Source organism: Sardina pilchardus, chromosome 7 (genome assembly GCF_963854185.1).
Source record: "Sardina pilchardus chromosome 7, fSarPil1.1, whole genome shotgun sequence".
Classification (NCBI taxonomy): Eukaryota; Metazoa; Chordata; class Actinopteri; order Clupeiformes; family Clupeidae; genus Sardina; species Sardina pilchardus.
In genome coordinates this window covers 5,445,084-5,585,980 of record NC_085000.1, presented here as the reverse complement: position 1 = coordinate 5,585,980, position 140,897 = coordinate 5,445,084, and the positions used below count along the sequence as shown (strand labels likewise).

Here is a 140,897-nt window from a genome sequence, read left to right as displayed (position 1 = left end):
CTGGCCTTTAGATAAAAATCTGCCTGCCTCTATGGGAATTTAACATAGGGGTATGTATACTTATGACCCCTGTATTTTAAGAAAGAACATTTATTTATTTACAATGCATTATTCCTTCACAAAGAAAATTGGTGTCCCGTTTTTTTTTAACTAAGGCATTTAAAAATATTTTTATTATACCTCTTTTTAGTTAACTTTAGCATGTGTATGTAAATTAATGGCCACAACTGTAGAGTGTGTCTATGTGGTTTGCTTGCATAATACACGAATGCAGTTTCTCAAAACAGCATAAAAATGATGACACTTCGATTAGCTCAGGCTTCTTTGGACTGCCTTTACACTTTAAACAAACAGCAATTCCAACACCAAGGTCCCAATAGAAGCGAGCGATAATGGTCCCAAACATGATTACAATAAACATGTTAGTGTGCCATCAAAAGTGTTGGATTGGCGGGCCTTTACAGGAGAAACAACAAGTTTGAAAAGCATGTCTTAATGAGTGGCCCTATAAAACCCTATTCTCTTTAAAATGGCCTGTACCTGGTGTTTCATATGTGCGCTCTTCCATTGGAAAAGGTGCCATTAGAGTGCCCTCTTTACTGCCCCTACATGCCAGTGTTCCAAATTATGTTCTAGTACAGAATGCAGTGGAATGCAGTCCTGTATATTGTACTACACAGGTGCAGCTCATTGACAGGTCCAGAGCGGTAGATAAAACACTCCCATAAAAGACTGTGGAAAAAAATAGCAGCGCTTTCCTATGCCAGTTTCCGGGTTATGGGAGTTCTGGAACCATTAACAGCCAATCTTTTGGTCAGTGGTCTATGAGTTAATCAATTACACTCTCCAGCATCCAGAAATACATCCCACCCTCCTGCGATTCAGCCATTCCAGAGCAGATGGTGATTGAAGATGAGATGATGCTTTCAATGACGGCTTTGTAGAAAAGCACTAAAAGGTTTTTTTTGTTGACCTGGAACTTTTTCAGTTGTCTTAGGAAATAAAGTCTCTGATTTGCCTTTTTGATAAGGTGGGTGGTGTTAATGTCCCATTTCAAATTATGGCTGATATGTGAGCCAAGAAATGTAAAGGATTCAGTCAAGGTTATAGGCTGTTCACATATAATAGATGGGGCTTTGGTGTTAGGCCACCTTCCCATGTCCACAATAATTTCTTTGTTTTTTGAGGCGTTAAGATGGAGCTTGTTTGCAGCACACCATAGAGTTGTTATGGTCACGTGGTTCATGTAAACTTGTACAATTTTCCTGGAAATGATTGACAATTGATTGGAATGCACTGAATACTGTTCAATATTGAGAGACAGCCATGACCAGCTTCACGACTGTACAAACTTGGCTGTAATATGCTTCACCATATAACGAACCAGCTGGCTTTGTGATCACTAAATCGTATCTTTTATTTGTTTAGTCCGTTGAAAGTTATCCACATATCAAACGATTAAATCCACAGTTATGGAAGAGTTGTTTTGCTGAAGCAGTCTCACTATAATATCCCACTTTTGCTGCCCTTTTTAAAGCGAAACAACACTTATAGCCTAGTACTAGATGAGCATTGTGCATACAACGCTTTGTTGTCATTTGATAGCAAAGCTAAATGCCCAAGAAACGTCAGATCATAAAAGTTGGACAAATGCAAAAACTTAATGACCACTTGTTCGTGGTCTAGCCTAGTGCTGCCTAATTGAATGGGGATAGCGCAAGGTTTATCTTATAATAGGCTATTGTAGTATTATTTATTATTTATAATCAGGCTATTAGTACTATTACTTTACTACTATTACTGTTATTATTATTATTATTATTATTATTGTTGTTATTATTTGCGTGAGCCAATAATACAAATCTGAGTCTGAAATGTTAGCTACAAACTTCTGGGAACTATTTGAGGATTCCATGAGCCGCCATTATTGAAAAATAAAGGAACGTTAGCGTCAATAAAGTTGTCGCAACTCTCTATCTATAAGGCTCTGGTCATTCCTGTTGACAGATCAGTTTCCCATTTGAGGAAAAGCATCTGTTTGCTCTTGAATATCTGAAACCCATATTTAGCTGCAAAAAAGGACATTGACAACATACAGTAGCAAATGTTGAAAGTGACACATTTCACTATTCCGTGGAAAATATAAGCTTATTTTGAATCTGATGGCAGCAAAACATTTCAGAAAAGTTTTGACAGGGGCAACAAAAGGCTGGAAGTGTAATGATAAAGACGAATGAAAAGTAGGAGCATTTTACAGTTAAATAGTTAAACTGGCACCATGATTGAAAAAGCATTTCAGAGAGGTAGAGTCTCGGAAGTGAAGATTTGGAGTTATTTATAACTCTGTGCAAACCTGTGTAGGAAAATAATGAAATAACATAAGAATAGTGCTCCTTCATGAGAAATTGTGAAGCATTTGGGAATTTCGTAATTTCCTGTTCTGTACATCATTTTGGATTTCAGCATTTCACGTTCCTGTAGTTACACCAATCAAAATGTGTAATTCTTTTTTAAAGAAAATAGAATGCCGCATGCACCCTACTGTCAAACACAAACCTGTCAAATACTTTGAAAGGCGACGCAGGAGTTGAGGACTTCACAAATGTGCTTAAATTAGCACGTGGCAAACAAGTAGGCTACAGGCACTTTTCACGTCTCGCCACCTAGGATACCTCACTTTATCAGTTGGCTTGAACACTTGAATATGGGTTGTGACTTATTAACCATGGGAAACTGAGGTTCCCATGGCCAGACCAGTTAAGAAACACTGGCTGAATGCCTGCACGAGTGTCCAATTTTTCGGATGAAATATTCACAGGCTATTAAACACATGTATTGTAATAATTAGTCTGAACACACAGAGGACGAGGTTTGTTGTGTGATGATTTTATTTTTCGGAACAGTCTTGTGTGATGTGACATTTCACGGGCAAAATCTCGGACTCCGTATACGGGCCTTTAGTAGCTCTACAAATACACTTAGGTGCTGTACCTGAAACTTTATAATGTAGAGGAAACCCTGCAATACCATACTTATCTTTAGAATCCCTCTTGTGGGTGACTAAGCTTTCATATCTGTTCATTCCAGACCTTTGGCTTTCTTAACCTCATCCTATGGGCTGGAAACTGCTGGTTCATCTTCAAAGAAACACCCTTCCACAAGCCAACTGCAGCGCCCCCTGCTGCTGACCCAGAGGCAGGAGAGCAACCTTTCCCTGGACGGTAGAAATATTTATTATGTCAGGTGAAATAAAATGGCTTATATTGGCAATACCTATCAATTTTATGTCAGATGTGAGAACGTTCTGTCGAAGGACTTGTTGTTAGATTGGTTTCCTGAACGTACTTAAAGTTAAAATGTCAGATTCAAGCAAAAATGTTTTTGCTTTAAAGTGATTTTTTTTAAAAACAAGTCACTCCGATATACACCTCGTTTTTTTGTTCTTCACATGCTATTTTGTGTGTCACTTTGGTGAATTGGCATATTAAAAAGCTGAACTGTATTGTATGCAAAATGTCCGTTATTGTCATCTCACATCTGTCATCTGTAAAAAAAAATGGGTTTTATTTTCGATAGAAACTCTGTTACGATCTCAGATTGTCATCACACTACATTATACAGTATATTGTGTTTGTAGACTAGTAATACATTTGGATTGTGCTGAAGTAAAGTTATGTTATTCTAAAACGTAGACAGTGATTGCCTTATTTTTTTTACTGTTTATGCTCTCGGCACTTATTCGTGAAGACGGGCAGAGGGGTGTTTAATTAGGTTTTTTTTTTTTATCTGTTTTGGTTATGTGTTATTAACATTTTGCTGAAAATTAACATGGATTTCTAATAAAAGCGTTAAAATGAAAGCACTGCTTTTTTGCTTGTGAAGACTTTGCAGAACTGCAATATTACGTTGTCTTGTAACATTGTTATCAAGTTGCATTGTATATTGTGCATTGTTGACATTGCTATTATGTAATAATAAATAATGTTAACATTGATTGTGTGCAGATATGACAGTTCAATACTCATTTGCTTTTTGTTGAAGGTCGTTAGTTGTCTCACCAGAGGGCGAGATAATAACATCTATTGAAGTCCTAAATATACACCAGATATAATGTACATTTATAAATATAAATGTACATGACAGAACAGACAGGCCTACAGGATGCAGGCTGGAGCACCAACAACAAATATCCTACATGATGCATTGAAGAGTTGTTGCAAGGGTTTTCTTCCAAAGACAAGATTCAGATTGGACATACAGTACATGACTGTATAAGAAATCTACAATAACGTGAAATTATGAACTAAGCTCTGTTACTGGTATCAGAAATGCACCTGCAGATCTTTAGGAAGTAGAAACAAAATGTGCACGTTCACGCATTGCGAAGGCGTGCTATGACGTCTTGAGTGAGAGCGCGCTGTGATGATGGCGGTACGTGCACGCGCAGCAGCAGTAATGGCTGCTTCAGATCGGCGGAGTTCTATCCCAGTTGAGTTCGTAGGACAAAGTTGGAGCTCCTGGATAGATAAGACCAACGTTTCCGCATCGGAGGGTGAGTAATGCGATTGTCCTCCAAACTGAAATACCTGTGATCGTGCTGACAGTCTGGACAGACTTATATTCTTAAAAAATGCACGGTACCCACTCACCGTAACCCAAACAAAAGACCCACTGGGTCCTAGCGCGGCATAGATTTGTAGTCAACTTTAGCTAACAATTGTTAACGATACTTTGAGAAATCTCACAGGTCTCATTGTTCAGTCAGCATATATCCGATGTATATTATGATATATATGAGTAATCCATTATCATTGTGTATTTGAATCACATCGATATGTTTGTGTCCATCACAGATGGTCATGCTTAGGGTTTTCCTGCTTCTCAGCCATTAAGTTGGCTCGCTAACTGCTAGCGCTTGTTAGCTAGCTTGTGTCAGTCTCGATAGGTTCGCCAGCCTATAGGATAATAAAGTCAAGTTAATCGGTGATATTTGTATATGTAGCATGTTTATGGTATATCTAGCCACACAAACGTAGTGTCTTAGTAGGGAACCGCATAAAGGAGTGGATGGGGCTGATAGCTAGCAAGCTAACGTTAGGAGAAATGGATTGCAGACAACGGGAAGTGAAGGTGGAGCTCTTTCTTCTAGCAAAGTTGACTTGGCGAATAAGAGAACGCGATAAATACCTCTTCCTAAGTTTGGGTGTTAATCAGCTTGTCTGTAGAGATCTGTTAGTATTGAGCTGTCTCGTAAGCCCTCGTAGAATAAATCATTCAAATTAACGTTGCTTAGCTTTAGCTACCGTTTCCCACCTAGCTAGCTCGCTAGCTAGATGGGCAACCAGTTAGCTAAGATTCTGTATACGCCCTCATGTACTTTCTCACTAGCAAGCATTCTTCAAAGATACCATCCCATGTATGTGCGCTGAGATTGGCCATTTTTACTTGTGTAGCTAAACCAGGCAATCAGCATATTCTAAGTGCGTGTATGTCCCCCACAAAACTTCATTGAAGAGTGCCATGTACATCACTGTGTGTGTGTATCTGATCCTAAATCCATTGAACCGTCAACACACTTGTGATCTGTTTTTTTGACAGCCTTGTTAGTTTACATTATTGATGTCGTGACCCTTTCTTTACAGCGTCTAATACAGAAGAATGCAGCAAAAATGTGAAGAAAAGGATGGAAACTATGACACTCAGGAAAGAAGGTTAGTAGCATTTGTAATTCTGGCCCTTACGAAGTTATAACGGATGCCAAGTGTCTGTAGCACACCTGTTTAAGTAGGCTACTAGTTAGCTATGTGGAGAATTGAACTAAGAAACTGGTGTGTACAGGTTCATTCCATTGTGTACAAGCACCTCTTCTTGGCATGAGAAATGTAAAAACTATTAAGACATGATGCCATTGCTGCTTTTACAGAGAACATTCTTCTTCTCACTTTTATCCCTTCTTCCATGCAGACATGTCAATTTATGGCCACTGCCCAGCGCACGACGACTTTTTCCTAGTGGTGTGCAGTCATTGTGGACAGGTGGTGAAGCCCCAGGCATTTGAGAAACACTGCGAGAGGCGACATGGGCCACTCGGCAAGCTCTACGGCGACCACTCCCTGTCGAGCCCGCTGAAGCGACCTCGGCCTGGGCGTCCTCCCGGCCCGCACAGTGCCTCGCGGGAAGCACGGGATGGCAGGTGGCAGGAGCCAGGCTCACCCAGGGCTCCACCACCGCCTGCCACACACAGGCCCACCAAAGCCCAGAAAGAGGGTGCCAGGTAAGGCATTGTGTCTTCGTACAGTGTGTGCTCTCTCTCTCTCTCTCTCGCTCGCTCTCCCTCTCTTTTTTTTCTCTACCATAGCATGGAGAATTGCCCATGTGTATCATGGAAACATGATCAGTGAACCACTTACACACGTAGATAGATAGATAGATAGATAGATAGATACTTAATTGATCCCCAAGGGGAAATTCAAATTCACGTTCATGTACGCATTTGATTTTCCTTACAATGTTTGTCTTCTACCCTTCAGTGCATTGCCAGGCGATAAGCTGTCCCAGGGAACCCCGCCATCACCACCCCACTCTTCTGCCCCTAGTCCTCGAGACCCTCCATGGCGGCACGGGGCAGTGCAACCCAGCGCGCCCTCTCCTGGAGAGAAGCCCCTGCAGAAGGGCATGCAAGGACCACCTGTGGATGTTCTCAGCCCTTTACGTGGTCCTAGAACCTACAGTAGAACCTACAAGAAAGTGCACAGTAAGGGTACATCAACTTTTTTAAATTGGCTATCAGAATCCCTAAACTATGGTATACTGTATGCCGTTTGGCTTCACACTTAAGACTTTTTGCATTTTGTTGCTTGTTATGGACACTTGTGCATGTTCTTGTACCTGCAGGAGGAAAGGAATTAGACCTGGACAAGCACTGTGGAGTACTTGATCCAGAGAGGAAGAAAGTTTGCACCAGGCTCCTGACATGTAATGTAAGAATCTATTTCCACTGTCCGTGTATGCATCCCAAACTATGTGTTCATATATGCTGCCTGCGCATCCATTTTTACCTTTCTTTATCTTAATGTGAAGCGTCATCATTTCCATCATCCTAATTCAGCATCATATTTATTCAGAGAACCAAATAATTATTAAACAAAATGATTGTGCCATTTCAGTCATAATATTCTTATTGATTTATTTTTCTGTCGTTGCACATTTTTCTTGCAGATTCACTCCATTCACCAGCGAAGGCAGGTTGTTGGAAGGAGCAAGAATTTTGACCAGCTGGTCACAGAGTTGAAAATGGGTTCGAAGGCTCGGGAGCGGGCCCCTGTGCTCAGAGAAACGCTGGAAACGGAGCCCCCCTGTTCTGAGACCCCCGTGAGCCAAACCGGGCCTCCTCACTGCAAACGTCAGCCAAACCATGTAAATCTCAGGTATGGGAAATGAGTAAATTAAGTTGTTCCAGTCATTATCGAACAGCTATGAATGAATGCCTGTAGTGGCAGAGATTGACAGTCACTTCAGCCTTGAGCTGTCTCTCTTAACTTTCTCACGTACCGTTGACTCCGTCTCTATCCTTGTAAAGGGCAAATGATGACTAAGTAGTTTAAGTGTCACTTTCCACACGAGAGAGGGCAGCATTTACATTTCAATTTCTGTGATGGTACATCTTAACACTGACAGCAGTGATCTTATGAACACATAAAAGGCTTATCAGGTGACACAGTGAGGTTGATGTGGAAGGTGACCGAGTGCTGTGTGTTGATTGGCAGGCCCAGGACTCCCTCGGAGAGTGCCGTGGAAGAGGAGATGGAGGTTCCAGCAGAAGAAGAGGAGCCCACGCCGCAGCCCAACAATCACAGTCGCCTTTCCAGCGACGAGAGCGAAGGAGAGGGCCAGGAGGAGACCCTGGACCTCCCGTTCAGTCCGTGGCATCCCAAACCTCTTGGGGTACGACACTAGAGAGAAAATTTAACACACACACATTTTTAGCAAATCACTCCACGAAGAAAACTTGTTTTAGGGATATTTAATTGCCTATATTGAGTGAACTGATGTGTATTGATATTAATTTTATTTTTAGTAGCATTATATGATAGTCCTGTCAGTACACAGATTTCTATGTGATTCATGGTGGAATCCTCACCATGAGCTTGTTAGCTGCTTGCAAGTTTGTTGACGATGATGTTTAGCTCTCCTAACGCAAGCTTTCATATTTCCTTCACAGTTGTGCACGTTTGGCAGTCGGGCACTGAGCTGCAGTGTCTTCACCTTCGACCGGCGGCTGCATCATCTGCGGTCAGCCGTGAGTGCCATGGTCGAGCAGCACATTAGCGCGCATCTCTGGAAGTGAGTGACCTGAACAACCTGTACTGCACTAACAGATGCCCATTAAGGAATTCCTATTCCTTGACATTTCAAGGCTTAGAAAGGCTGATGAGCAATGTTTAATAATTAGTTTTGAAATTAATACAGTATCCTGGCCCTCAGTCATGCCTTTGAGGTTGGGAACATGGATTACTTACAGTAATACTCGTAATACTCATGTGGACCATTTGGTATCTTTGAATACATGTAAAGACAACAGTACACAATTGTCCATTTAAAAGGTTATGTGATATATTTTGTGCAGTATAGTTCGGGTGGTAGTGTTGTGATTTTGAAGCCGGTATATTTTTTCAGCCTGTCATGTACGTTCTGTGATTTGCCGCTTTTTTAATAGCTGTTACAATTCAGAGGCAGTTCAAGCTTCTGTGTCTGAATGTCTTTGCCTGTATTGGTTTTGATGAAGACTGTAGCAGACAGTCTCTCTAGACAACTGTTGTAGACGAATACAAATTAGAGCAGAGAGTCTATATGCCGTTTAGAACAGCAGGAAGAAGCATCCATCGTCATGTGTAAACCATCCCATAATGTTTTGGGCTCTGTGCTGCAGGAAAATCCCCCAGGTGGCAGACACGCGGCCCAGCAGAACTCCAGCAGCGGTGGCATCTGTCCCCAGCTCTCAGGACCCCTCAGGCATCACGTCGACCCGTGCGGCTGCCTCCTCCTCGTCCTCGTCCTCGTCCTCTTCGTCTCCCGCCCTCTCCTCCCTCAGGACTAGCAGCTCCTCGCTCCCTCCGCGCGCGGGCAGGGAGAACACCTCAGGACAATCAGAGACTAAAAGCATCAGGCCGGCCGCCGCCGCCGCCTCGGGGCCCGGCCGGCCCAAGAACCCCGTGGGCCGGCCCAGCAAACAGCAGCTGCGCCAGCGCGAGCTGGAGCTGGAGCGGAGCCGGCGAGCGGAGGCGGGGGCCTCGCCGGGCACGGGGGCGAGGGAGGAGCCGTCGCCATCGTCCGCCCGCGGAGGCGGCGGTGGCACGGCCAGGGGCTACGAGCGGCCGGAGGAACGCGTCTTCGTGGCCTCCCCGGACAAGTCCACCAGCCCCGCGTCTTCTCGGAGGCCCGTCAACGGGGCCCTGTCGCTTTTGGGCAAGCCACGGCCGACGGCGCACGCAGCCCAGGCGCGCTCACCCTCGCTGGCCAAGCGGCCCACGGGGCCTCCCTCCGGCCACGCACCCTCCACCCCACCGGAGCACTCCAGCAGAGGAGGAGGAGGCGGCGCAGGAACGGGAGCGGGCAGCGGCGCAGGACCACACCGGCGGCCCGACGGATACGACCACAAGGGCTTGGGCAAGAAACGCAAGGCCAGTGGCGTCTCACCTCCCGTGACCCCCTCGCAACCCTCCAAATCTCTGGGCCTGTCATCCCCCTCACATTCCAGCTTCTTCTCTTGGAAAAAGGACAGCAAAGGAGCGGCAGCCTCCCTTGGGCTGGAGAAGAAACTTGACACACAGAAGGTGAGGGCTCCGAGATGCAGCCTATCCAGAGCAGGGTTATATAGCTGTGTCAAAAATAAACGATAAACTGTGAGGTCGATATTCGAGACTGAGCATACCAACTTTAAATGTTTTTTTTGTTTGTTTTTTTTTCATCAAATATAATGGCTCAGTATTAAGTCCATACAGTTTACAAATGAACTGTTGAAATATCTCTTAAGTTACTTTTTTTTGTTAGGTTCTTTTGTTTCATGAACAAATATGGTGGTTTGTTTTGAAGCTAAACTAATGGCACTTCTTCTTTTCTCCACAGCCAAAGCTTCATCACTGAGGCAGTCTGCCTTAAAACCACTAGGAGAAGAAGCCTACTGCCATCTATTGCCACAGAATTTATGCACAGGACATGATGGGCTGTACGCAACACAGCTGGGTCGAGTGTTTTGTATGTGCGAGTGAGAGTGTGAGTGTTTGTAAATGTGAGTGTTTATGAAATGTGAATATGAATGAGAGCTGATTCCCCGTGTATGAGTACAGATATACCTCAAGACCTTCCTAAGATGCTGCTAAATAGAAAATGTCAATTAATGGAAAATGAATTAAATATCCCTAACACTTGAATGACATGAGTTGGCTTGTTCTTCTTCGATTGTGTTCCTGCACTCGACAGGAGAGGTGCTCAAAACCCACATGTTAACAAGTTGACCCATTTTTTTGCATGTTCTAGTGAAGAGCAGTGGGACGTAATGTCTCATTCACATCTACGGTTCATTTAAAGCAACACTAAAGCTCTTTTCCTCTGATGCACGCACGCTATTTGTTTATCCACCAAATAACGATGTCCACAGCCAAGGTAGAGCATGTTGCATGATTTTATGACAGTATGATGTATTGCGACATTGAAGCAATTCAAATGTGTGGTTTCCTAGGTCTCATTTCAACGAACCACAGGTACGCTACCCGATCTGGTAAAGTTACATAGTGCGGTTATAGCTGATAGAGGGCCGCGAAGTCAATGCAGAAGTGCCGTTCACCCTGTTACGAGTTGATGAACCGCTGAAATGATTTTGTAAACATTATGTTAAGGTATGAAAAACTCTTTAGTGTTGCTTTAAATTGTTAACTTGGACATACAGGTCATGTATCAGACGTAACATGAGATGATTGCGTCTGGAGAGGAAACTGTTGATGGCTTCTTGGTCATAATTGTTTTTTTCACTAATTCACTGATGATTCCTTACCATACAGCTGTAGAATATATTTCATGTTGTGTTATTGGCCATTTTGTTAATTGCCCATTTTTATTTATAAAATTAGTTAGTTAACTCATGGTATCTGCTAAGGTTTTAGAAATATATATATTTAAAGGTAATAAACAATTAAGCTAAACTTAAGGCCCTTAAAAGCTGTAAAAGGTTTTAATCACCATTTTACAAAGTATTAAATTTGATTTATTTAAGTTTAAGCTTTGTCCAAAGACTTTGTCTGCTAAAAGGATTCATTAATTGATTTATTTGTATTGCATAGTTGCACAGGGATTCTTTCAGGGTTCTAAATTTATAATCTTGCTGAATTTGACCATTTTCATATTGCCTGCTCACAAAGCCACCGGCGGCCTTTTGTTGGCTAGTTTGATAATGCAACACAAAGCTCCCTTCATCTTTGCCGGCCTATAAACTAACAAGCATAATTTGTTGAGTTTTGTTCCCTCCTGAATTCTTTTGCACTGATGCAGTGTTCTCTAGACATTATTGCTAACTAAGATGTAGGTTAGAGGTGTCACTAATGTACCTGGTTACCAGTGAAAGTGGTGTTGAGGTATGAAAACATACTCTAAAAGTCTTTAAAAGGATTTTAAACAGTATTTGATTTCCAATTTCCTGCATATACCCTGTAAAGATTGACATAGACCAATAACAACACAGGCAATGATAAGAGTTGTTATAGTTATTAGCTTATTGTAGCCTCGTAGGTAATTTTGTTTTTATAGCGCATTTTCAAAAAACAGGTTGAGCCAAAGTGCTTTATTACGATTAAACATGATTCACAACTGAAAATATGAGGTTACAAGGAGGGGGAGGCAGGGTAGCAGATGAAATCAGTAAAAAATGAGAATGGACAAATGAAGGCAGGATTTAATATTATATAGGATGGATGATTATTCCAGAGTGGGGAGGCAGCAACAGAAAAGGCCCCTTGGTTTTGAGGCAGTTTTGAGGGTAGCTTTGTGAGGATGATTTGAATGACCTGGGACCAGAATATGGACATTAACGAATTAACAAATCAATAATACATTGTGGAGCTAAACCATCAGGACTTTGAAAAGTCCAGTGTACATTTCACAGGTACAATACAATTTAGCCAGAACAGGAATGTTCCCTTTTACTCCCTTTTCTGTCTTTCAGTTAAAAGTCTGATGGCAGCATTCTGAACAAGTTGCAATCTGGGTGACATGTCAATATGGAGTTACAGTAAGTGTTTCCAGGTCCTTGTGAGGTAAAAATCACTTTGGTTTAGCTCTGACTGAGTGGGTGAAAGCAGTCTCTCATTGTACAAATGACACGCAGCATTTAATGTCATTTAGACTGTTAAAGAGGATGTGCAATCAAGTATTATCGGGTGTAACTGGAGGCTAGACCTGGATCATAATGTCATCTGCATAACAATAACATTGAATATTGAATTCCTCATAAATGGAGCCAAGGGGAACCATACACAGTGAAATAAAAAGAGGACCTAAAATGTAATTGTAGGCGAATAGTGCAGAGGATGAGCAGTTTCCTATTCAAACGGCAAAAGTTATTTTGCTTAGGAAGAAAACAGCCTTGTAGACAAACCTCACCCTCTAAACATTGCATGCCCGTACACCAGTGTCATAATAGCCATTTTAGTGTCATTTGGCAAATGTCAATGGAATCTGACCTCTCCTTTCCATCCTCTTTACTGAGCAAGGATGGCCATTCAGGTCGGCTGCTCTATGTTAAGAGACACCTATAGATTTCTAATGATATACTCTCTCCATTGAGGGATGTACGCTCTAAGGCTGTAATCTTCTCAGATGAGTAGTCACAGGCTGTCCCTTTAGCCGTATGTGGCATTCAGGAACATACAGATGGTAATAATGTTATTCTTTTGCCATCAGGTCAGGAAGCAATATATAATTTTAGCCTACATTTGGTCAACCGCAACTGTCTCTTCTTGTGATTTATAAGTGACTTCCTAAGAAAATTGGTAATCATTATGCGGATGATAGTGTATGGTGGTAGAACTTCCATCCCTGCACTACTTGTGTCAGAGGGAGTAGTTGTTTCTCATCACCACTAGATGTTAGTAGAGTACCAGGCTCCACTCTAAAGTAACAAGCCTGGAAAAATACAGTCAGCAGGATGATGTAATCCACCTTGAACCAGAGATTTCACGCTAGACTCCCAACATTATGAAATGACTAATTATAACTGGACAAATGAAGATAAAAAACAGTGCATGTTTGCAGCAGGGCTGTTTTGTGTTTCACCACTTGACCTGAGTAAGCGGTGAAATGTCCCTCACTCAGCTCAGGGCCTGAGCATGACCATGTGAAACATACTGTATCTACTGACCAGATTATTACCTCTATTATCCATTACTTGTATTTAAACACAAATTGAAAAGGTCACCCTCCCAAAATTAAATCACTTTTGCCTCACAGCAGGCCTTAGTGCAGTTATCCTTCCTTTCCACCTCTACCTAGCTGTTTTTAAAATAGACTCTGGTAGGTGGGCTGCTCTGTGAAACATCAAATTTAGTAGATGTACAACAACAAATATGAACTCTGGGTCTCTTGATACCTAATGTAGTTGTATTTGGCTGACATTTCACTGCCGTCAGTTGCCAATTGAAATGAAAACGGAATGGGAGAACAACAAAAACAAATCTGACCTCTCACATGGTTTCATTCTGTGATACAGTAATGCATGTGCAGGCAGCATACAGGCGGTGGGAAATGTGTGGGTGTTAACTGATGCCACTCATAATGAGATACACTCACTAAACAACAAGGGTTATTCAGGGGTCTGGTGTCAATGGTGTCTGCAGGTAAACTAAAAGCTTTGTTCCCTTAACCATATCCATCTGTTGATTTTTGAAGGGAATTTTTTTTTTTTTTGCTACATTCCACATATGGGTCTATATTCCTCAAACAATGATAAATTATTAGATACATGTATGTTCTTTTGGTCCAATCAAGAAACATTTAAAGAATTATGTTTGTACATTTCTTATACTGAACAGTGCGAAAGAACAAGTGCCAGACCAAAAGTGTTGTCATGGTTTTATTGTTTTATTGAGAGCATTTCTCATAATAGTCTACCTTGTCTACAGTTATAAACCCTAGAGGTCTGGGATTAGCATTACCATATACTTTTCCTGTGCAGTCCCTACCTTTGTATGCATTCCATAGCATGCAATTCTGCAAACCTACTGATGTGATCATTCGATATCTAAGATAGGACTAGATTTATACATGGTTTGTACCTACTGGGACTTACATGTCTAGCACCATACTGCTAGTTGCCTTTCAACACTTGATTATCGTTGGGAACCTCTTGCTGATTGCAAGGAGTGGATTTGCTCGTAGACAAGATCAAAATACTTCAACATCTCATTTTATTCAGAAGAACAGCAAGTACTCTTTCGTTCCCTTCTCAAAGAGCAAAAGATGACATTTTCAGATGTCTCCAGATTGAGATAGATTTACTCACGTTTATTTGAAATTCCATATATCATATAAATTAATATATCATATAATTAATATTTCTAATATAAATAGTCAAACTAGACTTCTCTGGATGAGAATTCACATGTACTAAAAATCCTTTGGCAGAAGAGAATATACAGAATGAAAATCAAATCCACTGCAATGAGACCTCATATTGAAATGCATGTCATTTACACCTCAGTTCTCAGTTTATTCCTGACTGTGTGGAGTGTGACATAATGCTTTGCATTATCTAACACCTGGTTAGTATTACTACACTTTTGAAATGGCTTAGTACATCCTCCAATACACGTATAACTGTATCACTCTCTTTCAGGCATTGGGTGTTATCTTAAATTATTGTAACTTAAATTGTTGTGTGAGAGCCAATAGTACATTCCCAGGTGGCCCTATCTGTAACAGGTCTTCACTACATTCATTTTGATGTGTTTCGTCAGCCTGCTTGTGGATCTATGGAGAAATGATGTATCCCTACACAAATCAGAGAAACAACAGCGACAAACTTGTGTTTCTTTTGATAAATGTTACACACAACCAGCAACAATGTTTCGAACATGAATACAATTACAATTATACAAAATAGACAAATACATCAACATGTTATTAAATCTCTAGCAGATGTTTATTTTTCTTCCTCTTGTGAATTCTAGAGAAATATGCATTAGGAATTAGGAGGCTAGGAGGCAGTAAATGGAGAGGTGCAGTTCCACTGTTTGGATGTGATGTCAAGACTGAGGGAGAGAAGGGTGGCCCATCATTTCAACAGCTGTGAAGGAAGGCTTGATCAAATCCAATGGCTTTCTGATTTGCCTCAGATTTTCAGATATTTGCTCATACACCTCCCTGAGATTAGATATAGCATTTCAGTCAAGATGATTCTGAATAACACACCAAGCAGATTTATCAGATCATGGCTAATTGAAATATTAAAAGTGTCAGGGAAATCTATGTGCATAAGAGAAAGATCGAAATGTCTGAGATTATAGTACATTTTCTGACATAACAAAGCCATAATGTAAAATCTGTTCATGACAGCTATCTCTACCTGGACAAGTGGCAGCATGTCAGACCATGCGTAGATATGAATGGTAAGGTAAATATTTGTGAATTTGAATTTCAGTACTTTACAGTGGTTTAAGTGCTTTTCTGAAAACAAAACGCCCCTCTGCCAAGAGTATTATTAATCATTGGAGATTATCAAGCACATTTAAAGGGCATTGCATGCTGTAGCTCACGTTCAGATTACTTCATCCCTCGCAGTGTAGCCTGGAGGTGGAAACGAATGGATGTGATGCCATGATCAAGAGCTTCTAGTTTAACCATGGCACCTATTATGATGGAGTTAGCCTGGTTTCTGCGGGAGATTTAGTTGCTTTAGTCCAGTGCAAATGGCATTAGCATTTGCTAGTTGACAGCTCTCCTGTTGTAATGACAGGCATGCTCATGCTATTGAAACTGTTCCTTTTTTGGGGGCTAAGTGTCACACATGTTTCCTGATTCCTGTCTGGATCATACAGTGTGTAATTGTGTTCGCCATGCAATAAATAACAATATACTATTTAATGCTGTAGAATCACCTCAACATCTAACAGAGATGTTGATGTAAATTCTGAATGATCCCTAAAGATCACAAAATTAATCTCTTTACAGTAAATTTCAATAAAATACTTCAGGAGGGACTTGCTGTACTCCAGCTTGTTGTGTGCAAATATTTATGAAACTATTTCTTATGACAAAACCTGAATTCAATATAGGGTGCTTATATTTTTTCTAGGCTTTATAAATGCCAGGGTGTTTATCATTTACAGCCAATGGCTAACAATAGAGAAACAATTGGTCAGAAAAATCAGTTTGTATGTAAATAACATCCTCCTTCAGAATCAAATAACTCGTGAAGGGCAATAAACGGGTCTGCACAGTTTAAATACAACACACAAGAAATACTGGGCACAAAAACACTGCCGGTGATTTTCTCCACAGCATATAATACTTCTCTCATTACATGGACTGCACTAAGAACTCTGATCCTAAGTCATCAGATTGGCATGACCCTCCTATTATGTCGATAGAAAAACACATTTGGAGCACTACTATGTGCTAATTATGTAACCACAAACACAAATGTTTCATAGACGTACGATGACACTGTGATCGACATTGTTGTTTCTTTCAGGTCGTACATGAACACTTAAAAGTAACTGTACAATTGCAGTTATCAGAAAAACTGAAATCCCTTCAGGTTGAGCACTTTGCTGTGCAAGAACACGCAGTTCCAACAGAATGTATAGGCTACCTAAAGAGCCATAATGCACTTTCTACAAGCACACAGTCTTCAAGACTTAACCATTTCTGGACAGCTCGCTTAATACGATACTATTAGGGCAGCTTCCTGTCCTCTGCTCCAAGACAGACACAAGACTTAATGAGATGTTTGTGTATGGCATGCCACTCCCCTAGAAATGACTCATTGACGAGGACTCTACAAACAATGTCAGGCTGGTTTGTTAGTAGTCGGGGGGAATACATATGTACTAACATCTACTGAGAACTCATTCTAGGCTATTCCTTTTCAATATACCACTCAGCAAGGCTAATGCTCGAGAAATAACTAGATGTCTGGCTTTTCCCAGTCAGCTAATCAATATCAGCCATTCCTTGTGACCAATGCTGTTCCAATAACACCTTTTTCTCACATAACCACATATTAATATATGCTGCCCAGCCTTATCACAGTATATACTTAAGTGCTACAGATTGCAATGCTGGAAAGGCTTTCTATATTGTCCTGTCAACAATGATACAAGATTAATGGTATGGTTACACAGCCCCTGTTAGCCAAAAGCTGAGCGGCTGCATGGATGTCAATTCCTCTTATTTTACAGGTCACAGTATGAGTTCGGCAAACACTGGGTGGACCCGTCCCAATAGCTATCTAATTGGGAAAGGCTAAGCCCAGTGGGGATTGTCCTTTCTCAGACCACAATAGGAGTGTCCGAGAAAACAGAGCTGATGGACTCTGCGACGGATTTCTTCCTGTGCGCTTTCCCTTGGAGGCCATCTTCCTCCACGTCCTCCTCGTCGTTGGGGTTGAGCTTGCCATTCTGCCCCTGGAGATCCTTGGGGTCTACGAAAGCAACAAGCCGGTTAAGATGGGCTTTGGTGGCCAAGTCCTCATGAGTAGGTGTGGCACTGAGCATGGAGGAGTGGATGCTATCCTCGTGGTGCATCTTACCTTTGTTGTGGTTGGGGCAGCAGAAGCAACGGCAGGGCGTGAGGTACAGGTAGATGAGCACCAGCACCACACTGGCCAGGCAGCCCACCAGGGTGGTGTAGGCCGTGTTGAGGGTCTCGCCGTTACCGCTGACGGTGAAGTTGTGCACCTTCACCACCACATACAGGGTCTCGTTGAGAGCCTCGCTCACGGCGAAGCAGGTGTACACTCCTGAGTCCTCGGCACGTGCCGGGCTGATCTGTAGCCGGCCATCGGGCAGGACCACGGCGGTCTGGTTGCTATTTGGCATCACCGGGACATTGTTGGGCAGCATCCAGGTCTTTGACATGTCTTGCCGTCGTGTGTCGCAGCTGAGGAAGAGCGTCTGCTCCAAATAGGTCTCGTGACCCTCCTCCTTAAATGTGCTGCAATTCAGGAGGGTGTTCAACTCAAAAGCGGCTACAGTTTTTTTCTTCTCCGAGCCTGGTAAGACACAAGTGTAGTCATCCCTAAAGTCGTAGGCTGAGCTAAACTTTCGAAGATACCAATGAGTCAGCAAACTGTAGAGGTCACAGTCGCATGGGAGTGGATTATTGTGGAAGTAAAGTCCATTCTTTATCCAGCCTGGGAGGTTCTGAAGCTCCTGGAGTTGCAGACTTTTGACCTTATTGGAAGACGCGTCCAGCAAGCTGAGCTTCTCGAGTCGCGTCTTGTCTTTGACCAGCTCCAGTGGGAATCGGGAGATTTGGTTTTGGCTCAGGTACAGTTTCTGTAGACTGTTGAGACCGCTGAAGGCAGTGCGGTCAATCTGTGAGATGTGGTTGTTGTACAGAAGCAGCACCTCCAGGTGGACCAGAGGCTCAAACATGAACTCATACAGCTGATCCAGGTGGTTAGAGGACAGGTCCAGATAGCGGAGCTGAGTGACGTATATGAACGCTTCAGATGAGACAAAGTGAAGCCCATTGTGACCTAGTAAAAGGTTGCGCAGTTTGGGCAGCTTGACTGGGGTCCACTCCGCACGCAACCTGGAGATATTATTGTAGCTCAGGTCCAATACTGCTGTGTACAGAGGCAGAGCTGTAGGGACCGTGGTCAAGCTCATCTTGGAGCAACTGACAACATTGCTGGCACATATGCAGGTCGTGTGGCAGTTCAAGGCAGAGCCCTCAGTCCCTAAGAACTGCAGCGGAAGCAGGGAGAAACAGAGAACCCAGCCAACCCAGGCACTCATTGAGAATGATATGCCTGTCACGCACTTGCCTAACGTGTGTGGAAAAGACATCATTAGTGCTCTGCTTTGCTCAGACTCTATTGCTTTCCAAACAAGGGCCATCAGTCGGAGGGGTCCATTGTCATAGTGTCCTACAAGAAGAATACAAAAGACCTTTAGTAACATATTAGAGTACGTTTACTGACATTTGTCAGTCCTAAATGCTGATATGCCGCGCGCTCACATGCACACGCATCCTCGAGAGGACACAAACATTTTGACTCAAGGATTGAATTGTAAACAAACACAGATCTTACAGGCAATCCTAAGCAGCCTACTCAACATGGAACGTTACAAAAGCAAGAAGATGCTCTAACGCCGCGGGTAGGCTATCAAAAGTTACAGCAGCTGGAATATTCTTGTCCGGCCTCGACAGATCTAAGATAAGTGTTGCATTGCACCATTTCGTTGAGTTGGCCGATGATGGTAGAAAAATCGAACCAAACGGACCACAATTTAAATATCATTACACACGCAGTGCATACATACCTCCAGGTTGCGCTGATACGGATCACGCCATTTCCTGACTAAAAACAAAAACGAGTCCTCTCAAAACATACGGCGCGAATCTATTTTGTCCACAACACATCACTGCCAGTCGTCCATCTAAAGCATGCACCTTCTCATGCAGGAGCGAAGGAGGGGCACACGAGAGACGATCCAATTATCCCGAGATCCAGATGTTATGAACGTGACTGATGTAGTCATACGCGAATAAGATTACATTACATTACAAGTTTTAGTAGATACGTGCCACAATTTGAGACGTCGTAACATTCAATATAGTTTACATTTTTAAAAACAAAATTGCATTTCACAGCGAATAGGCGATTGTCCAAGGAATCGTCAGTCTTTCCGCAGCAAATCAGTGTAATTACGTGGGGTAAAAGACCGTCTCCTCCAAAGACACATCACCGAAGTCCAAACAGCATCCCCTCGCACTGAATCGCTTGGACGCATGAGCAGTAGTGCGGAGAGCAATCATCGATGGTCTCTGAGCAAAGATCCAGAACACTTGGCTGAGGTGAGCTTTCGGCAGCAAGGCTCGAACATTTCTGGAATAAACCGTGTCTCACCCTCTCAATAAATTAGCTTACATATTTTCCATTTCTATGATGAAAGTGTACCCTACACGTAGCCTCGCCAAATTTCTGCCACGGTGTCTGGGTGAATTCTTGAAGGAGGTAGCAAGTGGCTCAGAAATACAAAACCATGTTAATGTGAGTGGACACGCCTGACGCATTGCCCCCTGTTTGTGTTACAAGGGATAAGTAAGCTACAAACGATACGGATTTCAGGCATTATTATCAACATAAGTCTCAATTGGTTGGTGGGACAAATATAATTAGTGTTAAAATGGCTTAGGCATATAACATGCTAATTTGTTGTGATACAAATCAATAAATTGAAAAATATACAGCAATCCTGAATCACTGTTGAGGGTTTGCTCTTTTTACCCCCTCTGTGCAGGTAAATTGGTCGTAGGACAGTGTGCCATTAAACCTCCTTCAACGATGGAAATCCACTATAGGCCTACTCTTGGAAAATCCAGTCCTTGTACGACTTCCCCTGAAGAATGTAATTACAGACCTTCTGACAGCATTACTTCATGGTAGGCCTACTCCTCCGGGTCTGTGTCTGTGGACACTATCAGCTCACGACTGCCCAATGTGTGCCTTAGGGGTTATTTTAATTTGTTACGCAAGAAAAGAGGACCGATGTTGCTCTTTTATTTAACTGAGGATATAGAAATTCTTTCATTAAGCCAGAGCATTTTGTCATTTTCAGAGAATCTTTAAGGGAGCCATTACATTACACTGTCTTCTTGTACAGAGACTGACTGGATGTCAAGATAAAAGCATTAAAGTGGGGTCACCTTGGCTAACCAAACTGAAGAACAACCCATAACGATGATGATGTATTCTCTCTCTCTCACTCTCTCTCTCTCTCTCTCTCTCTCTCTCTCTCTCTCTTTCACAGTCTTAGAACCCTCTATACATTTCAGTGCCAGGGGACTTTGAGGTGAAAGGATATATCTCTCATCAGGCTCACACAACTGCGCTTAGAGGTTACTTAATGACCGTGTCTGTTTTCCTAGTCTCTATAGTACTGCATGTCCTGACCAAAAATGCATTTTGGGGCAAGTGGTGGAACACTCTAAGAAATCAATAGGACAGGACAGTTTACACTGAGTGAAAAGAAACTGATGTCAATTTCCTCTTATGTAGCCTATAGAGGGACAAAATATTTTAATTTCAAGCAAGGTAGATTCTCTATGGGGGTTGATGATTGCCCACACCAAGTACCAGGCAGGGCTGAAAAGTGAACTTTTGAAATGCAAGTGCACATAATTTCTCTCTGAATTAATTTTTAGAAGGATCTGAATTTTTACATAGGGGTTCAAATGACATGCTGTTCTCACATATTCTGGTTAGGGTAGTATACAAGCACTAATTTGGTGGCTCGCATGTTGTCCTTGACAGATTCTTAAATTTATTTTGACATAGCAGGCCTACTGAAGCCTATCATAAATTATTTGTCCATCTAGACAGAAGCCGTTTGCATTTGTGCTCAAAATGACTAATGTTCTATTTGACTCAGGTTCCTGCTGTGATAGGGACAGTGTTGCCTGGCAACTATTTGTAGCCTTGCATCTACTGTGGTGGTTCAGAAGCCCTAGTTCTACCTTGTGCCTTGCTCCAAGTCTGTGCATATTGCGTAGAATTTATTGGGCCACTCACAGACAAGCATCTCCCTTGGGCACAGATGATATAAGGCTACCCTGACCTTAAAAAGGATTTTCCTTTTTTCATTATGCATCAGCTGCAATTTGATATTTAGACAGTTGCAGGGTGCTTTTATTGTGTCACAGGGATCACATCCAAAACAAGCCAGTGCCAGAATTTGAACGAAACCATAACAATCCCCCACAATTATCTGCCCACTCAAACCAGTGTGACGCCTCCGTTGGTTCTGTGTTGCGGTAACGCTGGCATGCTTTTATCTCGAAGAAGGTTATGTGCTGGAAATGACCTCATACTGTGAGGGTCTCTTCATTCTTCCGATACCAACGATTCCTTAATAGCTCCTCCAGCTGCCATGAATAATAAGATGTTTGGTTAAAATGATGCTTAGTTAGCGTATGCACCACCTGGCCACTCTGCCTCTTGGGTAAATACATTCCCTGGAATTATACACAATCATAATTAACAAGAAATATAGCTCAACAGGATCTTACACAAGCGATCATATGGTTTACACTGGTCTAAGTCTCCAGGACTTTACTTGACCACATCTGCCCAACACAATTCACGTGCTCCTCTGTAACAAAATGTCTGAGCCGGTCATTTAGACTCCTCACTCTGTCTAACTTTGAGAATGTAATTAGATTTTGTTGGCCTAAATGCCCCTGTCAATCATATTCACCTGAGCTTGACAAATGAGTGGATCAGTGGATTCCCTGAACAGATGACAATGCAACCACAGTCAACGGCAACATAAATAATGAATGACCCTTAAATACATGAGACAAATGACAGTTATTTATAGTCTAATTGCGCTGAGGTAGGTAACAATAGCGGGGCAGGTGATTTATTCATGCAGGCTCTCCCTCAGTTGAGAGACTCACTTTGCAGGGTCTCTCTCAAATCTGGCAGATATAATGCATGAGAGAGCAATGAGGTCACACTGAAAAAAAAATGCTGAGTCATGGGTTTTGCTTTCTTGGAAGACATTATGTTTTTTTAATCCTCTCCCAGGCTGCTTATATTGCGTTGTCTCTTTAACTATTTTGCGTTTGTGTGTGTGTGCGTGCGTGCATGTGTGAGTGTCTGTGCATGTGTGAGAAGCGTGTGTGGGTTTACCAGTGGAGGCAGACAGGGATCCCCATTGGCTAATGATACTATACAAACACCAGCCGGCATTGTCTTTCTGTGTCCCTCACCTCTCATTGCTTAGCAACCAGCAGGACTTTTTTCCATGTCTGGCCTGACGTTAATACAATACTGAGGACTGACCCACACTGTGCTGTTGTGGTCATACGTTCATGTGAAGGTAGAGCACATTGGAAAGTTCCCTGGCTGTGAGACTGTCTCAGCAGCCCATTCTTACAATCAACGGTGCGGGCGGAAAATGATGAACCGTGAAATTGAAATACAGTTATAAATATATTCAGAGCCCAGAAGTTGGCTTTTGTTTTGTATCCAGTTACAATAGTTAATATTTAACAGAAAGCAGAGGCTAGCTCGTTGTGTTTATTTAGCTGCAATCTGAGAAGAGAACAGCTGCCTACATGGGCCTAATTTACATTGGGTATTAATCCAATGACAGTAACTGGAAAATATGCTGTTTCTTGGTAGATAATGCAAAGGGACGGTAGTCGAGCAACTATATATTTTTTTATGTGTAATAATGACACAGATACTATCTCATGTACACTTTAAATCTTACCATATTCTTGAAATAAATCAAAATCAGAATCAGCTTTATTGGCCAGGTTTGCATAAACAATGTAGCTATTTCCTAGTTTGAAGACAGTGTTTGGATACTTAGCTGTAATATTGAGAGGGATTTTCAAAGGAATATCTAGCACAATTGTTGAGATGGTAAAGTCTTTCATCTATTTGCTTTCCTCTGACAGGTTGTGGCACTTTTATCAATACTTTGATATCTATAACTGTAGCATCTCTCTGTATTGCTTTGATAATGAACCAAAAGTCAGGTGGATGAAATCAACAGAATTCACATTTCATGTTAAGGTACAGAGTTCCTTTTCAGATGTGGATATTTTTGCTGCCCTCTGCCAACTGTCTCTCTCTCTCTCTCCCCATTTGCCAGAGTAAACACATGGATGGTGACCGCCGGTACTGTGTTGAAGGCCCATTAGCAGACACCAGCTGGCAGCCAACAGCCAATGTTCCTGCCATCCCCCTGGCAGTGTAGTCCATCTCTGCCCGCTAATGACTGATATTTGTTCAGGTGATTGAAGTGAGCAGCACACCTGCTCTCGGTCGCCGCTTGTTATTGTTGGCAAGTGGGCATTCACGCAGGCGAGTGGGCAGACCCCGGAGGCAGTCCCAGGCTCCCAGGCAGTCGTTACTCTGCAGGGTCTGGACCTTTTTTTTTTCACATGACCCTGTAGCCCTGCCCCAGTGACGGCACTCTCAGCCATATTGGAAATAAATAGCCCCTTCACCTCCCCTCTTCAACTAGAATGGCACTGCTCTCTCTCTCTCCCTTTCTCTCCTTCTCTCTCTCTCTCTCTGTCAAGGGCTTATTTTTGTTGTGGAGTGTAGAGGACTATTTTAGTGTCTGCCTGGCAGTATACGAAACATAATGAGTGCAGTCACTCGGTGAAGTAGTAATACATTTTAGCCAATGGATTCTGCAAATATATATATACATAATATGTACTTCAGTATGTACTGTATGTGCCAAAGAACACAAAATTCCATATGGACCAGATAGGCTGGAGGCCTGAGTGCAGTCACCCGAAATAAAAGTCCACTGTCGTTTTGTGCGCAGAGGACATTTAAGGAGCCCATAACTCCAGCTTTATTACCTGCCCAGGGCCGCTGCGCCGCTAAGAGATCATATCAGTCATGCACAGATGGCCATCAGGCTGATGTAAGTGTCTGGACTGCGGCATTCCCCATTTCGTGGCAGCGCTCTGCGACAGCCAGGAGGGTGACCAGCCGCGTGAGTCAGCCAACACGCGCCCGCGTGGCACAGTGTCCCGTTGCACCACCGCGTCTCTTTTTAAGCTATTGTCTTCATTTATTTATCCCCACGCTGTGAATAATGAAGGACAGGTGAACAGGTGCCAAGACGAGGAGGCCTCGGGTAGGGAACACGAAGCACCGCGATGTCACTTGAGGCCAGATTTGTTTATGCCTGCGAATATGTGACCTGTCACAGCCGGTGGTCTGTTTGTGAGTGTGTGTGTGAGCGTGTGTGTGTGTGTGTGTGTGTGTGTGCGTGTGCATGTGCGTGTGTGCGTCTGCGTGTGTGTGTTCCTTTCAGATCGTTGCAAGCATCTCATTTGAGTATCCTACTAAACAGAAAGCAAATAATCAGCTTGAGTGCTGATAATATAATGAAAAGCCATTCTGTGAGACACAGGAAAGGAGTGAACCGCCCGCCCGGGACATGGCATCCTCCCATCGGCAGGGACGATCAGCCCCTGAGTCTGCCCACATCTGCCTGCGAAGAGGAAAGAGCGAGAGATAGAGAGAGAGGAAGAGAGAGGAGATGACAGATTGCATAAGTCACATACAGTGGGCATGAAAAAGGAAGAGGATGCGACATGAGGTTGCGTTTAAGGGGATTGGCGAGGAGGGAAGCACATTGCCTCCATCCTGTCTCACCCATCTCTGCCCCCACCCCCACCCCCATCTCCATTCTAATCTGTAGCCACTCCACCCTCCACATTGCCGCAGAGCATGGCAGATGGTGTTAAGCCAAGATGAATTCTGGTCAACAGTGAGAAAACTCATCTCCCGTTCATAAGGACAGCGCATAGTCTCCGAGTCCGACTCAGTCTACCCCCCGTCTCCAGCCCTGCGTTAACTAATGACTTGGCAGGACCTTGGCTGTTACGCAAGCGCTCCGGCTCTCCACGCACTCGGATGCTCATGGGAGGGAACAGGACATGTATTATTAAGGCTTAGCGTCACCCTCCGGGACTTCAAGGTGACAGCCTATCTGCATATTGTCTCTTCAGTGAAGACAAAAAAATATGTTGATTAATGAAGAGCTCTGTCAGCAAACTCAATGCCAACGCAGACAGAGAAGCAGTGCATTTATTTTCATGAAAACATGATGTTTTGTTGCAGTAGAATAGAAGTGTGGCTGGTTGCATGGTAAGGAGTATGAAAGAATCTGGAGGAGAGTGTGCAGCATATCACACAGAATCCATAAAAACTCAATAACGAATAATGTGGTGTTCTTGAATGAGAGGTTTGTAGAAAGGGCACCGAGAGAGATGGACACAAGCTAATACAAGGCTAGACAAGGGGGTTATGTAACCAAACTACAGATTGCGAAAGGACATTGACATTTTTTTGGAGAGTGCACCCTACAAAACTATTCCAGCCAGCAAGTTTCATAAAGGATTTACAGATTTGGGATAACGTCAGCATGAAGCATTCCCGCTTTGGAAACAAAAAGTCAGAGATTTAGATGTCAGACCAACTGCTTTTCTAAAGCACTGTCGGAATCCTGAATTCGTTTTTTATCTTGTGCAACATGAATGATTAAAAAAACGTAAAACACTTTTTATGCTTTACAAAGTTGAGACAAAGGAAGAATAATTTAAGTATATTTTAGTCCTTTGTTCGCCGATTTTACAATGTTGACAATGACAATGATTATCTGGAAAAAAAAAAAACCCAACAACAACAAAAAAAACACAAAGCTCATAGGGATGTTCACCTCTAAAAATCAGTGCAGGCTGTTTCAGAGACCGTGCTTTTATAAATTACACAGATTTGTTTCGGGGTGTTAGATAAAGCCTGTGTCAATGGCGGTAATCTTCCTTTCAGTGAGGAGCCTTGCGGTAAGATTTAAGGGATTTAAAGGCATCCTCTCCAATCTGAGCCACCAATGGTAATCCCTGCTCCATTACAAAACACAGGCATACAGTACATGGAAGAGCTTTGTCCCTCCCCAAAATACAACTATTCATTCATAAACAGACATCACATTGTGTTTCAATGTTAAAACAGCCATAATATATTAATGGATTTACGAACGCTTTAACAGAGGTCAGAACTGTAGAAAGAGAATGAAACAGAAGAAATCATTTTTTAAAAATGATATGCACTATACTTGTCTATCCAGGAAGATACAGTATCTTCATCACTGATTGGGCTAAAATGAGTAGGGGGACACACTGTGATGGCCTATGCAAAGTAAGACTGACAATGTACTGACATGTGATGTATTACTGTATAGCCATGTGAGGTGACTACTACCAGTAACAGTGGCTAACATATCTTCACAAACATTCACTATGCCATGGCCAAAATATCTGACGAAGAACAATGGAATCAGGCTTTGCAAACCCTCAGAATTCAACACCTCTCACCAGTAAATATCAGATTAATCAGTGTTCACGTGTTATGAATATATCTTGCTACACCTGCTGCTATGTTTTGCAGGGTGAATATTAAATACTGATGTAAATATGAGTGTTTTTCTGAACATTGGGGTGGCTCAGCAGTCTCTTGGCCAGTATTAGTATTCAGACGACAGCCGAGTGCTTGGGGATTCTGTAAATATTTTATACTGGATACGGTTGAAATGCATTACAAACCAGCTCTTTCCACTATTTCTCATCATGAAGTGAATGGATAACATGTGAAAACGAATGATACTGATGAGTTTACATCTAAGATATTTACATCTAAAACCCAACCAGCCATTCGCCTTTCCACCCCTGTTGTAAAAACTGGTACATTCACAGTTAGTCATTCCTGATTGAAACCTTGGTGTCATAGTCAACTCATCCCTTTCCTTTGATTCACATCACCAAAACACCTTCCTTCCACCTGAGATGCATAACTCCGTCCCTTTCTCACCTCATCTGCCACTGAGACTCACACATTTTATGTAAGTAAGCTACTGGACAACTTAATTTTCCCTCTGGATCAATAAAGAATCTATCTATCTATCTATCTATCTATCTATCTATCTATCTATATGTCTGTCTTTTTCATCATCTCCAGGTGAGATTATTTTACTGTACCCCCCTAGTCACTGATCTCGTCAAAAAGATTCATGATTGGCTTAGTCCTATTCTGGTTCCAAGCTTTTGAGAGGCAACATCTGTCTGTCTGCCCCCCAGTGGTGGCTGTGTTAGTTATTATATCTTCACAACATCTGTTCCACCCAACAGTTATTACATATTGTAGAAGCACACAGCCTATTTAGAACTGACTTCCTCGCCTCCCTGAGGTATAGTGTCTCTCCTCGGGTTGAGAGTCTGTGCTTGTGCATCCTGTCATGGGGCTGGCACTTCCTCCTATCGGGCTGAGCGAACTGTCCCACAGCCCTGAGGAAATGTCAGCCAGTGAACACTGAGAATAGCACATGCTGACCTTATGACCTTTTGGTCTCCTTCCATTTCACCCGCCCCTAGACTGTTGCCTCTACTCCCTCGACAGTGATTTCCTGGTCAATGGCCATGCGTCAGAAATGACTTACCATATCTCAAGACTCACACCGAAATGTCGGTTCAATTGTTGTCCTAGATTGTTCCATTGCTGTCATAGATAGTAAAGAAACATGACAGGAAAATATATAAAAAATATCTTGGAAAAGTCTTTGGAACTCTTTGGAAAAATTATTCCCTTTATATTTTTTACAGTCTATGTTGATATGTGTGGATGAATAGGGTGAGTCTGAGATCAAATATACCAAGAGGCTCTTTTAGACCTCCCACATTTCTCTCTTGTGTAATGTTCATCACCTCGTGAATTCAAACGGATGGGGTCACGATGGGGACCAGCAGAATGCTTATTTAACCAGTAATCCTCTTTCAGTCTGGAGTTGGAGATTACTCCACAACAAATGACTCTGAGGTTATCAAACCACTGTCAATCCATTCAAACATAGGGACAAAAACAAAGTACTTTAAGTGCAGTCAGTGTCTAAAATCTGAATGAAACATGAAACATTTCCCAATCACCACTTCATGCAAAGGCCCTCTGTGGTCATTCTTATGGCCACTGAGAATGAAGTCCCTATACTGAAAGTGAAATGCAATAACCAGTTTTAATTTGGGTTGCTGAGCTAGTAGACAGATAAAATAGCCTGGGTTTTCCCATACTGCCTTGCACGGTGATTTCAATCCCGCTGCTAAGCCAGTCTGGAAACTAACGCCCAAATGTTCGCCTGATGTTGGCGAACCAATCACAGAACATCCGAGAAGTTTCCGTTGCCTTCTTGCGTCTACATTCGACGCCAAAGGATTTACACTGATGTCAATGGCAGCCCTTAGCGTTGCATACGAACGAGTTGGGTGAGCTATGCGCATTTGATAGACATCCGTGGCGCCCAATGAACGGATCTGGGCATTTTTTCAAATACGAGAAAATGAACGTCTGGTTGCCAGACCACGTCTCATTTGAGAAGTGGTAGGCGTTAGCCAGGCTACAGATAAAAGGCATCGAACATGAAATACCTCTGTGATTCACTTCCCTCCAACATGCTCATTTATTTGGGTGATATTCTGAGGTAACCTCTCTCAGCATAATGGTGGATGAGGAGCCATATCAGTGACCCTGAGTCATTTTTTATGAGGCCTGAGGTGTCTGTCGGGAGCGAGGGCCTTCTCCACACCCTCGGCTGATTCATTGCTGGGTGTGGAGTGACTCAATACTGCAGCACCTCTCCATGTGAGTTATGCTCCCCGTGCTGACCCACGGAGATGGCCACCGATGCGGCCGCATATCCGTTCGCATTAACGACCCCGGCTGAGTGAGATGTGATTTCTGGAGAGCCGTTCCTGAGCATTACTTTTAGTTGGTGAGATAGCACAGAACCAATCAGTGAAATAAAGTATCATTGTCATTACACTGTCCAGGTCAGACACACTGTCAAACACACAATTTACCGTAGGGATTGTAATCACTATGTGTGAATACATACAGTATTCTGCCTCAGCTCATTTATTTTTTGTTGTTGTTGTTGATGATGTTGTGTGCTGTGCACCACAGCTGTGGCTCCCTCCATGCCTGGGCTGCATGTGCGGGCTGACGTCTGTGCCTAGCAGGTGATTTATCACAAAGGCCACTGAAGCAGAAGAGCCAGGTGTCCCACCGGCCCTCCTCTGAAGGTCGACCTGTGCCGCAGCGAGATGCTAAACCCAAGGGGGAGCCTTTTGCACATCAGCCAAGGACATCACAGGGATGAGTGACCGTGCAGCCATTTCACATGTGCTGAAATGCAAAGAGTGCTGTTGGCTTGGGTCTTTAATGACCATTAACCCTCTTGAACTCTGTTTTAAATATCTGTCAACTCCTTTTGGACCTTGAGGTTTTTTTAATGGATGCATCCTATTGGGTGTTCATTAGAGCTCCTGAGTATCATAAAAAGGTCATCCACCTCGGTGTTAGGTCAATGTGGTATGGAGACGACTGATGACTGCGACTGTCACTGAAAAATGACTGTGTCCGCATGAACCAATTAAGAGCCTTTGTAGATATTTACAGGCTGCACCAGAATGACCAGAGTTTAATTAATAAAACAGAACGCGGGCAGCACTCTGGCTCTCTGACATAATGGGCCTTTTTACAGTCCGGTCCGCTTTTGAAGAGGGAGGTCTATAGTTAGGTGCATTTCCTCTTTTAGTTCAGGTGGGATTGAATTGCAGCCAAATCTCTTGAATCACATGGCCTCTGAGTGCAATGATGACCCTTCACTTTCCCCTAGGCACTTCCTTGTGTTCTGAGACATAAACTCCTTTTATCTTATTTCTGGATGGCCAGGTGAGAGTGACTGATTTTACCCTCATTTCTTATCTCTTCAAACTTTTAGTTTCCACCCTATCAAGACGGTCTAAATATCGAAAGCCCTAATCTTAATCCCTCCTCTCTTGATGTCGTTCTTTCCTAAATTCTGTACTAAATATTATAAACACTTCTGTTCTAAATATTATATACACTGTTACTAACTGCAATTTCTGTTTCCAGTCAGCGGACAAGTTCAACAGAAAGCTCTAGAAGTGTAGATAAAAGCAGAATAATACAGTTTCCCAACTAGCTATGGTTACTGTACCTTTCACAACTGTCAGTAATGGCATTCAAGTATGATTGAATCATCAAAGCCCTGTGCATTTCCTGTGCATTAGCGCCTTAAGTGGCAACACTCTGTCTGTCTGTCTCAGCCAAACAGCTCCTCAGACTTTTTGTCTAAGTGCAATTTCCATCCTGGGGGAATTCATGAGCCTAGTTCCTCCCATTCTGGAGGAAGTCATCCTATTCATGCTCCTCCTGCCTTTGGGCAGACAGAGCGAGACCTCTGACAAGTTGATATCCGACTGTGCGACCTTTGCCAGGGGCCTTGGTCTGTTTTGCCATGTCATTGCACTGGCTCCCCTGTTTGATTCGCCTCAGTTCTCTCACAGGGTGCACAACACTGCCTCCCTCTGGCCACAGAGACTCCCTGACACGCAGCTCTAAACGCCGTAGAGGCCATCTAATGCATTCAGTCATGTCTGCTTCATAAAGACGTCTACATATGGCTCAGAGGACTCCGGGCTGAGCCGTCGGGCGTGGAACTGGTGCTATATTGAGCCCTTTTTGTCACAGATAAGTCTGGCGTGTCGCCGACCACTGCTTATAGGTGCTTTGATGTTCCCTGTGCAGTCATCCCTGAAAGGTTTTCCCCTTCACTGGCTGTTCATGCGCTTTCATCTCTCTAGAAACACCTCTGCTATATTCAGAAAAAGATGTGCTTTTTTTTCCACAATAGATCTTTGTACTCTGTGTCATGCAATGAAGTCTAACACATCGCTGCCCGCAATGGTGTCTTAATTCTTTTTTTTTTCTTCTCTTCTCAATGATGCCATTCCAATTCTCTCTGGGGGATTTCTGTCTTTAAACCAAGGGACAATAAACAAATGTCTCATGCTGCTCCAAATATAACGAACACCCACTCGCCTGCCATGCAGGCCCTGTATCTGATGATTTTGGCACTGGCTGCTCGCTCATTGATGCTTCCTGGCTGGATTGGCTCTTGATTGCTGTGTGCCTCTACTGGGGCTATAAGGAGGAGGGGGAATTAGTAATGCGTGAGAAGCTCACAACCCCCCACCCCAATAAATTGCCGTCTATTTTAAGCATCTGCTCTTTTCCAATTCCCTGAAGCTGAGCTTTTTTGAATAATGGAAAGAAAAACGACGACGGTTGATTTAGACAACAGCTAAAAAAAAAAAGACACAGAGAGAGAGAGAGCCATTCCCTGTGGCACTGAGTGCTGTCTGACAGGGTGAGGATCTGAACACAGGCCCCCCTTTTAACCCCCCTAGACTCATGCAAATTCACCCAGCAATGCACACCAGCATGAGCAATCAAACAGTCTCGCATCCCCAGGGCTTATCCAGTGGGTGGAGAACATCTAGCAATGCTTCGGTCCAGTGAGAGAGAAAAAAATCACTCCCATTAGGAATCGGTGGACATTTTGAACATTGCTGTACTTTTTTGGTATGTGCAACAAATAAGACATGGCATCTGCGTGCAAGATGTCAAAATGTGAAGACGTCAGAGGTATACCTGCAGTTAGAAAGGGAAAGGGGGACATACCGTACCATTTCTGTAAGGACGAATGAGTAGAATGTTGGAGACTGTAAAATGTGGAGCTTTCCTCCATGTGACTTCATCCCCTCTCTCTAGATACTGGCATGAATCATGGGGTGAGTCGAGGGAAGATGTGGTGCAGGGCGATGTGATTAGAAAACAAGGAATTATTCACCAACCAGCTCTGTGGTGGCCTGCGGGACTCCTGACACATTTTGGGCTTGCGTGTGTGTGTGTGTGTGTGTGTGTGTGTGTGTGTGTGTGTGTGTGTGTGTGTGTGTTTGTTCAGAGCTGGTGATGTTTTTTTGATAAAAATGTCCTGTGATTCAGATTTATCTACAGTATACCACACACTGAAACTAGGTTGGGTTTGAGGACCTCTGCTTCTCGGTGTCACCATGGAACATTATGACTGATCATATGACCAGCCAAGATCAAGATAATCATGTACAAACAATTGAAACATTTCCAACATGTATGCAAAAATGAGTTTACATCTCTAGAATTCATCATTTAGACAACGTTTTTTGGCCCCACTGTCTTTGGAATGTGACTCACCCTACTGATTCAAAGCTATATTTAGACGTAGCTAAAACAATCCATGGCATACCCATCCTAAGGCATGCCAGTGCACTGTGTCTCTCTTACAGCTTAAAACTCTGCGCTTTTTTGTGAAATGAAATGCTTCAAAAGCATACAATGCAGATACATTAGACAGCATTAGAACAACAGAATAAAACTATGGACAATCAAGTTTAAATTAGTCATTTATAGTAAAGAAAATCAGTGTTACCTAGTGAGACCCCTTTGAAGGTCTCTATTCTCATTAACCATAGCTTCAAGTTAGAGATGGGCCTAGCGAATTTTGGTCAAAAGTTGGACGGAGCAGGGGTGGAGGGAAGGAGGGATAGATCAGATGCTATGTGTTGTGTCTTTACACCTAGGGGTGTCTAGGGTTTATTTTGTGTTAACAGATGCTTTGTTTCAACAGAACAGAGCTTTCTTTCAATTAAATAGCACACAACACAAGTACACAACACAACACATGAGTAATAGCCATGCATTTGTTTAGATCATTTTGAAGTTAATGTCTCTGAAATGTGCATCCTTCCCCCGCACAGGGACTTTTGTCAGAACTAAACTGTTGGCCTTTTGCCCTGATAACTGCTGTTGAAACATGTGATATTTTCAATACCAAATTATAGCACAAACTCCTAGTGGTCTCAACGTTGACCCTGTTCTGTTTATCATCGAGATACCTACGAGAGACATGGCCTCTTTTCCTCTGATCCCAAAAACTGGAACTCTCATCTCACCCAACTTCCCAGCCCAGCACACACCCAATCCATGGCGATAATTGCCTTACCATGTCAATCGCTCAATCATCACTAATGCAGTATGGTCATTGTGCGTGGTTGCCTGACTGCGTGCAGAAATTGCTGGGCATGACAGACTAGACCTTTGAATAGAGGGACACATCCAGTCTGTCACCACACAAATGAAAACATAGCTGAACAGCAATTAGCAGCACAGCAATGACATTGTTATAACAATGTAATGGTCATTTTCGAGGTAAGGTTAATTGGGTGAAATGGCACTTGCTTGATGCTGTGAGCTACAGAGATCTTCACTTGTTTGATGAAACAAAGATGCGGTTAGATGATGAAAGACATTTTTAGGTAGACAGGATATAAGGTCTATTGGAGTAAGTCTGTGTTTTTGAAAACAATATTTATGAAATGTATATGAAAGCCTAGGAGACAGTGCATTTGAAGCTCCCTTATATGATTTAGCATTATTTCTATAGTGCAAACCATTAGTGTTATTAAACTGAATGATTTGAAATTAAACAAGGATTCAGGTGAATTACTCCCCTGACCTTTTTAGTTTATTTTGAGCAGCATCATGCATGAAATGGATCCTGATAGGATTTTCAGAGATCAAGGAGCTCCCCCTACTGCTTTGGTGGAGAATCACATCACAAAAGATCTAGATTTTCTTTTCATCTTTGCGGAACAAAGAGTCAGTCATAAGATGAAATAACCTAAATACACAATCTTATTTCAAAATGAGTCTTAGCCAAATAAATGGAAAATTAATCAGTAGGCTTACTCACATATATGCCTCAACATTTTAAGTAAATACCTAATAGATTTATCTGAACATAAGACAAATATTCACATTGCACGTCACCATTTTTATGGGGAATTTCAGCAACTGAGAGGGAATGCCTAAAGCTATCCCAATTTAGTGCCTTTGATGGTTTATAACTGAGTGGGTATGACTGTTTAGATCATTTGTTATGGTCTTAATAATAAAAACTAGACTCTGCGCATGTGTATATGTGATAGTCTCTGTCTTATAATTTCAGCTCAATACCCCTTCAACAACAGGCTGTTCTTGGCTTTTGGTAGTGGACATTGTTGCACTTTATTATTTCTGAGGAGAAAGCTAGGTCTAGGTTGTTGTAAGTGCTCTGGGTAGCCATGGAAACCATTGTATTGGCCTCTTCTGTGATTGGTGCAGCTTGAGTGAGCAAGTGTCGGCTATTTTTGTCATTATTCAACACGTCCAACACACAGCTCTCTCTCTCACACACAACTACACACATACACACACTCTCTCTCTCTCTCTCTCACACACACACACACTCACACACACACACACACACACACACACACACACACACACACACACACGCACACACATGCACCAAGGTGGCAGCAAGATAAAAATAATCCAAGAAATAGAAAACACATACCAGAATATGACTGTAATGCAAACACTGACAGGTATGAGGTATATTGTATGCTTCATAGACATTTCTTCAGCTGAATGCATATATATAATTTTTACCTCACTATATGTTGTAGACTACCAGATTCATTTTTTTTTCACACACCAACTTCATGTAAAGATCTTGATTGGTGATGTGAAAAAAGCCAAGTTCCTCCTCAAGTATCATCCAGTTAATACACCCCATCAGCACATGGAGGACAGAATCAATGAGGAAGGACCATTCAGACTCCTTTGCTTAGCCAGGGCTCCCATGTCTCCCTGGGCGTCACGTGGTAGTGTGGGACTGCTGCTGCTGCCGCCGCTGCCTCTGGACTAGCACCATCACTAATGAATAAATCCCCTGAAGAACAGAGCAATGATGGGGAAGAAAAGAGGGACGATGGGAGCCAGCTGATCCGCACACTTCTGCACATCCCTCGGGTGAGGCGGCAAGGCGGAGCAGCAGAGCCCAGCCTGGGCCCGTCCATCTGCACGGCGCCTGCCACATCCCGCGCGCCGCGCCACGCCACGCCACGCCACGGCCCACGCTGCAGTCAGCCAACAGCTGGACACGAGAGCCTTGCTCTTTTACAGATCGCTGAATGTATGTATAGCCCTCTGCACTATATGTTTGAGTATGGGTAGAAATAGCAGTGTGATTTCAACAGCTTACTAGTGTAACACTGGGACAGCACACTACTGCTTGTATTGATTTTACTTTTAAAGGGTCATTTAATTTAATTCATGGGGTCACCGCCATGTCAAGGAGGTGGGCTAGCCTATGTCTTAGAAATGTTCAGATCTGATTCCATTACCATGGTCTAGTTGGGCACAGAGCTCTGTTGATCATAATGAACCAAAGACTAGACTGCTTGCTTCATTTTTTTTTTGTCACACAATATAGAACTGATGTTAATGTTATATACAGTTATAGAGTAGAATATGGACCTTTTCCTCCCACACACACCTCTCTGTGTCTCTCACACAGCCTGTTGTAACCTAAAGGTAGACTGGGAAAATCGAATGCACACAGCTTATTCAAAGACTGACCACCCTTTCCCATTGTTTTAAGGTTCTTCAGTTATTCTATTCCATATTATAATTTCACCTGTTACCATTACTCTATGTTAACACCCTTATTATTCTATGTGAGTAAACATCACCATTACTCTACATGTAAGGACCCCTAGAACAATTTGCTCCCATTAAACAATGCATCACTGTTACCTGTTTTCACTATTTCAACCACAAATATCAAACAACAAAAAATAACAACCAAGCAGAGTAGACTATGCACCCATTTTCCCTAAGCCAGGAAAAAAGACGACTGTTCAGTGAAAATGTTTGCCAAAGGCATTAGTATGGTTGGCCATGCAAATGCACAGACTGTCAATGCTCATGACATGTAAATGTGAATGCAAATCAGGATCAGTTATGTCTACATTATCTGACCTACAGGTGAAGTTGCAGTTAGGTTAGTGTGGTTGATCCTGGCAAACAGGTATAAATAGTCCTTGTCCTGAAAGGCTCACTACTATAAATAGTGTCCCTTGGGACCCTTTAATGTCTCACATTAACATAACTGTTGCATTTTCTGTTTTCTCCTGTCGCTTCTGCTACTACAAATAAACAATCCGCCCTTGTGAAAGGGCTTTTGAATGGATCGGATCATGAGAGGTCTTTCCATGCCATGTTATCACAGAGACAGGGAGACGGCTAAAAGCAGTTGCGGAGAGCAGATTGGACATGCCTTTTTGTGTTCATTTTCACTCATCTCTGGGAGACCCAGTGTGACCTTGCCTGATGGCCATGTTTCTGAGTGAGGTGTGAGAGTTAAAGGGGGAGCTTGGGGAGGTGGGACACTAAGACCCAGCAGAGAGCAGCAGAGCTGCCTGCCTGCCTGTCTACTCCACTCCGCTCTGCAGTTGCCCTGTGCGTGTGTGAGCGTGAGCACACGTGCATGTGTGAATGTGTGTGTGTGCATGTATACGTGTGTTTGTGCGCGTTGATTTTGGGGAAACATGTGCACCGTGTGTGTGCATGAGTGTGTGCCTTGTGTCCGGGTGAGCATCGCTTTGCATCTGAAACGGGCGGCTGAGGGGAGTGCCTTTCTCTCGTTCTCTCTCGCAGGCTCTCCCTCTCCATCTCTCCCTCTCTTGCTCTTTTTTCTGTTTATCTGCCTGTCATCTCGGCTCCAGCACCAGCCTGGCCACCTGGACCGGGCGGCTGCCTGGAGCGCATCGCAAGGGGGGGGAGGGGTGTGTGTGTGATTGTGTGTGTATGTGAGGGGGCGTGTGTGTGTGTATGTGTGTGTGTGTGTGTGTGTGTATGTGGGTAGAGGGGGGAAGGGGTGAGGGGTGATTGGGCTGGCTGAGGGCGGGTGTCTGTGTGTTCGCGTACGTGTGTGTGTGTGTGTGTGTGTGCTTGTGTGTGTGTGTGTGTGTGTGTGCATGTGGGGGGGGAGGAAAGGGCCAGGTGAGGAGGAGACACTGACGCCCCTCTCCTCTCCCACTTCTATGCACCGCCAGAGGAGGAGAGGACCACGTTCCCAGGCGGAGTGTATGCACCGCAGAGAAAAAGCCTCGCTCCTTTACCTAAGGTATGTCATCTTCCACCAATCTGAGCTGTGTCACATGCAAGCGGCTGTTTGTTTGCTTAGAAAACAGATGCTCGGTCCAACACACATCACGGACGTGGCTTTTACCTCTGAATATCACCCCCCCTCCCTGTATAAACACTGTTGCCATATTGCTGTCTTGTTTTTGCCATGTGTGCCGCGCCGTGTGTCCATGTCGACAGGCAGTAGGAGCTGAGGTCACTCCGTTAAGGTGGTAGGATCTGAGTTAGAGTGAGGAGAGGCTGGGCAGGGACGGTGGAGACCGGCGAGGTTGGGTCAGGGGGGCACTTCGGTGTGGGCGACACAAAGCAGGGGGGAGGAGATCCAGCCAAGGGGGTTCCTTACGTTTTTATTGACATTTGATAATTACCTCCAACCATTGCACAGGAGCATCGACCACTTCCCAGGAGCAACCTCAGAGACCACTGTGCATTTTGTGGTAGGCAACAACGCACCAGATTATGATCAGTTTTCTGTGACATTACAAAGTTTGCCTGTGTGTCTTTTAGAGATTTTTTTTTTCTTAAAGGAGAGGAAGCCAAAGGAAGAAAGAAAGAAATCAGTTGTTGGGCAACAGTGCTTGTTTTCTATCACAGTAAATACTGAGTCATGTGCATATAATAGGGTCATATGTTTCGCAGTTGGCAGCAGCCAAGATTCTTTCTCCCTCTCAGTCTCTAGTCTCTTAGACTGAAGAGGGCCATGGCTCAAACGCGGTGATGAACCTCTTCTCTTTTGAACATTAGACTTTGACTTTACAACAGTGAACTTGGATGCCACTATAGACGAATGGTTTTCTTTATATATCCTTTATTTGCAAAGATGTTTGGGTGTGGACTGGAAGGTTGACAAACATGACCATATAGAGGGGTAAGATGCTTTTAGTTTGGGCACTTCTATCTCAGGATGACTTGCTCTTTGGGCAACTGCAAATGATGCATTTTTAAACATGGAAATTAACTGAAGCGATGTCTGGCTAAATTTGACTATGTTAGCAACTTAGCACTGAACTGCTTGTTATTCACTGAAATTATTCCCTTATTGAAAAATGCATTTAGCAATATTTAGACAATTTGTAGAAAACAATGATCTCACGAGTTACATTTTGCAGCTTTTAGTTTCTGTCAAACTCTGTCAGTGAAACATAGACAGAGCCAACCTGTGATACTCTTAGCCCTCTCTCTCACATGTGTTTTTATTATTATATAGCACTTGGGGAGATATTTTATTAACAATTTCTAAAATGTTTTACATTTGATCAGGTATTTGGTAAAATCCAAGGTAACATTTGGTCCATGCACATTCAAAATAAATATATAAGATAGGAGACATAATTTCATATATATCATCCACAAGTCAAACAAAAGCTAAAGATAGATACTGTTAAATTGAAACCATACTCCTTTCAACTTGTAGGTATTTAGCCTTGAATCTTACGTTCTGCACAGTACATGCTTTCAATATGTTGTAGAATATGTGACCTCTTCACTAAGGTAGTCCCTCCTGCTCTCTGCCAATTAATGCTGTTATTGTAGAGCTTCTCTCAGTTCCAGCGGCACCACAGTCCACGGGCCTGGAAATGGCCCCAGAGACATCAGTCTCACTGTATTTATTTATTGGTCCCCATGATTATTTCAAAATAGCTCTAAATCAGCCCTGTTATTACTGCCCACTGTGTATGGACTGAGATGGTGTCTGGAAAAAAACAAACTCACTGACGTGTTTTAGGCGTGCTGTATCACAAACATGCAGGTCAGTGTCAATGCGTAAATGTGTGTGTGTGTGTGTGTGTGTGTGTGTGTTTGTGTGTGTGTGTGTGTGTGTGTGTGTGTGTGTGCACATGTGTGTGTGTGTGTGTGTGTGCGCGCGCGCGTTCATATGGAAATCTACGAAAAGTCAGTCCACGTGATTCAGTTCTTTGATGGCGCGCAGGGTAGGGGACAGGTGAGGTTGGCACCATAAACAAGAGAACCAGTGCCTCCTGGTCGCCCCAGGCCATAGTGATGCCTCATGCATTTCTCCTCCTTTACAAACTTTCTCATCACCCATAAAAATCATCTGCCGCTGTTGCACACCATTTCCTGGTTAATCTTGTCATTTCGAATGTTGCCTTCTGAAACTGTTTTCCTGTCTCCCTCAGGACAAAGACGAGTGAGATTTGTCCTTGATCACCACTGAGAAAGTGTGTGAGTGTTCTTTGAGGTGCTACCTTGGGCTTGGACTACCAGAAGCACCGGAACCACTGTCCGCAGACCCCCCACCCCCCGCCCAGGCACAGGAGGATGGGTAATGGGCTTGAGTGTGACTCTGCCCACTTAGCTCGACCCATCCTCTCATGGAGCCTGCTGCCACCGCCAACATCCCGTGGAACGCCTCGAACGCCAGCCACTGGACGTCGCCATCGGCCCAGCGCAACGGTTCGGAAGTGAACGGTACCCTATCGCAGTCGCTCGCCCTGGGCGCCATGCTGCTGGTGGACCTGCTGGCGATCGTGGGCAACCTGGCCGTCATGACGGTGATCGCCTGCACGCCGCAGCTGCGCAAGTTCGTCTTTGTGTTCCACCTCTGCATGGTGGACCTGCTGGCCGCCCTGGTGCTGATGCCGCTGGGCATGCTCTCGTCCACGGACCAGGCCTTCTTCGGCGAGGCCCTGTGCCGCGGCTACCTCTGCCTGAGCGTGGGCCTGATCTGCGCCACCATCCTCACCATCTGCGCCATCAACGTGGAGCGCTACTACTACATCGTCTACCCCATGCGCTACGAGGTGAAGATGACCGTGGGCCTGGTGGTCACGGTCCTGGTGGCCATATGGGTCAAAGCCATCCTCATGTCGGCCTTCCCTCTGCTAGGCTGGGCGCTGCAGGGCGCAGGGGGGAGTGGACCCTCCCTGGCTCCGGGGCGGAGGCGCTGTTCCCTGCACTGGACAGGCAGCGGCGGCGGCGGCGGCGGCGGCGGTAGCGGGACATCCCGCCTGGTGTTCATGGTCCTTTTCACGCTCATGTATTTCCTCTGCCCGGTCCTCATCATTCTGGTGGTCTACTGCAACATGTTCAAGGTGGCCAGGGTGGCGGCCATGCAGCAGGGCCCCGTGCCCACGTGGATGGACACGCCACGCCAGCGCTCCGAGTCCCTCAGCAGCCACTCCAGCATGGTAGGCAGCCTGGCGGGCGCCCGTATCACCCCTCAGCGGACGTTCAGTGGGGGGAAGGCGGCCATGGTCCTGGTGGCGGTGGGTGGCCAGTTCCTGGGCTGCTGGCTGCCATATTTCGCCTTCCACCTCTACTCGGCGCTGGTGCCCACGTCCTCGGCCACCTTGGCCCATCTGGAAGATGTGGTCACCTGGATCGGCTACTTCTGCTTTGCCTCCAACCCCATCTTCTACGGCTGCCTCAACCGCCAAATCCGGGAGGAGCTCTCGAGGCAGCTCGCCTGCCTCTTCACGTGGGGCCGGCCACGCGAGGAGCAGCAGCTGCCCAGCCGCGAGGCTTCCATCGAGGAGAACTTTCTGCAGTTCCTCCAGGGCACCGGCTGCAATCTGGAGCCTCGTAACTCCCAGAGCATATCTGGGCCACAGAAGGGAGACGATGCTCTACCCCCTGAGCCCCTACAGACCTCTCCGTGCCTCCAGAGGCCCTCTGTTGACTTAAACATCCCTGGACAAATAGTGGAGGAGACATCTGAGTTCATGGAGCAACACCACCTGAACAATGATCTCAACTTTGCAGAGAACTGCCGCAGGACAATGCCTGACCTGTAGGATTGAAACGCACATTTGTTTCAATTTGTGTTTTGTTGCTATTGATGTCCCCCTCCATTTTTTTAAAATAGTTTTTTTCGTTCATTCAACTTCATGTGCTTTAAATTTCAGGGTTTAAAGTGGAACACTTTTTTAAATATGATACATCAGGTTAAGATCTGTACATGTTCCTGTCAGATAGTAAAATCCGGATAACATTATGAACCAAGATGTTCATGGAGCACAAAAAAAAATGATAATGCCGTTTGTCATCTTTTGTCTTGCCCTCTGTTTCACAATTCAATTCTCTCTGGATGAGAGAGGCTGACCTGTAACATGTCCTAAGAAAACTGTGCAACGAAACAAAATGTAAGCATGCATGCAAGTGCTGTTCTCCACCATTTCACGTTGGCAGTCGAACACGTTTTGAATTTGGTATAGGCAAATACCAAATATCACATTAGAACAGACTGCCACTTTAGACAGCCAATACATTTGATATATAATGCATCATGATAATTTTGTGGACATTGGCCATGTTATCTTGCACAATTTGAGTGCCTTTGAGGCCACTGCTCAGCGCATCTCTCCCCAAAGGACCTTCTGTTGTATTTTTGAAAACCTGGGGACAAAATCAAGTTTGGACAGACAAAGGGATAAAATAGTCAGGTCACTGGCAATCATGTGCCGTAACAGCAGAGCGTGGAGAGAGCTGTCACCGATTCAGAAGACTGTTTACTCAATCTCCACCCCCTCATGTTTCAAGACAGAAAATGAATGCAAATTCTGTCACGTTTTTTTCTCAGGAGTCCAAAACGATATTGCTGTGCCTTTTTGACTATATCCTAATTAAAATGTACATAGTGTTCACAGGTTTTATTGAATGGTTTCATAGCAGGGGTATTTATAGGACCAAGTTAGACAGAGATGATTATTTTTAACTTCCCACTGATTGTGCTGAAAATGTATTCAGTATAAAATTGCACAGAGAAACACATTGACTCAGTCTACCATGTTTTAGCACATGGTGTATCTGTCAACACTGGAAAAACAGCACTGCTGTGGAAACACTGCACTTAGACATCAACTTGCGAAATTCAAGAGGGTTTATCATCTTGTCGTATTAATTACAACACAAAATGTAAGCACAGCAAATTAGACATATTTTAAAGAAAATTACAGTCTTGCTGGTTCCTAGCCTGAACATCTAAATGCTAACTTCATAATACAGTGTTATGGCCTACATCACAGAGGACAAATTCTGATGATTAGGACCAACCCACTTTCAAATGGCTCATTGTTTACAGGTTAAACCAGAACAAACGTCTCTCCACAGTATACTTTAAGTACCACTGTGTTTTGCCATAAGCAGCCGGAGCTTGTTGTGACCACAGAATACAATGGAGGCAGTGCTTACATGTGTTCCTCCTGCTTTTGCCCTTTCTTTAGCTGCGGCCGGAGGACATCACCATCTTCTCACCTCAAGGAAATAAAACACAGAGATGCTTTGTAAAACTGCTACATAAACAAAGTCTCACATTTTCTGGTGTTTTATCTCTCTGCCTTTCTCTCTCTTTCCCTTTCTATTATTCAACCCAGGCGAACTAAATCACATGATGTCAAGCAAGGTATTTTGGGACATCTTAGGATTGGTGTTAAAAGTGTGGTACGGAACTGGGCAAAAAAGGGCTCACGACATAACGCTCCTAATTTTCTTGTTTAATGACTTCAGTACAGGCTGGTGTTTTCAGCTGGAATCTTGATTCAGGTGACAAAGGTTCTTTTGCGTCATAGAAAGGGTTGATGAAGCTACATGGAAATTTGTATAAATTGAATTACATATAAACAGAACCAACATAATTATCTCGTTCAAGTGCAACCCTCTGCACTGCTTAGGCAATGGAGTGCCAATCCACTATGGAGAAACCCCTTCATATTATGTGAATGCCCTGTTGTTTCTATGACAGATCACTTACTTTATTAAGACAACAGGGTGGTAAAAGATAGCCTACAATACATCATGAGAAAGCCAGAGTTGATCATTATCCAGAAACTCAAACATGATTTGTTTGGCCCATAAAATCCCTCATCTCATAAATCAGTCCAAACACCCTTCACTTTGTGCAGGTTGCTGTGGGATCAACTTCTAATCAATGTCACATCTCTGCACCCAATACGATCACTGCCATATGAAGCTCTACAGCCATTGCGTCTTGGTTGCTGAACATGTCAATCTAGATGAAGACAGTGGAGAAACAGATGACCATCAGGTTTACTAACCAGTATTTACGTCAGAGCGCCCATGTGGTCAAGCATGCACTTCTCTTTTGTGAGATACTGCATTCTTTGAGAATAGTTATCTTTGTGGGGATAGTGCCTGAAAGCCATGCATCCATCTGGTGTTCATGTATAATTATTTATTTTCTTTTTGTTTCGCTTTGGATATATTGTGTTTTGCAGGAAAAAGTCCTGGTTGGTATTGTTGCTCTCATTTGCCAAGTCTTTATTATTTTTGTTGATTCTAATTAAAATTCATCAAGAATTGCATGTGTGTCTGTCCGATGTTCATCTTGCACATCTTGATGCCATTCCATCCCATCACTGGCTAAACCAGTCTGGGTATATTTACAATAGGCTATTTCTTTTGGTTTCATTTCAAGTCCATTCAAGTCAACACAATACTACACTGATCCTAATGATCCTTGCTGCGTGTGCGTGTGAGCATGCGGGTGTGCGGGTGTGCGTGCGTGCGCGCGCGCACATGTGTGTACGGGCATGCGTATTTAGACATTTAGGTTTAGTATGAAGGTCTAAAAGGACACTAAAGTAAAATGCTGGGAGAGAAAGGAGATAAAAGGGATGTGACATTTAAGGGAGACAGCAGTGACAGTCTAATTATATGACAGAGTTAGAGATGTCTGCTTCCCTGCTTTTTGTCTGGGGGTCGGAGAATCATCAACCATATTGTCTCAAAATAATACCAACAACAAAATCAATAAGCACTTTGTTTTCAGTTCATCATGCGTTCAAAAAGGTCTATACAAACTTTATATATAATGAATTACTACTATTTTAAGACCAGCTAAATATTTTAGCCAATGACCTTTACAGCAGTCTCTTTGATGTCTATTTCTGTCAGCTTGACATTTTAAAATTTCTTTTTACATCAAAATGAAATATACAATATTCCCTCACTAAGGTAATCCACCAGGAACTAAGCCACAGACTTTTATGTGAAATGTTAAAATAACATTAAGATGTGAAATAACACTGACATTCTAAAAGACAAACAACACACAAAATAGTGCTGTTTTTTTTTCTCTTTTTAAATTTAAAATAGGACAGCCTTTATGAGGCACCTAGAGGACAAAAAGATGCATACCACCCCAACACACACACACACACACACACACACACACACACACACACACACACACACAAGCACACGCATACACACATAGCCTATATACCATTAGCTCACACAGTGACACACATATGCTTTGATGTCTTGGCCATGAGAGCATGGAAGAGAGAGGCCCCTGGTGGTGTGGTTCAAACAGCATGACCTTTCAGCTATGGGTTTTAAGGATGAAAGTCTTATAGGTATCTTTTTTTTGGGGAGGGGGGGCATTCATTCTACGGTCATGTCATGATATATCATATAACGATTTAAGAAATGCTAAATTATAACCCATAGGTTATGTGAGGGTTTATCTATTCCTGTCTTCCCTCACAGCGCCATGAGAATTTCCTTTATGGTACCTATATTATCTACACTGAGATTTTAACATATGTACCCTGAGTCTCTTTGCATTTCCTTTTTACGAGAACATCAGTGTATTGTGGCATACACAGGGTGAGCTTATTCCAAATTGCTCTGTTTCATTCAGAAGTATTGAAGGTGGTGTTTCCATGGCAACTTATCCTCACTGACATTCACAGGCGGAGGGAGAAGATAAGAGAAGCATGGACCGAACCCCTACAATGGCACTCCAACTTGCTCAGTATCTTATGATCATCTATTCATTTACTAAAATTGGTGGTAGGCCTATAGCTACTTCTTTTACTAATTTATTTTTCATTTAGCAAGTTCATTTTTAAAATAGATTTTGTTCACTAAAAAAAAAAAAATCGGTTTCCCAGCACAGCACATACTGCTCCCTATTTGCACTGTTAAGTATGTAACTATGTAACTGGTGCAGGATGATGGCTATGCAAGATGTAGCCTATACATAGGGAAGCATAGAGAACCTAATCTTAGGTATGTTATTTTTACTGGATTAATGCTATACCACACAATAATGTTAACATATTTGTACAAGATTAAATATTGTGTCCAAAATACCAGACAGTTCTTATGAAATGTGAGAGTAAGGCTTTGGGCATGGATTTAGAATGGTATACAGGATTACATTAGCATGTTATACGTTAAAACTAGCAAATGCAGCAAGAGGCCATTTGTTCACTGGAAAATTATTTTGGAATAAGCTGCTTGATAAGTAGGTTAGGCTTGGTCTAAAACCTCATGCAGATAATCAAAGTTATGTTTGCATTCATTTTTACATCATCATAAATTCAAATTACAGATGTCTTTTTATGGGTGCTCTGAACATGTCCATTATGCTCTTTGTCATAAAAGGGTCACGTATTGGATATTTTAAGTGTGTTGAAGCTAAGCTACATGTTTAACAACTGACTGAGGAGAACAACAATTGTCAGGAAAGTGGTTTACACTTGGCTGAGCTTGTTACAGGTAGGCCTGCTAGTCAGCTATGCAAGATGGTGGGAATGAAGAAGCCAATTCCAACCAATATATTGCTTCTGTTAAGGTTCAGGAAAGAATTTGTTTATGCATCCAGTTGGTTGGTTCAGTAAGGGAGATATACTGTAGGCCCACTATGATTAGCTGTTGAGCCTCAACATCAACAAGCTTTTGGCAGTGCTTTTAAGTGCAAGTGAAGTCCAATCTAGCCTATGTTTCGCCATCAACTTACCCATTTAATGTTCTGAAATTCTTCAATCTTAGTCTATGGCTTGCTCACATGGAGGAGTTTGCCATGTAGGGGGAATTCTTTTCTGAAACAATCATAATGTGGACCAGGTGCAGAGCCAAAAAAATCCCCACACAATTCACAAAACCACACCCCAAACTGCAAAATAGCTCAATCTACTCAGCAAAATGAAGCACTGCAAACAAAACAAACTTTCAAACTTTTGCAACACATGGCACACACTTCATTCATTCACCAGATTTTTGTCTAACCAACTACACACTGTTGGGCATAATGAAGAACACTCTTATCTTTATGTTTGTCATAATACTAAAATTGTTATTGAAGAAAGTTCTTTACTTTTACACATATTTGCAGATACAGATGCATGCTGTTGAAACTTTTTCACCAAACAAGTCAGTGCAACATATGCACAGCAAGCCAAGTATATTTACATTGGACTCTCCCTTCCCCTCTCATTCTCACCCTCACCTCTTCCTCTATCTGCAATGTCTTCCATTTCTGTAAAAAAGTGCTTGTTGTTCTATGGTTTTACTGTATTGTTTTTATCTTTGTGAAGCACATTGGGTTGCCCTGCTGGACAAAAATGTGCCTGTGGTCTTTTAGTGCTTACTTCCTGATTGAAGTGGTATAAATCAGTGGTTCTCAACCTTTTTTCCCCCGCGACCCAAATTTGAATACACCAACTCAGTCGCGACCCAATAGCAAAATTACGGCACTCATTCATGAAGCCAATAATTTGTAAACAGCTGAGGGTAGTTCAGTGCATATGAGTTTGATGAAGGCAACAATGAAATTACAGCTAGAATGTAATGTTAACACCAAATCACTCAAATGTAACTGTTCAAAGAAAACATGTTCACCACGAACGTTCACTGTTTGCCAAATTTGAATGCGCGTGAGAGTAGAGAAGCCAGCTTCACGTAAATAGGTGCCACTGAAAGGCAAATGCACTTTTATTGCATGGTGACCAAAGGCAGAATATTCGTGCACAACGCTGTGCCAGCACTGAGGGAGAGTCAATTCTGAAAACTAGGCTACTGCAGGCCGTGATTAGGTCCATCAATTGAGATTCCACTTCGGATGACATTGTCACAGTTTTCACATAGCTTATTTAGCGATAGGCTATTTTGTAGCGCACCGCCAAAGTAAGTGACGCTGGATAAGTTGATAGGCCTACATTTTAAACTAAATATCTGATAGCCAAAGCTTAGCATAAGATTGGTTGAATGTTCAAAACTGTAGGTCTAATCGTGCAGAAACAGGTTCAGATAGCATAATGTTAGAATGGGAGCTTCGAAGTTTATTATCCTTACAGAACATCCCAAAGGTTGAGAGACGCTGGAGTGTTTGGCTATATGGCACAGATATTAGTCAATTAGCTCAGGTGTGTCATTTTGGATGTCATTGTTTTGAAACTGCAAACATGTTACTTTGTCAGGTTTGTGTCTTATGCAGAGAACCGTGTTCAGTGCATTCAAAAAGTGTAATTTTTAATTGCAATTGTTGCGATTGCAATTGACATTAATGCGATTATTGCAATTGATTGTGTTCATTGAAAATTCATTGTTCTACTGGCTCCCCTGAAATAGCTTTGCCCCCCCCCCCCCCCCATGGCCCTCCCAAGTTAAAAAATCTAGCTCCGCCACTGATGTGGACACAACAGCTTAGTGTCGGTATGGTCTAACAATTCAAAAGTAAATTGACCATCAAAAAAGACTTAAACTAGGCCTATCTGTCAACATTTAGCAGATAATCCATGGCATGGCTTAATCCGTGTTGTAAAAACACATTGCAATCAACCCGAAGAACTTAAAATATTGCAAATATCGTCGCTCTTTTCAACATTGGGAATGACTAGCCTGGGTGTTCCCATCCTGCCTTGCGCAGTGATTTGATTCACGCTGCTAAGGCAGTCTGGAAACTACCACCCTAATTTTTGCCTGAGATGGGGGACCAATCACAGAACAGGGGGGGAAGCAAGACGATGATGAGCTATGCACAAACACATTTAGACATCATGGCACCCAATGAATGGATCTGGGCATTTATTTCAAATACGAGAAAATGAACGTCTGGTTGCGCAAGTGGTAGGCGCAAGCCAGGCTAGTAGGGAATGACATCATGCTTAAAGAATTGCAAGCCTGGCCCGTTGAGGTTATAGCTACTATGGTGATTATGTGATTATGTGATGGTACGGACACATTCGGCTAATATAAATTCATGCTATGAAAACAGTTGCCTATATGGGTTACGTCAAAGAAACAGTAATCTTTCCTTTTTATCCTCGATAAGGTGTTAGGATGGTGTGTAAATGCTAGCAATGGCAGGGTTGCCAACTACAGCAAAATGTTACCCTGACTCTGTCTTTAAAAATGTCTGTGAATATGACTTCTGGCTAGTTGTGTGGAAAGAAATGGACAGATTGAGATCAACAAATTTAACACATCTTGCTGTGTTCTATAACACATCAAACACAACAACAACAACAACAACAACAACAACGAAAACAACAAAAAAGCTGCCAATTGAAAAGCATGGTTATCGTTATCACTAGTGTGACCTGTGTGAATGAGAAGGGCCCCATTCAGATATCAGGAGTGAACAACATGGTGACTTCACATAAGGCTTGAGTTACAGGCAGCAAGCTAGGCGACCTGTTGGAGACCCTGGCCTAGACCTACCTGCTGTTGCTCAAAAGAGCATATTTATGCCTTAAACTATTCAATGCAGTGGTCTAGACATCAACTGATCGAAAAAAAAGAGAGAATGGATTTGGCGTGACATTTCTTGCCTGATGAGTGAGAATTGGCAACCCTGGCAATGGTCACTACTTGAAGATCATCCCACAGTTGAATCTTGAAAGATAACAATTTAATTTAGATTACGGATATGTCTTTCCAGATTCACGCCGATAAAATGCTATGGTATCTCAGAGGTAATAACTTGTTAAAACATTTGGCACACTTCATTTAAGACACGCGCGAGCGCCCTCTAGGGCCTAAATCTTTTGGGAAAACTGGAAGTGGGAGGCAAGGCTTATCATTCTTTGCCCCTGTTTTTATTACAGATATGTTTATTCCTATTATTACCAGAGTAACTGGTGTTGCACACATTGTCTTGACAAGAAAATCAGAAGTATGGAAGAAAGAAAAAACTTATTTTAAAACAGTAGGATATGTTGAACATGAATCCCATATTCCATTGAACTACATTTCCCAGTAACCACTCCGTTTTTTTCCTCTTTTTGCACTTCTGCATTTTTTCTTCTACACTAGCAGTAGTTGTCTGAAAGAGCGGGGGTAAACTGGGAGCTGTAGCCTGAGGATAACACAAAACTTTTTGAACTATTTGGAACAGATGTATATGAATTACGTATGGACGTTTGGGTTTTCTTGGGTTTTCTTTTACACTCTGGTGTACTGTTAATTACTTTGTCTTAACGTACTTCAAGTTTTAAAGATTACTAGCTAACAATGCTAATGAAACTCACGTAACTTAGCCAGCTAGGATAGCTAACGTTACTTTTTAGGTGAGCATTCATACAAGTCAAACTGCTAGCCAAGTGTTACATGTAGCTCGGAGGTTTGCGACCAAACTCATACAACTAACGTTAGTTTGAATGACAATAGCTCATTAACAGCCTGCGGTTAAATATTCTCTGTCGTTGCTTATTTTGTGGTTGCTCTAAGTGCGTTTGCGAATGGCTTATACATTGCCCATTCTCCCACGTTAGAGAATTGCGTTAGGTGCCAACGCCTTTTTTGTTAAGTCCTGGTTTTCTTTGTTGCGCTCTGTAAGTTGTTGAAGTTTGACGACAAACGCCAAAACTGTAGAAGCCTTTGTTTACCCGAAGTATTTACTCAATTGCCCGGTTCCAACAAATAGTTTTATAGACTGGTTTTGAAAATGGGTTGCACACTAAGCGCCGAAGATAAAGCGGCCGCGGACAGGAGTAGAATGATAGACCGCAATCTCCGGGAGGATGAGAAGAAAGCATCCAGAGAAGTCAAACTGCTTCTTCTCGGTGAGTATCGACACAGACTTGCCAAAAGTGAATGGATTAAGTGTTCCCAGCAAGAATAAATATCAACTGTCTGTAATGGCCATATTTGACGGGGACGACAGCTGACACCGCCGAGGACTGTCCATATCTTATGTAGTAGGCTACACTTAGGCTATCCTATCCACTTTAATGCTGTTCCATTTGGGCTTGTCCTTGTGGATGCGCATACTTTTAACTAGTAGGACACCAACCAATCGACTTACTAACACATATTTGCATCTTCCTTGTAACCAATAGACGTAGGCTGCTTCAGTACTCTAGTTGTAAGATTGTGTTTTCCTGGTTAGTTGCGCATTGCATGTAACCATTTGCAGTCTCCGTTGCACAATTCGGTCTGTTTCTGTGTGTAATGGCAAGTAAATTGTGGTTAAAAGGACTCATGACTTTCTTCACTTTGTTATTATAGCCAACAATTGTTTTGTTGGAATGTGGGCATACTGAGTCAAAACACTTGGGAGAATAGCCTACTTTCCAGGTAGTTAAAACCACTTCGAGGAAGAGGGCAATTCCTAAATTTCATGTTTTGTGTTTCTGCTTGTGCCTGATGTTCTTCCTGGTGAGTGCTGCCATCCTTATCTGTATATAATTCTTTCTCAGAGAGAAAGCTTTGTTTGCAGTGCCACTGAAAGGCATCCATTTCTGCCTTTGCTAATTTGTGGCACCTACAGTGAGTAAAATATTTCTGTGGCCGAGTTAAACAACCTCTGCATGACAGGGAAATGGAGAGAAGTGTACATACAAACTATTTTCCAGACTCTGCTCCCTCCTTTTGTTGGCATTGGAACAGAATTTGTTGGGCAAAGCCATGGAGTTTGGCTTTTGCTCTGGATGCATAAAACCACTGTGCTTTGGCGGCAGGAAATCTTTTCAACGGGCTTAATGAAACATGCCCTGCTTCACCATGAATGCGACTCCCAAATAACTGGCTCCTCAAACACTGGCCGAGCAGCTCGGGCGTTAGGCCACTGGCCAAAGGCCCCTCCTCATTGGAGGTCTGGCTCATCTTTGTCGGCTTGGACAGCATAGCCTCGTCTGTTTCAGGAAGAACATTTTACGAAAGTCGTGGTAAAGTATGTGAAGTTCAGTGAGTCACTTGAAGTCAGGAGCATAACCCAACACTGTTATGGTGTTGGCTGATGTATTCCCTCTCTCTTCAAGAAGTCTGTTGTTGCAGTAGCACATCTCGGGCTGGCTGGTGGTTCTCCAGCCTTTGTGCCTGCTAATCCACCACTGATAGCAGTGTGTCTACCCTTTTAGACAACTGCTTCCACCTCACTGGAATATTTGAATCAGCTGAACTCTCCCTGGTACAATGTTCATCCCACTCCCTTATTCAGCCCCTGGTAGCTTGGATTAAATTGACTGAATTGTGCAAACCTATTGCTTCATAATTTCCATAGCCCCCCCCCCCCCCCCACACACACACACACAGGAAATGTCACTGCTTCTACAGATAACCCAGTGTTTGGTTTTTATTTTTGTCTATTTCCCCCTTTCATAACACAGATTACATGATGCACACAACTTATTCTGAAACCAAGATGGTTGATTTGTCAAAACTTATCAAGAAAATTATTGATGCGTCTCTGGTGTATGCCTTTTACATTTTTTGAGGTCTTGACCAGATTGCAAACATGCTTGTGCGCCGCCACTTAACTGCAACGGGGACGCTGGGCTGAGGGCTATGTGAACTGTTCCTATGGTCAAATCAGCCACAGATGTTCATGGAAATGAGTATTTGTCAGCAGCATCGTCCTAAGTGTAGTCTTCGTGTAGAAACATGCAGCAGCCAACACTCTGAATTCCACATTTTTAGCCTGGCTTCTGTGTATTTCCTCATAGTCTGTCTCACATTTTATGGTAGAGACATTTCTATCTGGGAAATTTATACCCTGAATGTGTGACAATCTAGTGACCCAATTCAACAATCAGACTCAATCTAACCTTTTTTTTTAGCGCTTAAGGCTGTTTGCTCTCCGCAGTTTTAGCCTGTTTGTACACTGAGCATTTTCTGCACAGGTGTTGCTGACAGTGGTATGTTTTGCTATTTATAAAGAACCACTCACGCAGTGTCACACACTGGTCATTATCAAGAGTATAAAACCTCACTCTTTCAAACTGATGAAGAAAAATATGCAGCCTAATGAGATAAATGTGATTATATGGTTTGTAATTTTAAAGGTAAAATATAAAAGAACCCAGAGAGCAGGGATTAGGTGGGTTATTGAGTGAAATAGGTTATGCAATTATCTGCTTGATAGATTAAATTTAAGTGTGTACCATGTTGATCATGCCACTCCAGCGCATACCACTGTTGGGTATGGGTGAGAATCACAGGGTAGCTCACAAAGGGAAACGATACTTACACTATAACAATAATATTATGGTACTACAGCAATTTATGCAATACTTGACATTCTGCAAAAAGATTCATATATGATATATCAATGTAAATGAGAAGGAAGAAAAAGCTAGAGGGCTTGAATCATGTATTTTATTACTGCATTTTACAGCTGAGTTTCGATTAATATATAAAAATCAGACTACAGTTTGTAGAAGCTTACTATCCTAATAGTGCCACCAGGACTATTCTGGTTAGCCAAATCGACGGATGAGTCTGTGTTGTAGAGGTTCATATTTTAGGTAAAATATTGATCTTCAGCTCCTGCATATAGATAGTATTGCAACAAGAATTTATATGATGTGATGCTGTGTCAAAATTTTGTTCCACCCCTGCTATTGACCAATCCCATGCCACGCCCCCTTTCATTATGTCACAATGAGGATTTAGGAGGACCTTGGTAAATTTTCTAGTATCCACTCTGTATGCCAATAGGCCGGTTATGCGAATGCTATGCTTTTGTGAGTAGCTGAAGTAGCTAAATAACTAAAGAGCTGACCATTTGGGCAGAAGTTAGCGTGTTTTTTGTTTTGTTTTTTATTTTTTTCCATTTGTTTTTGCGATGCTGTTAATAGTCCTGGATTGTCCGCTTTCATCCTTTATATAGAATATTTTTGCATGACTTAAGTTGTTGGCCCATCGGCTTTAGACTTGAACTTCAACTAACCTATTGGTTTTAGCCTCATTGATATTTTGAATTAGCCTGGCTTCGCCTGTTGAGGCACTTCCGCTCAATTCTTTTCCCTACAGTACTCCGTCTGGAATACCTTCACCCTCCCTCGTTTACTTCGGTTTTGTGGAAGCCGACCAATCACCGAACAGAGTGCGTTTCTGAGAGCAATTACGTTTAAGTTGCAAGCCTATCATTATCGCTGTGTCCCCCGTGGTTAACATACAGTGCCCTCCATAAGTATTGGAACACATGCACCGTTGACTATAAAGACGAATATAAAATCGTCTTTTGGAAATTGATCTTAAAGCCTTAAAACAAAACAAAAAAGAGGAAATCTTTACGCATTGAGCGTAAAGCAACACTTCACCGTTTTCCCCTAATTAAGACGAGTTGATACATACCTCTCACGTTTTAATGCGTGCACTCACTGGCTCTGGCACACGGCGCAACTTTGATAGCACTTAGCTAGCCCGATGCATTCGTTAGGATCCAAACAGAGATGAAGTTAGAAGCGACCAAACACCTCCATGTTTTCCCTATTAAAATACAGTTACACGAGTAGTCACACGACCAAGTATGGTGAGACAAAATAAAATGTGGTGCATTTCTAAGCAAGTAAGAGTGATAAATATTGTGTGGCGCTGTAATATCCTCACTCGTGCACTTTCAGTTTCACTTTGGAGTGAGGATATTACTGCGCAGAGTCTAAGTGCTCCCAATATTATTCCGTCATACATTAGTTAGTTCCAAAGAAAATGCATGTCCATATTGCACAACACTGGCATCATCAGCGCAGTCATTGGTTATGTTGGATTGCACTGCTAGCCATACCAGAGAGGGTTAATGAAGGATCTTTGGCCACACTCCCCTGTCTGTCATCATATAAAGCCCGCCTCATGCCGGTTAAGCGGTTGTGATTGATTCTTAGGTGTTTGGTGACTCGGAGATCAACTTCGATAGACTTTCTGGAGAAACCTGCAGGGCACATTAAAGTTAGCTAACCGGTTCATCTGTGTTCACTCAAGTTAAGAGTACAGCGTATTGAGGAACATAACCATTTACTGGAAATGTTTCACCCCTTTGCATCTGTAGTCATGGCCAGTAGTGTAAAGAGGACCAGAGTTAATTTCACACTTGATCAGGAAGGTGGATAGGTTTAGCTGTATCAAAATGCCAGTTAAGCTGTTTTAAGGGAACTAGGCCGTCTGTGGTCTCAGCTCTGTGGTTTTGAGGTCTTCTTGTATGACTAGGGAAGAAGCTAGAGCTCTTCATGTTGCATTATGATCATGTATTAGGTGTTAGAGGGTTGTACTGTATGTACTGTAGGTATAGGCTAAAGCAGGATATTCCCTAAAAAACAGTACACCATCTGTTGGCACGCATGACCAGTATGGCTAATTATACATTAGACAGGTTGTACATACTATTGGATTGTCTGACTGAGTCATGGATGATCTTAACCTATGATGCTTACTTGTTTATAGATTGTACTGAGGTCTTCTGAGATTATCAGGTCTGTAAGCAATACTAGCCCTAACCTTTGTTAGGATTGTTCAAGTTTCACAATCAAGTCGAGTCGGGTGTGTGTGTGAAAGGTGCTTTGTTTAATATCCTTGATATTTTTTTCTTGAGTAGTTAAGTAATGCATTATTTATCATGTAATTGTCCATAAACTGGAAAGTTGCTATGCATTTTGCATGAAGTCTCACAGTGATTTTCTACTCATCTGCTCTCCTGTGGGACAATTGTTGGAAACCAAATTGACCTGAGTGCATGTTGAAGAAAAAAAAAAAATTCTAACCAAGGATGTATGAAAGACATAAAAAAGCAGATGTTGGCGGACTTGGCGCACAAAGTCATCAATTCAGCAATTCTCCCATCACCACAGTGAGGGACTCGCATGAAAATGCTGGCCTGGCTCTACTTTCAGTTATTTCAGCTGCCACAGTTAGCAGACAAGGTCCTTGGATGAAGACTTTACTGTTTTGCCATGGTCAAGTCATTGAAACAATTCTGTTCAGGTGGTTTGAAGACCATCAAGGAGATATCCATCTCTGTGGTTTCTTGTGCATGAGAGGTGCGAGCAGGGCTATTGGCTAGAATGTCTTTGTTCTAGAGCGGACTTTCAGGAGGGTACATGGTTGTCTTGAAACCTCAGAGAAAAAACACCAAGTCTGATGAATCATCTTAATGGAATAAATATTTTGATACTTTCACTTGATGAGATTTTGCATGGTCATTCATGATGAGATATTTTCATATTATAATATGATATTTTCATGATGAGACACCTTCACATTGCAGTGTGATGAGAAGATGTTTTCACATTGTAACTTAATTTTATTCTTATTATGGTTTTGATAAAACAAAATTGTAGCATTCCCCTTTTCATGTTATAGCGCTGCATGACACAATTTATTTTCCTGAGCTGGCAGCAAAATGTTCGGCTTCATTGATAACTTTGTAAGTGTGCTAGCGCAAGCATAACATAAACACAACCTCACCACCAAGTTGATAGAGGAAAAAAAGAAGTGGATGAGTGGTCATAATGAATTCAATTTGTCAACAAAGCTAAACATGGACTGTGCTTCAGCAGTATTGCTTGATCATCCGATTTTGTAATCTGGGTGTTGGCTGGAAACTATAACTACCGCAACACAGATCACCTTCCTGTTTTAGTCTATGACTTTTTGAGTAGCCTAAGCCTGTGTTCAGATACTGGCGAATGACCCTGTGTTAATCTACTGTTGCAAGTAAATGTCTTTATGGTTCATATGAAAATATGTCAGTTTGATGCTAGTGTAGCAGATTATATAAAGTCTAGGCTACCAACTCTGTGGTTTCATTAATGTTGAGTAAGAGGTGTCATTGCACTCAACCAAGATTGCTGCCCTTTTACTTTTCGTGAGGAAATGTATTTGTCTGTGCTGTGTTCTCGCAGTATGAAACACGGAACTAGCTTCAGAACTGACACAGACAAATAGCTGTTGTGTTGTACCCTAGTTGGTGAGGGAAGTTGGTGATGTAGACGGCGATAGGGTCTGTGGCTGTGCTGTGGTGGAATGGAAACCAGTCCACCGATCAGATGCTCTGTGGGCTCCTCTCTGCCTAGAGTCTTACCAGATTCCCACCTGACTCGAGGAGGGGTTTGACTGTGCTCCTTCGGGCTGTGTTTCTGTGTCTGTAAGTGTGAGAGTTTGTGTGTGTGTGTGTGTGTGAGTGAGAGGAATTTTCCGCATGATCGTCCCCATGTCTATCAGTAAAACCCACACATTGCTATAAATATAGGCCAGTCAGCCAGCAGGGCTTTAGAACTAAACTGTGAATTCTCTCAGTCTTCAAAATCTGAGCTGCTGCTGCTGACGACTCTAGATGGCAGGCCAGTGGAGTCTCTGCGTGGATGTCCCTGTCACTGAATAATGGAGCACACACAGCACTGCAGTGATGGGATGTGATGTGTGCCGTCTGGCCAAACTGCAATGTTTATGTCGGGAATTTTTAAATTTATTTATGTATTTGTTTTTAAAGATCGTTAGCTACATGCAATCTTATGTAGTAATGCTGTGTATAAATAAGCCTTGTCTGCCAGTCGGCTAGTGCTCTTTCGGCTCTTTGCAGGATAGAAGTAAGTCCCTTGGTGGTGACTTCAGGCCAACCTTTCATCTTCATGCCATTTAATCACCCATAATGAGAATCAGGACTTCACATAGAAAGACTCCTGTCTTTGTTCATGCCATGCTCATGATGGCTGAGGGAGGAATTGAACAATTCTATTCAGTATGCACAGTATGATCCCACTCTGAGCCCTGTGATTGGTCAGTTGAGCGATGCGACTTGATTTGGTTCTATTATTGGCCTCGGAGGTGACGGCAGTGCTCTTTTCTTTCCCTTTCTCAGGTGCTGGAGAGTCGGGGAAGAGCACAATAGTGAAACAGATGAAGTAAGTTATTTTGAGCAATGACCTAACCACAGCTTTCACAGCTGCATCAGCAGCTGCTTCACTTCAAAGACCTCTAGAGTTTCAATATGAGTGTTCCAAGACACAACCCAACCAGCCTCAGTCAATCTCTGAAATTTCGAATATTTTAACCAGAGATTATTTGAAAATGTACTCGGTGATAATAAATATCCAAAAGGAAACATTCTTAGCGTTAGTGTTAAGGCAGAAACAGTATTATCAAACTATGAGAGTTTTTAATCCTAATCCTGTTCGTTTTGTTTTCCAAGGATTATTCATGAAGACGGTTACTCAGAGGACGAGTGTAAGCAGTACAAGGTGGTTGTGTACAGCAATACCATCCAGTCCATCATCGCCATCATCAGGGCCATGGGACGGCTGAAGATTGACTTTGGAGATCCCGCTAGAGCGGTAGGTGTCTGAGGCAGAGATTGAACTTTGACCTTAGAGAGCATGTTCAGATATTCAGAAAAAGTGGAATCTGAAATCACCGCAGGCATAGTTATCCCATACTGAGTGTCACATAAAGTGTCCAAAGGCCTAACACGTTTACCCGATCACATATTTCTGTGTCTGTCACGGTCACACATTTCTCTGACTTTATCTCTGCACTTCTCCTGTCTTGCCAGGACGATGCCAGGCAGCTGTTTGTGTTAGCCGGCTCCGCCGAGGAGGGGGTGATGACTGCAGAGCTGGCCGGTGTCATCCGCAGGCTGTGGAAGGACGACGGCGTCCAGAACTGCTTCGGCCGTTCCAGAGAGTACCAGCTCAACGACTCTGCTTCCTAGTAAGACCCAAGGCAGGACGCCCCAATGTGGGTCGGCAGAGTCCCAGAGGCAGTCATCTGCTGGGGAACCAATGGAGGCTGGTCTGTGTAGTTTACTTGGTAGCTGACAGAGCTCCAGTACGGTTGATGGTTTTTGGGGTGGGGCTTTGGAGAAGAACAAGATTGATCTTGCATTCTTAGTTCATGCTTAAACTTGTCAAGAATGTTTTAACCCCACTTGGAGGAGTGTTACTGAAAAGGATATCTGTTTGTGTAGCTACATTCTTTAGTCCGATCGACTGTTCAGAGTGATGAAATACTAAACCCGTATACAGCTGTGTTACAGTCATGAGATTTAGACTGGTTGGTTTACATTTTGGGATTAGTCATTGAAAGTTGATGTTTGTACAATGCCTAATGGGAAAGTGAAGTTAATGGGCTTTTCCCAGACTTTCACATGTGACCACATGGCATTTAGACCAGATGGGGGGGGGGACTCTGATGTCACAAATGTGTGTGAGAGGGCAGGGTAAGGCAAGCGAGTGGAGATGGGAGGTGGGGGCTGTTATTTAGGAAACAGAGCAGGCGTGCTGGCCGGAGAGGAGCCTGCTGGGCTGCCACTCGGCCGGCCCAACGAGCTGCGGCTCTCCCCGCCATGTTTACACTCAAACTGGGAGATATAGAAAAATATCAACCCATATTTAGCATTCCAGCTGGCTGCTTCCATCACAGTCCCTGAGTCATTTTTCAGGCTTCATCATCATGGTTATTGAGTGTGGCATATTCAAATTCAGATAGATTTATTTGTCACATACATTTTACAGTTTACAACAGGTAACAGGTTAATAGTAAAGTGAGCTTTGTTATGTAATGATTTATGTTGGGGTAATTTGCTGTATTTTACAGTATACAATAATTGTGATGTAACCAACTCCACTGTACCATTCTTGTAAAACCTGTTTAGCTCATCAGTTACTTGCCTGCTGGTCAGGCCTGTGCCAGGCCAGTAGATTTTAGATAGCTTTGATGGCTCTGTGTTCTGAAGCACACTCTTTATCTCTTGTAGTTACCTGAATGACCTGGACAGGATATCTCAGCAGAATTACATTCCTACCCAGCAAGATGTGTTGAGGACTCGAGTGAAGACCACCGGCATCGTGGAGACGCACTTCACTTTCAAGGAGCTGTACTTCAAGTGAGCATCCTCTTCATACGGACCCTTATCTTGAGTCCTTCAAGGGTTTGGGCTGAACTGCAGTAGTAGGGCTACACTTCTCCTTCTCCTTTCTCACTCACAGCTGCACTCACAGCAAGCACCAGTCAAGCATATCAGCCATTCACAGAAATGCAGATTCTTTGCTCTGACTTCCAAAAATACTACAGTATCTAGAGGTATCATCTGCCATAGGATCACATGGGTGACTGTTCTTGACAGTTGGTGGTTCATGAAAGCTCAGAGATTGGGCTGATTCTCAGTCTACATACGTTATGCCAACGCAAACACATGGGGATAAGCAAGGAGGGTTTGTCAGGTTTAAACGCAAGTGCCATGTGATGTCTTTCCGATGAGGGCAAGTCATCCACGTAACTTGCATTGACTTCGAAAGAGCTCTTAATACAGTATGTGCATAAGTCTGGCACTGTGAACTACATCCACATAGCTTTACATAAACTATCGACCATTTCAGTCTGTTCCTAGAGAGTTTAATTCAAATGTTCCAAAGCAATGGAGATGCTTTCTACAAAATGTTGACTAAAACTTGTTTTTAAAATATTTGTTTCTTTGTCCCCAAGTTACCATTAGCTCAGTGTTGTTTTCTGTGCCAAATGCCTTCGGAACACACCTGTTTGCTTATGCAGTTGGGGTCCAATCGCACCAGGATCTAGTGAGGGTTTGTTGTGATTGTTGTGGGGAAAAAGTCACTGAAATGGTTGTGGTTCAAATTTTGGTGATTTGGGGTGTGTTACTGGAGAGATTTCTAAAAATGTCCATCCCGCTAGGACCATGTAAAGGTTTTGTTGCTGCCAAAAGTGACGGAATGTGCTGCTGGAATTCTAAAAAAAATGTGGCTAAATTGAAAGTTATTTGGATGATAGAGGAAATTCCCTGGCATTGATTTTATTATAATATTGTAGTAATAACAGAAAATTGCAACCGGTAATTGCACTTGCGGGAAGTCCTGAAGGGTCTGTTGATGGCCACCCAGCAGGGGATCATCACAGTGGTGTCCTGCATTTCCATACAGTGCCGATAAAAAGTTTTCACCCACTCTTGCATATTTCCCCTTGAACTGCTATATGGAATCTTGATCAATTTGATTTTGCATTTGTTTACCATTTACAAAACAAATGTTGCAATGCATATTTTTTAATTAATTCTGTTTATATTTTAGAAATGTGCTGTCACTATGAAGATACAATTACAACTACAAATTATTGTGTAATTGATCAAGATTACATTTAAGAAAGCAGTAAAGGGAAAATATTCAAGGGGTGTGGGGATAGCAACTTCTTAGCAACTTAATGCTTTAGATACATGACGTATTACAGTTGGCCACAAATTGCGCTCTCTTCCCCCCCTGCTATTTTGATAACATATTCAGTGTTTATTTTAGCACCAGGGGAGCCACATGGAGAATATTTAGTTTCTGACGAGTGCTGTGGGGAGGTACTCAGAAATGTACCTCAGATGGCACAGAAATGCATGTGTTATTACAGGGGCGGCTATGCTCTGGGGGAATAAGAGCATCCAGCTGGCCTGCTGGCCGGTGCCTGTGAGTGGTGTGGCACGTCACGTCAGCGGCCTGATAACTGGTTCTGGTGCTTCTGTTTGAACACAGGATGTTTGATGTGGGCGGCCAGCGCTCGGAGCGGAAGAAGTGGATCCACTGCTTCGAGGGCGTCACCGCTATCATCTTCTGTGTTGCACTCAGCGACTATGACCTAGTCCTGGCCGAGGATGAGGAGATGGTGAGCAGAAGTGTGTGTGTGTGTGTGTGTGTGTGTGTGTGTGTGTGTGTGTGCGAGCGTATGTGTGTGAGCGTATGTGTGTGTGCATGTACGCAACAGAGAGATATTTCACAATTCATGTGAAATCTGGACCTGCCCCTCAAATATTGCTGACATGATTGCATGACCCCCTGTTTTGTGTGTATATGAAATTCCACATTGAAAATGTGGCTTGTGATTTCATTTTTTATATAAGTCTGTCATGTACATGCTGCAGTATTGACATGACTTATCTCTACAGAATCGTATGCATGAAAGCATGAAGCTTTTTGACAGCATCTGCAACAACAAGTGGTTTACAGAGACCTCAATCATCCTCTTCCTCAACAAGAAGGACCTGTTTGAGGAGAAAATCGCGAAGAGTCCTCTAACCATCTGCTACCCTGAGTATTCTGGTGAGGGGAAATTGGCACAGTAGACCAACAGTGCCTTTAATAGATGATTTCCTGTAACCCGTGACTGAAGCAATTTATCACGGTCTCATGGTTTTATATAACTCGGTGATTGCCCCGCTGATAACTAGCATTGTTACACTTTCTTTCTGGGCCTTCGGAAAGAAGGGCCTCTCTGTGGTTCAGCTGGTGTGAACTGATGATGCTCTTCCTACTGCTCTAGTTTAGTTGGCCTGCTATCCATCATAACACAGTCCTCCCCTCTCAGACTGGAAGCCTGCCACCTATCTGTTTAAGTGTAGTTGTACACCTTTGTAAACTGTCATGATTTAAGTCCACACGTCTCACTGTCTGGAGAACCAGTTTTGAGACAAACCAGATAATTAAGGAAGCACATGCCATCACTTTGTACCAGATTTGATTACCATAGATAGAGTTCCCTAGATATGTTTGTGTTGCTTTAACGGCACATTCTTAAATTTGAATGCATTGCAGGAATGCCCTCATCATGCCTACATAAAATGTGAACATGAGAATACTGACCATAGAGAATCCAGTCTGGCTCTTAGAAAATAGGTCATCACTGAAGCGGCACACAAAAAAACAAAACAATTGGACATTGTTCAGAGTGCGAACTGTGTGAACACAGCTAAAGTTTCTTCCTTCCGCATTCAGGCTCCAACACATATGAGGAGGCTGCAGCATACATCCAGTGCCAGTTTGAGGACCTGAACCGGAGGAAAGACACTAAAGAAATCTACACGCATTTCACCTGTGCCACTGACACCAAGAACGTCCAGTTTGTGTTTGATGCGGTCACAGATGTCATTATTAAAAACAACCTGAAGGAATGTGGTCTTTACTAAACCAGTGACAACTCAGGTTCGGCACCTAGTATTGTCATTCTATACATAAAGACATTTCTGTTGAGCATATACTTAATTAATTAAGTGGTTCCTCTGAGTCATGGTTTCTATATTATGGTATTTGTTTATTTTCATTAGTCTATTGATCATTGGTATTGCATTTATATTATTATTTATTATTGTTATTTACTTTAATGTAGTCTTAACAACATTTTAAAACTGTTCACTGTTCATTGTCCATTTTCAAACAGTTGTACTGTTTTTAATTGTATTTGTTCGTTTTTGGACAGAAGTGTCTGCTAAATCATATTACCATAACCATAACAATACTTAGCTGGAGCGTACCCTCAGTGGTATCCTAATCTCTTCCCCTTCTCTCTTGCAGTGGTTGGCACGACTGCAGCATGGAGAATGAGATGGATTTCAGCAGAGCTCTCTTCAAAGGACAGCCAAGTCTTTGCGAAGTGGAGTTAGGTAGAGACAGTTATGAGACTGCACTCAGACACAGCTGTACAACTGATTTTCAAGTGTGAGACTGCCTTTTGTACTCTCCTTCCACCTGTAGCAATATAAGTGTTCTTTTTTTAAAAAAAGATTCCCTTTTTGTATTTATCGTGCCACCAAGCATTTCAGAAAACAAATATGGATGGAATTTTGGTACTTGTCATCATTAGTTAATTGTCACATAGTCCTATACTCTCTACAGAATCAGGCTATACTATGCACGGGATTGCTACAAAAGAAATGGTTTCATCTCAGTTTTCACATTTTTTAGTTGTTTTAATTATGTTTTAGTCAAGTTGTTGAGGAAATGCATAACCTTTTTGACATAAATACCATGCCTGTACAATGCAGTCAGTGTAACTGTTACTTTTCACAATGATTCACAATGTTCCACATTTGATAAATTATTAATGATTTTAAAAGTAATTTTATGGAAAATTCATCTGTCTCCTCCTGTGAGATTGTGGGTAGAATTGCTCTACCTTATGAAAGGATTATGAAATGTGATGCCTGTTTTGTGCTGTTTTACTTGCAAAGTAGATTTAATAGCTTTGATAATCTACAGGGATGATACAGGTTCTGGAATTTTCTTTATTTCACTAACCAAAAATGGACCATTTTATATTAGACGATATTTTTTTGATTGTGGGTAGCCACTACAGTTTCATTTGTATAGTGTGAATTATTACCAGTTCAAAGAGTCTTTGTGATGGCCCTGCCACACATGACTCCTCAGTTCTTACCACTCTTTGTAATAACTTTTTTTTTTTTTATGAAAGTAACCTTGACCTAGTCATGTGGAATTTCAATGCTTGATATTTGTTGACTTTTAAAAGAGGGCCTTTCTTTCGTAGATGTTCTTTCTTTAATCCTGTGGATTCAGTTGATACAAAAAAATATATCTGACCAAACAAGATGGAAGTTGCAATTAAACATTAGTCTACATGGGAAGAACTGTTACATTGTTGAATGCCCTTGAGCCCTCTAGCATGCTTTGTTTCTTTGTACAGATGTTCTGCCAGATACCTAATGACAGTTTGTGGGTGTGAGACTAGCCCGCTCCTCTAAAACAGCCTGAACATTCCAGAGGGGAGTTCCATGACCTGGCTGGTACTATTTAACATTGTCCAGATAAATCACTTTATCTTAACATTGTTATATAATGCCACTAAGAATTCAATTTTGTTTATTTTTTTAGCTTAAAAATATTAGATTGAAGAGTGCTTTTATTCCTTTTTGAGAATTGACCACTAATATCTATTAAAGCACTGCATCACAGTTTTGGCTCTGTCTGTTCTTCCCGATCAAATTTTCACACACGGTATGCCAGCCAATTGTGGTCATTCATCTGAAGCAGGAAACTGGTTGTGTGATGTGATGCCATAGATGTGATGCCATAGATGTGTGATCTAAGTGTGATTGATTTTCAACTGAATGTTCCAAGCCCGTCTTCTCGTTATCATCTTATCAAAGTTGGTGAGTATTTTTTGTAATAAATGCCATTTTTGTTTAGTCTTTGGATTATGCTTAGGCAGTATTCCACTGCAGGAACTCAGGCAGACTTTTAAAGGAGATCCGCACCTTTATCTATGTTCCGATAGCAGGATCTTTCCAGAGGTGCTCTCTCGGACTTGTTTTCGAGGTAGAATAAGGGCCTACTCTGAAATTGCTGGAGTTTACTTTTATTTATGGTTGATCCAACAGGAGTTGAAGACGACAAGCGACATTCCTGAAACCAGCAAGAATATAGAACAGAGTTTGGTCTATACAGCAAGATAAATGACAGCTTGCACAGTTATCTTGTTGACATGCGCTGCTAAACAGAAAGGCTGAAAAGGGCGATTAGGGGTCCATTCTGTAAACATTCACCACCTGGGAAGGTCCCAGAGTTACTGCAGTGGAGAACTGCCTATTATTAGACAATTCCATGTGCAGAATTGTGTGTTTTAATAATGAGACACGTGCAAACATTGGAGATTGGTCAAATCTTTATTTCTTTGTGTCTACGTTTACAAGCCAGGAAATTAAACCTCCCATTCAAAATCAAACAACAGGACTCTAGTATTTCCATTGTTTAAAGAGTTTGGTATGTATATATAGATACACATGTATATATATATACACACACAGATAAGAACAAAATTATTCATACCCCTGGCAAATATTGATTTAATATTGATTTTCTATTGACCAATATGTTTGTTCTGACAGAAAATCACATTGCCACATGCCAAAAGGTTGTAAGACAATGTGGTAGAGTGTCATTTTCAGCCAGAACAAACCTATTGGCCAAGAGAATATCAAAATTCAATTGTTTCCAGGGGCATGAATAATATTGTTCTTAACTGTATATATACATAAATATATATATATATATCCTTTATGACATAAATATTTTCCTACTCTTATTTACAAAATACATCCCCTACTTGGTTTGATTCTGAGAAAAGTCCTTTTCACATATTGAATTACATAACATATGTATCAAAAACATATGTTTCGGTCTGTAATCTGCGTTATGATACTGGTAAATTTCTGACAATTTTACAAGAAATTGCAAACTAGACACTGGATGGTACTGTACATAAAACAAGGTGGAAGAATCACTATAAAAATTGATTTCTTTTTTTCAGGCTTGATGAATTGCCATTACCATCAAAACCACTTCTCCATCATAAAGCCACCAAAAGTATACTATTACTTAAAGATGAGGGGAGCAACTACACCTGTGTCTACAAGCAGTCTTACTTTGAGGTACCCAACTATTTTTTATAAAATGTTTCTTTCAAAGTGCCATTCATCATCCCCCTGTAATGGTGTGTGTTGTTTCCGGGAGAGTTGGGTCTCGGGTCAAGTCTGTTTTGCACTATCCAGCATGAACGCGGACTGGTGTGGACGGAGGGGCGACGGAAACCTAGACCTTCTGGGTGAGCATCGGCCACGGCCAGTAGTGCAACCTGTGGGTCTTCTCAGAGCTGTGCTCGAGGCATAGTACCAGAAGCAAAATCCTAGATTAAAAAAAAAAAAAAAGCAAGAACTTAACAACTTAAATAATGCAACAACGTCATTGCAACAAATACAGATGTCAGTTCAAAGGTGATATCATGCACCTTTTAGTTTTACAGAAGAGAGCAAAAAATAATATCTGTACTAATGCTCTTGCTGTTGACCTGCTGTTATTGTTTTGTCAATACAATCAGGAGAGCAATGAACCATCATGCTTGCCCCAAAGGATGATCATGATGGCATGATGCGTTTGAGATATGATAACATTATTAAAGTGCCTTCTCCAGCGTCCTCTTGAATAGCATGGTGTTTAATGTAATCTGGTGCTTCTTAGCAATGGACTGTCATACATTACGATGCAACTGCTGGAGGTATACTAAGTCATCTATGGACATAAATTAATTTGATTTCCAGTGGTCTACTTTCCTTCGTCTGTCTAAAGCTGGGCCTCATTACTCCTGGTCAGGGGGGAGTTGAGGCATAGCTAGTTACCATGGAGTCAGTCCCTGTTACAGAATGCAGTTCAGCTTACCCTTTTTTAGTGATAACTGCCTAGAACAGACCGCAGTCCTTAAGATTTTCTTTGATGATAATGTCTGTCACGGCATTGAACACAATTTCCACGTTCTTTGTATCTGTGGCACAGGTCAAGTGAGCGTAGATTTCTTTCACTCCTTTCTTCATGTTTAGATCCTGGAACTGCTGCTTGATGTAGTTGCTGGCATCATCGAATGTGTTGGGGCCTGGTTTGGTAAAGAACATAAGAGCAAGGCTTTACCCCATGACATCATTCATCACCAGAGGTAGTGAGTCAAGACAATCACTTCAATAGGAGCAAACATGAAATATTTCAGTATATACATTATCATGTATGTGATTCAATGTTATCTGGAGATGATAATACATGCAACTTGGGCTTGGATCTGTAAACATAGGAAGAAGAGGAGATGCTCCTGACATACCATCATAATCGGGGAAGCAGATGTTGAGATGAACTTTCTTGATCTTCTCCTCAAAGAGATCTTTCTTGTTGAGGAAAAGCACAATGGATGTGGTGGCGAAGAACCTGTGGTTGCAGATACTGTTGAATAGATGGAGAGACTCGTGCATGCGGTTCTGAGAAGAGCAGAGAAAGAGAGATCGGTGTGAGAATGCGTCAGTAAAGAAAGGAGTCCCATGGAGACATCAATGATGCCCGTGAGGGATTCCGTAGGCCTTATGTGTGCAAGTCAGGGGACTAACTATTTCCAGGGTGTCTCTTTGGTCGCCTATTTTCCATGTTGATCCGTCACATGTTTTTTTTTTTTTTTTTTTTTTTTTTTAACTCTCACAGGCAAATGGTGCCTCTGCGTCTTGTTATTTTGGGAAGTGGCTGCATCAGCCCTGGCAAATCACTCACCACTTCATCGTCCTCCACAAGCACCATGTCGTAGGCGCTGAGGGCACCACAGAAGATGATGCAGGTCACACCCTCGAAACAATGAATCCACTTCTTTCTCTCTGATCTCTGTCCCCCCACATCGAACATCCTAGTTGGGTAGAAGACAGATGTTATTTATCTTGGTAAAAAAAAATCATGTTTCACTTTTCAACAATGACAATAAAAAGCCTCAGATACTAGCCATTATGAGAATATTACAGTGTTGAAATCAAAACCTCTTAGTGAACGATCAACTGATACTGTAGTTTGGATATGTCTTTTCAAGACTAAATGATGATAGGATGCCATTTTCATTTATTTTCATAAATACATCATTTAGCAGAAGCTTCTATCCAAATTGACTTACATATGGTATGTCAAAGACACAACAGTGGCAGCTACAGTAAGAATTTAACTCACATCTTCACAGGTGATTGTATGCTAGCCCAACTCTTTAACCACTATGCTATTAATGCCCTTATCATGTGATCCTTTTCCAGATGCTGGTTAGAATAGACCTTTTCCCACATTGACAGAGTACGTGGGTAAGGGGACAGATTTTTAACATTTTATTTCAAGTTAAACAGAGAGTGTACTGATTTCACCTGAAGATCAGCTCCTTGCAAGAGAAGTTTTCCTCAATGATACCAGTTGTCTTGACTCGAGATCGCAGCACATCCTGCTCAGTGGGTAAGTAGTCAGCGGAGGCAATTCTGTCCAAGTCTGCGAGGTAGCTGTGAAAATCAGATCACATGAGTAGTTCAGATTTGTCCCATTTTATCCCCCGTTTTCTCTCAATTTCACAACATACTTTTCTTCAACTCCCCTGGACATTCAGTCAGCTTTTGTAAACTTAGGTTCTTAGTTTATTTGTGATGCTTTCATAACGACCATTTATTTTCTTGATACATGACACCCTTCCTGTTTTACACTTGATACATGTCAGACATCTAAACTTTTGGGGGTTTTTTTGTGTTGGATGGATGTTATTATATCAGTATGGATGTTTGTTTGGCACTCACTATCCAGCGGAGTCGTTGAGCTGGAACTCAGCAGCTCTCTCGAAAGCAGCCTGCACACCCGAGTCCTTCCACAGCCGCTTGATGACATCTGACAGCTCAGGGGGCATGGTGCCTTCCTCAGTGGAGTCTGACAAGTTCTGCAACTTCTGGCCATCCTCCTGTATACAGGTACAATTGTGCCCATTACTGACCAACGCATGGCAATAGACAACAGCATACCACAACAGATGGCATTCTGGTGAAGAGTGATGAGTCTCTGTGACTGGTTCTTATTGCTAACCTGTCCTGATGATGCGCCATAATTGATTTCCAACATCTCCATTCCTCTGATGATGGCCAGGGCAGACTGCAGGATGTTGCCATAGATGACAGCCCTGAACTCCAGTTGTTCCTCTTTTGTGTAACCACCCTGATGGAGAATTCTGAGTGAGAGAGGGGGGAAGGATTTATTATGTCAGTGTAAGGTGTTATGACGGTAACATAGACCAGACCCTAATGGCACATGATTCTAAAAGGACTGTAGATTATGGCTTTGGAAGACTGCTTGTAAGGAAAACAAATGGTAACATACTGTAGTGCTTACACTGGCCGCTTTGTTGGCCTACATTTCTATTCTCCAAAAATGAGTCCTCTGGTGGTCAAATCTAGCTACTGCATGGTTTAGTAGTGCACATCTCTAAAAGAGATTGATGACTGGATGGATCATGGATTGGTTAAAGGATATTCATTAGAATAGCATAAGCTTGGATAGTAGGCGCTGATCCGTTGCTGTTCTTAGACTTTGGGAAGAGATTTGTAGGGTTTCCTGTATGTTGTTTTTAGATGTCTACTCTTGTATCGTGCTGGAGAGGTTGTGTATTATGCGTACTGTAGTGATACTCACTTCATCTGCTTTACAATGGTGCTCTTCCCAGACTCACCAGCACCTGTTTGGGATGGATAGAGGAACATTCATTTAGTAGGTAATACTATGCCCCTTTAACAACCTTATTAGGCCAAGTCATGTGTGTTTTGTTATAAGTTCTGCAGGCAAGGGAGGGTTACACCAAACAAGACGATATGTCTTATTGTATAAGTGTTCAAATGGACTTATACAGAAGAACTGGCTGCAGACATTTATGCGTAGTCTAAAGGGGCCTTGGCTGGATTTGTGTGGCCTTTATGGACAATTTTCCCCATGGGCTTTTTTGTATGGCAGGGCCCATTCCTTCCTCAGACCAGAGGAGGGCCTTGCCCAACAGCAGCACGTTTCCACGGTGATTCGCCCTCCCTCCGTCCCCAAGGCTGACATGCCCCCTGCATATGAGCAAATTAGCCAAGACCTGCGTCATCACTGTTACCTCAGTGACTAATCATCAGCTTAACTCCCCATCCTGATTAGGGCGATGATAGGTCTAATGTAAACTTCCCCCATAGACCAATTACTGAAGCTAATGGCCTTACTGGTACTATAGCAGATCCCAATGGCCCTGGGAGACCTTAAGGGAGTTCAAATGAGAAACGAGAGTATCAGAATTCTGTTCAAACTTTCTGGATGAATGTGAAAAATGTTTAATGGACCAACTGCTTATTGTATATAGGTTGATGTTCTTTATTATGCAGAACTACTCAGTGAATATGAAACCTGTATTGTCCCAAAAATGACTATGAAAAAGAAGTTTACGGCATCATCTTAATAATTCTACTGGATCTTTTTCAGTCATGGAAAGGCATTGGAAGCCTTTCTGCTAACTTGAGATGAACATGAGATACAGCAATGTGTAGCAGTTTCAATATACAGTATAAACAAAACCAATCCCACCCCCTTCTCACTTATATCTGCTACCACTGCTACCTACTTATATGTACTGTAATACTGAATATTTAAACCATGTCGGCGCTTCTAAAGTCGAAGGGGAAATGACTACAAAATGTCAAACGGACATGAAACGGGGGATAATAGGGTTAGGAAGAGCCTACAGGAAAGCCGTCTAAATCCTGCTCGGACACTTCCCCATTACAAAACAATCTGCCTTACTGGCCCCTGAACCCTGACTGTCAACTGCATTGTAATTTTGGAAGCGTCTGTCCTGTCTTGGGTTATGATTATGACATCAGCTCCAGACAAGGATGTGGAGTCAAGATGTCAAATTTCACTCCACTTCCTTACTGAGGCATGTTTGAAGTGATGTGCAACAGTCATAGTCAAACTTTCGACCCATCAGTAGAAGCCACGTGAACACAAATGTAGTGGGTGTCAATGTAAATAATATTATATTCTGTTGCACCACACTATGAGAAACTAAACAAGAGCTCAGTGAGAGGATCTGGATTTAGCCCATCGGAGTAATCGGATTTTCCCTTCACTGTCAGTGCACTCTAATTCACTTGAACCTTGAGGTTATGATCTCTTAAGCAGATATGGCCATTCAACAGACAAAAAAGGCTGCGCTTAGGAGGACAATTTTTCACTTTCTTAAATTAGTATTATTTATTATTATTTTACCCAGTAAAGCAATATATTGTGTCGCGGACCACATGCAATATTATTTTACATTTAACAATTGTAAACCTAAAGTATCGTTTTTGTTTGCAGTTCTAGTGAAGTTAAGAACTAGTAACTGTTTGCGGATTGTTGCCCTTGCATTTTGTAAGGTGTCGTGGACATAGGCATCAGGTGGCTATAAACGCTTTATTCAGAGACATCTAACATCTAATGCTCTCCTGAGAGGAAAGGAAAGTTTTCTCTGCTTCAGCATTCTAAATGCAATTACAGTTACAGGTGCTGCATCCCAGAGCCAGGGGTTTCTTTAACTCTACAAACATCAAATAACTTTAATCAGACATCAGCCTCAACAATGACGGTCTCCACTACATCATCCATTACTCAATTCAATTTCCAACCTTATGTAAACAGACGGTCAGTTTAGACCAGTCAGTAATGTTAATAACTGCCAACTCCTTTTTACAAGCATCAAATGCATAACTGTGCAATACATCTTTTTTAATGATCTTCAAACAATGCATTCATATGCATATGCAATAAACAATGCATTGCCATGTTAGTCCTTTATATGTAGGCATATGTAGCTCTGTCTCTACATGTTTTGATCACCTCTATGTAGGCATACTGTAGCTGTCTCTAGATGGGTATTGATCACCTCTATTTGTAGGCATATGTAGCTGTATATCCTCTGCCAGGGGGAGCATACGGTACACGTAAGCAACAGCTAAGCGACAGTTGTCTTAATCTTTAGCTCTAAAGAAGCTTGACTCCACAGTGAGGTCGTTGACAAATTTAGTATGTGTCGTTTTTAACTCTTACTCAAGCGTTTGAAATATTTTATTGAAAACCTCTCCAACCTTCTCTAATGTGATATAATTTGATATACCCAAGGAATATAACATTAACTTTTTGACAATTTTCCCTGTTAATACATCTATCTAAATACTGCTGAGCTCAGCTCCCTGGCCAAAGGCCTCTTGACAGAATCTAGAGACAGCTCTCTTACCCAGCAGAAGCAGCTTCACTGTCTTGGCCTCCTTGTCAGCATCCTCCTGGAGCTGTTTCTCCAGCTCTTTTGACCGCTTGCTATCGCCACTTGCTCCTGCTCCCATGTTTGCACCGTCCCCGTTATAATCCTACAAGTCCCGAGGTAAAAAATGTTGCCGGCTTCCTTCCTGCGTGGAGAACAGAATGGATGCACGCACCTTGGTGCTGCAGGAGTGATCTGCCACGGGCGGGTGACCTGAGAGTGGAGAGATCAGTAGCTTCCCAGCACTCCTTGGCAGATAACTGGATCGGTACTGTCCAAGAACCCAGGCAAACGGGCGTGTCTTTCAGGTCTGAGGCTCAAACCACTCTAATTCCTCTCGGTCAAAGCCTAATGCCTTAGGTTGGGATTGGGGAGTGGTTTCTAGATCTTCCCCTGTGAAGCAGCCAATCCAATTAGCTCAGCTAACAAGGACAAGAAGTGAAGGTTGAGAAAAAAGTAAGACTAGCACACCCAGCCTGTGTAATTTAATTTGGTGTGGTGGATAGCTGAGAAATGTAGAAAATGAAGTCCTATGCCAGAAATCAACTTTCTTTTCTCTTCTCCTGTAACTATAAATAGGCACCATTAGGATAGGACTCTTTTCCTCTGTGATAAGAAGGCCATGTCCTGCAATACCTGAATGTGACCAGCTCACGTGAACTGAAGATTATAGTTTACTTTTCAGAGTTCGTCATCAAGTCGTACAGTAGATAAAGGCCTTATGATTTACAAGGCACATTCTAACTGCTGGCCTAGTCAACATGTAAACATGTGCTTGATGTTTGTCTTGTCTGTCTGTTGTTCTCATTTGACTTTTGAAGCTATATTTGAAGAGAAGGCTATGAAAATGCTAAGATGCTTTTCAATACATCTTTTCTTTTTTCTGGAATATGATGCATAAAAAAAGATAGTGATAAAGCTGTACAAGACGGCTAGTCAACTTGAGCTTGATGTTCTGGTGGTATGTACTGCTCATCAGCTTGGCAAAGGAGGCGTTGGGAGGCTTGGTTTCTTATGTGTAAGACAGCTGAGATAGCAAATCCTGTTGAAGCTTTAGTGAAAGTATTTTGATGTTTGGTGTGACTGGTCTTTGATAGGGTCAGTTTGAAGCCTGGAAAATAGACTGTGATGGTTGCCCCAAAAATTCTCAGTGTCAATGTTTCTCAAAGTGTAAACTGATGACTGCTTACAGCTTTCATCTTAATCTATAGAGAGGTCCTATAGACACCTGGGGGACACAGGTGTTGGATTGATCTCTTTGTACACATCATAACAACAAAGTGTAACATCATACAGTATAGACAGGTGGTGCAGTATAAACAGTGAAAGACATACTGTATAGTGCAGTGTAGACAATAGTATACAGGTGCTGGTCATATCATTAGAATATCATGAAAATGTTTATTTATTTCTGTAATTCCATTCAAAAAGTGAAACTTGTGTAATGTATACATTCATTCCACACATACATTTCAATTGTTAATTGCTTTTAATATTGGTGATTATAACTGACAGCTAATGAAAACCCCAAATTCAGTATCTCAGTACTCTAATCGGCTAATTAACTAGGCCTTTAAAGAGAAACTATACAGGATTGGCGATTTCATCTCCGGTTTTTCGCTTTTCATTTTCGCTCCTTTTATGCTTGCATATTTCTCTGCAGAGCTTCCCCTACAGCTTTAAATATAGGCTATATATGTATTTATAAATTGCAAGCGTGGTTCTTCTTGTTCCTTAGGCGTCTCAGATTTCCAGATGTAAACAAGGAGCGATCGCCTCCTAGACAAAATGCAAGGCTGCAATAGCGGATAGGGACACTGGGGGCGGGAGGAAATATTACTGTTTTCGATAAAACTGGCCAGTCAGGCGAAACAACGATTCCTAAGCGATTTTATGACTATGAAAAAGTTGCATAGGGTCTCTTTAAATGATCCCTCAGTCAAGTTCTGTAGACTACACAATCATGTGGAAGACTGTTGACTTGACAGTGGTCCAAAAGACGACCAATGACACCTTGCAAGACACAAAAGGTCATTGCTAAAGAGGCTGGCTGTTCACAGAGCTCTGTGTCCAAACAAATGAATAGAGAGGCGAAGGGAAGGAAAAGATGTGGTAGAAAAAAAGTCTACAAGCAATAGGGATAACCGCACCCTGGAGAGGATTGTGAAACAAAACCTGAAGGGGAGATTCACAAAGAATTTTGCATTTCCATTGGAAATCAAGGTCCTAGAGTCTGGAGCTAGAGAGGAGAGGCACAGAATCCACGTTGCTTGAAATCCAGTGTTAAGTTTCCACAGTCAGTGATGGTTTGGGGTGCCATGTCATCTGCTGGGGTTGGTCCGCTGTTTTCTGAGGTCCAAGGTCCAGCCGTCTGCCAGGAAGTTTTAGAGCACTTCATGCTTCCTTCTGCTGGTCAACTATGGGTATGCAGATTTCATGCTGCAGTAATTCAGGCAAAAGGAGCCCCAACTAAGTATTGAGAGCTGTACATGCTCGTACTTTTCATGTTCGTACTTTTCAGTTGGCCAACACTTCTAAAAAAAACTTGTTTTGTATTGGTCTTAAGTAATATTCTAATTTTCTGAGATACTGAATTTGGGATTTTCATTAGTTGTCAGTAATAATCATAAAAAATTAAAAGAAATAAACATTTGAAATGCATCAGTCTTGTGTCATGAATTAATATAATATACAAGTTTCACTTTTTGAATGATGATATGACAACTTTATGATGATATTCTAATTATATGACCAGCACCTGTACAGTTAAGGAAGTGGTATGATTTACAGTAATATAAATTAAATATAAATATGTGCAATGTATTAGCTGTAACCTTATAAGAGCAGAATAGATATGGATATGCAGTATGAACAATGTATGACCAAAATGTACAGAAAGGTGCAGTGTAGTAGCAGTAACTGTATACTGTAGGTGTAGTACATATAACATAATGTAATGTTTTCTATAGCCTCTGCATGGGTGGAGGGAAGGGAGATGCCATGTTGGAGATGATGCCATGAGATTCTCGCCATCTCACTATCTAGTTCTCTGGCATGCCTTGCTATATATTAATTATTAGCATTTTTATTAATAGTTTTATTTTAAATTTAAACCAAGAATTTAATATCTTTAACAGCTAGCACAGTATACAATGTGGTTCAAACGTGATCATTTATTTGCCATTGTCATTCAGCAAGATTATGATTATTATGATAAGAGTGTTTTGAAGAAGTGTGAGGATTAGAAAACTCACTTTTAAACGTATGTCATTTCCTCTTACCTAAATTACAGTTGTAATGACGACTCTCTCGAGCCAATTTCAGTTCAGGACCAGGATTACTCCCTTGTACAAGACTCAGTCCTATGCATTTAACCTTCTGCTGGATTGATCGCTTACGTAACAACAGGGTAGCAGGACACGTTGGCCCTCTGTGCTTGGTTTTCTGCAATTCAGCAGCAACAGCACTCTTCATGGTAAGGAAATTGTCAACTAAATAGTTTTTGTTTTTTTTGCAAATGCATTTTTCATTGTCATATATACAAACAAAGTGTAAAGTGAAAATCAATGATCGGCTCCAAGTTAAACCGTTTCTTTTTACAGGCCAATGAGTTACACCTAGCAACTTGTACCAGTAGTGCTTAACATTGCCTAGATGTATTGTCATAGCAGGCACCTCTTGAATGTGGCGCATGGTTCAATGAGAACTTTCTTGACAATGATCTCACTTACTCAGAATTTCCTCTACACTGCCATATCACCTCTGTCTCCTGATTTGCTAAAACCAGCCCCTACCTGTGGAGGTTGCTGGGGTCTCAAATCCTTAAATGCTTGAAAGAGGAATAGAGCAAGCTAATCATGGTATCTACTTTTCCTCCTCTCCAATCTCATTATGGCCTGTTGCCTGCTCCCGCCTCCCATCCAGCATCAGGCCTGTTGATCTGTTGACAAGATTACACACTACATAAGTCCCGCATAAACCTTGGGAGGGGACGGCTTATAGCGGCAGATGGCTGCTTCCTGCCTTGGGTGGCTGCAGCAAGAGGTGGTTTGACTCCTGAGAACAGGTGTAAAATAGGTCTGCATGCAGCAATAACCAAGTGTCCGATGCAGCACAGATCAAAAGCCAGCCTGCTGTGACTGGGTGACAAGTCACCTTAAAAAAACAGTGATGAACCATGATCAATGCTTCAGACCGAGCTTTTAGCAAAGTCCAAATTATACCCTTTGTATCAACCCCAACAGCTTTCTGTTCATCATGAGTTACTTTCCCCCCATTACTTTTTTTTTCATATCTGCCACTATCAGTCGCGGTGATAGTAAATAACATGTGTAGAGTGTGATACTAATGATCATTTCAGCCAGCTTACATTTCACCTCAGGTGCAAGGTTAAATCTACCTGTAGCTAAAAAAAGAACTCTTCCAAAGGCATGTGCTCTCAGGGCTTGACATGTGTTTTGATGTCAATGGTTGCAATGGTTTGCCCAGTTTATGGTGGAGGTTCTTTTTTTGAAGGTGGCTTTCTTTTTTAAGCCACCAACTCCGAGAGAGAGAGATAGAAGTTTATAGATACAGTTGAACACCATAAATACACACTTTTAGCTGAGCAATTTGAAAATGCTTTCTTCAAAATATGCTTTCTAAAGGGCTAAATCATGATTATTAAAAACAATTGCACCGTCAGTTCCAGGATAGCACTATCAATGATTATAGAAAAAGGGTCCATCAGAAGTAAGCATGAAGTGAGAACTACTGGATGCAATGAAGGCAATGAAAACTAAATAAAAATGAACACCATATTGAACTGTATGCATGTAGAATATATAGTCATCATTCATGCATTCTCGACGTGCTCCATCTCAGCGACTGTGAAGCTCTTTTATGTAATGTGCTGTGAGGAGATCATGTCTCTATATATATCTCCGGTCCAAACCTCATTGAGTAGGTGCTGGACTTGTAGCCTACTTGTCGGACTCCTCCCAGGATCTTGCAGAGCTGTCCGTGAAGCTCACATAATTCTTATTTGACACCTGTTATGTTGACTTATTATCAACAACACATTTAGGCTACAGATTTATTCTAATATTTTAGTTTAGTTTATTAAGACCATGAGCAAACTGAATATTTGCTCATGGTGTTCCACTCTAACTCGCACTTACCCACAAGAGGGAGCTATATACATTTGCAAAACTGAATGCCTTTCTCAAAGCGATTTGGTCAAACAGCACCACACTGTGGACTACCTGCAGACCCCCATAACTTGCTCAAATTCATTTGTTTATGTCTTAAGAGCAAATGAGGCCATTGAACATGCCAGTGCCCTCAAAAAGACAAGTCCTTTCGACATTCTTTACAAACAAGATAGTCAGAATGCTTAGCCATGTTGTCAATGCTGCACTTTTTGTACATTCATATTCAATTTATATTGTATTCTTGCTGTTTGTACTGCAGTGTGGTCATGTCATAAAATTGTAAGAAAGGAAAGACCAGTCTTTTACAGTACTGCATACAAAGGGAAACGAATGTCAACATGAATAAAATGTAAAAGAACAGATTATGACACTGTGTAATTGATCATATAAATATCAGACAACTTTGTCGAAAGCGACTTACAAATAAAACAATAGTTAGAATACAGAGAACAGTTTTAAAAAGTTGGTAAGACTACATTAAGGAGAATAGCAATAACAAACAATAATGTCAATGCAATCAATAGCTGAATGAAAATAAACAATGAAAATAAACAAATAATATCACATAATATGATAATATAATATTCAGATAACTCATACGAATCACTTAATTAATTAAGTGCATGCTGAATATATATGTCTTTTAGCCCCCTCTTGAAAGACCCAAAACTGTACATGTATGAAGGATGAAGCCATCCTAGAGATGGCTTCTATTATAGGCAGGGGTATGATCGTCAGTGCGTTTATTTCACTTTACTCGAACTCTGCTTTCCGCTTTATAACATATTCTTGCCATCATAGTAATAATATAGCATATGCTACGGAAATAGATTACAGAAATGTTATAAGAATATTTTGCCATTGCACTGAACGGCATTCTCTGAATCCTGCTAGTAGCGTCACCCCACAGGTTTTTTTAGATGGGCTGCTTCTGTCACTAGCTATCCAGTCAGAGCTGCTGGGTACTGGAGCTTTTGTTATGTAAAAGGGCCTCACAGCACATAGTTGGTGGGATTCCATATGTGCTGTCATCTGCATTTCATGGGGCTGTCCGCACCGGACTGCACTGCTCTCTGTCTCTCTTTCTTTCTTTTTCTCTCTCTCTCTCAATTTCTCTTCCTCTCTATTTCTCTCTCCCCCTCTCTTTCCTCTCTCTCTATCTCTCTCTATTTCTCTTCCTTTCTATTTCTCTCTCTCCCCCTCTCTTTCCTCTCTCTCTCTATTTCTCTTCCTCTCTATTTCTCTCTCTCCCCCTCTCTTTCCTCTCTCTATTTCTTTCTCTGTATGTCACACTGAAGACATTTTGTAACATGTGTAGAATGATCACATGAAAGTGTGATAAGTTGTTCGCCCACACATGGTTTTTCTATGGCCCAATTTGTTGCTCACACCAAGCAATGTACCACCTGTCATGTCTCATGCTGACACAGTTAATGCTGTGCAGTGTACCCTGTGACCCAGATGATATTCACTTCATTCTCTTTCTGATTTTGGCTTCTGTCTGTTTCATCTGTGGTCATATAAAACGATGATCATTCAGAGATATAACTTTTTATACCATGTTTTTTCTGTTTCAGGCAATTATGCATCTATGTAGACTGGATGGGCTGCTGACACCTAATTTCACAGTTGCCATGGCAACAGAGCGGGAGGGCGCTCGCCGTGTTTAGAGGGAAGAGTAGTAGATGCAGCACTATCAGCCTCATGATGAGAGAGAGGGAGAGAGAGATGGAGGGAGGGAGGGAGGGATGGATGGAGGGAGTAGGAGGAGGAGCCAGTGCCTCTGCAGCGTGGAAGAGAGGGGGACTCTGGGCAGCCCATGCTGGAACATCCCCTACTGCAATAAAACCCCCTGAGGACACGCAGTCTGCTTGCTGCCATCTCTCCTCTCCTCCACTCCACTCCTCCGTGTTCTCTCCGTCTTCTCGTCCGACACTCGTCTAGGTACGCCTGACTCCGGTCTTCACCTCGGTCGCCACGGAGCCACAGAAGACGAAAATGTCCTCCAAGATGCCTCCAGGCAAAGCGAAGCCCACGTCCCCGTTCAGGAAAAGGGGCAGCCTGCAGTACACCGCCGGCTCTGGTAAGCCCTCGTGGATAGGGGCTCTAGGGTTGTTTTTGTCTGTGGGGGGTGTGTGGGAGTGTGTGGGAGTGTGTGTGTGTGTGTGTGTGTGTGTGTGTGTGTATGGGGATGGGGGGGGGCAACTCATCATTTGTTTGTTGTTGTTGTGCTTTTTTAATGTATGCATATTTGCGTGTATGTGTTATGACTGCGTAATTTCATTTACATAAGCGTCACATGGAGATGTATGAAGACCAAGCTTATTACTGAAATTGTGTTCTACTTTTCCTGATTTTTTGTGACTTCTCTCAAGTGGCTGTACTGAATGTGGTCTGCCTACTCACTCAATGCGTACGAGTCGGCAATCTTAGGACCTGTTGATTAGAGAGTGAACAGAGACACTTCTCAACAACTTTAACCATCTCAGTACAGGCAGAGATTTTTCATTGATCTGTATAATTGATTTATCCGAGACTACTAAATACGCTAATTACAAGCATCCATTCATCATATTACATCAGAAAGGACTACCCCACACACCCTTGCTGTAATATGATACTTACTCATAAAAACAAGAAACTCATGATATGTTACCCATTCAATAAGCAATCTAAAGACATAATGCTAATGTAATTTTCTCTTATTTTATTCCATCTGAAAACAATACAATTTCATTGCCTTATAGAAGTACAGGGACAGTATGTTGTAAGTCTGACTAAGAATAATTTCAAAGCATCTCGACATGCAATTAAAATGTGTATCTTGTCACTCTTATATAAGCTTTATGTAAGGATTCATTTGACAAGATATTCTTTGTTTGGTTTGAAAAGCACTGATTTCAGCATCCCCTCCCTACAACAAGCTGATGCCAGAGTTTCAGATGAATCCAATTGAATCTCTCATTAGGATTGGCTCTTGCCAAATAAACTTTCCAACCCTGTGCACCTGGCACAATAAATATCCCCCAATTTCCCTCTATTACATTCCAGCTGGTCTATTCAGTTGGCCTTTTCCATTGTGGCAGTCCCAGGGAATGACATCAGTCCTGAGCCCCTTGTGAAGCGTCTCTGTGCCATCTCGGCCATAATCAAATGTGCTTCGCCACGCATATGAAGCCAGAGAGCCCGCAGCAGTAGCAGCAGCAGCAGCCGCCGCAGCACCTCACTGCACAGCCACAATTACACAAGCTCTGCAGCGTTTTTGCAGCGGTAAGATGGAATAATTGCCAGTGCGGTTGCTCACAGCAGGTGGTCAAACACCGTATGCCATGCGGATTAGTGACTGTGATAGTTCTGTCTCGTGTCAGCAATTATCGTCTTTAATGAAATGATAATTATCAGAGCTGTAGTGGTCTCCAAAGCTCCCCAGCGCTGTTGTGTCTGTTTGGTGGAGGGAGATGCAATTAAGCTCCTGATGTGATAAAAAGCAGGGGGGCGGGGGCTGTTCTGTAAGCCAGGTCCATCAGTATCTCTCATCACGACACATAGGCAATGTGTTTACAGACTACAGCCATTAACCTCAGGCGTGATTCTCTCTTTTCCTGGTTAGTCGTGTCTGTTAATAATGAGGCACCTTTGGTCAGGTTATGGCCCATATCTGTTTTGCTCATAACCTGGGGTGTGTAATCATTGGTTACTCAACAGACAGAGGTTATGACATGATTGTTTGTTGATCTAAGGTGCGCTTCAAATAAGTGAGACCGGACCATCCCTCCTCAGTGGCCCTTCCCGCTCAGCCCAGAAGGATATCTGGGAGCTATGAGCAAGCGGCTGACCTCTGGACTGTGGGAGTGGGCAGGGAGTTTCCTTCCGTCAGTTCCTCAGCTCTTAGTCACTGCTGACGGGGAAGCATCTGTCTTTCTGAAAGAGCAGCTCTGTCTGGTTGACCTCTGCAGTAAAGCCATTGCCATCCACATCAAGCAAAGGGACTCTGAGAGTCACCTCCCTGTCGCTCTTGCCTCACTCCACTGCACAGAAGGTACGATTCTCGTCTTAGACCACCAGAGCTCAGTTGAATCGGAGTATAATATATTATTTGAAATGACAATTTATTCTGTTTTTCATTAGTACATATTGGTTATTTAGTTTGTTGGTTTACTGGATCATGAATAGAGTAGTACTAAACAATGGCCAGTAGAGGGTATGAGAGAGGGGAGATATACCTGTCAAAGGGCCTAAGTCCACAGCTGATGAATGGGTGCAGTGAAAATCAAGGCAGCAGCACCAAACATAATAGCAGCAATCATGCTACATTGTGATTGAGGGAGGTAAAATTAGGCCCCATGCTTGAAGACATCTGTGCTTGCCTTGATTAAGCACAGCTTCTGGTGCAAATGGGATATTTTTTAGGAGTAAAATTGGTGTGTGGCATAACATGAATAGCATGAATTGAATAGCATGAGTATTGTGTGTGTGTGTGTGTGTGTGTGTGTGTACAAGTCCACTTCTGCATCTAAGCATGCGTGGATTCCGAAAGGTTGAGTGTGTGATGCTCATCTTTGTGATTTTAAAGCTCCTCTTGCTGTTCAGCCCCTCAGCACAGCTGCGTTGTACATCAGAAAAGCTGTTTAAGGTGTTATCCCCATTTTAAGTGTTTTTCCTGCTGGTGCCCCTCTTATGCTAATGCGACACTGCATCCAGCATGAAAAGCTTTCAGTGACGCACACACACACACACACACACACACACACACAAAGGGAGGCCTCACGCATAGCAGATGTTGGTCTATGCAGAGGTGTTTCCAAAGCACATCAATGTGATGAGCCCCTTTGTTCTGCGGAACAGAGCTCTATATCACCGCTTGTTCTCCATTCTGCAGAGCTGGAAAGAACTCGCGTTGGTTCTTCAGATAAGACCCGCTGAGACCGTCGGCTTATCAATGGCTCACTTGATTTATGAATGGCGCTCCACCCTAGACCTTAATATGTGACTATGTGATAATAAAAGAGAGGTGGCCATGCCCGTTCATCAGCTAAAAGCAGATAAAAGCACAGGGATGAATAGTTGTCTCTTCCCTGTTGTCTTGCCTTGGCTGATACTCGAAGAGCTGGAAGAATATTTCTAAAGGATTTAGATTATATCCCCTAAATTGCAGTGAAATGTTCAGTAATCATTTCTGAATCATGTCCTCTCTTTTTAATCAAACGAGAAAAACGTAAGCTGATGTTTGCATCTTGGCTGAGATATGAATGTACTGCAGTTTTCTGCATCCATTTATTCCATCCTCTGCTGTGCCCTCTGTAACATGTAGCTTTAGTCTGTTTATCTCCCAACACAGTGGTGAATGACATGCAGAGATGACTAAGATGAATTGTGTGCTCTGTCTGTCTCTCAAAGGCAGTGTGAATCTCATCTAATCTCATCTTTTTACGCTCCCTAATACCCTCTATATCGACCTTCTGTGAAACGATCATACACACACTCACATGCGCTATTTCATACCACAAACACTGCAGTGCCAGATAGCATAACACGGAAGGGGAGGAGAGGAGAAGAGATTAAAAAAAACCCAGCAGGGGTGTTCTGAGATGCAACACTCACTTTGCTTTGTAGCTCAAGCAAACACAGCCGTGATGCTGCCGAGTGTCCTCCCCCCTGCCTCAGTGGCCTACGTGGTATGCTCCGCACAGGCTGCCTGAGATATTTAAATGAGCAGGGCAGCCAGTGACGAAGGAAGGCTTGTATGCACACAGACAGCTGGCCAGGACCAAGCAGGAAGCTGAGGGGGGTCACAGAAGAGGGAGAGTGCATGGGAAGACAACAACAGCAGAACCTCCTGCACAAACAGAAAGAGTGACTGAGGGCAAGCGTGCTTCACTGTCAGGGCTAGTGCGTGCGTGTGTGTGTTTGTGTGTGTGTGTATATGATTGTGTGTGTGAGAGTGTGTTAGTGTGCATGCGTGAGCGGGTAGAGGCTCCTCTCTGACTGGACAGAGCTGCAGCAGCCAGCCCTCCATCCATCCAGCCGGCCGCGGGCTCACTGGGCATGCTCCATCTCTCTACACGCGCACAGGCTCTTGCCCGGCCAGCTGCCACATCACTCAGCAGCAGCAGCAGCGCTAGAGAAGAGAGGTACGCAATAACAACAACAGCGGCAAAAAAAGAATCATAATTCTTCCATCCGTCGCTCTCCCCTGCTCTCTCCTCCTTTTCTCCCTTTCTTTCTCTGAGGACCTCTCCTCCTCTCCCCTTGTCCCGTTCCTCCCCCTCCCTTCCCTTCCCCTCCCCTCCCCTAACCTGCTGTTTTTCCACTGGTTCTCCCCTGGGAGCAATGCAGTCTTGTTTGTGTGAGGAAGGTGAGAGGGCTGGGATGGACAAAGGATGTTAACTAAGTGGGCTTGTGTGTATGTGTGTTTGTATACTGTGTGGGCTTGTGTGTTTGTATACTGTGTGTGTGTGTGTGTGTGTGTGTGTGTGTGTGTGTGTGTGTGTGTTTTTGTATACTATGTGGGCGTGTGTGTGTGTGTGTGTGTCTACTATGTAAGCTTGTGTTCATATGTGTTTATGTACTACACATGTGTGTGTGTGTGTGTGTGTGTGTGTGTGTGTGTGTGTGTGTACTATGTGGGCTTGTTTGTGTGTGTGTGTGTGTGTGTGTGTGTGTGTGTGTGTTTTTGCATGTGTGTGATTACAATTGTCATCTTTGGAATGCTCTCTTTGTCTATAATGAGAACACAATCCAATTGCGTCAATATATCAGGTGATGACAACCCGAGCTGATTGGGACTGATGGCTGAGGAAAGAGCATTGTGAGGCTAATTTCCAGTTGTCCAGTGATTGCATTATCAAGTACAGTACCGCACAGAGAGCTTCTCAATACCCTTGTTAACGTTGGTGTTTTGCTTTCTGAAAGTCCTACCTGTGACCTCTCAACCTTGCCGCCAGGACCATATTCTGAAGGGTCATATCATGTGTAAAGCTACTCCATAATGCTTTCAACCCCTGAGGGACCTGTCAGTCTCCGCTGTCATCTAAGTACACTTCGGCTTCTCAGTTACAGGTTATCTGTTTGGCAACGACTAAAAGATAGCAGTAGAGATCAAAATGACAAAGCTACTAGCCTTCAGACATCTCTCTCTCCCTCCCTCTTTCTCTCTCTCCTCTCTACATGTGAACAGTATATCCCTGTGTAATTCTCAGTAGGCCTATGCAAAATGGCAGGCTTATTAATCTCACATTTGGTTGACCTTAAGGTTGCTTTCTCGGGAACTCTCTGACAATTCCGTTTGTTCCCTTGCTAACAGCTAATTACATTATAACAGTTACCTAACAAGTTCAGACCTCGTTGCGTTTCTTCTAAAATGCAGAAAAAGCTGGAAGCCTGTTAATGAGGCATCCCACAGAGCAGACCACAAAAGCACCGCTGTAGTCTCAGCGACTTATTCCAAGACGTCTGATGTCACACAAACTGGACATGACCACAGTCACTCTGCGAGTTTGTTGAGCCAGCCGCATCTGTGAAATATGTTTCCCCACTGGATTTCCTCTTCGGTGTGCTTTACTCCGACGGGGGATGAAAACTGTGTTGTGTAACCAGAACGCCGGGCTAAAGCCAAATATAGCAGCCATTAGGAGATTAGAGTCAGCGCTGGCAGCCTCAGCTGTCTTTGCCGCTGGCCGCATCCTGCCCGCCCTCTGTCCCGCCGGACGCTGCTCGCGCCACCAATATGCCCTCTTAGCTGCCACACGCCTCTCCGCTCCACTCGGCAGAGATGCCCAACGGACGCCAACGGGCCCCATCACATACGATTTCCAAAGCATGTCCCCACAAGCACTGATGCACCACCTCCAGTGACGTGAGGGCCGCTCAGAGGGAGGACGTTGATCAAGGAGTATGGCGACAGGGCTGAGGACAGAGGACAGACCCTCGCCAGTCTTAAAACGGCGCCAGCGTTAAAGACACATACAGCGCTGTCCATTTCTGTGGTTGGGCTGAGGTGCTCGTGCCACATCTGGTGTGCTGTTCTGTTCTGTAATGGAAGTTCAGTGACAGCTGCTGGCTGTGAAACCGTTCTGGATCTGATCCGGAACGTTCTGTCTGTCCCAGAATGGGCCTCGAATCTGGGCCTCTTAAGTGGGACTAGTGAGAGCGAGTGGAGAGGGATGTTCTCTCAGCAGACCCTCTTTGAGAGTGCTGGTCAGGAGCAGGAGAAGGGGGGCTAATGGACTCTTTTGTTGGTCTCCAGCACAGCTTGCTCACAGCAGCCATGAGCAGAGCTTTGACACAGGGCCACTTGCCCACCCACCTACCCTCCGGGTCCAGCCGCTAACATACACTCTCTCTCTCTTTATCTCTCCCTCTCTCTCTCTCTCTTTCACTCTATCTCTCTCTTTCTCTCTCTCTCTCTCTCTCTCTCTCTCTCTCAGAGCAGCAGTGATTCAGCATAGTGAAGTGGGAGGTGATGAGGAGGCGAGAGAGCCTGGAAAACAAACAGTGATACCGCGTGAGAGAGTGTGAAAGAACGAAATGGATAGATGGAGTAGAAAAGAGAAGGGGAGGGGGGGTTTGGCTGCCCTAAGCTATGCACTCATCTCTCCCTTGTGGAGGCTGTCTGTGCATCTCTGTGGGGAAAGCAGGCTCCACAGTTAGTCCTAATGGTCTCACGCGGCTCCTTGTTTGCACACCGCTGGGGTCCTTGTGGAGAGCAATCAGGGCGGCCCAGCAGACGCCCTCTCATAATGATCGTTGATTAGCACTAGCCCAGTGACTGCGAAGACAGGCCCAGTGAAACTCTGACAATGTGACAGGAGGGAATTGAGTACTCATGGACAGTCTCAACCTTTGAATCTAAAGGAATAATTCAGAGTTGTGTCCCTGTTATGATCAAGCAAGGTTATAGGTATCCCATAAATGGCATTCATAGAAGTACAGCCTATGAATGCATCCTGTCCATCTCCTGCTTTTGTCTAGCACCAGTGTAGGCTGGGTAAACCCTGCCTGATCTACTGGCGATTTGGATTTTGCCCTGCAGCTCAGGCTGGAAAACTGCACATCTATCTCTCCTGCTTCCTGTCCACATTTGCTGGGTCCAATCACAAACTGGCTTATCCACCAGGCACACCCGGTTCGTTGGTCTGATTGGTTGAAGGACCATTCAAGCGTACAGAGTCATTTGAACTATGCCCATTGATCACAGCTCTTGTGCGGTAGAAATAAAGTGCAGACTCCCCAGATTAATGTTCAATCTTAAAAGATTGAGCTTAGTATGGTGATAGCCAGACTAGCTCCAACGCACAATTTGACAGCTTATTGCGTGCCTTTGTCTGCCAGGTTTAAACCGGTATAACCCCAAAGCACATTTTGTGTAATTCCATCAGGATGACTTGCTCATCACTATCTAAGCTGTAAATAATTCAGATCTGTGACACTAATCAAACGCTCTCCTGGCCTCACTAATTACAACTCATGCATTGTAATTACTGTTTAAATGAACTACTGTATGCAGCATCGACTAAGTTGGCTCTTAGCTCTGACACTCAAATGTAGGCTACCATCAACATATTTGCTGTGCCTTCATAGACGGGAATGCTTGTGATTTTCAGAGTTTCTGAAGTGTTGGAATGTTCAAAATAGTTACATCCCTCAACTCAGTGACCTGGTTACTTGTGACTGAGCCTGTCACTTAGCATATTTTTTTGGAGCAAGCTCTGGCCTCAAAACACTAAAGCCTGGCCTGGTCCAGACTGTGGGCCTTCACAGTTGCGCTCTCTCTCCGAATAAGCGATCCCGCTGGTTAACTGTGGGCAGCGGTCCCTCCAGCAGCAGAGGTGATGAAATATTCAGCAGCAGAGTGAATATTTCATAAGGGACCACAGTTTAGGAACATTAATATCCTGTCCAAGGTTTGTGCGTTGTGCGCCGACACCGGAGACTCCGGGCTCAACATGTGTGCCTGGGGGCTGTGGTGGAGGAGGCGGCAGTAGGCCTTCAGCATTCCTTAGAGTTGTGAGATATCGATGCATGCAGACACAAGCGTGGCAACAAGTGCAGCGGAGAGACAGTGCGCCGTATTTACCGGTGAGTGGCCACAGCTCGCTTTTCCACCTGAATGGTCCATTGTCTCCAGAGGCGCAAACAGCTGCTGACCTCATGCTCACTTAGCGCTGCAACCCCTGACCCCACCCCCTCTGCGTCGACTTGGTCAGCTCTCACCAGCCAGTCCCCAGGACCACTGTTTACAATCCAGCTGGCTGGACATTGCCACAACACACTTGCGACAAACCTCTGAATCGTCAGCAGACTGGTGTTTATCTCTCTTTCTCTCACCCAGTGGAGGTGGGTGGGTGGTGGGGAGGGAGGTTCACAGAGGTTGGTGTCTGACTGGTGAAACAGTTCTTTGATGGATCTCTCCTTCTCTCTATTCCACCTCTCTCTTCTTCCCTCCCTCCCTCTCACCCCTCCCTCTCACCCCTCCCTCCCTTCATCCTTCTCGGTCTCTCAATCAGATCTCCGTGCTGGCCGCCACCTACTCACTTCGCAGCACTCGTTGCCTGGAAACCCTCTGGCCCTCAAGCATTGCCCTATCGACCTGCGCACCTCCATGGACGGCAAGTACAAAGAAATTGCAGAGGTGAGCACCTGTCCGCAGCAAAGCCAAAACACACACAGTCTCCTTGACTACCTGTCGGTATGAATTTACGAGCGTGTTATATGATGTGTGATAATCCCCTGACCAGTCGTGTGCTTATGGCCCTTGGCCCCTGGGCCGGCGCGGCCGTAGGAGCTGTTCTCTCGCAGTCTGGCGGACAACGAGATGCGCAGCGCTCCCTATGAGTTCCCCGAGGACAGCCCCATCGAGCAGCTGGAGGAACGGCGCCAACGACTAGAGAGACAGATCAGCCAGGATGTCAAGTAAGAGAGGCTCGCTCTCCCTCTCTCATTCTTTCTTTCTCTCTTTTTTTCTCTCTCTTTCTCTCTCTCTCTCTCTCTCTTTCATAACAAGTGCTATTATTCGTCATACTGATGTGCTCATTTTGCCTGGTGATTACAAGTGATGGTGTCTTTTAAGAGCCGAGGATTTGTGCAAGCACAGGATTTTTGGATTATTAAATTAAATTTGCACAAGATTAACCAAAAAGAGGCTAAAAATGTTATTTTAATGAAATGGATGCGGCTGCTTTTGCATCAGACGCGCATAAATGTTTCTGCCGTTCACATTGCAAAAGAGAAGAGAGAGGAGCGCTCTCATCAGCAGCTGAGGCAGCAAGCAGACCTCTCTGTGGGCTAATGTCTCTCGGCCCGTTCATCACTGGTCTCCGTTTGTGTGCTCATCAGGCATGAGCCTGATATCCTATTGCGAGCCAAGCAGGAGTTCATGAAAACCGACAGCGCCGCAGACCTGGAGTAAGTGCTCTCTCTTTTGCTCTCTCTCTCTCTCTTTTGCTCTCTCTCTCTCTGCTTCTTTATCATCACATGCAGTTTTTGCGTGATCAGAGAAAGAATTTGGAGTTGCACTCTTTTGAGCGTGTGTGGATGGCTGGTCATTGTTTTGTTATTGGTTGGCTAAAGTGGAAGCTTACCTGGTTCCTTTGTCACCTCATCAGACTTCTGAAAGAGCAAACTCAAGCTCCTATGGACGCGTGCCCCACCGAGAGAGAAATGCCTCCGGAGCGGGAGTACCAGAGGGTGGCCATCTCTGGAGAGGAGAAGTGTGGGGTCAGTATTCGGTCAGGAAGGATACCGATAATTACAGTAGCTGCCAAACACATTAATATTGCATTACACAGAACTATTAGACAAATGCGCCCTGGTTTACGGGTCATTAGCTAATGACACCAGCAGCAGCGGCTAACGCGTTCTGCGAACTTTCACATGATGTGGTCGGTCTGATTCTGATGTGAACTGTAATGTCTCACGACTCTTGGCAGGTTCCCTTCACAGATCTGCTGGATGCTGCCAAGTGTGTGGTGAAAGCACTGTTCATCCGGCAGAAGTACATCTCTCTGTCCATGCAGAGTTTCTGCAGGACCACGGCGCGCTACCTGCAGGAGCTGTCCGAGAGGCCCCTGGACCTGCCGATGTACGAGGAGATCCCGGAGACCTCGCTCACCTCAGGTACAGCTCTCCTTCACAGCGCACGTGTAGAAGCAAAACATTGGCGAACGGCGCCTCTGTAACTGTTGTGTCAGACTTTCAGGATGTGTGTTCGTGAAGTGACAGTTAATAACCACAAGTTTTCAAGTTGTGAGTCTCTGTGGCACCTGTACGAAGCACCTGTGCTTGTCATACTTGAAAGCGGTTATAAGTAGATCTGTGATGTGACCCGACATGTTTGTGCTCCACAGATGCCCCTGTGGACCCCCCGGTGTCTGAGACCCACCCCTATGAGAACACGGACCCCACCAGCATGCCCTCTGACATGGGCTACGGCTGCAAGTCGGTGGACGGAGTCATTCATGTGTACACCAAGAAGAGCATTATGGACATGTGAGAGGCTTTTAAAGCACCTTCTTTTGTAACAAGAGCCAGCTATTAGGCTTACTGTAATTAAATCATGCACATCTCTACACATACACATACACAGAGGGATGTACATACTGTATGTATGCTCCCTGTATTTTAAGGAAGAACATTTATTTATTTACAATACATTATTCATTCACAAAGAAAAGTGGTGTCTTTAAAGGTTTGATTTTCCTCATTTTATACACATATATAATTTCAATTTATTAAATACCATTTCCAAATGGTTTCATGAACTTATGAGCACAACTGTATATATTTACATTTACCTCCATTCATCAGGAGCACAGAGTTGGACCTCCCCTACCCAGACCTGAAAGAGTACATTGCTGACATGAATGTTATGATGGCGCTCATTATCAATGGACCAGTGTAAGAAGGCTACATGTGTATTTTAAAAAATAACTTTCTCTACCAAGTATAAAACATTCAACATACAGTATATAGCAAGCTTATTTCACTATAGTTGACAACACTTCAGACTGGACTCACGCATGGGGTTTCTGACATTTTGTCCACACAGGAAGTCCTTCTGTTATCGCCGCCTGCAGTATTTAAGCTCTAAGTTTCAGATGCACATCTTGCTCAATGAGATGAAGGAACTGGCGGCTCAGAAGAAGGTTCCTCATCGAGACTTCTACAACATCCGCAAGGTGAGTCTGGGCCAGTCAATCCTGTGGCCAAATACAACAAAGCACACACTCTTATCTGATAGACATGGATAAACAAATGGCCAAGCTTTTATGAAGAAATGTGATGCATCAGTGCAGGGCAGTGGTAGTGTAGTAGATAAGCTAGCGTGCAAGTTGCCGGTTCAATTCCCGGCTTCCACCGTTGTGCCCTTGAGCAAGGCACTTAACCCAGCGCCGCTCTGGGGACAATGTAATCCCTTGTAATGTAGTTCCCATATAGAAGTCACTTTGGATGAAAAAAAGTGTCTGCTAAATGTAATGTAATGTACCGTAATTTCCCAACTGTTAGCCGCGGCTTAAACATTAATTTTGCAAAATGTCATCAGCTATAAGGTTGACACCCGGGGGCAGTTAATGGTATTGATATGGGTTTTTTTCTTTTAACTTACATAGAAGACTGTCCTGTGGCTAATACACAGGAAATGACTGTGATGTAATGTAATGTAATGTAACGTAACGTCAGTCTGCTGTGCTTGTTCTCCAGGTGGACACACATATCCATGCGTCATCCTGCATGAACCAGAAGCACCTGCTCCGCTTCATCAAAAGGGCCATGAAGAAGTATCCGGGGGAGATTGTGCATGTGGAGAGGGGTAGAGGACAGACGCTCATGGAGGTGTTCGAGAGCATGAACCTCACAGCCTTCGACCTGAGTGTGGACACCCTGGACATGCATGCAGTGAGTGGCTGCTCAGAGGCCAACGGGGAGCCATGCTGAGAGGGTTGTGGTGGAGGAGGACGAGGCTGAGAGTGTTTGACTGATGAGAATTTGTTAATTCAACAACATTAATGGTTTTAATTTGTAAATGGAATTATATAAAAAGACAATTATGACCGTAAACAGGACTGTTTATTTAGATAAGTGTAAGTGTAAGTATGACATCTAATTGTTTTGTTGCCTTTCACAGGACCGTAACACTTTCCATCGTTTTGACAAGTTTAACGCCAAATACAATCCTATTGGGGAGTCCATCCTGCGAGAGATCTTCATCAAAACTGACAACCATGTTGAAGGCAAATATTTTGCACATATCATCAAGGTAATTCCAAAACATGTACAATAAAAATTAAACTGCAAATGTAAGTTAAGTAAGGGAAAATATAACCTCACGTCTTTGTGTGGAAAGACTACAACATTTAAGAACCTTCCACATCACCTAAATGGAGGGACATTGAACTCAACAAAACGTAAAGCCATTACATAGCGCCGTACAATATGCTGTGTGGTTACATAGTTCTTCAGTTTCTGATTTGTGGTTCTCAACTGGTTTGCCGTGACAGAATGTGAGGTGCACCTCTGACTTTCGAGGTACCCAATGTCTAGTTTCACGAAATGGGCTATAGAGGGGTGTTTACTGTAAATGCATCAGTGACACAGCTTCTTAATTAAAACAGTTTGTTAGGTAGTCAGAGATGCAGCTTCATAAAGTCTGGATTTTAGTAGGCTACCATATGTTGCAATTGCTATTTTGCTGATTCAGCAATATAGCAACAATTTGAGGAGTGAGGATTCTCACAACTTTGCCAACATGATTTCCTTTGTTGAGCAATAGAATAAAATCTCCTTTCCCAAGGAGTCATAACTTGCCTTTCACACTCATAATATGGAAAAATATGGGCATATGAAAATGAAGACCTACAATAATGTTTGTGACATTCATCATAATCAGTCTATGTGCCCCAAAAAGATTGAGAACCTCTGGTGTAGAATATTTTGCTTGTATGTGTAATGGTCGCCCCCTGTTGATGAGACATTATATCTGCACTACAGGAGGTGATGGCAGACCTAGAGGAGAGCAAGTATCAGAATGTAGAGCTGCGTCTGTCTATCTATGGTCGTTCGAGGGACGAGTGGGACAAGCTGGCCAAGTGGGCAGTCAAACATGGCGTCTACTCAGACAACGTGCGCTGGCTGGTTCAGGTGCCTCGTCTCTTGTAAGTCTCAGTTGTTGTTGTTGTCTTTTAACCTTTAAAGGTGTAACCGTCACACACCTCATGCTGAATCACAGTACCAATCCTCAGCACCTTCCTGTGGATCCTTGTTTTAGTATCTTTATCTTTAGTATATTTTACTGTTCTTTTTAGTCATGTTGATTTGTTATTTTATGGTGACCATGTATGATGAAAACGTAGGAAACCTTAATGAAAGAATTTATGACAGTTGAACCTACGTCCTTGAAAAAGGATTATGTCATAAAAAACATTGTTAGATCAGCATGACATTGGAATCCATAGCAAAGCTAGTCTGACCAATCCCACCTCTGTCTCCACAGTGATGTGTACCACACCAAGAAACAACTGTCCAACTTTCAGGAGATGTTGGAAAATATCTTCATGCCCCTGTTTGAAGCTACCATCAACCCCGCCAGCCACCCTGAGCTACACCTGTTCCTACAGCATGTGAGTATTACTGTACAAAGACAAGGTTTTAGGACCCAGAGGACTGCGGGAGTCATGAGCCGTGTTTTACTGAAGACTGTGAATCTTTGTTGTAGTTGGTGGGCTTTGACAGTGTCGATGATGAGTCCAAACCAGAGCACCACATCTTTAACTTGGACAGTCCACTTCCTGCCAACTGGACGGAAGAGGACAACCCTCCATACTCTTACTACCTCTACTACATGTATGCCAACATGACTGTGCTCAACCACCTACGCAGGTATGAATCATACCGTATGACCAACAGGTAACCAACAGGTTGCCAGAAAAATCCCCCTCATCACTTTATAGTAATACTGGCCTGAACAAAAGAGCTTTTGTATTCAATATGTATGTATTCATATTGAATGTATTCAATAAATAAAAAATAGTAGAAAACTAGACTGAATGAATAGAAAACTAGACTGAATGTACCAATTGTTCTATACTAAATGCATATAATGTTATTTATATGACTTATCTAATACTATATCTGACTATATCCCCTTCATAGGAGACGGAACTTCAACACGTTTGTGCTCCGCCCCCACTGCGGAGAGGCGGGCCCGATCCACCACCTGGTCTCTGGCTTCATGCTGTCTGAGAACATCTCGCACGGTCTCCTGCTGAGAAAGGTAAGAGCAATGCTGCAGCACCCCCTTGCAAGAATCTAAATCGGCGCCTCTTGCATCGTAGGTGGAGTGAGTTCGGCTGTGAGGGTGGCGGGTCCACATGGCTGGGGCTTGATGTTGACCCCCTGTGTTCTGTGGACCTTTGCAGGCTCCAGTGCTGCAGTATCTGTACTATCTGGCCCAGATTGGCATCGCCATGTCCCCTCTCAGCAACAACAGCCTCTTCCTGAGTTACCACCGCAACCCTCTGCCAGAGTACCTCTCCAGAGGCCTCATGGTGTCCTTGTCCACCGATGACCCCCTCCAGTTCCACTTCACAAAGGTCACCATCTCAGCATTTATGTTAGAAAATAATAATAGTAAATAAAGGTTTTACACTAGCAGTATGGTTTGAACAAGTGTGTGTGTGTGTGTGTGTGTGTGTGTGTGTGTGTGTGTGTGTGTGTGTGTGTGTGTGTGTGTGTGTGTGTGTGTGTGTGTGTGTGTGTGTGCGTGTGCGTGTGCGTGTGCGTGTGCGTGTGCGTGTGCGTGTGCGTGTGCGTGTGCGTGTGCGTGTGCGTGTGTGTGTTGCATGGTACGTGCTGCAGGAGCCACTGATGGAGGAATACAGCATTGCTGCGCAGGTGTGGAAGCTGAGCTCCTGTGACATGTGTGAGCTGGCCAGGAACAGCGTGCTGATGAGCGGCTTCACCCACCAGGTGCATACGCCCTCCTCAACCCACACACCACCACTATACACACACACACACACACACACACACACACACACACAGACAGACAGTCCCATTTGATTTACTTTATTTGATTCCACTTTACAAGTCAAGTCTCATTAGGAATCAACTTTTCTGAACAATCCAGTAGATTCATAACCTGACTCTCGCCAGATCCTTGTAGTTCTCTACAACGCCTCTAGTGGGGCATGGCGGAACTACAAGGGTCTGGCGAGAGTCAGGCTAGTAGATTAAAGCAGTTCAGCAATCTATTATGAGAACACATGTGCGCTCAAACTCTCTCTACTTATTCGCTATTCCATGAATTTCACATTTCAACATTTCACTTTCTTACACACACACACGCGCACGCACGCACGCACGCACGCACACACACACACACACACACACACACACACACACACACCCTCCTACACTCCTACTCTCTCTCTCTCTCTCTCTCACCTTTGACTGAGCCAGATCTCCTCCTCTGCAGGTCAAAAGGTACTGGATGGGGCCAGACTACTTCAGGGAAGGGCAGGAGGGCAACGACATCCGTCGCACCAACGTCCCTGACATCCGCCTGGCCTACCGCCACGAGACCATGTGTGAGGAGTTGAACCTCATTACCCAGGCCATACGCACGGAGGAACTGGACACCATCGAGGAGGAAGGAGCCTTCTCCATGAGCCCTGCATCAGCGGGCCAGTGAAGATGATTATTCAGTGAACACACACTTCTCCGCATGGCTAATGAACGGAAGGGAAGAGCCCGTGTTACACTGCATTTCTCCTGCAAAGGACCTCATGTGAATTTGTTATTGTAGTGCATCATGCAGTATGCCAGATCATCGACTTATCCCTTAAACATGTCTCCCAAAAATAGGATTCCTCTGTACCTAATTTTCTACTTTTTGTTTTTCATCCTTGATTGTCTTTTTTTTATTTTGTTGTACTCTGTTTGGTATGTTGTTGTGATGGTATTTTTGGACTTATTTATTATCAGAGGATATCTCTTCCTGAAAGAATTATGTTGTTGCCAGGAATTTCCCTGTCAGTTTTTGACTAAATGTGAGTAATATTTATTTCTGAAGAAGAACATACTGAGTGAATACATGTGTGTACAAATGTGTTTGATCTTGTTGCAGAATGTGAGAGAAATGGAAAGCTGGTTTGTGACTAAGGTCAACACATCAAAGCTTAGAACTGACATTAGAATATATTTTCTTGCAAAGAAACTGTCAAAACAAGTATACTGAAGGCAATAAAAATACAAATTGTATGTTTTGCAATAAAATATTTTTATTTGTCTCACGACAAAGTTAGCCCTTGTGGGTTAGATTGGAGGTATATCTTCATGAGTAAAGATATAATAGAATGTCACTAAGAGGTCTGCAGGGCCCTTTTTCTAACCAATAACATGGGATTGAGACAAAGAAAGGATAAGAAAAACAACATTAGAACTGGTCCTCACAGAGGCCTTATTTTTCAGCTTCAATGACAGTGGTCTGTAGAATTATGTTTGTGATGGGGACAACTGTGACTCTGGGCTCCAGACCAAATTAGTTCCCCAAATGAATGGTGACAAGCCCAGGAGTACAAAGAGTGTCCTTCTAATTGACATGACACGGTGCAGTGAATGGCAACAATGCAATTGTGGTAAACTGTACAAAAGATTTTGATAATGTTAACAGGTTTTAATAATATTTTTGTTCAAATTTATGTGAATGTGATTGAGCTATGAAATGGCCTATCTCGATGCAGAGTTCAAAAAGACTGGCTTCAGAAAGTAGGAATCCTGCCATATTTGCTCTGACCGTTCTCTAACTCATCTGAATCCAACTCCTCAGCCAGGTATATGGGCTAATTAGTGGAATCACCTGTGTTAACAATACAGTGCATGGTGTAGGACCTTTACTTTCTGAAGCCTGACTTGTATACCTCTACCATTTAGCTTTAGGTTCTGGATCATTTTAAGATGCTGACTATATTGTGATGTCTTGTTTGTTACCTGCAAATTTGGTCTTATTTATTTTGTTTATTTTCTGTACATTGCTTTTTTTTTTTTAGTTTATTTGCAAGGGCCTTGAAAAGATGGCAGCCAACATTAGATCAAGCAGGTTCAGTGAATGCAAAATTGAAAAGTGGAGCAACAAGAAAGAGTGAAACTGTAGGCCTGTTATGAAGAACAAACATGTCTTGTGTAAGCACTAGGCAGTAATTACTGCAATGGAAGCTACACTGTAATGTGCAAAAAAAAAAAAATCCTAGTCCGCACACAAAAGTTTCTGGTGAAATATGTTTTGTTCATGTAGAGTAGGCGACATGGAAAAAGTAGGTCCTTCAGACACGTTCTGAGAGAACAGGCTCTTTGATAATTTATGTCGTTGTCATTTTTTTCGAATAGAGCGGTAGGCCTACCAAACTTACGTTTCAGAAAAGTATAGGCCTATGAGTACGTAAGGCTTTAAAAATCACCCCTCCAACAAGACTATTAGCTTAGTCATGCTGTCGAGAAGGTTAGGCTACTCCTACTCCCTAGTCCCTATCAAATAAAACCTTGTGCATGCAGGTTGCTCAGTTGTATAAAGCATAAAAAAATAAAAATAGAGGGATATGTACCCACACAAATATTTACAATCTACCTTGGCATTTCCTGTTGCCAAGCAGCATAACATCACTACAGATGCCGGAGCTAGAATTTGGTCTCTGCACTTATCTGATCCGTGAATTAGTGAACACTCACAGCACAGTGAACACACAGTGAGGAACACACACTAAGCCGGAGCAGTGAGCTGCCTTGAGAGCGGCGCTCAGGGATCAGTGAGGGTTTAGGTGCCTTGACATTCTGATCATAGATGCTGTACAGGTATGACAGGACAATTGCTGATTCATAAATCTAATTGACAATGACAGTTAGGATTTATTAAGTTAGGATAAGATAGGAGGTCTGAGATAAGATAGGACACAACCATGCGTTTAGGAACTGCCTCTGTCATAGGAAGATAGGATTTTTCCTGTCTTTGAAGCTTAAGTTAAGATAGGACAACCTGGACAAGTTAGGATATTTTTTTGTTATGAGGCCCCTACTGAGTTCCACTCTTTGATTTGACATCTGTGTGATTTATGTGACATCAGTAGGCCTACTCCGAGAGCAATTCAACAAAGAATAATGGATGTGAAGTGAGTATATCTCCACAGCTCAATCAATCCGCCTGCTGTTGAAGTACATTTTTATAATTTTATTATTTTATTATTGCAATAATAATAACCAATGTTGACTGTTGGCCTAAGTACATAAAGTGTACTTAGGTTTAAGCCTTGAACCTCTATAATTAGTATCTGCTCACTACTAGCAAAGTTCAAAGCAAAGAGACTGCCTGCTCATGCCTGTAGTTCACCCGGGGCAGCGCTGGGGGCATATTTGATATATTATTCTTATTGTTGATGGAGAGGGAGTGAAACCAGCATATAGATGAAAAAGTCAGTACACTTTCAATGAAGGAGGTGTAAAAAACTGTGAGGATCTTCCTGTTTACTCCAAAGGAGTATAGCTTCCTCAAAAATACTTGCGCTGTTGACATTTTTTAAGGATCACCTCCGTGTTGGAATCAAAATGCAATTTATCATCAATGACAGTGCCCAGGATTTGTTCTCATGTATGGCTTCCACTGGTTCTCCATGTATTGTAGTGGCAGTCCTGCATCCTCCATGCCTGTTGAAGTTAAACTTATGTTAAAGTTAAAGTTATGGGTTGCCATAGACTGAATAATAATAATTGGAAAACGTGCAAACACAATGGGAGCACAGCTTCGCTACTTCGCCCCAATAGAAGGTAAATTCTTCCTGAATTTGCCCCTCAAATAACTTGAGGGTAGGCTGGGTAAACCCTGTCTGATCTGCCGGCGATTTGGATTTCATCCTGCAGCTCAGGCTGGAAACATGCACATCTGTCTCTCTGTCCACATCTTCAGTTAAATCACAAACTAGCTTATCCAAAATGCACACCCGGATCGTTGGTCTGATTGGTTTAAGGACAATCTAAAAGGGTCATTTGACCCTTGATCACCACCCCCCCCCCCCCCCCCTTCAAATCTGTACCCTACTGTTGCAATTTTAGCCTATACTTCACTTTATATATCCTTTACCTTAATAGCCAAGGCCTTATTTGAAAGTGTAGCTCTTGCTTTGCCTTGTCTCTGTTTTAGCAATGATTACAGAGGAAGTAATGGCTGTTAATGCCGTGTCATCTTGTGTGTTTAAACGTTTGTGCTCACCTCTCTCTGAACTCAGAACTTGACTTCCTTCATTTTGCCTTCTCTCCCTGTCTTCTCTCTCCTTTCTCTTCTGAGAACCAAACTGTCACATCTCCATCTAAAAATCACAGTCACTGTTAGCAGCAAGCAGATTTCAAACCATTTTATGTTTTTCTTAAGGGATGTTCACAGAGTAGTGAGTGACAGTAGTCTTTACTTTTGTTGGAATACATTATACCAATACAAACGAATAGGCTATGTTAAGTTTGCATTTAGATTGATAATTTATCATGATATTTAGTTGAATAACAACAAAAAAAGAAACTTGGGCCCCACTAAAGCTGTATCACTAAGCCCCCGGGCGACGGCCCTGCATGGAGTCAAGAGTTCATGCATATCCCATTCCCTACATAGGCCTACTGCCTGATATTAATGCTGTGGTGGTGGTGGGAAGCCCAGTGTCTTCAAAATAAATGCATAGCCTACCGAAGGATAGCCTACTTTCGAATGCAGGATTAGAAATTAAAAATCGCCCCGCCCAGAGAACAACCGATTGCATTTACTTTTCTTTTTTCTCCATGACAGTGATGTCCACGATTTTGTTCGACCAAAAGTTATTATGACCATGCTTAATTAATCATGATTCATGATGATGCAGCTTAAAAGTCGCCCCGCCTAGAGAACAACCGATTGGCTGCAATGCCGTCGAGGCGGTCACCCCTACTCCATATCAAATAAAGCCTTGATCGTACGACTGAGGGTGTGTGTGAGTGTGTTTTAAGATAGCCCGTCACTCGCCGAAATTGAAACAAAACAATTGTAACAATGGCAATGATTCTGGCATACTGGGATATCAGAGGGGTAAGAACTGACTAGCCTATACTGTAAAAGTTTCAAAACGATGCATTTTGGCCATTTATAATTCAAGAGATAATTAAACCAAACTATGGAGTTTTAGTTTCGTTTGAAGTGGCCTTGTAGTGTTTTTGTGAAATTTAACCGTAGCCTACATTGTGAAAGGTTATTTTGAAAAGACATAAAGAGTAGCCTATGTTTAGACTTTGCTGGCTTTCAGTGCACATGAAACACTGGTGAACAAAGCCAAAATATTGCATAACGCGCGGCGGCACCCCGGTAATGTACAATGTACCGCAGTTTACAACAAAGGATCTCACAAAGAATGCTTGTCTTAAGGCCTACTCGTACATTTCTCGCGTCTTCCTGGCAGCATATCATGTGTATGGAGTAGCCTACTTGTGTTTGGGTTCACAGGCTTGATTTCTGATTTATAATCTACCTTGATTTTCTACGAGCGACCATGCGGTAGGCTACAAAAACGCCCATTACCCTGACTTAAAAGTTCGGTATGTCTACTCTAGCTCGCTCAGCCAATCCGCCTGCTGTTGGAGTACACGGACACCAAATATGAGGAGAAACTCTACGCTTGCGGCGAAGGTAGGAATGATCTACTTAAGTTGCAGTCCCGTAGTGTCACTGTCAAATTAGTTCCGTCAATGAAAGCTAGAAATTGTATTGTTTCATTTTCCGCTGTCCTCGTCCATGAAGTGTGCCAACCTCTATAATGATCATCTTCTCACTATTAGCAAAGGTCAAAGCTATTAAATGGCCTGCTCATCCTTGTAATTCAGCAGGAGCAGGGTATAAAGGTGACTGCAAGAGATTCATGCCTTGAGTATTCTGTTGCTTGCCTTCTAACACAGCTCCCAATTATGACAAAAGTTGTTGGTTTGACGAGAAGCCCACACTTAAGATGGATTTCCCCAATGTAAGTACCCTACATGCATGTTCTGTAGGCCTATACATGCTGGAGGAGGTATAACCTGTCAAGTTCATTAACAGCCATTTTATGTGCCAGCTGCCTTATCTTGCGGATGGAGACAGGAAAATAGTCCAAAGCAATGCCATCATGAGATACATTGCTCGGAAGCATAAGCTTTGTAAGTATGCATGGGCAATCTTATCACGCACAATTGTTTGTTTTTCCATGAAAGACTAAATAATCGGTTACTTGCGGTCTTTCTCTTGCCTATTATAATTGTACATAGGTGGGGAGACTGAGGATGAGAAGGTTCGGGTGGACATCCTTGAAAATCAGGCAATGGACTTCCGTAATGGCTTTGTCATCCTCTGCTATACAGATCTTGTGAGTTGACATAGATATGTGTGGAAACAAATTACATGTGTGAGCTACAGTAATATTAACTGTCTTGGCTTGTTGTGACCAAGTAAGACACAAAATCCTTTTTTGTGTTTTCATTGGTGATCAGTATGCTGAAGTGAAATACATATTCCTAGGAGGATTCATGTCCGATTACTGATGCTGTTTGACCTTGTCTCTGTAACCTCTATTTTTATGCAGGAGAAAAAGAAGCCTGGATACTTGAAACAACTCCCTGACACCCTGAAGCAATTCTCTGATTTTTTGGGAGACAGGAAATGGTTCGCTGGAGATAAGGTAATCTATACAAAAGCAGCTTTGTGTAAAGTTACGTTCAGCTAAAAAGTAGATGGCAGTCCTTTGACCGGTTACAGTTGCAACTGTTTACATACATTTTCAAATTGAGCCCTGCTATGGTGAGTTTCTAGATGAAATCATCATTGTCGGTAGAAAAGTAATCAGTGTTTGTACATTGAGTGAGTGTGAATAATATACTTGTCCACTGTATAAGCCGTTAAAACAAACTGTAAGAGCTATGGTCAGTCTCCAGTGTCCTGTGCCCATATAAATGCCATCAACTTTGTAGGATGGGCTCGATATTATGGTAAATCATTTTATTAGAAAGGAATATTTGAAAGACAATACATCGCTGGCTTCCGGATTGAAGTAGGATTTGCCACTAGTACAATAATTAAGTAAAATCGTGTCCTTGTCAGTTGCAGTGAGAGCAAGTGCAAGCAGGTGGAGGGATACTGCACTCCTTATCTGTTTACATTCTCTGCACACTCAACATACTGTATGTTTGATTTGGCATGAAATTGAAGATTATCAGTAGCCTGGCTCTCACCATACTATGCTCAATCTTTAGTTTGGGGAGTCTGTGCTTTATTTCTACTGCACAAGAGGTGTGATCAGTGGGAATATCGAAATGACTCCATACTCTTGGATAGTCCTTCAACCAATCAGACCAACGATCCGGGTGCGTCTTTTGGATAAACTAGTTTGTTATTGGACCCAAAGGTTGTGGGCAGGAGGCAGGGGAGATAGATAAGCAGGTTCCCAACCTGAGCTGCCAGGTGGCAGGATTCACCATTTTAAGACTGTTTAGGTTACTGTCAGGAAAGCAGGAAGTATTTGTTGCAGTTGCTATGCCATTTTGCGTTGCGATCATGCAGCAAAAAAGGCTGCATATGGGTAGGCCCTGTAAACAATGGAAACACAAGGGCTGAAAGGGCTGTATAGCGAGGCGGTCCTACCTGTCCCTTTTACCTGTGTAAGGGGGCCTATAACCTGCAGTGGAAAGGTGCCTACTATCCATGTGCAGTACAATATGATGTGTAGTATTGGGATCCCTCCACTCACGCACAACATGTCATCTTTCCCATTCACTCAGATTACCTTTGTGGACTTCCTCATGTATGAGCTTTTGGATCAACATCGTATGTTTGAACCCAAATGCCTGGATGAGTTCAAGAATCTTAAGGAGTTTCTGGACCATTTTGAGGTGATTGCTGCATTGTGATGTTTCTGTTACCAACTTATTTTGTCTACCAACATTTTTTGTTTATTGTCTAAACATTACTTTTTTGTTGGTTGCTCACAACAGGGGCTTGAAAAGATAGCAGCGTACATGAAATCCAGCAAGTTCATGAAGACTCCAGTGAATAATAAAATGGCGAAGTGGGGCAACAAGAAAGAGTGAAACGACTTTGAAAAGCAAACATGTCCTATGTGATGAGGACATCACTGTAGCAGAAGTTAATAGGCGTTATGAAGAACATTTCCATTGTATTCATGTAGAATATGTTTTCCTCTACAGACACGTTCTGTCCTTACACTGCTTTTTTAAGTTCCAGTGTTTTATGAGGTCTTCAGAAGACGAGTAGTGTTTTGTGATTTGTTATCCTGGTCTAAGGCCAATTTATGTTCTGCCTCAAGTAATAAGAACAAGCACTTCATTTTGTCATGTTTATATTTGATCTGTATTACTTCTGAAATTTGTATTGTGAAACAATAACTGCAAGAGCACTCTTTTGACTTGATAAAAGGCAACATCTTTTCAGCAGATGCTTCCGTTCATTATTATTCTGCATGGACACCCAAACCTAACAAATAAAAGCAACTCACCAAGGTACTTGAGGTTAGCTGCTTGGAGACGTGGCTTTGAGTTTGATACATCACAAGTGAATAACAGTGATTATTACAGTGTGTGGTATTTGTTGCTTCTCTGTGGTCAGCTGGATCAGCCACCATCATGATTAATTCATTATATTTCTGTCTAGCTGTTTTTAGGTTCATTAGATTAGATTCAACTTTATTATCATAGTGCAGAGTACAAAGACCATCAAATGCTGTTTGCATCTAACCAGAAGTACAAAAAAGCAGACAGTGTGATGTGATATACAAGTATAGACAGGACAAGAGATGTAGTGCAGTGTAAACAGTAATATACAGCTGGTTTACAGAACTTCCTCTGAAGCTGCTAGTTAGGGTGCATAGTGACCTGTAACGCCTCCTGGAGGGGTGTGACGTAAACCGTGGCTTTAGGCCTCTCCTGTGACCCTTGGAGAGCCTCCAACGATGAGTTGAGGTGGTTGTAAAACCACCCGATGATGTGACCGATGCACCCAAGTTTCTCTCTCTACTACCCTCACCACCATGGGAGTAGCCAAAAGAACTTTGTAAGGTCCTTGAAATCTGGGAGAATGCCAGTGAAAATCCCAATCTGGACCCAGTCACCAGGTAACACTGGCAACCTTTCCGATTCAAACACCAACACCATTCAAGCACTTTTCACCTGTTGGGAAATTGAAAATAGTGCAGCACACAAACCCCTCATCTATTTAGTCATGTCAGACTCAGTCTCCTATTGAGGAGGATACATTATACACCCAATCTTCAGAGGTGGGCCCATCAGCATTTCTTGTGGACTCAACCCTGTAATGTGTGATGGCCGCCCCCTTTGACACACTAAAGCTGCATTCACATACGTCGCTACTCGCCCATCTCTGAGCGAGAACTGTCAATGTAAAGTGAATGTGTTCTAGCTGAATGTGGCCAGGACAGGCGATGCGAGGACTAGCGATGCGATGTGGGCGGGTACGAAGTTAAAATAATTTTAACTTCCAGCGATGCGAGTGAAGCGAGTACCAAATCAGAATGTAGAATAGAGATGATTGACAGTTAACCGAAGCGAGGAGCGATGTGCGAGTAGCGACGTATGTGAATGCCCCTTAAGGCCAATGGTAACGCCAACAACACCCAATCGTGTTCCCACGGCTGCGTGGGTGTCGGGTGATGACTCAAGTTCAAGTTCAAGTTCAAGTTTATTATAGCCATTTCAACAGTATGAAATATAATTGATAGGAATGTGTTTTGGTATGCTCACATATAAGACACATAATGACAACACAATAGCACAGGGGTAACAACACTTAATATACAGAAAAAGTGCAACAAAGTGCAAGGATCACAGAAAGCAGCAGTTCAGTACAGTTGTACAAGTGCAAAGAGAGGTAGCCTGGTATGTAATCCATAAGTGCTTAGTGCATGTTCATTTTTGCTGCTTCACTGGAGAATCCGGAGGCAAAATACATGTCAGTCCCCATTTTTGTCATTGCTGCTGCATTTGCATGATCAAAACCACGCACCAATTTAGCCATCATCTGAAAATGACTTAATGACAAAACAGGTTTTCCACTTACCTCATGTACCCATAATCATTTTTTTCCACACACTCTATCCATTTTTGTTTCTCTGTATGAGAGGCATCTTCCTGTGCTACCTGTTCTGGGGTTTTAATTTCAATCTCCATCATTTGAACCAAATTATTTAAATTATCTTGATTTCTTAGCCAATCATCTGGAATCTCATTGTCTCTCCTCTTGGCGGACGGACACGCCACTAAGTTCGCAAAATCATTCTGCTGGCAGCCGCATGGCAACTAGAAGTAGAGAAACAAGTGCTGTCACTCTCCAGGGCTTTTCATTTGTAGACCTCCTCTGCCGCAGGCCTTCGCTGAACCGTCGTGCTGTGCCCCCAGAGCCACAGTAGGCCGGATGTAGCCCCCAAACCGTAGTGCAACATTCTGGATTCGTTCAAGTCTTTATGAAACTTGTTTTCTGCCACTCACTCAGACAGCTTAAAAGTGATATGTCATCACCTTCCAAAAATAATGGCAAAAGTCATTCATTAAAATTAAATAAAAAAGTTGTTTCTTTTTTCTTTTTTTCCCCGTAAAATCATAATTATTCATTTTTTGGTTAACTTTCTTGTGCTTTCTGAAAAACCTGAAAAAAATGACAAAATATGTGGGGGGAGGGTACACTTTCTCAGAGATATAGATAATGATCTATCTCTTAGAAAGTGTACCCTCCGCCCACACATTTTGCACATTTTGTCACCTTCCTAAAATAATGGCATATGGCTGCTTAAAATCCATACGTTACAGACATCATCTATCTAATCCTATATAAAAGGGTGTCAGATATTGTCACCTTCCTAAAATAATGGCATATGGCTGCTTAAAATCCATACAGACATCATCTATCTAATCCTATAAAATGGTGCTTACTGCTCAGTGTTACAGAAACAAATGTCTTACAGTATGTACTTAATTTCAATTTAACTCAACTTAAACTTAACTTAATGAAATGTATAGGCCTATGAGTAAGCCACTCCCATTTTATAAGCACTCAAACCAAACGTATAGAGGATACTTTTGAATGCGTATAACTAAGGCAGATTAAAAATCACCCCTCCCACAAGACTGCTGATTGGTTGTTATGCTTACTCCTACTCCCTATAAAAAAAACCTTGCTCATGTGACTCGAGTGTTTGTGTACTGTGCTGGAATAGCTGGTTACTTGCTGAAATTACAACGAAATACAACTGTAACAAGATGGCAATGACTCTGGCATACTGGGATATCAGAGGGGTAAGAACTGACTATAGAACTGTCATTATAATCCAAGACAAACAAGTCAAACAGTGGATTTTTAGTTTCATTTGTGGTGGCCATGCTGCATTGTGTTTTTATGTGAAATGTAATTGTACATTGTGAAAAGCTGAAATGGCAAAAAGAGCCGTTTTACACTTTGTTGGCTTCAGTACAAATGGCCTGGAGCCACTCTGATATGAAAAAAGCCAAAATATTGCATCACGTGTGGGACGCTGGTAATGCACCATGTTGCAGTTTGCAACAGAGGATCCAACAAATAATGTTTTCTAAAACTGTGGCTTTACATACAAAATTACAACATGTTTTAAATTAAACCTGTTACTGTATGGTCTGCACAGAAAAATTGTGCTGGGGGGCTGGATTTCTGTTTTCAAATCTGCCAGCTTGCTTAACTTGAAACGGCCTCGAGCAACCATGCTGTACAGAAATGCCCATTTCCCTCTCACTGTGTTAAAAGTTGGGTATGTCTTAACAGCTTGGTCAGCCAATCCGCCTGCTGCTGGAGTACACAGGGGCAAAATATGAGGATAAATTATATCCTTGCAGCGAAGGTAGGAAATATCTTTTACCTATGACTTGCAGTTCCACACAATGTCAACTTAGTTCAGACTGTAAAGCCTGAATATTTCATGATTTTATGATTGTATACGACCACTGGCTGACTGTTGGCCTTGATAAAGGTTGTGTGCCAAAACGTTGGTTGTTGATAAATGTATCAGAGGGTGCGCCTGCTCTGTCCATTGTGCACCTTAAGCCTTTAACCTTTGTACTTAGTGCCTGCTCAAAGAGACAACCAGCTCATAGTTCACTAGGGGCAAGGTCAAGATCGATGTGACTAGTGAGATTCATGCCTGAGTATTCTGTTGTTTGCCTTCTCACACAGGAAGTTGCTGGTTTGACAACAAGTTCAAACTTGGCTTGGATTTCCCCAATGTAAGTACCTTACTGGTGAATGTTCTACATGACTGGAAGAAGACATAACCTGTATAACCAGTTCTAACAAGTTTATCATCATCCATTTTCTGTGCCAGTTGCCTTATCTCTTGGATGGAGACAGGAAATTAGTCCAAAGCAATGCCATCCTGAGATACATTGCTCGAAAACATAACCTTTGTAAGTACTCACTGCTGGGAATTGTATCACTATGACTGAATACAGTCTATGTCTTTCTCCATAGAACATAAAATAGTTAGTTGTGCCCCTTCTTTTGCCTATTATAATTCTACACCTACTGTACATAGGTGGAGAGACGGAGGATGAGAAAGTTCGGGTGGACATCCTTGAAAATCAGGCAGTAGACTTCCGAACGAACCATATCAAGCTCTGCTATGATACAGAATATGTGAGTTGACCCTTGACAGAGGGAGGTGTGGAAACAGATCACATATGTGATATTAGAGTAACTGTCTCAGCTTGTTGAGACCAGATGTAAAACACAAAATGTTTTGTCAATTATGTCAATTTCCTGATTGACCTTGTTTGACCTTTTCTCTGTAACCTCTTTTTTTGCAGGAGAAACTGAAGCCTGAATACTTGAAAAAGCTCCCTGAAACCCTGAAGCAATTTTCTGATTTTTTGGGAGATAGGAAATGGTTTGCTGGAGATAAGGTAATCTACAAAAGCAGCTTTGTGAATAGCATTGGTTAGTCTAAAGTGTCTTGTGACTAAATCAGATGATGGCCATACAAATGCATTAACAAACTAGAAAAGCCATCCAAATGCACAGACCTCTGCCAAGTGAAAACATAACCGCCTCCTGGATCCAGACGGTGATCCGGATCACTCCCAAAATTAAATAGTTTCAGACCTTTCCTGAAAATTGAATCAAAATCCAGCCATAACGGTTTGTGTCAACTTGCGAACAAACAAACAAACGGACAAACAAACAGCCAAACAAACCCGAATGAAAGCATAACCTCCTTGGTGAAGGTAACTATGCATTTGGGTCAATATTGAGCTATGAAATTGATAGATTCAACATTATGGTAAATTGTTTAACACTTATGCATTGGTTAACCCTGTACCGGGTCAAATACCCCCCTCCACCACCTCCCCCCATCATTCTAGATCATTTTCAGACATCAGATTGTTATGTAGCATAGTCATATTATACATCATTTGAAAGTTTGGACTCTTGGGAATCAATACATGACAGTCTTGGTCATGTAAAAATATGTGTAGTGCTGTTCATGATCAGATTAATCTTACTATGTCTTAATCAAATGTAATCAAAAATGCCCTCCTCCGCTTTTGATACCACCCTGACCTCTGGCTGCAGTGTAGCTGCAGTACAATAAGTAACTGCAACATATTGGGTACTGAAATATTTACAAGAAGGCCAGGAAGAAAAAACTATATTCTAGCCTCTGGCCCTGTGTCAGTTCAGTTCAGACATTTATTGTCCCACAAGGGGAAATTTGGTTTGCATCAGTGGTTAAAAAGACATAACACACATAAGATGTCAGTACATCACACAGTTATTCTGATTATTCTACTGACACCTCTGTGTCTCAGCTTTCCAAAGAGGTCAGGCATTTGATTATAGACCAAAGTATGTACTGTAGGAGCAATGCCCTCCTAAGTAGATGATGTGCAATGTCGGGCAAAAAGCTCAAAAGCATAAGGGTAAGCATAAGAATGTAATTATTAGAAAAGAATATCTGAAAGACAATACATCACTGGCTTCCACATTGAATAACACAGCATTAAATAAAATGCAATACAATATCCATGTGCAGTACAATATGCATGTGTGGTTTTGGAATCCCTCCACTCACGCACAACATGTCATCTTCCCCATTCACTCAGATTACCTTTGTGGACTTTCTCATGTATGAGGTTTTGGATGAACACCGTGTGTTTGAGCCCAAATGCCTGGATAAGTTCAAGAACCTTCAGCACTTTCTGGACCATTTTGAGGTGATTGCTGCATTGTGATGTCTTGTTTCCGTTACCAGCTAATTTTGTTTACAGATATTTTTTGTTTATTGTCTATGCATTACTCTCTGTTTTTTTGGTTACTCTCAACAGGGGCTTGAAAAGATAGCAGCGTACATGAAATCAAGCAGGTACATGAAGACTCCCTTTTTCAGTCCAGATGCGAAGTGGGGCGACAAGTAAGAGTGAAACTAAGAAGACAAAAAGGGCATAGGGCGCTCAGGAGTCTTTAGATTTGTACTCAGGTGCTCTTCTGCTACGGGTGAGGTGAGAATCCAAAGGATCATGCCCTGATGAAGGCCACTATGGCCATAATGTGTAGGCCCATGTGCTTTTACAAAAACAGTGCTTGCCATGTAATATTAAGGCTTTTTATATTTTCTAAATCAAAGAACGAAACTTCTTCGAAAAACAAGGATGTCCTGTTAAGACATCACAGTGTTTTACCTCTGGAAATTGTACTGTGAAACAGTTACTGTAAGAGCAATCCTCTGACTTAATAAAAGCAGACATCTCTTCAGAAGATGCTTCCTTTCATTATTATTCTGCATGGACACCCATACCTAACAAATAAACACTACTTACAAAGGTACTTGAGGTCAGCTGCTTGGACACATTGTTTTGATTTTGATATACAGTATCACAAGTGAACAACAGTGATTGGTTCCCAAGGTTGGATCAGCCAACATCACGATTAATGCATTAGTTCTGAATAGCCAGTATCAATTGTAGTTGTTATAGCTGTCCTCATCAGCAAACTGTACTAGAAAACAAACAAAAACAAAGATTAGAAGATCAACAAAAATGTTCCAATCCAATGACTCGAGGGAAGAGCCCCGAAGAAACCTGCAATGGTGAATGTCACTGCTGTACACTGGATTTCAATTCATGTTTCAACAAGTCATGCATCATCCCAAGAGTTAAGGGGTTATGTGTATTACTGCTAAGTACCACCCTGTCAGCTATTAATGCTATGGTGGGAAGCATTGGTGTGCAAAATTAATTCTCACGGCAAGTGAAGACTTGACAGCCTGCAGCTGGAAGAAGCTGCCTCCTTCCTCTGGGCATACCATCCTAATCTCATCTCGCGTCATCTTCAGGAGCAGCTCTCCACTCAGCACACCCAGAGTCCTCATGATTCTGTTCACACAAATGCAGAGCATGTCACGGAATACTTTTGCCTTCCATTTAATTAAAATATGGCAGATGCTATTTGCACCCGGGTGCAAATTATGAACATTACTATTTACACCCGGGTGTAAATAGTGTATAATCAACAATATTACACCAGGGTGTCTAACCAACAATACTATTTACACCCGGGTGCAAATAATCAACATTACTATTTACACCCGGGTGTAAATAGTGTCTATAATACACAATGCTATTTACACCCGATGTCTAAAATCCATGTACAGTACACTGTAGGCCTGTGTATTTACCATACAGTAATTTAGGTTTTAACAGTTTTTAGCTGTTTCGCCATGTCTGGGTTAGGCCTACTTACAATGTATTGAAGTGATTATACAACTATTAGGCTAATATAATGAGTGGTCATGTGGTAGCTTGATCAAAGTCAAGCTAGTTCAAAGAGTTGTTTTCTGAGTTGCCTTCAGGCAGCGCTGCCACTGTTGACTTAAAGGCACTTAATCCTACTCCTAACCCTAACCCTGCCTAACCCCAGCACCTTCCAGGCAGCGCTGCCTTGAAGACAACGTTGGGGGCTCAAAACACCAAGAAACCTTTCTACTCACAACTACTGAAGCCTACTTCTACTCAACTGTACTCATAACTGAAATAAAACGAGTCAATCTTTGACAGGTTCAAAAAGCACAAACTCTTATTTACCGTGAGGTAGCGTCATCTAAGAAAAGAGAGAGTAGTTTGTACTTTGGCATGCAAAAAAAAGGCATTGCTTCAACTGAGAATCGATCCTTATGCTATCCATCTGTGGATATGCAACATTTCTCTGTTTTCTTGATAGATTTGTCAGGATTAAACATGTGTTACTGTCAAATAATTCTGATTGTGGATAAGAACTCTCACCTCGACCATACCACCTTTCATAACACTCAACTTTTGGCCATGAAGATGAGTCGCATTAAATGGGGAGACTTGGTCTGGCTATCAACATACTAAGCTCAATCTTTTAAGATTGAACATTAGTATGAGGAGTCTGCACTTTATTTTTAGCAATTGGATTGGATAGTCCTTCAGTCAATCAGACCAACGATCCGGTGCGACTTTTGGATAAGCTAGTTTGTGATTGGACCCAAAGGTTGTGGACAGGAAGCAGGGGAGATAGAATAGAATAGAATAGAATAGAATATATACTTTTTTGATCCCGTGAGGGAAATTCAGTTCTCTGCATTTAACCCAATTTAACCGAATTAGTGAACACACAGCACACAGTGAACACACAGATGTGCAGGTTTCCAGCCTGAACTGCCGGGTGAAATCCAAATTCGCCGCCAGGTCAGGCAGGGTTCACCTAGCCTATTGGGAGACTCATTTGAACTACAAAATGCAAAAATAAATGTCCTGTTTTTTTGCTTTGTTTGTATATGATAATATTGCCTCCGGGGTCCTGCTGGTTCTGATTATGGGGTGGCGGAGGTGCTGGGAGCTAGCCTGGCACGCCCTCCCAGTGACGCAACCCCTTCAGGCTTTTGCTGCTGGTCTGGTCAACTGCTCATTGAGAAGGATTTCTGAGTTCCCGAAATCTGCGGAACTGCCCCCTTTGGTCGAGAACCAATCAACTTTGAGCAGCTCCAACGTCTCTGGGTAGAGGCGTGTTCAAGGCAGCGGAAAGAGTGTTGTTATTGGTTTAAACTCGGCAATCCGCTTTCTGACATCTACCAGTAGCAAATCGAGGCACTTAAAGGAGGCGGGTCAACCAGCGCTGGCAAGAAACCGTGTTAGCACAGGCTGTTGGTCAGACTAAAGTCTCGCAGAGCCTTTGAAAGTCGATGGTAATCAGGCTAGCTGGGAGCTCCCAGCCATTGTAGAACAGAGGGGTGTAAGGAGGACTCTCTGAGTTCAGTCTTCAGTCTAAATATTTAATATCCCAACATACAACTAAAACCGCAAAATTACGTCAATTTACAATGGCATTATAGCATCTAGAAGCAAATACTTCAGTAAATAGGAGAACTCAAGGGAGAAGAAAGAAAGCCAAAACAAATCCAACCTCCTGCTATGGCTTGTACTAGAATTCACCACACATAATCCACAGTGCTAGAGAGGCCAAGGACAAAAAATCAAGAGGATATACAGGAACTGGACCAAACTATCAAGCTATCGCTATACTAAACAGGATAGGATGACCTCTCTTCTTATTTCAGTCCCTACTCCCTACCTATCATAATACTTGTGATCTACGTTTAGGTTACTTGGAAAAGGTATCAAAATGTATTCTGGAAAGATATGAAGGAAGAACTGGGAAAATTCTTGGATAACATGGACATCTCCTGGAACCACAGAGCACTACACCCCCAAGTGGCTAAAATACACAAAACCCAATGAAGCAACAAAATAATAAATGTGAATAGCCTTAGTCCTTTTATATCGGGCAGTTGTTCCTATTCAAGTGAATGGGGAGCATACAGGCCATGTTGGCATTACAAACTAACTCCATAACTTTCTATGAAGGATTCCTTGAGTGCTGTGTCTCCTCATTAGGAAGTGTTACAGTGGTCACGGATTCTCAAGAGTCCAAGCTTTCAATGTATAATATTACTATGCTACATAGCAATAAGGTGCATACAATTGATTTAGAATGTTGGGGGGAGGTGGAGGAGGGGGTTAGGTGTAAAGTAGGTGGTACGCTGTCTCATGCTACATATACAGTACATGTACAGTATACTGTATATAAAGTACTGTGTTAACTGTTTTACTTTTAGGTCTATTGAAGCATTTAATATTCAGCTTGAAATTAAGAGTATTTCTTACGTTTTCATGATTTGGGCCCAGAGCAATAAAGTTGCTATTTTTTTTTTAATTTTCCAAGGGACATCCCTGGGCACCCTGCTAAATCTTAAAGAGCTAACCCAAGTCTACAAGATCAAGTAGAAAAAGTCTTGACAAAACCAGATACCCACGGGTCCGGGACTATATGTTTTATTCATGATTTCAGCACAGAGGGCTTTAAGGGTTAACTCCTGCAGGCACCATTACCTCACATCGACATGAGCAACCGATGCACTAAATAAATACAGAATATGCATGGCTTCCATGATGCATATGAGTATGCGTCATTAGCAGCAAGTATAGTGGGTCCTTAAGAGAGATGAAGATAGATATTGTAAGAGAAGTCGCTTTTTAAAGAGGAAAATGTACATATCATTGGCTGCTTAAAATCCATTTGTTACAGACATAATCTATCTAGTCCTATAAAAAAGGGTGCCTACTGCTCAGTGCTACAGAAACAAATGTCTTACAGTATGTATGTACTTCATTTCAACTTAACTCAATTTAAACTTAACTTAATTTCAGAGAAGTGTAGGCCAATGAGTAAGCTACTCCCATTGTATAAGCACTCAAACCAAAAGCATAGAGAAGGACACTTTTGAATACATTTTGGCCAAGGCCTACAAATTAAAAAATCACCCCTCCCACAAGACTGCTGATTGGTTGTTATGCTGTTGAGGACATTACTCCAACTGCCTATCAAATACTATAAAAACCTTGCTCGTGTGACTCGAGGGTGTGTGTGCTGGAATAGCTGGTTAGTTGCTGAAATTACAGCAAAATACAACTGTAACAAGATGGCAATGATTCTGGCATACTGGGATATGAGAGGGGTAAGAGCTGACTATAATTGTAAAATGTACAAAATGTTATACTTTGGCAATTGCCATTATAATCCAAGACAACCAAATCAAACAGTGGAGTTTTCGGTTCATTTGTGGTGGCCTTGCTGTGTTGTGTTTTTAGGTGAAATGTAATCATACATTGTGAAAAGCTACTTTGAATAGACAAAAATAGCCTTTTTACACTTTGTTGGCTTCCAGTACAAATTACCTGACCACTCAGGTGATATAAAATATTGCATCACGTGCGGCACCCTGGTAATGCACCGTGTTGCAGTTTTCAACAGAGGATCCAACAAATGCTTCATAAAACTATGGCTTTACATGCACTTATATGTCTGTCATTTTCTTCAATTAAACCTGCTTGGTGTGCACGGAGAAATTGTGCTTGGATATAAAACCTAGGCTTGATTTCTGATATAAAATCTGCCGGCTTGCTCAATTTTTTAACAGTCCCTGACCAACCATGCTGTACAGAAATGTCAATTTTCCTCTCACTGTGTTAAAAGTTGGGTATGTCTTAACAGCTTGCTCAGCCAATTCGCCTGCTGTTGGAGTACACAGCGACAAAATATGAGGATAAATTCTATGTTTGTGGCGAAGGTAGGAAATATCATAGTGACTTGCAGTTCCACACAACTTCAACTCAGTTCAGTAAAAGTCTTTAAGATTTTATGTTTTTATGTTTTTATGATTGTATACAACCACTGGCTGACTGTTGACCTTGATAAAGGTTGTATACCAAACATTGGTCATTAATAAATGTATTAAGAGATCAGAGGGTGCGCCTGCTCTTTCCATAGTATACTTTAAGCCTTGAACCTTTGTAATTAGTGCCTGCTCAAAGAGACAACCTGCTCATGCCTGTAGTTCACTAGGTCAAGACATGACTGGTGCAAGAGATTCATGCCTGAGTATTCTGTTGTTGTTCTTCTCACACAGCTCCCAATTATGACAAAAGTTGTTGGCTTGACATCAAGTTCAAACTTGGGATGGATTTCCCCAATGTAAGTACCTTACTGCAGCATGTTCCATAGACATGATTGGAGGAAGTATAACCTGCCAAGCTTATTAACATCCATTTTATGTGCCAGTTGCCTTATCTTGTAGATGGAGACAGGAAAATCGTCCAAAGCAATGCCATCATGAGATACATTGCTCGAAAGCATAACCTTTGTAAGTTCACAGACAATCTTATCTCCCACAATTGTTTGTTTTTCCGTATAACATGAAATAACGGATTAGTCGTGCCCCTTCTTTTGTCAATTATAACTCTACCCCTACATTCTTCTATAATAGGCGGGGAGACGGAGGATGAGAAGGTTCGGGTGGACATCCTTGAAAATCAGGCAATGGACTTCCGTAATGAATTTGTCACACTCTGCTATAATACAGAATATGTGAGTTGACACAGAGATGTGTGTAAACAGATTATATGTGTGGGCTAACATATGAACTGTCTCAGCTTGTTTAGACCACAAGTCAAACACAAAAGGATTTTTTGCATTTTCGTTGGTGACAGGTACTACTTCTGCAGTGCAATAAATATTCCTATAACAAAGAATGATGTCCATTCCCTGATGTTGTTTGACCTTTTCTTCTGGGGACTGATCATCCCTGGCTGAGTCGCTAGGGTGAGGGTGTCTGATGTTGAAAGACCCGAAACACCCAAGGACCCAAGGTTACATTACTGATGATGTGCCCAAGTTGCATCAGAAGATGTATGTAACAACCTCTAACCTCTTTTTCATGCAGGAGAAAATGAAGCCTGGATACATGAAAAAACTTCCTGAAACTCTGAAACTATTCTCTGATTTTTTGGGAGACAGGAAATGGTTTGCTGGAGATAAGGTAATCTATACAAAAGCAGCTTTGTATAAAGTTGTGATTATGTAATTGGAACAAAAATAGATGGCAGTTATTTGATAGGTCTCTTTAACAACATTTGTTAGTCTTCCGTGTCTTGTGGCTAAATCAGCTAATGGCCATACATATGCATTCACAAAATATATATTTGGGTCAATGTGATTGAACTATGAAATGGCCCATCTAAATGCCCATACACTTGTCAATGGATGTTTTAAAAGCATCAACTTCGTAGGACAGATTCAACATTATGGTAATAATAATTGTTTAATTAGACAAGAATATAAGACAAAGACAATACATCACTGGTTTCCACATTGAATAAGGATTTGCCAATAACACGACTCAAATAAAAGCATGTCCTACTGTATGTTATAATGAACATGTACATGCTTGAGAGATATAGCAGTTCTTATATATTTACATTCTCTGCATATAAACAGTTAGATTTGCATGTCATGAAATCAAAGAATACATGGATAAATGTAAATGTAATGATTAGGTGAACATGAACCAATATTGGATATATCCACACTTCTTCCAAATGTGATGTCTTTTAAACATACAGTAGTGTAATGAAAACAGATTTGCTTGATGTCAGATGTGCAGTACAATATGCATGTGTGGTTTTGGGATCCCTCTACTCACAGACAACATGTCATCTTTCCTATTCACTCAGATTGCCTTTGTGGACTTTATCATGTATGAGCTTTTGGATCAACATCGTATGTTTGAACCCAAATGTCTGGATAAGTTCAAGAATCTTAAGGAGTTTCTGGACCATTTTGAGGTGACTGCTGCATTGTGAAGTCTTGTTTCTGTTACCAGCTAATTTTGTCTACAGATATTTTTTTGTTTATTGTCTATACATGACTTTGTTCTCGGTTACTCACAACAGGGGCTTGAAAAGATAGCAGCGTACATGAAATCAAGCAAGTTCATGAAGTCTCCAGTGAACGGTAAAAGGGCAACGTGGGGCAACAAGAAAGTGTGAAACTACTTTGAAAAACAAACATGTCCTTTGAAGTCATCACTGTAATGGAAGCTCATATATAGATGGTACAAAGAACATTTCCATACAGTTCCTATATTTTATGAGGTCTTCAGAAGACAAGTATTATTTTGTTATTTGTTGTCCTGGTATAAAGCCAATGAATGAGCACTTCATTTTGTCATGTTTGTATTTGATCTGTTTTGCTTCTGGAAATTGTATTGTGAAATAAAAACTGCAAGAGCAATCCTCTGACTTCATAAAAGTCAACATCTTTTCAGCAGATGCTTCCTTTCATTATTATTCTGCATGGACACCCAAACCTAACAAATAAAAGCCACTTACAAGGGTGCTGTACTTGAGGTCAGCTGCTTGGAGACGTGGCTTTGATTTTGATACATCACAAGTGAATAACAGTGATTATTACAGTGTGTGGTATTTGTTGCTCCTCTGCAGTGTTCCCAAGGTTGGATCAGCCAGCATCACGATTAATGCATTATATTTCTGAATAGCTAGTATCCATTGTAGTTGTTGTAGCTGTCCTCATCAGCCAACTGTAGAGAACAAAGATGAACAAAGATTAGAAGACTGAAACAGAAATGTTCCAGTCAAATGACTTGAGGGAAGAACCCCGAGGAAACTTGAACAAGTCATGCATGGAGTCAAGAGGTCATGTGTGTTCCTGCATTAACACCACCCTGTAAGCTATTAGTGCTGTGGTGGTGGGGAGCATTTGTGTGCGAAATGAATTCTCACCGCAAGCGAAGACTTGACAGCCTGCAGCTGGAAGAATACTCTGCCTCCTTCCTCTGGGCATACCATCCTAATCTCATCTCGCGTCATCTTCAGGAGCAGCTCTCCACTCAGCACACCCAGAGTCCTCATGGTTCTGTTCACACAAATGCAGAGCATGTCACAGAATACTTTTGCCTTCCATAGATATAATTCAAATGTATGGCAAATGTCATAGCTAAGTAAATAAGTGTTACAGTTTTTGCCCGTTGCTTGAACACATTTTGCAAAACTTCGCTCACCATACCAAAACTCTACACACTAGCGAACATAACACAACACTAGGAAATAAACCTTTCACATGTATGCCAAATTGAAACTCTTCTATCAGTACCTAAACTCTGCAATCAAAACCCAACAATCCTTTGTCAAAATGTAACTCTGGTGACAAAATGAAACACACTTGCATCATATGCATACACTTGCAAATCAGGAGGAATACACTAGTCTACTTTATATAAAACATATTTGCTTGAATACATTTAGAAAAACTTCACTCATTGTGCCAAAACTCTACACACAAGGAAACAATGACACAACACTGGGAAATATACCGTTCACATCACCATTTCCAATGGCTAAACGAATGGGCTTTTTGTAGATGGCTGATTGGTGTTCAGTTTTGCAAGTAAGTGCGTTCAGGTGTGTATTTGAGTGGTTGCAATTACCCGATGTGTTTTGTATTTTGGATACATGTGTTTAACAAATGGTACTATGAGATTTCATTTTTGAACGAAGTGTCTATGTATGACATAGAGAGTAGTATGCAGGACCAAGTGTGTTGCATAAAGGAGTAAGTGTGTTACAGAATTGCAACTAGAGTGCAAAGCAGCACTTTTGTTTAAGGTATAGGTACATGTGTTTGAGATATGGCAACAAAACTTCAAGTTGTGTTACTTTAGTCTAAGCATGGGTCTATAGTGTTCAAGCAACGGGCAAAAACTGTAATTCTAAAGCACATTTTTCAAGTGAAACATCTTACAGCTTAGAGAAGCCTTTGTATTCCAGCCATGCTCTGACATCTACTGGTTTGGATGACATACTTAGAGACGGGGGACCCCGCATCTCCTGAGGAAAAGATGAGAAGATGATGGAAAAACACCGTGATGGTTACTTTAAAGTCATTATTAGTTAACATGAAGATAATCTGAAGGCTTACTCAAAAGATATGACATCTGGTATCATTATATTGCTTTGCTTTGGTAAAGAGCAGCAGACTTTTCTCACCCTTTCTTCTTCCATAGGTTCCAGAACATTCTGGGGTACATGACCCTCTTCATGTCTGACGTTGCGCACCTTCCACCACTGTTTAGATTTGTCTATCACCTACAGTATGAGCAATGCAAGCACATTAGCATGCTACTACACATCTGTGGATATATCTAGGCCAAACATATTTCTCTGTTTTCTTGAGAGATTTCTCAGGATCAAACATGCTTTACTGTCAAAGAATTCCGATTGTAGATAAGTACTCTCACCTCAACCACATCGCCTTTCATAACAGTCAACTCTTGGCTGTTCCTGGCCATGAAGTCGTAGATGACTTGCATATATTGGGGAGACTCATTTGAACTATAAAACACAAAAAAATAAATGCCCTGTTTTTTGCAGTGTTTGTATAAGTTACAAATGTATGCTTTTTAAAGATGATAACAACATGTGTTCGCTATTGTCAGTTGCTTACCGTGGGGGTTGTGAATTCCATCCCATTTCATTCTATGAGGTAAAGTAAAATATTCATAACAACGATTTAGTCCTTGGTATTGCTTGATAAGAAATCAAGGTGAACATACTGTTTGTGCTCAGAATGAATCAGTGCATTTTGGTTTCATTAGTATGAAGAATTCCCATGCTACATGTTTGAGAGGGTTGATGAAATTGTCTGGATGTGCACCTGATCGGGGTGTTGCTGCATGTCATCCCTGGGAGGGAACCTCTGGCTCTGTCTCTGCATGCCGCCTCTGGGGTCCTGCTGGTACTGATTGCGGGGTGGGGGAGGTGCTGGGGGCTCCCAGCCATCATAGAACATAGGGGTGTAAGGAGGTATCTGGTCACCGCCTGGCCAGCTATTTCTAGGATGAAGTCAGAAATGAATATGTAAAAAAAAGAACAAATAAATAAAGACTTGACTTTGCTGGATTTAATATCCCAACATACAACTAAAACTGCAAAATAATGTCAATTTAGAATGGCAGCAGCATCCAGAATCAAACACTCTAGTAGATAGGAGAACTCGAGGGAGAAGAAAGAAAGCCTGACACAAATCCAACCTCCTGCTAGTGGCATGGCTAGTGCTAGCATTCACCACACATAATCCACACTAACTGGAGAAACCAAGGACAGAAAATCATTTACTTTGGTTTGAAAAGTTATATCAAACTGTATTCTGGAACGATATGAAGGAAGAACAGACGAATTCTTGGACATGGACATGTCCTAGAACCACTATTGTTCCTGGTGGAGAAAAAAAACCCTGAACACCTGTTATCCAATATCCAGCGTGAAGGCCATCCTATCAGCCTCTGTGTGGTTGTCAAAGTTTTCTAAACGCATAGCAATTATCCAATGTCCAAACAATAAACGCAGTGCCATTCCCGTTTACTGCAAAGTTGAAGTTTGACATAAATCAAACCCGGTACTGCTGGTGATATCAAAGGGTGCATCTAAGTTAATCAATGAACACCTGTTCACAGTTCAACAGTTCTATTCATGTGACTAACAACCAGTGCACTACACCCCCAAGTGTCTAAAATAAATAAAACCCAATAAATCCACAATTAATATTAAAGGTGACTACAGACTAAGTCCTTTTATATCGGGCAGCTATTTTCTTATTCAATTGAATGGGGAGGCATACAGGCCATATTGGCATCACAAACTGACCCCATACATTTCTATGAAGGATTCTTTGAGTGCTGTGTCTCCTCATTAGAGAGTCTTTTCTAGTAACTAATCAGTATTATGCTGCACATTTTGGTAATGATTGCTTGAAATGATATAAGCTATTAACTGGATGAAGCCTATCCCTGCTACAGTAAAGTCAGACTATTCTGCACAATGGAAAATATAACTGTACTCGCACAGCGAAAACAACCTATATTCACAAGAGAATGAAAACCTGTAATTCTCCACTTCAGTTAAAATGGTCATATTCTACTAGATACAAGTCTTGATGTATGAACTCAATAGGCTTCATAGGCTTGCGCTCTCTGAGTGCTTTTACACATGTATTACATATACATATGTGATCTTTATTTTGCTGTATATTTTTCATTTTGTTTTGTACTACTAAAATTGCCTGTTGATGATTGTCAATGGCCAAACAAATGCCTGGCCATCTTCCATATATTTACTATACACTATGATACATGATACACAGAGGAAGTACCTGGGCACGTTCCAACAATCTCCCAATGCCCTCCAGAGCTGGTCCTCCTCATTGGTCACCGTCTGACTAAGGAGCATGAGTGCTGGCTCTGTCAGGAATGGGCTCAGCACTGACTGTGGTATATCCATAGGGTACTGTGGCGCCACCTATAGGGCATAATCCGGGTTTTTAAAAAAAAAGCATAAAGACAAGGCAGCTTGGTGATCTCACCAGTTAGCTACTCTACCTGACTGAAGAGTTGTGCTAATTAGAATCAGCCAGTTTAAGTGAATGGTTTGCACTGATATATAGCAGGACTTTTCCACCTCACATGCTTCATATTCAAGGCATCTCAATGTGCTTTGCATCATCCGAGACCAGAGACAGCATAAAAGAGGAGTAGGAGCATAAGGGGCACATAAATATTTTAAAAAGGAAAATCAAAATATATATAAAAAATGTAAAAATGAATAAAAAGCCAATAACATAACGAATATGAAATATACAACATAAAAAGAGCATAGCCTAACATAAATAGGTCAGAAAGGGTCATAAAATGGATAAAAGTCATAAACAAGGGTGTAAAATGAATAAAAGTCATAAAACCCTGAGTGCAAGCAATAAAAAATAAAAAGGTATTCATAATGCAAAGAGAATGAAATAAAACAGAAGAAATGAAACTAAAGAAGCATAAATAAAAGTAAGCGTGTTAAAAATGGCTATGTAACCAGACTAAGAGTGAGCCAATGAGAAACATTTTGTGTTGAGTCTTGAATTAAAACATGTAGCTGTTATAGCATTTCTTGTATCCTCTGGAACTGGAAGTTGGTTCCAGAGGTGAACTGCATAGAAGACAAATGACTATATTATGTCCAGATCTCTTGGATTTTGTGAGAACCCTTACAGCAGTGTTCTATGTGACTTGAAGGCCTGTTAGGACTATTAAGAGTATGTACATCCCATCCACAATGGTGTACAAACTCTTCAGGTAAAAGGTCTGTCACATAGATGGTATTTAATTATTATTCAGATAAAACAGACCGCTGTTGGGTGAAAGATTTATAGACAGTATTCTGGGAACTGGAGGTACAGTAGTAGCGCTCCATTGAACAATAAGGTGTAATAAATAAACAAAGCCTTTATATATTAACTACTTTTCAGGATCTCAACTTCAAAATCTATGTACTGTGCGCAGTGTGTTAATATGTGACATGGTACACACTTCCTGATTTTAGCAGTTGTTTTCAATTGGGGACACAGAATCTAACTAACTACACTGTTAGCAAAGATGGTCAAACAGTAAGTGAGTGAGACTGGGTGAGAGGCGTAAGGTGGAGCTGCAAGAGACAAAACAAGGAAGTAGCACACAAGCATGTGAAACCATTCAAGGCAGACTTACAAAGGTCAACATTTCGAAAAAGACGTGGACGAAGTCCTGGGCACTGGGGTTGTTGATCTCACCGTTCAGTTTCCCCTTTTTTAAAAGAGAGAGATGGTCAGATTCTGGTTAAGCAACACTGCATTCATGTAATAATAACTCATGCATGTCTTTATATTGTTTGTAAATGTAATAAAGCATAAATATATTTACTAGATATATTCACATACCAGAAGATTGAAGCCATATTTAATTTTCTGGAGGAAAATGGCATAGTCCTCAAATGGTGGTAAGTTACGTTGCCCTTTATAGAAGATGCAAAAGTAGAGAACAACATCTCAGTTTTTCTTCACTACTGACTGCATAAAAAAACACAAATCTCGTTCTTTTTTATCCTCAGCAGACAATACAGAAGGTGGGAGATGCTTATTGAAAATGGCCGACTCACCGTCGTTGTTTTTGCTCTTCTTCTTCTTCTTCTTGCTGTTCTCCTCTGGCGGTGGGGCTGCAGCTGCAACTCCTCCCAGGAACATCTCACTGTCACTGAGCACATGGTTCAATATCTCCTGTAGAGACATTCCGAAACAATCATGATCATTTGAATGCTGTGAAGGCCTTTGTGAAGTCTACAAGCTGTGGTTGCACCAGGGCTTGGACACTAACCACATTCCTCTCTGTGTCAGAGGGAGGGGGCTGGGAGTCATACTGGGGGGGTGGCGGCTCTGGGTCCTGCCATGGGGGCTGGGAGTCATAGCCAGACATAGGGGGTGGCATCCTTTGGTCATCTGAGGGAAACAGAGAGGCTACCAGACTCAAGGTGACACATAGATAACCGGTTGAACATCAGTGCCAGTTAACAGTTTGACTATGACTTCGGAATTTATTATGAAGGAAAATATGTGTTGAATATGTCCATATAAGCAGGCTACATGGATGTCTGTACCATAACCATTCATGTCATTCCAGTCTGGTGGGGGTTGATCTGGTGGAGAGGGTGCTCTGTCTGGTGGCAAGTAAGGTGGCCCAGCATTCTGGAAACTTCCGGGGCGTTTTTGGCCAATGATGTTTTCCAAATCGTTTCTAAAATGCATATTCAAAAAAAAAAAAAAAAAAAATGGGCAAATGGTCACAGACAAGGTAAATCTGACTAACATGGTTAGTGCGTCATTGGGCTAAAGACACAAGTCCTGTGTTCCATATTTTCCAACTGACCTGAAACCTCTCTGCAGGCCCGGATCGGGCCCAAAACTGCCTCCATGTTGTATAGCTTTATCAAGATCATCCTTGATTTCCTGAGCCTGGGCGACAATACACAACACACCAGGGACATTTGAGTTTACAGACACCTGTTAGTTCAGCCTCACGATCTCAACTAGCCCAGTTGTTAGAGAAAGTTATTGACGGTGACAAAATGGGGGGGGGGGGGGGGGATCCCATATTGAAAATAAGCACTTACCCCTTTCTCTGAGCACTGAAACATGAAAACCTGTGGAGCCCTCTGGTGATTGTCATGCACTGTGATGGTCAGGATGGAGTTGTAGGCGCAGCTGTCCATAACCGCAAGCGTGCCTGTGATGGAGCCAAGTGGCAGGGAATCCAGTTCTTCCTACAGACAACAGCAGACATCAGGCTTGCTGAAATGACCTCCACTTCACCAGAGGAAAGACAGAATATCTTCAAAAGCTTACCTTGGTTTCAATGTCATTCAGCTGTAAGTAGTTGCGCTGGACTTCAAGAAGCATATCCTGGGCCCACACTTTTCCCTTTGAGTCCAGTTGTTTGAGACTTGCCAAGGCATCCTCCACATTTCGTACTGGCTGGCCATCCAGGTCACATGTGACGAGATGCTAAAAAAATATCAAGATGTACCAAGCTATTGATGGAATACTTATGGGGAAAAACAGTAAGTGTGTGGAATGAGGAATCAGAAAATGCAGCCATAATTTCATAGATACACTGCTCTCAAAAAGTTATGGATATCTGGCTTTTTGGTAGCCTGACGAGCCAGACCCACATCAAGATGTAGGGTCTGGACACTCACCGTAGACAGGGCTCAATAGAGGGGTGGGATAAACAGTTGTCTTTCAAATTCCCTCCCAGCAATAGGATAACGCTAAACGAATCATCTTCTTGTTTTCAAGTAGCAGCAGGATGCGTAACCTTCCCTCTCCACGCAATAGGATAACGCTAAACGAATCATCTTTTTGTTTTCAAATAACAGGATGCGTTACTGTCGCAACTTCTGGTCGCATGTCAGTCACCATTATGTTAAGCCCTGTGATTGGCCCGCTGGTGCTGGGGGTTCTCAAACCATTTATTGAACCATCTTGTGAGTAGTGGTAGAAGCTTATGTAAGAGTGTTGCACAGAAGCAAAAGTTAAGAAGTTGCAGTGATAGTCAAAGATATTCTTGCTGCAAGCTGTATTGACCCAATAAAAAAAAAGAACAATAAAGCCACACCTCAACTCTGTGCTGGAAATTGTCGGGCAGCTTTGTAATGGCCTCTGAATACTCTTTCCTTTGCACTGAAAAATATAAACAGGCAAACAAACAGGGTTGGGATGGTAACACAGTTATCAGGAACAGTTATGCAGTATCAATGGGAGTGTTGCCCTATTGACGTATGTACTCACTGTAAATGGATTTGGAACTTGGTCTGGAAGTCGATGATCGTGATGAGGGTTCCTCTGGTGAATAGCCCCTAAAACACAAACACAGATCTTATATCAACAGAACCCATGTTACAGGGTAGTTGGGGCGTGGCATATTAAAATTCAATGATGTTCAAATATGAAATAAGTTATCTTCAACAATATTCAATCTATAAAATCACAAATCAATATGCTATTTTGTCAAGATTATCTTTGGTAGCCTAAATCTTGACATCGCTGACATACACTTTTACAACTGTTGTGTAGCCCATCTCTGAGTAAAGCATATGTCTGTAAACTAGCTTTTCTGAACAATGTGTGCCCTGTTTGCTAAAAGCAAAAAAGGCTCTTAATGGCAGATGGTGGTGGACTTGTAAATGGGATAGTCAGTATACATCACAGCTCATTTTCCTGCTTAATGGTTTTATGAGTGTAGGGCTTTTGTCTTCATACAACATACGACTATTTCTGACAGCATGATACTGACCAGTTGTTTGAGAGTGGAACTATATAATTGACCCTCCAGTTACTACTGAATTGCTCTGTCCTTCACTGTACAAAGGCTATTCATGGGTTTCACACCTGTGGAGAGGGACCTGATGAAACCCATGAATAGATGGATATGTCATACCTGGAGGAGAGGCCACGGGAGCTGTTATTCCGATACATTCCTTGTTTTGATGACACAACCCAATGAAATGGTCAACCAAAAAGCTGGCTGCTGTCCTTTTTCACCTGCAAACCCATATCACAACAACAATCTTTAATCTAAACTAGTAGTTTACATATGATAAAGCTGGATTAGATTATAGAGGTTATTGCTTTCTGTTTAAAAAAGAAAAAGTAAACTGTGCTTGAAGCAGGTGATGATGTCGATCATTTCCTGGATTTAAGAAAACCTTATAGGCCTACAATAAATAAATCATACAATAGGCAATAACAGGTTGCTGTAGGCCTAACCGGTGTCCTCTCATGATGTTGAGAAATTAAAGATTAAAAGCAAGAAATTTTCAATTAGAAAAAAAATGTAGCTCGAAATGTCTTTTTATGCAAGTCACAACCTATTTTACTCTCAAACAATATGCATGACGGATCCATCAAAATGAATGCGACTTGACAATGTTGGGCTTTCATTTTAGATAATGTAATGAACTCTTTAATTGTTTTTGTTCATTTGTTATCCCAAGTAATGAACATATAAATTACCTGTAAACACGTCCTGTAAAGTGTCTTTACCGCTCCATTTTAAGAATCCGTTACCTCCAAACCTGTTTTGATGTTGAAGACCTCATCCATTCCGTTCTCGCAGAGAAATCGAATAAATGTCCTCTGCCTTCCTGCTCAAGAGCCTCGGTCAAAGTCTAAACCCCACATGATAACACACAGGATGCAGTCAGCGGAACGACGAAGGCCTACACCTGTCAACGGAGTGGAAAGAAGCTAGTCTTGAGGTGATTGGAGTGCAAAGTTTAGGCACGCCCATTGCCACCAAATGACCAAAGGTTCCTACATCAGGCCTTTTATTATCCAGGTACAGTATGAATTCCTTTGTGTGTCCCTCCTAACTGTGGTACATCACTAACATCTGACACTTCTATTATGTATAATCACAATAGATCATATTGTGTTGATTTTGTTAGAATGAGTGTAATTGTACAGATGTAACATTTTGTGTTAGGAGGTTGAACGCAGAGGGTGTTCGTGTGCGGTCTACAAACTCAGAGCAAAATGTGTCTTCAGCTCGTGAGCTTCTTGCGAAATCATAATGACCCCCATTCTCCTCCCTGATTAAGTTGTGTCAGATCAGCCCATGCTGGTTGGAACACCTTTTCCTGTTTAAGAAGACTAAATATGGAAAGACGGGTGAGTCAGTTTTCAGTGTAATCATTTTCTTCTCTGCTTTAACATAAAACCTTGTGTCTGATTGAACAAACATTACCCAATTCTAATTATGTGCTATTAGAAAATGTGTTTTCATATAAAAATGTTCTCAAACTCAATGACACCAATCTACAAATACACCAAACTAACACTACAAGTGAACAACCAATTTGTTTTTATTATTTAATATCTACCGTTTATGTACATGGATTTGATGACAAGTCAGACCTTTATTAAGAGGAAATAGTTTATTAATAATGACGATTTTGCTCAAGCCATATGATGAGCTGGGGTTTGTGGGAGAGGAAGCCTTCCATGAAGACACTTAAACAGCAGCCCTGGCCTGACTCGATTTAGCCAGCAGTTTGAGATCTGAAATGCACTTGGCAATGCTCTCCTTCTCCTGCAAGAGAGAAACATACAATTGGTGAGACAGCAGGCGAAGCCCACACAGACAAAACACTTTGTCTACTTCCTCATTTCATCTGTTGCACTGTTCCGCCATGTTTACTCAAACGGCAGCATTTCAACAGCACAATAGAGACCTCTAGAGGCCTCAAACATCAATGGCAGCATTCCTTCAAGCTTGGTGGACATTATAAAGCAATTATTATCGATCTGGTTAGCGCATAGTAAGCCATGCCATGGGAGAGTGTTTTGAGACAGTCTTGCCTGCTGTGGGGTGATGCTAGAGACGACATTCTTCTCCACCCAGTTCACCATGTGCTCCTGCTCCATGCGGCGGTGCAGTTTCTGCAGCTCGATCTGGTAGTCCATGCGCTTCTTCACCTCGTTGGTGACCATGTGGACACGCTCTCTGTAGTTGGTCTCCAGCATCATGGCGACATTGTTCTGTGCAAGAGACACAGACAATGCTCAAGTGGTGCCACACTCACCACTTCAATGCATAGCCAATGTTTCTCTTGCATGCACTCAGCAGTGGCACACCGTCGCTGACAGATTATGGGTGGCACCGCCACATCTTCAGAAGTGTAATAGTTTAGCTTGCAGGTGGGATGTGGCCTATGCCATTACGCTTTACTGTAATTTCCCAACTATTAACCGCGGTTTATACATTGCAAAATTTCTTCAGCTATGAGGTTAATACATGGGGGCCAGTTAATATGGTATTAATATCGTTTTTTATTTATTTATTTTTTTTTAACTTGCACAAAACATTGTCCTGCGCTAGCGCTGCAGGAAAGGTTTCTAGGATAAACACTGGAAACATCATACAGACTTTATTCTCATTTTCAAATAAATATCAGTAATAGTTAGATGGTTGCTTTATCATTTACAGATTAGCTGACAATGGTGGAACTTGTATGTGATCGTTTTCATACAACAGGGATGGCTAAAGCTAGTCTTGAGTTGCCATGAGCAATAACAACATTTAGGAAAACATGAATGATGAATGATGACATGACACCTTTCAAGAATCAATATTCTAGTACTTCCCCACCAATTAACAAAAATAGAGACTGAAGAACTGGCCCAACCTTAGAATTTGAGAATGCTGATAGGAGTATGCAAATGCAGCACGTCGTGACCATTTAAAACAATGATCAAGGTCATTTGAAGAATCGCCCAGTCATGGCAATCAGTATCCAAGATATTCTGTTTCGCTTACCCTCTTGGCGTCGAAGAGCATCTGTCGTCCCTCAACCCTCCACTGCTCCTTCTTCTCGTCCTCGATGGCTTGGGTCAGGCTGGCCACAGCAGCGTTCTTCACCTCTTGTGCCTTAGCCACTTTCTCCTGATTACACAAACACAGACACACAAATTCCAAGTTTGAGTATGATCTATTTTCAAACCTTTTAATTAGCTGAATATGCCCAAACACATCACTGTGGCCAGTGACAACCTTAAAGAGTCAACCTTGAGAGTACCTATACTGTAGGTGAAAGCTCTGATCACATCATCCATTCGCGTTTCTAAACATTTCTTCAATGACAGTTTGCAAGAAAACAACTCTAAATCCAATGTCAGGGGTAGCTGACAAACATCTTATTCCATCTTGATAGACCAAGTCTTAACACATGAATGAAAACAAAAATGTCTACATAGTTCAGTAATTTTGGAAGACGCTGAATAACGATCAGACATGGCATGTTGCAGGCAATTCATTTGTTTTTACAGAAAATATGACAAAATATGTCAAATTTAAAACAAGATTCCATGAGTAACCAGTTTTCTGCACTTAGGGTTGACAACATTTCTTTTATTTTATGCTATTTTTCTGCCAATGAATGGCACATGTGTTTTATCTGGCACATTTGAAATAAAATGAAATCAATAAAAAAAAGAATTAAAAAAAAAATTCTAAAGAACTGGATCTTCAGGTTCTGTGCACGGAACTGACCTCATTAAGTTTGTCAGCGAAGGCTGCAACATCAGGGCCGAATTTTTTGATTCCATAAACGATGACTATACCCATGCAGGCAGCAGCGAACGTCTCATGGTTGATGATGTAGATTTCCTTGGAAAGCATGTAAGTCAGAAGACCAGTGCCCAGCATGTAGGGACCTACAGACCACCAGATCAACACATTTAGCTGCAGCACATCTTCAGCATTAACCATCCAGACCAATGGCCTGTAGTCAAACCCTGTGCAAATACTTACTGTAGAACACAGTCAAGGTCAAAAGCAGACAGAAGTAGGGAATGATAAATCTATCACTGATTCTTGAGAATTTGCCTAAAACAGGTTTTAATTTTGAAAAAAAAAAGTTAGTTAAATTACAAAATCTGAAGGTATGTCATTATAGACCAAGGTCTTAGCTGTTCAGCAATGTACCGGTGCAACCTCCCCTTTTTGTATTTTTTCCATAAAATAGGCATTTTTCCAGTACTTATACAACGTTTTTTTAGGCCTAAATAGAAAAAGTATGCTTTTTTAATCCAACAACCATATTTTTGAATTAAAACAGACTATTACTTTAATAACTACACCACTGAAGAAACATATTGTAAGCATATTTATTTAAAACAAATAAAAAATGAATCTGACGGTGTGACACTAATCTGACGGTGTTGACAGTGGTTTCATTACAACATAAAATTCCAAAATGAATACCACTCAAGTCTTGCTTGACAACTTTATTTAACTATTTGGTCCAAAAAGCCTCCGTTGAGGACCATTTGGAGGCTTTTTTCACCACCGTTAAGCAGAAAACCTGACGGAGGGTGACATCTGACGGTGGTGACAAAATCTACTCTTTCACATGATATGCATGAATTGTTCACATTATCCACCCTGTTTGCATCCTATTGCTGGCTACTTCAAACCTCTTCTTAAAAAGTATACATTTATTTTATAATCTAATCTAATATTTTGTATACAAAAGAGACGGTGTTGACATGTTATGGTTGTGACAGTAGCAGTGTCCAAAAATATGAACAACTTCAAGAGAAAATAGCAAACTAATGGGAGCTTGAGTGATCTTAAAGCATGCCGTATGGCTGAAGGTTTGAAAATGAGGTCCTCAAGAATGTAGTTGACCTTGTAGTTGCCTGATTTTATTGCCTTTTATAAATATCTGACGGTGGTGACGAAAATGTGGGACACATTTTGAGCAGCCACAAAATAATAGTAAATATTGCTCAAAACGTACTGTTTGGAGTTTCTAATACATAATACAATGTACTCTTTCATGTGGTAAAGATATCATTAAATTAAATGATTGCTTTTAGTGTTTTTAATCAAGTCAAAATGATAATCTCCTATTCGAGGACAACTGATTTTGTAGGGTATGGGCCAGCATATAATCATTAAATTAATACAAAAATAAAATAAACCTTTAAAAGAACCTCACATTTGTGCAAAGGACCCCCTGATTATAACCTTGATTCTTTTTGTTCATGGAAATGGTATTTATTTCCAACAGAATCAGCACTTTTCTTAGTGAGACATGTTTTAGGCAAATTCTCAAGAATCAGTGAATGACTTAAAACATCATGACATTATCAAGAGTATATCGTAGCATTAGCAACATACATTCAACCGATAACAATAATTCAAACAAACAAAAAACTTTACTGACCGGTCACCCCAGTCTTGGGGTACAGAATTGTGAAGAGCTCTTCTGGGATGATTCCATGGCGGGTCTGGCCACCTTTCTCTGGCAGAGGAGGTACTGGTGCCTGTTTCTGATGGGATGTCTGAAGGGAGCGAGATGCCTGGACCACACTGGAGGAAACAAAAACTCACAATCACAATGTGACAAGAAAAAAGAGAGCTGTAGCTTAACCTCAACTTAAATAGAGGGGGAGGGGCGGGGGGTAAAGTTACACTCTGGAAATACAATTTAGCTGAAAGTCAGCTGAAAAATTAAGAATTAAAATGTAAAGTAATACGTTTTCTCTTACCAGGCTCCAAAGGGACCACTGTTCTTAAGGACAGGGGCTGAAAAGGAGAGCAAGAGCAATGTTACACTGGGAAATAATGACAATCATATGCACAACTAATATATTTGTGCTACCAACAAAACTACCAACAAAATAACAACCTTTCTTGATATCTGGGGATGGCGTTCAACTTCAAGCAGAGGTTAAACAAGCTCAGGAATCAACACTATTGCCAATGAATGAACGACATTGATTACTCTAATATTACTACAAGATACCAATATCCCCGGGCATGTTCTCCAACTCTATATATCATACAGTATATAACCACATAAATTCACATTGCATTTCTTCCCACTAGATAGGGCGATTCTGCAAGCAGTGGCAGTCACCAACTGAGAGTAGCATGTCAAGATCATTTGTCTCATGACAAGTAACATTAGGCTGCAGCATGTAATGTTACACAGTGTACTTTATCGTTAGCTTTGAGACGTCAGTCTCATTACTTGGCAAATGCTCGACAGTTTGCAGACAGAGTGACAAAGTGTATGCCACCGACCATTTTGACTCTGCTTTTCTGTCAAAAAATAACGTTCGCGATCAAACATGTTGGAGTAACGTTACAGACATGGTCATTCATTTTAAGTGTTAGTTGTGACAGCCTAACTTGCAAGGGCATATAGCTAACAGGCTAACGTAGCTCGTAGAGTTCGAGCTAACTAGCCAACGTTAGCATACACAGACTGTATAGAGTGATGTTATGGGTTACAATTACTATGCTCTCATTTCGTACTTTTACCAAGAACAATTCAATTGAAACACTAGTAGCTCAGTAGTTGACAACATTACTTCTGCATTGGGCCATATTGGTTACGTTACCGTTAATGGTTACCCTTCAGATGCAGATTTACGTTAACTGACGTTATTAGCTCTTCTATGGTGCAAGTTGAGAAGCTATCAAATGAGATTTTAAGTTAATCAATCTTATGTATATACTAACCTGAAGCGAACACCACTCTGGACAACATGTTTATGCTGCGAAATGTCAAGTGCCCAGGCCTAAATCTCCTTTGCACCGTGCACCTCGTACAATCTTCGGCCTCGCTGTGTCCTTTCACTGAGCGCAAGGATAGTGGGTTCTCAAGGACACAAATATCGCGAGATTTCAAAGAATGTCTGCCTTTTACATCCGGGTTAATTATTTGACTCTTTCCACTTTTCTGCTTTCTTTCTTTTTCCGTTTTAGTTTGTTTTTTATTCTTATTATCATTAAGAAAAAAAAACCGTTGTACATTAACATAAATGATATACCATAAGTATCAAAATACTGTTATATAAAATGTCATTGTACAGAAGACTGAATCATATGAATAAGAATAGGGGATATAGGCTAAAATAGGCCTATGTGTAGCCACTGATTCTTGAGAATTTGCCTAAAACATGTCTCACTAAGAAAAGTGCTGATTCTGTTGGAAATTAATACCATTTCCATGAACAAAAAGAATCAAGGTTATAATCAGGGGGTCCTTTGCACAAATGTGAGGTTCTTTTAAAGGTTTATTTTATTTTTGTATTAATTTAATGATTATATGCTGGCCCATACCCTACAAAATCAGCTGTCCTCGAATAGGAGATAATCATTTTGACTTGATTAAAAACACTAAAATTAATCATTTAATTTCATGATATCTTTACCACATGAAAGATTACATTGTATTATGTATTAGAAACTCCAAACAGTAAGTTTCAGCAATATTTACTATTATTTCGTGGCTGCTCAAAATGTGTCCCACATTTTCGTCACCACCGTCAGATATTTATAAAAGGCAATGAAATCAGGCAACTACAAGGTCAACTACATTCTTGAGGACCTCATTTTCAAACCTTCAGCCATACCAGAGAGGGTTAAAGCGGAGCGTACTGCATGCTTTAAGATCACTCAAGCTCCCATTAGTTTGCTATTTTCTCTTAAAGTTGTTCATATTTTTGGACACTGCTACTGTCACAACCATAACATGTCAACACCGTCTCTTTTGTATACAAAATATTAGATTGGATTATAAAATGAATGTTTACTTTTTAAGAAGAGGTTTGAAGTAGCCAGCAAGGATGCAAACAGGGTGGATAATGTGAACAATTCATGCATATCATGTGAAAGAGTAGATTTTTGTCACCACCGTCAGATGTCACCCACCGTCAGGTTTTCTGCTTAATGGTGGTGAAAAAAGCCTCCAAATGGTCCTCAACGGAGGCTTTTTGGACCAAATAGTTAAATAAAGTTGTCAAGTAAGACTTGAGTGGTTCTCATTTTGTAATTTTATGTTGTAATGAAACCACTGTCAACACCGTCAGATTAGTGTCACACCGTCAGATTCATTTTTTATTTGTTTTAAATAAATATGCTTACAATATGTTTTTTCAGTGGTGTAGTTATTAAAGTAATAGTCTGTTTTAATTCAAAAATATGGTTGTTGGATTAAAAAAGCATACTTTTTCTATTTAGGCCTAAAAAAACGTTGTACAAGTACTGGAAAAATGCCTATTTTATGAAAAAAAATACAAAAAGGGGAGGTTGCACCGGTACATTGCTGAACAGCTAAGACCTTGGTCTATAATGACATAGCCTACCTTCAGATTTTGTAATTTAACTAACTTTTTTTTTCAAAATTATGACAAGACAAACAGTAGGCTAGCCTTAGCCTAGGCTACATTTCCAGAACAACACAATAGTTTTCACCAATTATTTCTGGGGGAAAAAAAGACAATAATTCTTCCAGGCTAGCTGGTGAGGGTCAGTGTCAAAACAAATAGGCTATGCTAATGAACATCTGGACAGGTGTGATAATTTAGGCTACATCTTTTTACAATATAAAACTTTATAAGAACCCTTCCCCGCCCCACAAAATGAGTCTAACTTGAAACTGGGCAGCATAGTGAATATAAAACCATAAGAGTTGTGTGTCATTCAGATTTGTTGGTAGCCTGCCGATCACACTTTCAAACATTCCGAATCCTCTTGAAGAGTCTGAAAAATAGCATTTGTAGTTTGAGTTGTCAAACCAAAGGTCAAAAAAAATTCCCAGATGATGACACTACAGTGTGGGGAAAAAAGATACGACCAACGATGCCAAACAAAACGAATATGAGACAAGAAAATCCAATTGCAGTTTGTCTGAATGTACTCATGTCCAAAATGCTGCTACTGTGCAGTTGCCTAGGCCTAAAATATGTTTTCATTTCCAAACTTGCATGCAAGAACTGCAATTGCTTGTGATGGCTGCTACTGTGAGAGCCCATTGGGTCTGTGGATGCTGCAGCCTACACATTGTTTGTAGGCTTGTTCTGAACAGGATCAAACTCAAACTCAGCTCAACTCATTTTGGAAAAAATGTGTGGAAAATGGGGGAAAAGCTCTGGGGAAAATGAAGTTAAATCCCTTGTAATTGACATGTAGCCTAAATCACTTTGGATTAAAAGTGTAAATGTAAAACATGTGCCAGGATTATTGTAAGCAATAATTTGTGAGATTACGATTATCTTGCATTCATCATGTTTAGGTTTGAGAACACCATGGTCCATCCTCAACCTCTCCTCAATCCTTGATGCTCGATCCTCCAGGCTCATTCCCATTGATCTATAACTAGCACTGGATAGACCATTGTCGCCCATCATTCTTTATCTCAGTGGGAACAAGGACCGAGGAAGGAAGAGAGGATATATAAAAAGACTAATGAGAGGAAACCCAAGACTTTTGAGCACAAGTTTTTCCTTGAATGGGGTTCCTATTGCCATTCCTCTTCCTCACCACACGGTGTCTCTCTTGTCCCATATGTCATCTATACTGACTGGTGGATTATAAATACACAAACTAGTATATTTCCTCTCAAATCTACCATTAGGGTGTTTTTCCCTGAATTCATGCTACTCTGTGCGTTGTTTCATGTTTAATTCTTTATAGATGATTCTACTGAGGTGGGGAACGTACAATAAGCCTTTGAAATGTAACACGTTGCCTGAAAGCGGAAACAGGAAGTTGAACTAGAAACCACAGTAGCCCCGAACCTTACCAGCTCCTCCATATCCTATTAACTGTCTGTTGCATCACCAAAAGTGACAACCATAAAGTAGGAAGGCAAGAACTGTTCTGAACAATTCTTCCACCTATAAGGACACAGAGAGAAATAGTGGACTGGAAGATGATAGAGAGGGAGGGAGAGTGGAGTACCTACAAAGGTTTTGGGCAAATTATTTTGTCAATTCCGTCTGGCAGAGAGTAGGCCTATAATTGGGTGTCTGTCCGTGTGTGTGTGTGTGTGTGTGTGTGTGTGTGTGTGTGTGTGTGTGTGTGTGTGTGTGTGTGTGTGTGTGTGTGTGTGTGTGTGTGTGTGTGTGTGTGTGTGTGTGTGTGTGTGTGTGTGTGTGTGTGTGTGTGTGTGTGTGTGTGTGTGTGATGTATACCTGCATATATGGCATGTACTGTAGGCCTATCCTTGTCAACCCATTATTGTTTTAAAACGTTCATAGAAGGTCACCAGGTCCTCCTATATGATCAACCAGATCAATATTAGGATCCAAATGCTGGAATTTGGTTTCTCTTTCTTTAACATTACAAGATAGTAGAGTGGATGCATGTCCTGACAGCTACTGTTGCCATTTGATTTACATTTGTCAAAACATCACACTGCTGTTTTGTTTCCCCTACACATTTGACCTGTTTGCTGGAGGAGAAGTGCTGTGAAAATATGGTCTGCTTTCAAGCTGTTTTCAGGAACATGCCAAATCAGTAATATTTCCTATTAAGCACACAGATAGTGGTTTCCTCTTTACCCTGAAATCCAGACACTCAAATTTGCAGTGGATGCATAACTCAGTTTATTGGCTCCGAGTGAATACCTCATATGTTGTTCGATGAACAACAGCCACTGCTATCCTTACACAAGCTAGGAACGTGGTATTTATTTCATATAGAAAATAAGTGAAATTAGTAACAATAGTTAAAAAGTTACATCACAATAACAGAGCTTAACTGTACATATCTCACAGTGCAATGCATTTGACAGCATAGCTGAGGCACTCCACTTCTCCCATTAGAACAGTGCAATTGTGCCATTGCATGTTCGTGTTTGTCCAAAACTAGTTCACAGAGACTGTTCTTTGTAGTTGCAGGTTGATACTTCTACATGTAGCTTCTCACGGTATGTCCATACTGCCATTAAACGACTGGGAGAGGCGTCTCTCTTCTTCGTGACCTGAGCTGCTGTCCACATTCTCCTTACTCTCCTCATCTGGCTCCTCTGATTTCACTCGCAGCCGCAGAGCTGGGTCCTTCTGGGAGGGGATTTTGAAGCTGGAGAAGGAGCCACCAACCGAGGGTCGCTTCTCTGAAAGAGGTAGAGAGATGTTATGTAACTTTTCAGTCAATACATTACAAAAGAAATTCATTATGATCGCAGTTACATAACTACAATACATTTTCCCAACAAGTGTCCAGTTTCATATTTCAACTATCTGTCACACATATTATAAAATATAGAAAATAGAACATAAATCTCAAATGGTCTATGGCCTAAAAAAAAAAAAAAAAAAAATGAAGAGAAAACAGCCCCTTTAAAACTGGCCTGGAAAAAAACAGTAGTGCACTTCTAGGGTGGAGACCAAATTTAACAAAACAACTTTAGGGGAACTTGCCCAGCGCTAGAGTATCTGACAGCATCTTAACCACAACCATACATGGGCCAGCTAAAAGTGAGTCTACTAAGTACTGCTAAATCCTAGTTGTGAACTGACATTTCACTACAGCGTCAAAAAAACTGATGCAAATGACACTGCCAACGCTACTGAAACACTCACTTAACCACAAGAAGGTACTATGATATGACCTAGTTGCAAAAAAGTGAAGAGAACCTTTGACTTGGATAAAGTTGTTTTTATTATTTCTATATTCACTAATTCAAGACATACCATTAACAACAACACATTTGTACTGCTAGCTGTTGTGATTTGTTTACATACAGTTCTCAATGACTTGATCCAAAGAACACCTTGAACCATTTCATCCTTCAATATAAAATGTATTTGAATGCATAATAACCAACTCATTATCATTCAACTGTTCTCCTCTATAGCAATGTAAGTACAACCACTCATATTGTATATGATGATAAAAATAGAACAACAAAGGCATCATGCAGCAAAGCAAAAACTTGTGGCTTACCTCCAGGTCCAATTGGATGCATTAACCTGTTCATTTGAACATTCCAGTGTTTTACATTGGTGCTTGCTTGTCGTAGCTTTCTCTGGGCAGCCTAGAATATCACAAGTCACAAGACAAGAAAGTGTATGGAACAATCATATATCATATCATATATCTATCATATGGAACAATCACATGAAAGGTCAGTTCAGCATGGTGTAGCTGTGAGAAATCATCAAAATGTATGTTGTTTCAAGCAGGACATTTTTTGTATGATGTCTCCTTATGTCCTCTTACTGTAAGTCATTTCAGATTAAGAGTCTCCTGAGACAAAGGCCTTATGTACATCATGAAATTATAAGCCAGTCAATATTGCATAAATACTGTATATGCACCAAGACAGCTATGAGTCCACAGAGGTCACAGAATACCTTGGGCATCTACATAGTTTTCCTGTACATGGTGAATGTGTTTTCACATGGCTGTGGAATGTGCGTCCACATGATTGCATGAAGTCAGTAGCACCCATATACAGTAGCATCTTCATGACAGTAGACGGGGCCCAGCTGGGAGATGGTCATTATCTGCTGTGGGTTCCTAGGCTAGACATCCTCAGTACTAGGAAATGTGAATAAGATACTTATTAAGGAAGCCCCATTTTAGCTACAGACTAACTACCTAACTCACTTCCAATGAAGTACTGTATGCTTAGTTGGGTTAACGGTGCCAGTCCGGGTTATTGCACGCATAGAGGAGAAGGGTTATATAACCTTATAATATAATATAAGATAATATCCTAAAGAGTTGGCATGTTTATTTAAGACACATCACAAGCACACTTTAGTAATTTTACATGCATGACAATGAAGTAAAGATGCTGTCAGTGCTTTAACATGTATTTTCCCAGATTTTGAGCGAGTGTATTATGAATGAAGACAGTTAATAAACTTATGTAGTGGATTCCTGGAGGTGGCTTCTGATGTAAGTGTATAAGTATCTTGCTTGGCCTAAACAATCTCTGGTAAGTGTGTAATGCGGAACACTGCAGAGTCCTGAGAACACTCACCACCACGTCCTGGTCCACTCGGTGCCGGTTGGCCCGCACCTCCTCCAGTTGCTTCTGGGCGTCCTCCAGGAAGCGGGACTTGTGCTCCATCTCCTGACGGAGCTCCTGCTTTTCACGCTGCGTCTTCTGGATGTACACCTCCTGTTCCTCTTGCAGCTTCATCAGAGCCTTCATCTTCTCCTCCTCCTCAGACAGCAGCCTGAGCGCCAAGAAACCATTTCAAGCGTCATTTCAATAGAATACAGTACTGACAGTCTGTATAATGGGATAGCTGCAGACTAATGAAGGACATATTTGTTCTTATTATCTACTGTATACTCCAACTATGAACAACAAATAATTCCAGAATACAGCTGTACACTTCAAAATGAAACATTTGATCAGATATGACATGGAGGAAACAGAATGCTACACCACATATCTGAAGATCTCTTGTTCTAGATCAGAGCCTACACAGCCATGTGAAAGCCCAAACCGTCCCAGTCTCAAGTGTGCTCTTGAACTCTTAAGGAGAATTCAAAGTCTACAGATAGACCTTGAAGACCATACAGTTAGCACTTCCTCTATTGGACTTCCTTAGTGACATGAGGTAAGATTCAAGTCAAGTCGAGTATAATAACCGATTCAGTACTGTGAGGGGACACCGTAGAAGTCACGTCCATTTTGAAATCATCAGTATCAGCATATTAGTACAATAATGCGGTGGGGACAGACAGCTATTCTGCACACATAGCATTAGAAATGTAGACTGCATCGTAAGAGGTCTGCAAGCAAGCAGTCTGCATGGGTGTGGCTTCTGTGGGTTTCACGCCAACTGATGTGTACGTATCGTATGTTTTTGGGTCAAGTCATCAGGGGCTGGCTATATTACATATAACATGCCCCTGATGACTTGACTGAAAAACACTACGATACGAACACAACAGTTACATAATACACATAAGCTGTATTATGCTACCTGTAATACACACATATAATACACATAAGCTATACTATGCTACCTGTAATACACACATACTACACATAAGCTATATTATGCTACAGTACATGTAATACACACATAACACACATAATCTACTGTATACTATGCTACCTGTAATACACACATACTACACATAAGCTATACTATGCGACCTGTAATACACACATAATACACATAAGCTATATTATGCTACCTGTAATACACCCATAACACACATAAACTACACTATGCAACCTGTAATACACACATAACACACATAAGCTATAGCCAACTATGCTACCTGTGATACACATATAATACACATAGGGAGCGTACCTATGTTCCCCAGGTCCTACTGTATGTGCCCCACTTTGTATGGGACTGGGAAACATAGGACCTTTTTAGAAAGGGTCATATGTTCCACGGTTTTCCCAAAAAGGGTCCTATGTTCCCCGGTCGCAGCACATACCGGGGAACATAGGACCCTTTTTGGGAAAACCGGGGAACATAGGACCCGGGGAACATAAGGATGACCCCTACACATAAGCTATGCTATGCTACCTGTAATACACACATATCACACATAAGCTATGCTACGCTACCTGTAATACACACATAACACACATAAGCTATGCTACGCTACCTGTAATACACACATAACACACATAAGCTATGCTATGCTACCTGTAATACACATATAACACATATAAGCTATGCTATGCTACCTGTAATACACATATAACACATATAAGCTATGCTACGCTACCTGGCCTGCGCGTAGCGGAAGGCCTCCTCGTCCTGGCGCGCTTTGATCTCCTGCTGCAGGGCCTCCTCCAGCCGCTGCTGCATGTCCTCCAGCTCCACGATGCGCTGCCGCTGCTTCTCCGCCTCCGCCTCCTTCAGAACCATCTCCGCCTCCATGTTGGCCCGAGCCTGGACGTACACACACACACACACACACACACACACACACACACACACACGCACACACACACACACACACACACACACACGTAAGCATGTACACACACATACACACACACACACACACACACACACACACACACACACACACACACACACACACACACACACACACACACATTGTCAGAATGACACATAATATGTGATGCAGATGCCTGTAAAGCCAGTACTTATATCACATTGATACCTCAGGCACTGCATGGCAATATCCACAAACGCTTCCCCTCTCTGCTAACTCTTTAGCAAACAGATGTCCACATCACCCCTCACCAAAGTCATATCCACTCTTCCCTTTTCTCACTGCACTTCACCGCACATGCCTTTCCTTCCTCCCTCCACCAGCCTTCTCACTGATGATGTCATGAGCACCCAAATGAAGCACTGAGGAAATCGTGTGTAGAAACGCATAATCACAAGTAAACTATTTGCAAAGTTTCTGCAAGTTATATTTAAGACTTTTAAGACCATTCAAGACTATTATGAATGAGGCTGATTTCATATTTAGGATCTGTGTGTAGTATTTGAATGTAGACTTTTTAAGACCCTGTAGAAACCCTCCTATCTGCACTTACAATATTGATCATGTTGGACTAAAACTCGAGAGAATGAAGTAAACACCACCACCTCCATCACCACCACCAACACCACCCTCCCCACCTCCATCCTCCCCAGCTCAACCCTCCCCACCCTCACCACCAACACGCTCCCCACCACACCTCCCCACCTCCGGGCCAACACCTCCCCACCCCCCCCACCCCCTCCAGCGGGCTCACCTCCTCGGCCTCGCGCAGCTGCACCTCCAGGCCCTGCTGCAGCTGCTCGTACTGCTGGCGGCGGCGCAGCTCGTCCTGCTCCATGAGGGCCTGCGCCTGCCGCTGCGCCTCCTTCAGCAGCTCCAGCTCGGCCAGCTTGCGCTGCTTCTCCTCCTGCAGGGCCTGCAGCCGCTGCAGCTCCTGCTCCTTGGCCTTGCGCCGCTGCTCCTTCTGCTCGCGCTGCTCGCGCCGCTTCAGCTTCAGGTCCTTGT

The 140,897-nt window shown here is 42.1% G+C and overlaps 13 protein-coding genes and 1 long non-coding RNA gene across 18 annotated transcripts in view; 8 read left to right on the top strand and 6 right to left on the bottom strand.

Moving 5' to 3' along the window:
* Positions 1-3,994, top strand: part of sypl2b (synaptophysin-like 2b) — a 14,044-nt gene extending 10,050 nt beyond the window's left edge. Inside the window, exon 6 of the mRNA XM_062540449.1 lies at positions 3,088-3,994. Coding sequence (XP_062396433.1) covers positions 3,088-3,225 — 138 coding nt within the window. The 3' untranslated portion in view covers positions 3,226-3,994. The remainder of the gene's footprint in view (positions 1-3,087) is intronic.
* Positions 3,995-4,405: 411 nt separating this feature from the next.
* On the top strand, positions 4,406-10,430 carry atxn7l2b (ataxin 7-like 2b). 2 transcript variants are annotated; one of them, XM_062540447.1, is made up of 10 exons: positions 4,406-4,552; positions 5,643-5,711; positions 5,965-6,274; positions 6,531-6,754; positions 6,895-6,980; positions 7,219-7,427; positions 7,767-7,944; positions 8,222-8,343; positions 8,930-9,833; positions 10,126-10,430. In XM_062540447.1, exons 1-10 carry the CDS (start codon positions 4,423-4,425, stop codon positions 10,141-10,143), a joined length of 2,250 nt encoding a protein of 749 aa, XP_062396431.1. In that variant the 5' UTR covers positions 4,406-4,422; the 3' UTR covers positions 10,144-10,430. The 2 variants fall into 2 exon arrangements, with proteins under 2 accessions (XP_062396431.1, XP_062396430.1); XM_062540446.1 differs by having other exon boundaries at positions 6,531-6,760.
* Positions 10,431-14,116: 3,686 nt separating this feature from the next.
* amigo1 (adhesion molecule with Ig-like domain 1) lies at positions 14,117-19,983 on the bottom strand. The gene is made up of 3 exons (XM_062540445.1): positions 19,539-19,983; positions 17,798-19,141; positions 14,117-17,689 (listed from the first exon to the last, which is right to left on the bottom strand). The coding sequence occupies exons 2-3, from the start codon at positions 19,110-19,112 to the stop codon at positions 17,538-17,540; spliced, it is 1,467 nt and encodes a 488-aa protein (XP_062396429.1). The 5' UTR covers positions 19,113-19,141; positions 19,539-19,983; the 3' UTR covers positions 14,117-17,537.
* A 17,623-nt stretch (positions 19,984-37,606) lies between these two features.
* Positions 37,607-43,969, top strand: gpr61 (G protein-coupled receptor 61). Of its 2 annotated transcripts, none has more exons than XM_062540444.1 (2): positions 37,607-37,724; positions 39,883-43,969. In XM_062540444.1, the coding sequence occupies exon 2, from the start codon at positions 40,078-40,080 to the stop codon at positions 41,497-41,499; it is 1,422 nt and encodes a 473-aa protein (XP_062396428.1). In that variant the 5' UTR covers positions 37,607-37,724; positions 39,883-40,077; the 3' UTR covers positions 41,500-43,969. The 2 variants fall into 2 exon arrangements, with proteins under 2 accessions (XP_062396428.1, XP_062396427.1); XM_062540443.1 differs by lacking the exon at positions 37,607-37,724 and adding an exon at positions 38,065-38,181.
* A 5,810-nt stretch (positions 43,970-49,779) lies between these two features.
* Positions 49,780-64,403, top strand: gnai3 (guanine nucleotide binding protein (G protein), alpha inhibiting activity polypeptide 3). The gene is made up of 9 exons (XM_062540441.1): positions 49,780-50,517; positions 57,528-57,570; positions 57,858-57,999; positions 58,218-58,375; positions 59,421-59,549; positions 61,195-61,324; positions 61,605-61,758; positions 62,431-62,637; positions 63,007-64,403. The coding sequence occupies exons 1-8, from the start codon at positions 50,400-50,402 to the stop codon at positions 62,619-62,621; spliced, it is 1,065 nt and encodes a 354-aa protein (XP_062396425.1). The 5' UTR covers positions 49,780-50,399; the 3' UTR covers positions 62,622-62,637; positions 63,007-64,403.
* Positions 64,404-66,683: 2,280 nt separating this feature from the next.
* gnat2 (guanine nucleotide binding protein (G protein), alpha transducing activity polypeptide 2) lies at positions 66,684-72,170 on the bottom strand. Its single transcript, XM_062540442.1, has 8 exons — positions 72,065-72,170; positions 69,457-69,499; positions 68,854-68,995; positions 68,574-68,731; positions 68,157-68,285; positions 67,531-67,660; positions 67,094-67,247; positions 66,684-66,874 (listed from the first exon to the last, which is right to left on the bottom strand). Exons 1-8 carry the CDS (start codon positions 72,168-72,170, stop codon positions 66,684-66,686), a joined length of 1,053 nt encoding a protein of 350 aa, XP_062396426.1.
* Positions 72,171-79,087: 6,917 nt separating this feature from the next.
* ampd2b (adenosine monophosphate deaminase 2b) lies at positions 79,088-95,578 on the top strand. 3 transcript variants are annotated; one of them, XM_062540438.1, is made up of 18 exons: positions 79,088-79,363; positions 87,786-87,910; positions 88,061-88,191; positions 88,615-88,683; positions 88,884-88,995; positions 89,208-89,394; positions 89,625-89,766; positions 90,085-90,174; positions 90,326-90,455; positions 90,979-91,173; positions 91,403-91,534; positions 92,266-92,429; positions 92,768-92,894; positions 92,990-93,153; positions 93,427-93,547; positions 93,693-93,866; positions 94,132-94,242; positions 94,751-95,578. In XM_062540438.1, exons 1-18 carry the CDS (start codon positions 79,279-79,281, stop codon positions 94,964-94,966), a joined length of 2,475 nt encoding a protein of 824 aa, XP_062396422.1. In that variant the 5' UTR covers positions 79,088-79,278; the 3' UTR covers positions 94,967-95,578. The 3 variants fall into 3 exon arrangements, with proteins under 3 accessions (XP_062396422.1, XP_062396424.1, XP_062396423.1); XM_062540440.1 differs by lacking the exon at positions 79,088-79,363 and adding an exon at positions 83,262-83,411; XM_062540439.1 differs by lacking the exons at positions 79,088-79,363; positions 87,786-87,910 and having other exon boundaries at positions 88,167-88,191; positions 88,506-88,683.
* Positions 95,579-97,588: 2,010 nt separating this feature from the next.
* Positions 97,589-99,112, bottom strand: LOC134088189 (uncharacterized). Its single transcript, XR_009939916.1, has 3 exons — positions 98,996-99,112; positions 98,531-98,627; positions 97,589-97,968 (listed from the first exon to the last, which is right to left on the bottom strand). It is a non-coding gene; the product is annotated as an uncharacterized LOC134088189 (long non-coding RNA).
* A 133-nt stretch (positions 99,113-99,245) lies between these two features.
* Positions 99,246-102,750, top strand: LOC134087147 (glutathione S-transferase Mu 3-like). The gene is made up of 8 exons (XM_062540437.1): positions 99,246-99,370; positions 99,889-99,964; positions 100,231-100,295; positions 100,386-100,467; positions 100,576-100,673; positions 100,890-100,985; positions 102,082-102,192; positions 102,295-102,750. The coding sequence occupies exons 1-8, from the start codon at positions 99,335-99,337 to the stop codon at positions 102,388-102,390; spliced, it is 660 nt and encodes a 219-aa protein (XP_062396421.1). The 5' UTR covers positions 99,246-99,334; the 3' UTR covers positions 102,391-102,750.
* A 2,751-nt stretch (positions 102,751-105,501) lies between these two features.
* On the top strand, positions 105,502-109,108 carry LOC134087146 (glutathione S-transferase Mu 1-like). The gene is made up of 8 exons (XM_062540436.1): positions 105,502-105,624; positions 106,124-106,199; positions 106,532-106,581; positions 106,680-106,761; positions 106,890-106,990; positions 107,161-107,256; positions 108,457-108,567; positions 108,679-109,108. The coding sequence occupies exons 1-8, from the start codon at positions 105,589-105,591 to the stop codon at positions 108,766-108,768; spliced, it is 642 nt and encodes a 213-aa protein (XP_062396420.1). The 5' UTR covers positions 105,502-105,588; the 3' UTR covers positions 108,769-109,108.
* A 4,163-nt stretch (positions 109,109-113,271) lies between these two features.
* On the top strand, positions 113,272-116,298 carry LOC134087145 (glutathione S-transferase Mu 1-like). The gene is made up of 8 exons (XM_062540434.1): positions 113,272-113,387; positions 113,924-113,999; positions 114,339-114,403; positions 114,491-114,572; positions 114,696-114,796; positions 115,152-115,247; positions 115,942-116,052; positions 116,161-116,298. Exons 1-8 carry the CDS (start codon positions 113,352-113,354, stop codon positions 116,254-116,256), a joined length of 663 nt encoding a protein of 220 aa, XP_062396418.1. The 5' UTR covers positions 113,272-113,351; the 3' UTR covers positions 116,257-116,298.
* Positions 115,511-125,850, bottom strand: eps8l3b (EPS8 signaling adaptor L3b). Its single transcript, XM_062540173.1, has 20 exons — positions 125,648-125,850; positions 125,073-125,176; positions 124,424-124,491; positions 124,251-124,315; positions 123,479-123,637; positions 123,247-123,396; positions 123,003-123,088; positions 122,734-122,870; positions 122,454-122,575; positions 122,239-122,356; positions 122,021-122,094; positions 121,812-121,886; positions 120,434-120,579; positions 118,940-119,117; positions 118,730-118,761; positions 118,524-118,617; positions 118,273-118,371; positions 118,028-118,113; positions 117,010-117,142; positions 115,511-116,807 (listed from the first exon to the last, which is right to left on the bottom strand). The coding sequence occupies exons 2-20, from the start codon at positions 125,108-125,110 to the stop codon at positions 116,766-116,768; spliced, it is 1,902 nt and encodes a 633-aa protein (XP_062396157.1). The 5' UTR covers positions 125,111-125,176; positions 125,648-125,850; the 3' UTR covers positions 115,511-116,765.
* Positions 125,851-126,480: 630 nt separating this feature from the next.
* Positions 126,481-131,826, bottom strand: atp5pb (ATP synthase peripheral stalk-membrane subunit b). Its single transcript, XM_062540433.1, has 7 exons — positions 131,670-131,826; positions 130,691-130,727; positions 130,366-130,511; positions 128,685-128,848; positions 127,953-128,078; positions 126,995-127,174; positions 126,481-126,725 (listed from the first exon to the last, which is right to left on the bottom strand). The coding sequence occupies exons 1-7, from the start codon at positions 131,695-131,697 to the stop codon at positions 126,648-126,650; spliced, it is 759 nt and encodes a 252-aa protein (XP_062396417.1). The 5' UTR covers positions 131,698-131,826; the 3' UTR covers positions 126,481-126,647.
* Positions 131,827-135,524: 3,698 nt separating this feature from the next.
* Positions 135,525-140,897, bottom strand: part of def6a (DEF6 guanine nucleotide exchange factor a) — a 12,855-nt gene continuing 7,482 nt past the window's right edge. The window contains exons 7-11 of the mRNA XM_062540432.1: positions 140,647-140,897; positions 139,656-139,822; positions 137,929-138,127; positions 136,884-136,974; positions 135,525-136,050 (exon numbers count right to left, since the gene is read on the bottom strand). The exon at positions 140,647-140,897 is cut by the window's right edge and continues 48 nt beyond it. Of these exons, the coding sequence (XP_062396416.1) occupies positions 135,860-136,050; positions 136,884-136,974; positions 137,929-138,127; positions 139,656-139,822; positions 140,647-140,897 (899 nt within the window). The 3' untranslated portion in view covers positions 135,525-135,859. The remainder of the gene's footprint in view (positions 136,051-136,883; positions 136,975-137,928; positions 138,128-139,655; positions 139,823-140,646) is intronic.

Coding starts and splice junctions, on each gene's coding strand:
- atxn7l2b (XM_062540446.1), top strand. CDS start 4,423: ATGATGGCGGTACGTGCACGCGCAGCAGCAGTAATGGCTGCTTCAGAT. Junction 4,553..5,642: donor CAACGTTTCCGCATCGGAGG/GTGAGTAATGCG, acceptor CTTTCTTTACAG/CGTCTAATACAGAAGAATGC. Junction 5,712..5,964: donor TATGACACTCAGGAAAGAAG/GTTAGTAGCATT, acceptor TCTTCCATGCAG/ACATGTCAATTTATGGCCAC.
- amigo1 (XM_062540445.1), bottom strand. CDS start 19,112: ATGGCCCTTGTTTGGAAAGCAATAGAGTCTGAGCAAAGCAGAGCACTA. Junction 17,690..17,797: donor CTGCCCCAACCACAACAAAG/GTAAGATGCACC, acceptor TTGCTTTCGTAG/ACCCCAAGGATCTCCAGGGG.
- gpr61 (XM_062540444.1), top strand. CDS start 40,078: ATGGAGCCTGCTGCCACCGCCAACATCCCGTGGAACGCCTCGAACGCC.
- gnai3 (XM_062540441.1), top strand. CDS start 50,400: ATGGGTTGCACACTAAGCGCCGAAGATAAAGCGGCCGCGGACAGGAGT. Junction 57,571..57,857: donor ACAATAGTGAAACAGATGAA/GTAAGTTATTTT, acceptor TTGTTTTCCAAG/GATTATTCATGAAGACGGTT. Junction 58,000..58,217: donor TTGGAGATCCCGCTAGAGCG/GTAGGTGTCTGA, acceptor CTGTCTTGCCAG/GACGATGCCAGGCAGCTGTT.
- gnat2 (XM_062540442.1), bottom strand. CDS start 72,170: ATGGGAGCAGGAGCAAGTGGCGATAGCAAGCGGTCAAAAGAGCTGGAG. Junction 68,732..68,853: donor ATGGCGCATCATCAGGACAG/GTTAGCAATAAG, acceptor ACCTGTATACAG/GAGGATGGCCAGAAGTTGCA. Junction 66,875..67,093: donor CTGCTTCCCCGATTATGATG/GTATGTCAGGAG, acceptor TTACCAAACCAG/GCCCCAACACATTCGATGAT.
- ampd2b (XM_062540438.1), top strand. CDS start 79,279: ATGTCCTCCAAGATGCCTCCAGGCAAAGCGAAGCCCACGTCCCCGTTC. Junction 89,395..89,624: donor GGAGACCTCGCTCACCTCAG/GTACAGCTCTCC, acceptor TGTGCTCCACAG/ATGCCCCTGTGGACCCCCCG. Junction 92,430..92,767: donor GTTCAGGTGCCTCGTCTCTT/GTAAGTCTCAGT, acceptor CTGTCTCCACAG/TGATGTGTACCACACCAAGA.
- LOC134087147 (XM_062540437.1), top strand. CDS start 99,335: ATGGCAATGATTCTGGCATACTGGGATATCAGAGGG. Junction 99,965..100,230: donor ACTCTACGCTTGCGGCGAAG/GTAGGAATGATC, acceptor CTTCTAACACAG/CTCCCAATTATGACAAAAGT. Junction 100,296..100,385: donor TTAAGATGGATTTCCCCAAT/GTAAGTACCCTA, acceptor TTTATGTGCCAG/CTGCCTTATCTTGCGGATGG.
- LOC134087146 (XM_062540436.1), top strand. CDS start 105,589: ATGGCAATGACTCTGGCATACTGGGATATCAGAGGG. Junction 106,200..106,531: donor ATTATATCCTTGCAGCGAAG/GTAGGAAATATC, acceptor CTTCTCACACAG/GAAGTTGCTGGTTTGACAAC. Junction 106,582..106,679: donor TTGGCTTGGATTTCCCCAAT/GTAAGTACCTTA, acceptor TTTCTGTGCCAG/TTGCCTTATCTCTTGGATGG.
- LOC134087145 (XM_062540434.1), top strand. CDS start 113,352: ATGGCAATGATTCTGGCATACTGGGATATGAGAGGG. Junction 114,000..114,338: donor ATTCTATGTTTGTGGCGAAG/GTAGGAAATATC, acceptor CTTCTCACACAG/CTCCCAATTATGACAAAAGT. Junction 114,573..114,695: donor TGCTCGAAAGCATAACCTTT/GTAAGTTCACAG, acceptor CTTCTATAATAG/GCGGGGAGACGGAGGATGAG.
- eps8l3b (XM_062540173.1), bottom strand. CDS start 125,110: ATGTATCGGAATAACAGCTCCCGTGGCCTCTCCTCCAG. Junction 122,576..122,733: donor GAATGACATGAATGGTTATG/GTACAGACATCC, acceptor TGTTTCCCTCAG/ATGACCAAAGGATGCCACCC. Junction 119,118..120,433: donor GATTGTTGGAACGTGCCCAG/GTACTTCCTCTG, acceptor ACTTCATCCTAG/AAATAGCTGGCCAGGCGGTG.
- atp5pb (XM_062540433.1), bottom strand. CDS start 131,697: ATGTTGTCCAGAGTGGTGTTCGCTTCAG. Junction 127,175..127,952: donor TGCTCTTCGACGCCAAGAGG/GTAAGCGAAACA, acceptor TCTCTTGCACAG/AACAATGTCGCCATGATGCT. Junction 126,726..126,994: donor CTAGCATCACCCCACAGCAG/GCAAGACTGTCT, acceptor TCTCTCTTGCAG/GAGAAGGAGAGCATTGCCAA.